The following is a 144,179-nucleotide window of genomic DNA, read 5'->3' on the forward strand; positions in this document are numbered from 1 at the left end:
AATCAATATGATAATGACTGATCATGCAACTTCAGCACCCCATTCCTGCTTCCTCTCCATATCCCTTGATTCCTTTAGCCGTAAGGATCTCATCTAACTCCCTTTTGAATATATCTAATGAACTGGCCTCAACAACTTTCTGTGGTAGAGAATTTCACAGGTTCACAATTCTCTGAGTGAAGAAGTTTTTCCTCATCTCGGTTCTACGTGGATTACCCCTTATCCTTAGACTGTGACCCCTGGTTCTGAAAATCTCCAATATCGGGAACATTCTTCCTGCATCGAACCTGTCCAATCCCATCAGAATTTTATATGTTTCTATGAGATCCCCTCTCATTATTCTAAATTCCAGTGAATATAAGCCTAGTCGATCCAGTCTTTCTTCATATGTCAGTCCTGCAATCCCAGGAATCAGTATGGTGAACCTTCGCTGCACTCCCTCTATAGCAAGAATGTCCTTCCTCAGATTAGGAGACCAAAACTGTACACAATATTCAAGGTATGACCTCACCAAGGCCCTGTTCAACTGCAGTAAGACCTCCTTGCTCCTATACTCAATTTCTCTCGCGATGAAGGCCAACATGCCATTTGCCTTCTTCACCGTCTGCTGTACCTGCATGTCAACTTTCAATGACTGATGTACCATGTCACCCAGGTCTCGTTGCACCTCCCCTTTTCCTAATCTCTCACCATTCATCTAATATTCTGCCCTCTTGTTTTTGCTACCAAAGTGGATCACCTCACATTTATCGACATTATACTGCATCTGCCATGCATTTGCCCAATCACCTAACTTGTCCAAGTCATGCTGTAGCCTCTTAGCTCACAGCTCACACTGCCACCCAGCTTAGTGTCATCTGCAAACTTGGAGATATTATATTCAATTCCTTCGTCTAAATCATTAATGTATATTGTAAATAGCTGGGGTCCCAGCACTGAACCTTGCGGTACCCCACTAGTCACTGCCTGCCATTCTGAAAAGGACTTGTTTATTCCTACACTTTACTTCCTGTCTGCCAACCAGTTCTCTATCCACATCAATACATTACCCCCAATACCATGTGTTTTAATTTGGCACACTAATCTCTTGTGTGCGACCTTGTCAAAAGCCTTTTGAAAGTCCAAATACACCACATCCACTGGTTCTCCCTTGTCCACTCTACTAGTTACATCCTCAAAAAATTCTAGAAGATTTGTCAAGCATGATTTCCCTTTCATAAATCCATGCTGCCTTGGACCAATCCTGTCACTGTTTTCCAAATGCGCTGCTATTACAACTTTAATAATTGATTCCAACATTTTACCCACTACCGATGTCGGGCTAACCAGTCTATAATTCACTGTTTTCTCTCTCCCTCCTTTTTTAAAAAGTGGGGTTACATTAGCTACCCTCCAATCCATAAGAAGTGATTCAGCGTCTATAGAATGTTGGAAAATTACCACCAATGCATCCACTATTTCTAGGGCCACTTCCTTAAGTAGTCTGGGAGGCAGACTATCAGGTCCTGGGGATTTATCGACCTTTAATCCCATCAATTTCCCGAAAACAATTTCCTGATTAATAAGGATTTCCTTCAGTTTCTCCTTCTCGCTAGACCCTCGGTCCCCTAGTATTTCTGGAAAGTTATTTGTGTCTTCCTTAGTGAAGACAGAACCAAAGTATTTGTTCAATTGGTCTGCCATTTCTTTGTTCCCCATTATAATTTCACCTGATTCTGACTGCAAGGGACCTACATTTGTCTTCACTAATCTTTTTCTCTTTACATATCTATAGTAGCTTTTGCAGTCAGTTTTTATGTTCCCTGCAAGCTTACTCTCATACTCTATTTCCCCCCTACTAATTAAACACTTTGTCCTCCTCTGCTGAATTCTAAATTTCTCCCAATCATTGGGTTTGCTGCTTTCTCTGGCCAATTTATATGCCTCTTCCTTGGATTTAACACTATCCCTAATTTCTCTTGTTAGCCACAGTTGAGCCACTTTCCCCGTTTTATTGTTACGCCAGACAGGGATGTACAATTGTTGAAATTCATCCATGTGATCTTTAAATGCCTGCCATTATCTATCCATGGTCAACCCTTTAAGTATCATTAAGTACCAGTCTCTCCTAGCCAATTCACGTCTCATACCATCAAAGTTTCCTTTCTTTAAGTTCAGGACCCTAGTCTCTGACTTAACTGCGTCACTCTCCATCTTAATGAAGAATTCTACCATATTCTGGTCACTCTTCTCCAAGGTGGCTCACACATTAAGATTGTTAATTAATCCTCTCTCATTACACAACACCCAGTCTAGGATGACCAGCTCTCTATTTGGTTCCTCGACATATTGGTCTAGAAAACCATCCCTTAAACACGCCAGGAAATCCTATTCCACCGTATTGCTACCTACCAGTTTCGTTAGCCCAAACTATATGTAGATTAAAGTCACCCATGATAACTGCTGTACCTTTATTGCACGTATCACTAATTTCCTGTTTGATGCCATCCCCAACCTCACTACTACTGTTTCGTGGTCTGTACACTACTCTCACTAGTGTTTTTTGCCCTTTGGTGTTCCGCAGCTCCACCCGTTTAGATTCCACATCATCCAAGCTAATGTTCTTCCTTAGTATTGCGTTAATCTCCTCTTTAACCAGAAACGCTACCCCACCTCCCTTTCCTTTCTGTCTATCCTTCCTGAATATTGAATACCCCTGGATATCGAGTTCCCAGCTTTGGTCACTCTGGAGCCATGTCTCCCTAATCCCAATTACATCATATCCGTTAACTGCTGTCTGCACAGTTAATTCATCTACCTTATTACGAATGCTCCTTGCATTGAGACATAGAGCCTTCAGGCTTGTTTTTTTAACACCCTTTTTCCTTTTAGAATTATGTTGCCATGTGGTCCTTTTTGACTTTTGCCTTTGATTTCTCTGCCCTCCACTTTTACTTATCTCCTTTCTACCTTTTGCTTTTGCCCCCATTTTACTTCCCTCTCTCTCCCTGCATAGATTCACATCCCCCTGCCATATTAGTTTAAACCCTCTCCAACAGCACTAGCAAACACTCCCACTAGGACATTGGTTCCAGTCCTGCCCAGGTGCAGACCGTCGGGTTTGTATTGGTCCCACCTCCCCCAGAACCGGTTCCAATATCCCAGGAATTTGAATCCCTCCCGCTTGCACCATTCCTCAAGCCACATATTCATCTTAACTTTCCTTAAATTTGTACTCTGGCACTGGTAGCAATCCTGAGATTACTACCTTTGAGGTCCTACTTTTTAATTTAACTCCTAGATTCAGCCTGTAGGACCTCATCCCGTTTTTTTACCTATGTCGTTGGTATCTATATGCACCACGACAACTAGCTGTTCACCCTCCTCCTCCAGAATGCCCTGCAGCCGCTCCGAGACATCCTTGACCCTTGCACCAGGGAGGCAACATACCATCCTGGAGCCTCGATTGCGGCCGCAGAAATGCCTATCTATTCCCCTTACAATAAAATCCCCTAAAACTATTGCTCTCCCACTCTTTTACCTGCCCTCCTGTGCAGCAGAGCCACCCATGGTGCCATGAACTTGGCTGCTCCTGCCCTGCCCAGATGAGCCATCTCCCTCATCAGTATCCAAAGCGGTATCCAAATTCATAAGTGCATCACAGACATAACACCTTCTGAGTAACAGACAAAAGCAGGCATTTGCCCACTTTTTGTTAAAAGAGGAATTTCAAGCCCAGAATGCTTAGTCAGTTGGCGATCTGTCAAATCTCTCTTTTTGTAGCACCTTTTTATCTATAACAGAAACCACAGCGTCACAAGAATCCATGTGTATTTTTTAAAGTTGTTTCTCATTTGAGTGATTTTTAAAGATGGGCTAATGTGGGACATCAGCTACATGACATTAGAACATAGAAATTTACAGCGCAGAAGGAGGCCATTTCAGCCCAACATGTCCGCGCTGGCCAACAAAGAGCCACAAGGCCCTCGGTCAGCAGCCCTGAAGGTTACATATAAACCTATGAACAATGAACAATGGCGGAAAGGTAAAGAGCATCCGGCCCAACCAGTCCGCCCCACACAACTGCAACACCCCTTGCACTGCAACACTTCTACACTCCACCCCAATCGGAGCTATGTAATCTCCTGGGAGAGGCAAAGAAACAGATAAAAACCCAGGCCAATTGGGGAAAAAAAATGTGGGAAAATTCCTCTCCGACCTAACCAGATGATTGAAACTAGTCCAGGAGATCACTCTGACCATATTCAATTTCCTGCAGTACTTACCATCGTGTCTGCGCTAGCCAACAAGAGGTTATCCAGTCTAATCCCATTTACCAGCTCTAGCTCCGTAACCCTGTAGGTTGCGACACTTCAAGTGCCCATTCAAGCACCTTTTAAATGTGATGAGGGTTTCTGTATCTACCACCCTTCCAGGCAGAGAGTTCCACATCCCCACAATTCTCTGCATGAAGAAGCTTCCCCTCAAATCCCCTCTAAACCTGCCAACCAACCACCTTAAGACTATGCCCCCTCGTAATTGACCCCTCCACCAAGGGAAATAGGCCCTTGCTATCCATTATATCCAGGCCCCTCAAAATGTTATTTGCAATGAAATCTCTCCGCCTCCTCCGTTCCAAAGAGAACAAACCCAGCCTATCCAATCTGTCCTTATAGCTCAGATTCTCCATTCCAGGCAGCATCCTCATAAATCTCTTCTTCACCCTCTCCAGTGCAATCAAGTCCTTCCTATAATACGCCAACCAGAACTGCATGCAGTGCTCCAGCTGTGGCCTAACCAGAGTATTGTACAAGTTAAGCATAACCTCCCTGCTCTTGTATTCTATGCTTCGGCCAATAAAGGCAAGCATTCCATATGCCTTCTTAACCAACTTATCCACCTAGCCTACTACTTTCAATGATCTGTGGACAAGTACTCCATGGTCCCTTTTTCATCTACACTTTTAAGTAGCCGACCATTTAATGTGTAAACCCTTTCCTTATTAATCCTCCCCAAGTGCATTACCTCACACTTCTCCGAATTAAATTCCATTTGCCACTGTTCTGCCCACCTGACCCGTAGATTGATAGCCTCCTGCAGCCCATGACTTTCCTCTTCATTATCAACCATACAGTCAATTTTAGTGTCATTTGCAAACTTCTTAATCATACTCCCTATATTCAAATCTAGATCATTGATGTATACCACAAAAAGCAAGGGACCAAGTACTGAGCCCTGCGGAACCCCACTGGAAACATCCTTCCAGTCACAAAAACTTCCATCAACTATTACCCTTTGCTTCCTATCTCCAAGCCAATTTTGGATCCAACTTGCCACTTTGCCCGGAATCCCATGGGTTTTTACCTTTGTGACCAGTCTACCATGTGGGACCTTATCAAAAGTTTTGCTAAAGTCCATATACACTACATTGTACACACTACCCTCATCGATCGTCCTGATTACCTCCTTGAAAAATTCAATCAGGTTAATCAAACACGATTTTCCCTTAACAAATCCGTGCTTACTGTCCCTAATTATTCCTTGCCTTTCTAAATGTAGATTTATCCTGTCCTTCAAGATTTTTTCCAATAATTTTCCCACCACTGAGTTTAGGATGACAGACCTGTAATTACTCGGCCTATCTCTTTCTCCCTTCTTAAACAAGGGTACCACATTAGCAGTCCTCCAGTCCTCTGGCACCATGCTTGAATCCAAAGCGGACTGGAAAATGATGGTCAAGGCCTCTGCTATTTCTTCTTTTACTTCGCTCAACAGCCTGGGATGCCTTTCATCCGAGCCTAAGGACTTATTCACTTTCAAAGCTGCTAAACCCCTTAATAGCTCCTCTCTCACTATGTTTATTTCATCCAGAATTTCACACTCCTCCTCAATAGCAGTATCTGTATTGCCCCTTTCCTTTGTGAAAACTGATGCAAAGTTTTCATTAAGAACCATACCAACATCTTCTGCCTCCACAGAGATTATCCTCATGGTATTTAATAGGCCCTACCCTTTCTTTAGTTATCCTCTTGCTCTTAATCTATATATATAGAACATCTTTGGGTTTTCGTTCATTTTACTTGCCAAGAATTTTTCATGCTCTCTCTTAGTATTCCTAATATCCTTTTTCATTTTACCTCTACACTTTCTGTATTCCTCCAGAGATCCTACAGTATTTAGCTGTCGGTATATGACATAACTTCCCTTTTTTTCTTAATCCTCCCTTGCAAGTCCCTCAACATCCAGGGGGCTCGAGAATTGTTATTCCCACCCTTTTTCTTTAAGTGCACATGTTTGGCCTGAGCCCTCCGTATCTCCTCCTTGAATGCCTCCCACTGTTCCGACACTAATGACAGAGTTTACAATCATTTTCTCTAATGTTGTAGTGATAGTTTTACAGTGACATTCTCTGTGGACATCTTGGCAGTTGTAGTTTTGCATCTAATTCATTGCAATCTAAATGAAAGACTAAGTATACATTTGTATTGCTTTGCGATCAGGTTGCTTAGCAAAGCTTGCCAAGTAACCTTGAGAGCATGAATGGCCAATTTCTAGAGCTTTAAAACCCGATTGCTTGTTAGACTAGTATATTGGAATAACTTCAACTAATACCAACCACGATATCTTAAATTTACAGCAGTGACTTACGATATAGTGAACTGGTTTATGCAGCCTCAGTAGTTCAATAGTAAATTCATGGGTTAATGCAGGAAAATTAAGTAAAGTGGCTTTATGTCCGAAGGTCTAAAATAGGCCTTAATTCATTCATGGAATCGTAGGAGCTTATGGCACAGAAGGAGTCCATTCAGCCCATCAGGCTTATGCCGGCTCTTTGAAAGAGCTATCTAATTAGTCCTGTGCCCCAGCTTTTTCCCCATAACCCTGTATATTAGTCCTCTTCAAATACATGTCCAATTGTCTTTGGAAAATTCCTATGGAATGTGCTTCAAATCTTAACAACCAGCTGTGTGAAAACATTTTTCCTCCCCTCTAATTCTTTTGCCAATTTTTTAAAATCTGGGACCTTTGGTTACTGACCCATTTGCCAGAGGGAACAGTTTCTCCCTACTCTCTCCATCAAAACCTCTCATCATCTTGGTCTCCTTCATTGATCTAGAGACTTTCATAATTATGGGGATTATTTCACAAGAGAGTTTGATATTGTATTTACAAATTTGAACATCCCTCATTGAAAATACAATGGTTCAATTGCTCAACTGTTAATATTGAGGATATTTACATCTCATATCAGTTGCAGTAATACATTTCTTTAAGAAGTGATCACTGCCTCCAGCTTCTTTAGTTTCATATGATTAAAGTGTAGGGGGGAGGGCATATATTTCTGATACCGATACCGGCTGAAATAGACAACCTTTCTTTACCATGCTTCATCTCAAGACAAGTTTAGAGATCCTATCCTTTATCCCCAGTGTCACCTGATGTCAGTAACCAGGGGTTTCATAATCTACATCTGGTAGATTGATTTACTTATTTATTGACTATAGACACGGGTCATCTTCTGCTGACCAAGCATCTCTGCTTAACTTGATAAATATGAAGAGCCAGGACTAAAGGATCTCAGTGTTAATGGAAACCCAATCTGTGTCTGTGCCTTTTGTTTCTTTCAATTGCACTTTACTTTGGGAAATAGGAGGTCCTTGCCTCATGGCCACTGAGTCCTGAGGTTGAACCTGTTGTAGCCTCCAACTCTTGTGCTGCTGCACAAGCCATTGATCCTATCTACTTTCAGCCCATTGAAACCCATCCCTCTACTACATCAGCTCTCCTATTATGGCATCTAATTGTAATCTGAATATGCCAAGTGCCTCCGCTACCTTGCTTGGTAGACACTTTCAAAATATCACTCTTCAAATATAAAAAAGCTTTTCCTTATATACTTGATCTAAATGTACTTAACATTCATTTGAATACAGTCCAATTTTCTTGGTGTACTTTAAAAATATCAATCTCTAGTACCATTTAATATTGATATAAATTAAATGTAATTAACTGATCTAATGGGAGCTCTCTGTGCAGAAAGGATGCTGACAGAACCATTCTATAGGCAGAGGGGATTATTGATTACCATTTTAACCTGCTCTCTCCTGATAAGCCAAAAGCAATACTGCAATCTACTTCTTACTGCATCAAGTTAACTAATAATGCTCCAAGTGCACTAAATCTTACGGTCCAGTAATTACGGCACACACTGTTAACAAAGCTTATATATATGTTCACTATGTAGCAACTGGTGGCACAGTGAAGATTATGGGAGTTTATAGAACGAAAGGAGACCATCCAGCCCATCATATCTGTGTTGCCTCTCGGCTCCAAAGGGCAACGTTGTCCAATGGAAATTGCCAACTGACCACGGGCGCTATATAAAGGCAAGTCTTTCTTTAATGTGGCTACGACAATATCGTTTTAGCCACATGCTCTCATTTTAATCCTTCATTTTTGGTGTCAGCTGTGGCTCAGTGGGTAGCCACAGAGTCAGAAGGTTGTGGGTTCACAGTTCAACTCCAGGGCCTTGAGCACAAAAATCTAGGCTGACACTCCAGTGCAGTACTGAGGGAGCACTGCACTGTTGGGCTGCAGTCTTTCGGATGAGACGTTAAACCGAGGTCCCGTCTGCTCCTTCAGGTGGACGTAAATAATCCCATCGCACTATTTCGAAGAAGAGCAGAGGAGTTATTCCTGGTGTCCTGGCCAATATTTATCCCTCAATCAACGTAACAAAACAAATTATCTGGTCATTATCACATTGCTGTTTGTGGGAGCTTGCTGAGCGCAAATTAGCTGCTGCATTTCCCACATTACAACAGTGACTACACTTCAAAAGTACTTCATTGACTGCAAAGCGCTTTGAGACGTCCGATGGTCATGAAAGGCGCTATATAAATGCATGTCTTTCTTTAATAGAACATGCCTTACACACCACACAGGTAAATACACTTCACGGTTATATTTGTTGACAAACATCTACCATCACTCAGTGCAAAACTCACCAAAGTTTGAAATGTTGGTATGAATTTATCAGACATGGCTCATCTTAGTACAGCTTTTTTCCAGCAGCTGTGAGCAGCACTTGGACCTGGTGAGAATGTTGAATCACACAACAAGACGCGCCAGACCCGCCCCTGCTCTCCAGCCACGGATGTTGCTTTGAAGATTGGAGCAAAGGGAAATTGATGCAATTAGATAAAAAGGAGCAAAGAAATAAGTTAGGGAACGACAGGCTGGTCAATCTGACACTCTGTGTAGAGACAGCACTGGAAGGCAGCGTGAGAACTGATTGATGAACCACCAGTAGAAATATAGAGCTGGCCTGGCTGTATAATGAGAGCAATTAAGCCTGATCAATGTTTTAGGGGAGATAATAAACATTGTGAACAGAAACAACTCAGTGCTACTTCTGACTCAGGCCAGAGAGTTCTACCAACTGAGACACGGCTGACAGAAAGGGGAGAGACAGAGACAAACAGCAACATGAATAAGACAGAAATACAAAAGCAAAATACTGCAGATACTGGAAATCTGAAATAAAACAGAACATGCTTAGCAGGTCAGGCAGCATCTGTGGAGAAAGAAACCGAGTTAACGTTTCAGGTCAAAGAGTCATCCACCTGAAACGTTAACTCTGTTTTTCTCACCACAGATGCTGCCTGACCCGCTGAGTGTTTCCAGCATTTTTTGTTTTAATTATGAATAAGACAGAGACAGGAAGAGAGAACTGCATCTTCTAACTTATTATAGAAGTTCGATCGATCGATCTATCTATTTTTTTATTTGTTTATGGGATGTGGGCATTGCTGACAAGGCCGGCATTTATTGCCCATCCCTAACTGCCCTTGAGAAAGTGGTGGTGAGCTGTCTTCTTGAACCGCTGCAGTCCGTGTGGTGAAGGTACTCCCACAATGCAGCTTACTATACTTTTATGTACTCACCCTTTATCATGTACCGCCTTTAGATAGTAATTTGATAACACTGTCAACCCGTGTCAATTTGAATCCTTTAAAGTTGCATTTGCTGTATCATGGTAAATTAGAGTGAAAGGGAGCTGGTGCTCTGCATCCTGTATAAGCTATTTTGTATGCAAGGCAGGATCTAATACATTTATAAAATGCTAACCTCAGGTCGGTTGATAGTGTGATCCTTGAAGGGCAGAGTGTGTCCTGACTACACCGGTGCTTTATGAAATGCAGAGTCGCCAGACTCATGTTACTTCTGTTAACCAATAAAGAGCAGTCCTCCGAAGGAGGTTGTAAAGAGGGAAATAACTTTGATTGTGTTTTTATTTAGCAAGATGTTTATTATCTGGTTTGAACGTTTAAAATTAGGCTAATACAAATTTTCTGCCAGAATTATCCTGTGTGGTAATATTACTATAAATACTACTAATAGTCCAATAGAAGTTATAAAGACACACAATAATTAACTCAGGTCCATGTGTTTCACATTTAAGCTAAATGTAATGAATTAGTGAATGAAGACTAAGTCCATTTTTTGATGTCGACCTGATTAAAAAATCCAAACTAATATTTTCGACAATAAATATCCTCCAAGTGTGCTGTTAGTTACAATGAAATCAGGTTTAACTATTTACATGAACTTCAATCTTATTACACTAACTAAGAAATAAATTCTGAATGGGATATTTGGGTTGGTAGCTGTTGTTTTTCAGCAGGAACAGAATAGAAGAGGATAGAGAAGCTGGAGGACAGAATGTCCCACAGAGAATGTACAGACCCAGAATCTAATACTTGGCCTTGATAGTGTAGCAATGTCTGTTTGATTTCATCTCAGCTGAAATGTTCTCAATGACATTTGTCATGTGTTAAGTACAGTACTGACCTGGATTCACCCTTATTAACAGCAACTACATTGCCTGTGGGCTTGAAGGTCATAATGTTATGAATTGCAATGCTGCAGACGTCTTTCTCACACCAGGGGGTGTCTCGCAGTCCATTGTGTCAAGCTACTTTTGATAGGCTTCCAGGACTGTAGTTTGGAACTCTAATGATTGATTTGTTAAGGGTAGGTCATGTCTGACTAATCCAGTATAATTTTTTGATGAGGTCACTAACAAGGTGGGCAGAGGAGTGTCTATGGATGGACTTCCAGAAGACATTTGATAAGGTTCCGCACAAGAGATTATTGGCAAAACTGAGAGAACTCAGAATTGGAAGTAACCTGTGGACATGGGTAGGAGAATCCCCCAGGGATCGGCACTGGTACCTCAGCATTTCACCATATATCTCAAAGATTTGGATGAAGGAATAGAGAGTTGCATATCCAAGTTTGTCAATGACACTAAAATAAGAGGCGCAAACAATAAGTGAGGTTGATGGGAGCAGGAAGTTACTAAGGACAGATTAAGTGAGTGGGCAAAACTGTAGCAAATGGAGTTCAATGTAGGGAATTGCGAGGTCATCCACTTTAGACCAAAGAAAGACAAATCAGAATATTTTATAAATGGCGAGAGAATAGAAGCTGTGAAGGAGCAAAGTGATCTGGGTGTCCAGGTATACAAATCACTAAATGCTAGATACGAAGAAGCAATCAAAAAGCCCATTGGAATGTTGAGCTTTATCTCAAGAGTTAGAATACAATGAAGTGGAAGTTATGATTCAGTTCTACAGATCCTTGGTCTGACCCAAGTATTGCATTCACATTTGGGCACCACACTCGAGAAAGGATATATTGGCTTTAGAGGGGTTACAGCGCAGATTCACGAGAACTCTACTGGGGCTGAAAGAGTTCAATTATGAGAACAAGCTGCATAAACTTGGCTTGCTTGCCTTGAGTTTAGAAGGTTTGAGGGGTGATCTAATTGCAAACTGATAAAGGGATTCAATTAAGTAGATACAGAAAAGTTATTTGCTCTGTTGGAGAATCCGGCGGTGCAGGCTAGTCTTTTGGTCACCTGCGCTAATTTCTACTTATGTGGCTCAGTGTCAAATTTTAATGTCTATGTTAAAGGCGCTATATAAATACAAGTTGTTGTTGTTACGAGCCTGAAGTGCATCGCCTGCCATATTGATAAAGGCTAAAAAGTCGGCTTCGAGTGCCCACGTCTGAACCAAGCGTTAGACCCTCTGCATCTGCAAATAAGGGGCCTAATGCCTACTTGAGGCCCCCACTGCAAGACCGGTTTACCCTGAGGCAGCGGCACTGGAAGCACTCAGGAAAGCCAGGTCTACATGCGGCCTAACAGGCCACAAGCAACAAGATAAAGTTCTGACCTGAACGTGGAGCCAGGAGGAGCAGGAGAGCTCCTCCGAGCCTCACATTCAAAGTACATGGGCTGCTGTCCCCCACCATGATTGTCATTTCTACCTCCCCCCTCGATTACTGCTGCAACTCCCCCGCTTCCCCCAATCACCACATCTACCTCCAGCCTGGTCACTGTTTCCTTCCTGACCCAATCGACACCTTTCGTAGTCATGCCCATGACCCGATTGTCTCTCCTTCCAAACACTACCCACCCTCCACCCGCACCCCCCCCCCCCACCAAAAACACCCTCCCCGGTCGAACCCCCTTCATCACATAGCCGAGGGCCGCTGCTAGCTTCACAGTGGCCTGATCTTCAATCACATTACTCTGACGATCTGCTTGTTGCTGTCCGCAGATCGCCGGCTCGATGGGAATGCACCTCAGCCTCACCATTCAGCTGCAGGGAACATTTCCCTCTGCTCTACCATCCACCCCGCAAAATATTTGCGCCAGAATTTCGAGGCCTATTTCTTCCATGTGCTATTATCAGAGCATATGTTTTATGCATAACTTTGTATAAACTCTTAGCTATGTTATTTGAATAAAAATCGCTAACCTGTTTAATGTAAGATAGAAGCGAACGGGTGCGCTGAATATAGTGAACAGAGGAAATTAAACCCACTTGTACTTTATTGTTTGATAAATGTGCCACAGAACATGTCGTAGTCGAAGTAGAATTGAATAGATTTCTCTTCAAGGGACTGTTTAGGGTTTGGACATCAAAGTATTGCATTTGCGAAGGTGCAAAATCACTTCAGAAAATGATTGCTTTACTAAAGCTGCTTGTGGGTTTCGTGAATCGCACCAAGGAAATGTTATTTAGCAAAGTGGGATTTGATAAGTTCTGTGGGGACTGCTTCATGTACTTGCTTACCGAAATGCAAGACTAACGGTGTTTTATAACACTTAGAGCAATGAATGACAGACACGTCTATTGATTTTTTAACCACTGTGGATCCATGCTACATAACAGCAAGCAAGATAATAAACTGCTGCTGCTAGCCATAACAAGTCCCTACTTGTGGAAGTTTGTAATTCAATGGGCTGCATGTTTGCTGATACTTTATTTCTTTCCTTCAAAGTCAGTCTCCAAGCAACGGCATCCCACATGATATTTGCAACGTTTGTTTTCTTCAAAGGTTATCGAGTTAAACGTCCGCAACCATACAACTGATTGTCTTCATCCCAATAACTCGGGGCAAGTAATGGGACAATCTCCCTTTTGGATGAAATAGTGAGACTTCAAAGAATTGACCCTGCTCCACCTGTCTAGCTGGACGACCCCATACATTACTCTGATAACTGAGGAAATCAATTATTTACAAGGATGACATTTAGTAAGAAAACGTTGCTCGGGCAAGATAGTTCATACTTAATGTGAAGACAGTCCGATGGTAACTTCATTAAAAGAAAACATTATGGATTCGGAAGTGCTCATTTAGATTAGAATTAATTGGGGTTAAAGTACAGACTGGTTTGAAATAAGTCAGAAGCACATTCAAATGAATAAGAAATGATTACTACATGAAACATTGATGTTTCATTCAACTAACCAAGAACACTGGAGTCAGTACAGGAGTAGGCTATTCAGCCCCTCGCACCGGCTCTTCCAAATATATTTCAAGGAAGCAGATGAATCCATAACCACCTCAACTCTTGGGAAGAAACTGTCTGGGGTTTACCACCCAACTTACACCTGGGGCGAATTATGTCTATATTTGACTCGCCCAAACTGTTTCACATCATCCAGTTTAGATTTAATATTGGTTTACCTTACCAACCCCCAATTAGGAGACCTACCATTTCCTGAATGAATGAATTTTCTTGCGAATTAAATATCATTATGCGCTAACAATTCTTTATTAACTTCAAAATCATGATTAGCAGTACGTATTTAAAGACTGAGTATTCAAATAATTAGTCGATTAGTCGAGTATCCAATTGATTGATACAGATTGAGTATCGAATAATTAGTCGAGTTTGCTAATGACACAAATAACCATGGTTATGGAGGCAGTTCACTGGCGTCACTGTAATGCAGTGTTAATTGGAACACTGATTATCAAATTAAAGTTGAATGTCTGAGATGCATATAAATTGGTGAGATTCATTTGGGACAGAAGCTCTCAATTATCTGACAAGATAACAGCTTTAGATAGCTAGTCTTTTTACAGATCAGAATGAATGGGTTCAATTTTCTTCAATTATCTGCGGCATTTTTTTGGCGTGCACTTTTTTTTTGGAGTACATGCAAATCTCCAAGTTGTCCAACAGCCAACAGTTTGCAGAGCCGAAGGGTCCTCGCTGACCATTCCCCAAAGTTTCTGCACTAGCGCAATTCACTTCGGTAGGATTTTTTAGGCTACAATTTTTTTTACTTCATTGGGGGCGTAACCTGCCACCCGCGCCAATTTTTCTTAGGACGGCCTATGTTACCACTCTGGAAACAAAATCGGCGCAGCTGAGAGAATCAGTGCAGAAGATGCAGTTCCACTGCAGGGACAGCAGCAGCAGAGAGGGAGAGAGAGGGGGAGAGGAGAAAGGGCAGGGGGCGGGGAGGTGTGGAGGAGAGAGGGGGGGAGAGGGGAGAGGAGAGAGGGAGGAGGGCTTTTGGCCAGGGCTAGCAGCAGCGGCCAGGGCTAGCAGCAGCAACCAGCACGGGGAGGACGGAGACCTTTCGGCCAAGGTTAGGAGTGGCACCGGGCATCGGGGGCGGGGTGGAGGGGGGATAGACTTTTGACATAAACACTTTAATGCTGGTAAGCTGCTGCAATGTGCAAGGAGCTTGTGCAGGTTGCTGTGAGCTGGCCAGAATGTGTTGTATGTTTCACTTTCCAGCCTCAGCCCGCAGTGTGTCCCTCGTTACCCTGGCAACCCAATCTGTTTGACGCAGATCTTAGGCTCCACCCCCAAAGCTAAAGGTCAGGCTAGGCAGCACCAAAATGAACAATGCAAAGTGGAAAAGTTGGATGATTTTTCTTTAGTTGGGCCCCCCAAAAAATGGCCGTAACTGAGTTGGGAGGTCGGCGACTGAGTCAGGATGCCGGCGAGCTGGTAGGCCCTGTGAGGTCGGTGAGTCAGTAGGCCCTTTGAGGTCGGTGAGTCGGGAGTTCGGAGGCCTCAGAGGTCGGTGAGGTGAGTTGGTAAGTAGCTCTCTTTTCTCTATTTAAAAAAAAATAGATTTTAAACTAGATAAGGCTAACTAGAGGGATGGCAGTGCAGCTCAGTCCCGTGGAGTGCACATCCTGCAGCATGTGGGAAGTCCTGGACGCTTCACGCAGCCTAGACAGCCATGTGTGCAGGAGGTGTCTCCAGCTTCAACTGCTCGAGCTGCGCGTTTCGGAGCTGGAGCAGTGGGTGGAGTCAATACGGCGCATCCGCGAGGCCGAGAGCTATGTGGATAGCACGTTTCAGGAGGTGGTCACCCCGCAGCTTAAAGGCGTGCAGGTAGAGGGGAAGTGGATGACCACCAGATGTAGTAAGTGTGCTAGCCAGGTGGTGCAGAAGTCCCCCCGTGAGTCCATCTCACTTTCAAACCGATATTCACTTCTGAGTAACGATAAGGATGATGGTGCCTCTGGGGAGTGCAGCCAGCGTCAATTCCAAGGCACTTCGGGTGGCTCAGCTGTACAGCTAGAGGTTGTGGTCCATATAGGTAAAATGAGGGATGAGGTCCTACAAGAAGAATTCAGGGAGCTAGGAAGAAAATTAAAGGTTGGACCTCAAAGGTCCGGATTACTTCCGGTGCCACGTGCTAATGAATATTAGAATAGAAGGATAGAGAGGATGAACACATGGCTGGAAAGTTGGTGTAGGAGGGAGTGCTTTAAATTCTTGAGGCATTGGGCTGGCTTCTCGGGGAGATGGGACCTGTACAAACCGGACGGGTTGTACCTCAACAGCGCCGGGACCAATATCCTCGCTGGGAGTTTTGCTAGTGCTGTTGGGGAGAGTTTAATCTTGGTTGGCAGGGAGATGGGAACCTGTGAACAAGTTCAAAAGGGAAGGAAGTAAAGCAGAAATTGTATAGCAAGAATCTGGAAAGCGAATCTGTAAAAGACAGAGGAAACGGGGTTTAGTATGTAGTAAGCAAGGAGGTCTTCCTGTGCTGATGGTATATACTTTAATGCAAGGAGTATAGCGAATAAGGCGGATGAGCTAAGAGCACAGGTAGACACTTAGGAGTATGATATTATAGCCATTATAGAAACATGGCTGAAAGAGGGCAGGCTTGGCAGATCAATATTCCTGGCTACAGGATTTGCAGACAAGATAGAGAAGGGGGTAAAAAGGCGGGGCGGGGGGGCGGCAGAGGGGTGTGGTGCTGATTCAAGAAACTATTACAGTGGTGAGGAGGGATGCTATGTAAGAGGGATCATTAAATGAGGCCTTATGGGTCGAAATGAAAAATAAAAAAGAGGCGATCATACTGCTGGGCGTGTATTGTAGACCCCAATTGGGAGGGAGATAGAGCACATATGTAGGCAAATTTCTGTGAAGTCCCAAAACTATAGAGTAGTAATAGTAGAGGATTTTAACTATTCAAATTTAGATTGGGACAAATTTAGTGTGAAAGATATAGAGGGTGCAGAATTCTTGAAATGCATTCAAGAGAACTTTTTTAGTCAGTATGTAGCAAGCCCAACACGAGAGGAGACAGTTTTGAATTTGTTTTGGGGAATGAAGCTGGGCAAGTTGAAGGGGTATTAGTGGGAGAGCACTTGGATGCCAGAGACCATAATTCAGTCAGATTCAAGTTGGTTATGGATAAGGACAAGAATGGGCCTGGAATAAAAGTTCCGAATTGGGGAAAAGCTAATTTTGCTAAGTTAAGGAGTGATTTGGCTATAGTGGACTGGAAACAGCTACTTGTGAGTAAATCAATGTTGGAACAGTGGGAGGCATTCAAGGAGGAGATCTGGACGGCTCAGGCCAAACATAATCCCTTAAAGAAAAAGGCTGGGAAAAATAATTTTAGAGTCTCCTGGATGTCTAGGAACTTACAGGGGAGGATTAAGAAAAAAAGGGACACTTATGTCATATACCAACAGCTAAATACTATAGACTCTTTAGAGGAATATAGAAAGTTAAGAGGCAATATTAAAAAGGATATTAGGAATGCTAAGAGAGAGCACGAGAAATTCTTGGCCAGTAAAATTAAGGAAAAATCTAAGATGTTCTATAAATATAATTAAGATTCAGAGGGTAACTAAAGAAAGGGTAGGGCCTACTAAAGACCGTGAGGGTAATCTTTGTGTGGAGGCAGAAAATGTTGGTAGGGTTCTTAATGAAAACATTGCATCTGTTTTCACAAAGGAAAGGGGTAATGCAGATACTGCTATCGAGGAGGGATGTGATATTCTGGATGAAATAAATATAGTGAGAGAGGAAATATTAAGGGATTTAGCAGCTTTGAAAGTAGATAAGTCCCCAGGCTGTTGAGCGAAGTAAAAGAGGAAATAGCAGAGGCCTTGACCATCATTTTCCAGTCCTCTTTGGATCTGGGCATGGTGCCGGAGGATTGGAAGACTGCTAATGTAGTGCTCTTGTTTAACAAGGGAGGAAGGGACAGGCCAAGTAATTACAAGCCTATCAGCCTAACCTCAGTCATCCAGTCTAATCCCAATTACCAGCTCTAGGTCCGTAACCCTGCAAGTTACGGCACTTTAAGTGCCCATCCAACCATCTCTTAAAAGTGGTGAGGGTTTCTGCATCCACCACTCGTCCAGGCAACGAGTTCCAGATCCCCACAACCCTGTGCGTAAAGAAGCCCCCCCATCAAATCTCCTCTCAACCTTCCACCAACCACCTTAAAATTATGCCCCCTCATAATAGATCCCTCCAATGGAAATAGACTCTTACTATCCACTATATCCAGGCCTCTCAATAATTTGTACACCTCAATGAGCTCTCCTCTCAACCTCCTCTGTTTCAATGAGAACAAACCCAGCCTATCCAATCTGTCCTCATAACTAAGATTCTCCATTCCAGGCAGCATCTAGTAAATCTCCTCTGCACCCTCTCTAGTGCAATCACGTCCTTCCTATAGTACGGCGACCAGAACTGCACGCAGTGCTCCAGCTATGGCCCTACCATAGTATTATACAATTTAAGCATAACATCCCTGCTCTTATATTCTATGCCCCGGCCAATAAAGGCAAGTATTCCGTATGCCTTCTTAACCACCTTATCCACCTGGCCTGCTACTTTCAGCGATCTGTGGATCCCTTTGTTCATCTACACGATTAAGTGGCCTACCGTTTAATGTGTATACCCTTTCCTTATTAGCCCTTCCAAAGTGCATCACCTCACACTTCTCTGAATTGAATTCCATTTGCCACTGCTCTGCCCACCTGACCAGTAGATTGATATCCTCCTGCAGTCCATGGCTTTCCTCTTCGTTATCAACCACACACCAAATTTTAGTGTCGTCTGCAAACTTCTGAATCATACTCCCTATATTCAAATCTAGATCATTGATATATACCACAAAAAGCAAGGGACCCAGTATGAGCCCTGCGGAACCCCACTGGAAACATCCTTCCAGTCACAAAAGCATCCATCAATCATTACCCTTTGCTTCCGACCTCCAAGCCAATTTTGGATCCAACTTTCAACTTTGCCCTGTATCCCATTGGCTTTACCCTTCATGACCAGTCTACCATGTGGGACCTTATCAAAATCCTTGCTAAAGTCCATATATATTACATCATACGCACTACCCTCGTCGACCCTCCTGGTTACCTCCTCAAAAAATTCAATCAGGTTAGTCAGACACGATCTTCCCTTAACAAATCCGTGCTGACTGTCCCTAATTAATCCTTGCCTTTCCAAATGAAGATTTATCCTGTCTTTCAGGATTTTTTCCAATAATCTTCCCACAACTGAGGTTAGGCTAACAGGCCTGTAATTACTCGGGCTGTCCCTTTCTCCCTTGTTAAACAAGGGTACTACATTAGCAGTCCTCCAATCCTCCGGCACCATGCCCAGATCCAAAGAGGACTGGAAAATGATGGTCAAGGCCTCTGCTATTTCCTCGTTTGCTTCGCTCAACAGCCTGGGATGCATTTCATCCGGGCTTGGGGACTTATCTACTTTCATAGCTGCTAAACCCCTTAATATTTCCTCTCTCACTGTATTTATTTCATCCAGAATATCACATCCCTCCTTGATAGCAGTGTCTGCAATGCCCCTTTCCTTTGTGAAAACAGATGCAAAGTATTCGTTAAGAACCCTACCAACATCTTCCACCACCACACAAAGATTACCCTCATGGTCTTTAGTAGGCCCTACCCTTTTTTTAATTACCCTCTTACTCTTAATATATTTATAGAACATCTGAGGGGTTTCCTTAATTTTACTGGCCAAGAATTTTTCGTGCTCTCTCTTAGCATTCCTAATATCATTTTTAATTTTGCCTCTTAATTTTCTATATTCCTCTTAAGATTCTATAGTACTTAGCTGTTGGTATATGACATAAGCATCCCTTTTTTTCTTAATCCTTCCCTGTAAGTCCCTAGACATCCAGGGGACTCGAGAATTATTTTTCCCAGCCTTTTTGTTTAAGGGCACATGTTTGACCTGAGCCTTCCAGATCTCCTCCTTGAATGCCTCCCACTGTTCCGACACTGATTTACCTACAAGTGGCTGTTTCCAGTCCACCATATCCAAATCACTCCTTAACTTAGCAAAATTAGCTTTTCCCCAATTCGGAACTTTTATCCCAGGCCCATTCTTGTCCTTATCCACAACCAACTTGAATCTGACTGAATTATGGTCACTGGCACCCAAGTGCTCTCCCACTAATACCCCTTCAACCTGCCCAGCTTCATTCCCCAAAACTAAATCTAAGATCGCCCCCTCTCGTGTTGGGCTTGCTATATAATGACTAAAAAAGTTTTCTTGAATGCATTTCAAGAATTCCGCGCCCTCTATCCCCTTCACACTAAATTTGTCCCAATCAATATTTGGATAGTTAAAATCCTCTACTATTACTACCCTATGGTTTTTGGATTTCACAGCAATTTGCCGACATATTTGCTCCTCTATCTCCCTCCCACTGTTTGGGGGTCTATAATACACGGCCAGCAGTGTGATCGCCCTTTTTTTATTTTTCAATTTGACCCATATGGTCTCATTTAATGATCCCTCTCACATATCATCCCTCCACAGCGCTGTAATAGTTTCTTTAATCAGTACCGCAACCCCCACCTCCACCCTTTTTACCCCCCTCTCTGTTGTCTAAATATCCTGTAGCCAGGAATATTGATCTGCCAAACCTGCCCCTCTTTCAGTCATGTTTTTGTAATGGCATTAATGTCATACTCCTAAGTGTCTACCTGTGCTCTTAGCTCATCTGCCTTATTCTCTATACTCCTTGCCTTAAAGTATATACCATTCAGCACAGGAAGACCTCCTTGCTTTCTATTTACTAAGCCCTGTTTCCTCTGTCTTACAGATTCGCTTTCTAGATTCTTGCTATCCAATTTCTGCTTTACTTCCTTCCCTTTTGAATTTGTTCTCAGGCTCCCATCCCCCTGCCAAGCTAGTTTATTTTTCCCAGCCTTTTTGTTTAAGGGCACATGTTTGACCTGAGCCTTCCAGATCTCCTCCTTGAATGCCTCCCACTGTTCCGACACTGATTTACCTACAAGTGGCTGTTTCCAGTCCACCATATCCAAATCACTCCTTAACTTAGCAAAATTAGCAAAATCCCCAACAGCACTAGCAAAACAATGCGCGAGGATATTGGTCCCGGCGCTGTTGAGGTGCAACCTGTCCAGTTTGTACAGGTCCCATCTCCCCCAGAAGCAGCCCCAATGCCTCAAGAAAATAAAGCCCTCCCTCCTACACCAACTTTCCAGCCATGTGTTCATCCTCTCTATCCTTCTATTCTTATATTCATTAACATGTGGCACCGGTAGTAACCCGGAGATTACTACCTTTGAGGTCCGACCCTTTAATTTTCTTCCGAGCTCCCTGAATTCTTCCTGTAGGACCTCACCCCTCATTTTACCTATGTCATTTGTCCTGATATGGACACAACCTCGAGCTGTTTACCCTCCACCCCCAGGATGCCCTGCATCCGCTCTGTGATATCCTTGACCCTGGCACCAGGGAGACACAAAACCATTCGGGAGTCATGTCTACAGCCACAGAAACGCCTGTCTGTTCCCCTTACTATAGAATCCCCTATCACTAGGGCTCTTTTGTTCTTCGTCCCTCCTCCCTGTGCAGCTGAGCCACCCGTGGTGCCTTGGAATTGACTCTGGCTGCACTCCCCAGAGGCACCATCGTCCTTACCAATACTTAGAAGTGAATATCGGTTTGAAAGCGAGATGGACTCACTGGGGAACTCCTGCGCTACCTGCCTAGCACACTTACTACGTCTGGTGGTCACCCTCTTCCCCTCCACCTGCTTGCCTTTAAGCTGCGGGGTGACCACCTCCTGAACCGTGCTATCCACATAGCTCTCAGCCTCGCGGATGTACCGTATTGACTCCACCCGCTGCTCCAGCTTCAAAATGCGGAGCTCGAGCAGTTGAAGCTGGAGACACCTCCTGCACACATGGCTGTCTAGGCTGCGTAAAGCATCCAGGACTTCCCACATGCCGCAGGACGTGCACTCCACGGGATTGAGCTAAACTGCCCTTCTTCTAGTTAGCTTTATCTAGTTTAAAATCTACTTAAAAACAAATAGGGAAAAGAGAGCTACTTACCAACTCACCTCACCGAACTCAGTGGCCTCCCGAACTCACCGACCTCTGTGGCCTCCCGACCTCTCGGCCCCCGAACTCCCAACTTAAAAGAAATAGAGAAAAGAGAGCTTCTTAACAACTCACCTCACCGACCTCCGAGGCCTCCGAAATCACGGTCTCCGAACTCCCAACTCGCCGCCCTCACAGGGCCTACCTATTCACCGCCCTCACAGGGCCTACCTATTCACCGCCCTCACAGGGCCTACCTATTCACCGCCCTCACAGGGCCTACCTATTCACCGCCCTCACAGGGCCTACCTATTCACCGCCCTCACAGGGCCTACCTATTCACCGCCCTCACAGGGCCTACCTATTCGCCGCCCTCACAGGGCCTACCTATTCGCCGCCCTCACAGGGCCTACCTATTCACCGCCCTCACAGGGCCTACCTATTCACCGCCCTCACAGGGCCTACCTATTCGCCGACCTCCCGACTCACCGACTCGCCGACCTCAGGGCTTTACTGACTCGCTGACCTCGGGGCCTTACCGACTCACCGACCTCCCGACTCACCGACCTCAGAGCCTTACCGACTCACCGATCTCCTGACTCACCGACTCACCAACCTCCCAACTCACCGACCTCAGTGCTTTACTGACTCACCGACCTCCCAACTCACCGACCTCAGTGCTTTACTGACTCACCGACCTCCCAACTCACCGACCTCAGTGCCTTACCGACTCACCGACCTCCCAACTCACCGATCTCAGGGCCTTACCGACTCACTGACCTCCCAACTCGCTGACCTCAGAACCTTACCGACTCACCAACCTCCCAACTCACCGACCTCAGTGCTTTACTGACTCACCGACCTCCCAACTCACCCGACCTCAGTGCCTTACCGACTCACTGACATCCCAACTCACCGACCTCCCAACTCACCGACCTCAGGGCCTTACCGACTCGCCGACCTCAGGGCCATACCGAATCGCCGACATCCCAACTCGCCGACCTCAGGGCCTTACCGACTCGCCGACCTCAGGGCCATACCGAATCGCCGACATCTCAACTCACCGACCTCAGGGCTTTACTGACTCACCGACCTCAGGGCCTTACCGAATCGCCGACCTCGGGGCCTTACCGACTCGCCGACCTCAGGGCCTTACCGACTCGCCGACCTCAGGGCCTTACCGACTCGCCGACCTCAGGGCCTTACCGACTCGCCGACCTCAGGGCTTTACGGACTCGCCGACCTCAGGGCTTTACCGTCTCACCGACCTCAGGGCCTTACCGAATCGCCGACCTCAGGGCCTTACCGACTCACCGACCTCAGGGCTTTACGGACTCGCCGACCTCAGGGCCTTACCGACTCGCCGACCTCAGGGCCTTACCGACTCGCCGACCTCAGGGCCTTACCGACTCGCCGACCTCAGGGCTTTACGGACTCGCCGACCTCAGGGCTTTACCGTCTCACCGACCTCAGGGCCTTACCGAATCGCCGACCTCAGGGCCTTACCGACTCGCCGACCTCAGGGCTTTACGGACTCGCCGACCTCAGGGCCTTACCGACTCACCGACCTCCCGACTCACCGACCTCAGGGCTTTACTGACTCGCCGACCTCAGGGCCTTACCGACTCGCCGACCTCAGGGCTTTACCGACTCACCGACCTCCCGACTCACCGACCTCCCGACTCGCTGACCCCCCAATTCGCCGACCTCAGGGCTTTACCGACTCGCCAACCTCCCGACTCGCCGAACTCTCGACTTGTCAGAATTGAAATCCTCACCGACCTTCGGGCCTCCTACTCCTCAGATCTCCCGACCTATCGACCTCTTGGAACTTTATTTGCTGTAAAGTTATTTTAAAATAGTTGTAGAGGTGTTATCCTTTCTGTCTGGACCCTCTGCCCTTGGTAAATCCATTTTATGCAGTGGTTGTGGTATCTGGAACAGCTTCCCTGATGAAATGTATCCCAGGCTGTTAAGTGAAGCAAAAGAGGAAATAGCAGAGACTTTGACGATGATTTTCCAGTCCTCTCTGGCTTCAGGTGTGATGCCAGAGGACTGGAGGACTGCTAATGTTGTACATTTATTTAACAAAGGATAAAGGGATAGATCGAGTAATTACAGGCCAGTCAGCCTAACCTCAGTGGTGGGAAAATTATTGGGAAAATTCCTGACGATCAGGATAAATCTTTACTTCGAAAGACACGGATTAATCAATGATAGACAGCACGGATTTGTTAAGGGAAGGTTGTGTCTGACTAACCTGATTGAATTTTTGAGGAGGTAATAGGAGGGTCAATGAAGGTAGTGCATTTGATGTAGTGTATATGGATTTTAGCAAGGCTTTTGGTAAGTTCCCACATGGCAGACTGGTCACAGAAGTAAAAGCACATGGGATCCAGGGCAAAGTGGCAAGTTGGATCCAAAATTGGCTCAGAGGCAGGAAGCAAAGGGTAATGGTTGATTGACGTTTTTGCGACTGGAAGGCTGTTTCCAGTGGGGTTCCACAGGGCACAGTACTAGGTCCCTTGCTTTTTGTGATATACATAAATGATCTAGACTTGAATATAGGGAGTATGATTAAGAAGTTTGTAGATAGCCATCCATGGCTAACTAAAGAAATAAAGGACGGTATTCAATTAAAAACAAGGGCAAACAAATTGGCCAAAGCGGCCAAAACTAGTGGGAGGACAGAAGATTGGGAAGCTTTTAAAAGCCAGCAAAGAATGACTAAAAAAATGATTAAGAAAGGGAAGATAGACAATGAAAGTTAACTAGCACAAAATATAAAAACAGATAGCAAGAGTTTCTATAGATATATAAAAAGGAAAAGAGTGACTAAAGTAAATGTTGGTCCGTTGGAGGAATTAGTAATGGGGAACATGGAGATGGCAGAAACTCTGAACAAATATTTTGTATCAGTCTTTATGGTAGAGGACACTAACAATATTCCAACAGTGGATAATCAAGGGGCTATGTGGGGGAAGGAACTTAACACAATCACAATCACTAAGGAGGCGGTGCTCAGTAAGATAATGGGACTAAAGGCAGATAAATCCCCTGGACCTGATCGCTTGCATCCTAGGGTCTTAAGAGAAGTAGCGGCAGGGATTGTGGATGCATTGATTGTAATTTACCATATTCCCTGGATTCTGGGGAGGTCCCAGCAGATTGGAAAACTGCAAATGTAACACCCCTATTTAAAAAAGGAGGCAGACAAAAAGCAGGGAACTATAGACCAGTTAGCCTAATATCTGTGGTTGGGAAAATGTTGGAGTCCATTATTAAAAAAGCAGTAGCAGGACATTTGGAAAACCATAATTTGGTCAGGCAGAGTCAGCATGGGTTTATGAAGGGGAAGTCATGTTTGACAAATTTTCTGGAATTCTTTGAGAATGTAATGAACAGGGTGGATAAAGGGGAACTAGTGGATGTAGTGTATTTGGATTTCCAGAAGGCATTTGACAAGGTGCCACATAAAAGGTTACTGCACAAGATAAAAGTTCACGAGGTTAGGAGAAATATATTAGCATGAATAGAGGATTGGCTAATGAACAGAAAACAGAGAGTCGGGATAAATGGTTCATTCTCGGGTTGGCAATCAGTAACTAATGGGGTGCCTCAGGGATCAGTGCCGGGACCCCAACTATTTACAATCTATATTAATGATTTGGAAGAAGGGACTGAGTGTAATGTAGCCAAGTTTGCTGATGATACAAAGATGGGAGGAAAAGCAATGTGTGAGGAGGACACAAAAATCTGCAAAAGGACATAGACAGGCTAAGTGAGTGGGCAACAATTTGGCAGCTGGAGTATAATGTTGGAAAATGTGAGGGCATGCACTTTGGCAGAAAAATCAAAGAGCAAGTTATTATTTAACTGGAGAAAGATTGCAAAGTGCTGCAGTACAGCGGGACTGGGGGTACTTGTGCATGAAATACAAAAGGATAGTATGCAGGTACAGCAAGGGATCAGGAAGGCCAATAGAATCTTGGCCTTTGTTGCAAAGGGGATGGTGCAAAAAAGCAGGGAAGTCTTGCTTCAGCTACACAGGGTAGTGGTGAGGCCACACCTGGAATACTGCGTCCGGTTTTGGTTTCCATATTTAAGGAAGGATATACTTACTTTCGAGGCAGTTCAGAGAAGGTTCACTAGGTTGATTCTGAGGATGAGGGGGTTGACTTATGGAGAAAAGATTAATAGTTTGGGCCTCTACTCATTGGAATTCAAAAGAATGAGAGGTGATCTTAATGAAACGTATAAGATTATGAGGGGGGCTTGATAAGATGGATGCAGAGATGATGCTTCCACTGATAGGGAAGACTAGAACTAGAGGGCAACATCTTAGAATAAAGGGCTGCCCATTTAAAACTGAGATGAGGAGAAATTTCTTCTCTCAGCGGGTTGTAAATCTGTGGAATTTGCTGCCTCAGAGAGCTGTGGAAGCTGGGACATTGAATAAATTTAAGACCGAAATAGACAGTTTCTTAAACGATAAGGGAATATGGGGTTATGGGAAGCGGGCAGGGAAGTGGAGCTGATTCCGTGATCGGGTCAGCCGTGATCTTATTGAATGGCGGAGCAGGCTCAAGGGGCCGTATGACTTACTCCTGTTCCTATTTCTTATGTTCTTGTGGGCCCAAGTTTCCGCTTCTGGCGAAAACGGCGCACCTCCGATACTTACGTGACCTGCCTGGGCTCGAAGGTGCGCCAGAATCTTCTTCAGCAATTCTCCGATCCTCCTGGAGCGTGGCGTGGCACAGCGTAGTCTCCCTGGGGCGGAGCAAGCCGATCGCAGCCTGCATGGGGGGCGGGGCTAGGCATCAGCCTTCTTGTCAGTGCCGGCAGCGTTGCGCAGGAGCGTTGGAGCGTGGCAGCAGGGATGGAGAGGGGGAGCGTGGCAGCAGGGATGGAGAGGGGGAGCGTGGCAGCAGGGATGGAGAGGGGGAGCGTGGCAGCAGGGATGGAGGGGGAGTGTGGCAACCGGGGTGGGGAGGGGGGAAGCGTGGCAGCAGGGATGGAGGGGGGGAGCGTGGCAGCAGGGATGGAGAGGGGGAGCGTGGCAGCAGGGATGGAGGGGGAGCGTGGCAAGGGATGGAGGAGCATGGGTTGGGGGGCACTCGAAATGATTGAAAGGCCGGAGGAGAGAGCAGGGGTGCCTCCTTCCAGCCTCCCCCCGCCCCCCCCTCCACACACACCCCCCCAAACACACACACCCTCCCACACCCCCACACACACACCCCCTCCAACACCTGCACACACACAGCACCTTCCCCACACACAGCCCCCCCACAAACACACATCACTCCCCACCCCTCACTGTCAGATACAGAGAGAGAGAGAGAGAGAGAGAGAGAGACACGAGAGAGAGAGACACTGACAGAGACACCTTCCCTTCACATAAAGGTAGGACTTCTATTTTTTATTGATTGATTGCTTATTACTTTGGTCTTGGTGCTTTAGGTGCAGGATTCCTTCTATTTTTTATTAATTAATTGCTTATTACTTTTTGTGCTTCGTTTAGTGCTTGGTGCTTTAAATGTACTGCTTTGTTTTGTGCTTACTGCTTTAAATATACTTTGCTTCTTTAATGTTGTTGTAAAGGTGTTTATGGAAAATCCTCTAACTTCCCTTCCCCCCCCCCCCACCCCCCAGCTGTTGTGATGTTGATGTGTCCTTTGTGTTTAATGCTTCCCATCCACCATCTCTGGCTGTGCCTGCACTAAACTTAACTCTAGGTAAGGTTTTTCAGAACTTACAAAAGTGGACACTTACTCCATCCTAGGTTAGTTTGTAGTAAGTTTTCACTGCCAAAACTTGCAAAACAGGCCTGAGTGGCTGGACACACCCCCTTTTGAAAAAAAAGTACCTTACCTTAAAGCCAACCTAAACTAACTCACTAGAACTGGAGCAAACTAATATCCGAGAATTGCAATTTCTAACATACTCCAAACTAAACTAGTTGCTCCAAAAAACTAGGAGTAACTCCATCCGGAACTTGGGCCCTATGTTCTTAAAATCGGCTGTGTGGTTGAAAATGAACAAGAAAGCTGCGGACTGCAGGAAGATCTCATTCAACTGAGGGGGCTCAACAAGGTGGATGCAGAGAGGATATTTCCATTCATGGGGAAACTAAAACTAGGGGACATAGTCTTAGAATAAGGGGCTGCCCATTTAAAACTGAGATGAGGAGAAATTTCTTCTCTGAGGGTTGTAAATCTATGGAATTCTCTGCCCCAGAGAGCTGTGGAGGCTGAGTCATTGAATATATTTAAGGTGGCGATAGACAGATTTTTGAACGATAAGGGAGTAAAGGGAATAGGGGGAGCAGGCGGAGAAATGGAGCTGAGTCCATGATCAGATCAGCCATGATATTGAATGGCAGAGCAGGCTCGAGGGGCCAAATGGCCTACTCCTGCTCCTATTTCTTAAGTTCTTATGTTCTTATGTTCTTTTGTAACTGGTCAGGTAGGCAGATGTATTTAATCCAGAGAAGTGTGAGGTAATGCATTTTGGGAGGGCTAACAAGGAAAGGGAATACTCATTAAATCGTAGGATACTGAGAAGTGTAGAGTAACAAAGGGACCTTGGAGTGCATATCTACCGATCCCTGAAATTAGCAGGCCCGGTAGATAAGGTGGTTAAGAAGGCATATGGAATTCTTGCCTTTATTAGCTAAGGCATAGAATACAAGAACAGGGGATTATGCTTGAACTGTATAAAACACTGGTTAGGCCATAGCAGGAGTACTGCGTGCAGTTCTGGTCACTGCATTACAGGAAGGACGTGATTGCATCAGAGAGGGTATCGAGGAGTTTTATGAGGATGTTGTTGGGAGTGGAGAATCTAAGCTACAAGGAAAGATTGGATAGGCTGAATTTGTTTTCAATGGAACAGAGGACGCTAAGGGAAGACCTGATTGAGGTGTATAAAATTATGTGGGTCCTAGCTATAGTGGATAGAAAGGGACAATTTCACTTAGCAGAGGGGTCAACAACCAGGGAGCATAAATTTAAAGTAATTGGTAGAATGTTTAGAGGGGATTTGAGGAGAAATTTCTTTACGCAGAGGGTTGTGGGGGTTTGGAACTCACTGCCTGAAAGGGCGGTAGAGGCAGAGACCCTCACCACATTTAAAAAGCACTTGGATGTGTACCTGAAGTGCCGTAACTGCAGGGTTACAGACCTAGAGCTGGAAAGTGGGATTAGGCTGGATAGCCTCTTGTTGGCTGGCATGGACATGATGGGCCGAAATAGCCTCCTTCCAATGCTGTAAACTTCTATGATTCTATGATTCTAAGGAATACTTGTACAAAGGCCTACATCTTTCATAGATGTACTTTAAAAGATTTATTTAGAATACTCGTTTACATGCAATTGGTATAGATTACTAAAACGAGGATAATATCAAAGAAGCAAGGAAAAGCCTAAATTAAATTTGAAAGCCAAAATTCAAAAAGGTTGAAACATTAACAGACTAAAATCTTAAGCGTCTCTCATATTCTCTTGATTTTCAAAGAACCCCTACTATTAAATTGACCTATTTGAGTGACACAGGTGTCAGAACAGTTCACCTCTATTGAGGTCAATCATCTCAATCAGCCATCCCGGTAATTCCCGTTGCTGACAACCTCAGGACTTAGACATATTCGATAGTAATTCACCCCCTTAACTTCTCAGTCTCCAAGGAAAGGCATTCAGTTTATTTCCTTCTTAAGCCACCTCTTGCCTGTGGCCTTGATCGCATATGCTTCTCAGCACCCTGTGAAAATGCCTTAATCCCACAGGTACTCACAGCTCTTAGCAGTTTACGATATCCGACAGTTCCATCTGGCTACAGACTCCAATTTGAGGGCACCCTTCAGGCAATTTTCAGAGCATTGTGCCTACATAACTTTGCCTACATAGCAACAGGAATTTGACTTAAAAATCATTCATTGTATGTGAAACACTTTGCGATGCTCTATAAATACAAGCTCGTCTGTCTCTATGATGATAATAAAATAATTTTTTGATGAAAAAAAACAGCTAAGCTGTCTTTTAGAATCTAGGTCATCCTCCTGTTCAACAAGCTTATGCTGGCACTAAATGTACATTGGCCTGCATATTCAGGTTTAGCAAATTCAAGGAATCCTTAATTCTGGCAGTTCCATCAATATTGCACCAACTATGATAGTCTTCAGCTGGCCCTGTCCAAATTAACATAGAAACATAGAAAATATGTGCAGGAGCAGGCCATTCAGCCCTTCGAGCCTGCACCACCATTCAATATGATCATGGCTGATCATGCAACTTCAGTACTCCACTCCTGACTTCTCTCCATACCCCATGATCCCTTTAGCCGTAAGGGCCATATCTAACTCCCTCTTGAATATATCCAATGAACTGGACTCAACAACTTTCTGTGGTAGTGAATTCCATAGGTTCACAACTCTCTGGGTGAAAAAGTTTCTCCTCATCTTGGTCCTAGATGGCTTACCCCTTATCCTTAGACTGTGACCCCTGGTTCTGGACTTCCCCAACATAGGGAACATTCTTCCTCCATCTAACCTGTTTAATCCCGTCAGAATTTTATATGCTTCTATGTGATCCCCTCTCATTCTTCTAAATTCCAGTGAATATAAACCTAGTCAATCCAGTCTTTCTTCATATGTCATTCCTGCCATCCCAGGAATCAGTCTGGTGAACCTTCGCTGCACTCCCTCAATAGAAAGAATGTCCTTCCTCAGATTAAGAGACCAAGGTGTGGTCTCACCAAGGCCCTGTACAACTGCAGCAAGACCTCCCTGCTCCTATACGCAAATCCTCTCGCTATGAAGGACAACATGCCACTTGCTTTCTTTACTGCCTGCTTTACCTGCATGTCTACTTTCAATGACTGATGTACCATGACATCCAGGTCTTGTTGCATCTCCGCTTTTACTAATCTGTCACTATTCAGATAATAATCTGCCTTCCCATTTTTGCCACCAAAATGGATAAGCTCACAATTATCCACATTATACTGCATCTGCCATGCATTTGCCCCTTCACCTAACCTGTCCAACTCATCCTGCAGCCTCATTACATCCTCCTCACAGCTCACACTGCCACCCAACAAACAAGTAATTGGAGCAGGAGAAGGTCATTCAACGTGATCATTACTGATCTTCGACCCTAACTCTACTTTCCCACCCAATCCCCATATCCCTTGATTACCTTAGAATCCAAAAATCTATCTATCTCAGCCTTGAATATGCTCAATGGCTGAGCCTCCACAGCCCTCTGGGGCAGACAATGCCAAAGATTCACAACCCTCTGAGTGAAGAAACTTCTCCTAATCCCAGTCCTAAATAAGTTCACAGGGTCAAGGAAGGAGCCTCCAAGAGTGGGCCTTTGGTGGTGTGTGAGGGAAATGGGACACTCTTCCCCCCAACCCCCGTCCCTCTGCTGAACATGCCAGATACTGCAGGAAAAGCTGGGGGAGCAGTTGAGCGGGCGGGCGATGTCGGCTTCCACCCAGAAAGGTGATGAGACTGGCTCTAATGGTCTCCTGTGTCAGAGGACCACTTTGAAAAGTACGGTCATTCGTTTTTCAAAAATATCCTGCATAAATTGCAAGAGTCTGCTAATTATTTGAATTTCTGGATTATACATACCTCAAGTAAAATAAGGAACAGATATTACGCTGTTGCAAATATTCAGTACAAAATCAATTCTAATTTAATTTTTTTAATTTATTCATTCACGGGATGTGGGTGTCACTGGCATCGCCGGCTTTTATTGCCCATTCCGATTTTCCCCTGGTGGTGGTGAGCCACCTTCTTGAACCGCAGCAGTCCGTGTGGTGAAGGTACTACCACAGTCTGAAAGAAAGGAGAGCTAGCAGGCGCGAACTGTGAGCACCTCTCTTCCCACGGATTGTAAAAGATTGGGGTACAGATTCTGCATTGGGAAAAAGTCTAGCTTCTGCTTGGCACTTCCATGCAGTAGGCTGGTTGTTTGATCTACTGGTGGGGGGGGAGGAGGGGAGGGGGCTTGTAGGGAGTGAAATTTTATCCCTTATTAACCTTGATTTTTTTTCTTTCCTCTCCCAGGAAAAAACATGGCTGTTTAGGAAATAGGAAAGCAGGGAGGATGGGAAGTGCCTAATTTAAAAAAAAAATTGCTCACAGGATGTGAGCAGCGCTGGCAAGACCAGCATTTATTGCCCATCCCAAATTTCCCTTGAAAAGGTGGTAGTGAGCCGTCTTCTTGAACCGCTGCAGTCCGTGTGGTGAAGGTGCTCCCACTTTGACTTTGTTGTAGCGGTTTGATACAAATGAATGGCTTACCATGGCCGTTAAGAGACAACTACATTGCTGTCGGTCTGGAGTCGCATATAGTCCAGGCCGGGGTAAGGGCGGCAGATTTCCTTTCCTAAAGGACATGTGAACCAGTTCTGACAATCCGGTAGTTTCATGGTCAAAATTACTGATACTAGATTTAAAATTCCAGATTTATTTAATTAACTGAATTTAAATTCCTTCAGTTGCTGTGGTGGGATTTGAACTCATATCTCTGAATCATTTGAATCACTTGTATGTAGGGGGTATGATTAAAAAGTTTGCAGGTGATACAAAAAATTGTCTGTGTGGTTCATAATGAAGAAGAAAGCTGTTGACTGCAGGAAGATATCAATGAACTGGTCAGGTGGGCAGAACAGTGGCAAATGGAATTCAATCCGGAGAAGTGTGAAGTAATGCATTTGGGGACGGCTAACAAGGCAAGGGAATAAGCATTAAATGGTAGGACACGGAGAAGTGAAGGGGAACAAAGGGACCTGGGAGAGAATGTCCACAAATCCCTGAAGGTAGCAGGCCAGGTAGATAAGGTGGTTAAGAGGGCTGCAGCATTGAATACAAGAGCAGGGAGGTTATGTTTGAACTACATAAAACACTAGTTAGGCCACAGCTAGAGTACTGCCTGCAGTTCTGGTCACACATTACTTGAAAGATGTGATTGCACTAGAGAGGGTACAGAGGAGATTTACGAGGATGTTGCCTGGACGAGAATTTTAGCAATGAGGAAAGATTGGATAGGCTGGGTTTGTTTTCTTTGGAACAGAGGAGGCTGAGGGGAGATCTTATTGAGGTGTATAAAATTATGAGGGGCCTCGATAGAGTGGATAGGAAGGACCTATTTCCCTTAGCAGAGGAGTTAACAACCAGGGGGCACAGATTTAAAGTAATTGGTAGGAGGTTTAGAGGGGATTTGAGGCGGAATTGTTTCACCCAGAGGGTGGTGGAGGTCTGGGACTCACTGCTTGATAGGGTGGTAGAGGCAGAAAGCCTCACCCTTTAAAAAGTACTTGGATACTTGAAGTGCCATAACCTACAGGGCTACAGACCAAGAGCTAGAAAGTGAGATGAGGCTGGATGGCTCTTTGTTGGCCGGCATAAACACGATTGCCCGAATAGAAAATAGGAGCAGTAGTAGGCCATTCAGCCCTTCGAGTCTGCACCACCATTCAATATGGTCATGGCTGATCCTCTATCTCAACACCATATTCCCGCTTTTTTCCCATACCCCTTGTTGCCTTTTGGTTCTAGAAATCTATCTTTCTCCCTCTTAAATATATTCAGTGACTTGGCCTCCACAGTCTTCTGTGGTAGAGAATTCCACAGGTTCACCACCCTCTGAGTGAAAACATTTCTCCTCATCTCGGTCCTAAATTTTCTACCCCATATCCTGAAACTGTGACCCCTTGTTCTAGATTTAGCAGTCAGGGGAAACATCCTCCCCGCATCCAGTCTATCCAACCCAGTCAGAAATGGCCTCCTTCCATGCTCTAAATTTCTATGATTCTATGATTCTATGATTCATCCAAGCCTCTGGACTATTAGTCCAGTAACAATGGCCCCAAGTTTCCACATGATTTGCTCCTGATTTTTAGGAGCAACTGGTGTAGAACGGAGTATCTTAGAAATCTGAATTCTCGTCATTTAGTTTGCTCCAGTTCTAGTCAGTTAGAACAGTTTCACTTTGGAACAGAATTTTTTTTCAAAAGGGGGCGTGTCCGGCCACTTACGCCTGTTGTCAAAGTTTCGTCAGTGAAAACTTATTCCAAACTAACTTAGAATGGAGTAAGTGAAGATTTTTGTACGCTCGAAAAAACCTTGTCTACACTTTAGAAAATCAGGCGTAGGTTACAAATCAGGCGTAGGGAATGGTGGGGGGGGGTGTTTAAAGGGAAGTTTAAAAACATTAAACACTTCAGTTTTACAAATAAAGAGCCATTATCAATAATAAATGATAAATACATCAATAAATCAACCAATAAATCAATCAAAAAAATTTAATAAGAAATAATTTTTTTTTTAAATCAATAAATAGAACATTTTCTACTTACCAACTGCAGCACCGGGAGCCCTCCAACAGCGTGCTGGGATGCCCCCCTCAGTGTGTCTGTCAGTGTCTCTATCTCTCTGTCTGTCTGGTGTCTCTCATTCTCTGTCTGTCAGTGTCTGTGTTTCTGACAGCGAGGGGAGAGGGAGGAGGCGGGTAGAGGGAGAGAGGAGGGGGAGCAGAGGGAGGGAAGGGGGAGGGATGGGGAAGAAGGGGGATGGGGGAGAAAAGGGGGGAGGGGAGAAGGGGGGAGGGGGGAGAAGGGGATAAAGAGAAGATGGGGGAGAAAGGAGATGGGGGCGAAAGGAGATTGGGGGGAAGGAGATTGGGGGGGGAAGGAGATTGGGGGGTGAAGGAGATTGGGGGGGGGAAGGAGATTGGGGGGGGAAGGAGATTGGGGGGAAGGAGATTGGGGGGGGAAGGAGATTGGGGGGTGAAGGAGATTGGGGGGGGAAGGAGATTGGGGGGGGAAGGAGATTGGGGGGAAGGAGATTGGGGGGGAAGGAGATTGGGGGGAAGGAGATTGGGGGTGGAGTGGGTGAAGGAGATTGGGGGGAAGGAGATTGGGGGGGGAGAGATTGGGGGGATGGGGGGGAAGGAGAAGGGGGAGGGAGGGGGAACGGGCCGGGCCCGAGACTTCGGGCAGAGCCCGTCCCGAGCACCAGATTTACAGGTAGGTGGCGTTGGGTCGGGTCGGTGGGGTGGTGGCAGGGAGGTCGGTTCGGTTCATGTCAGGTGAGGGAGGGAGGGAGAGGGAGGTCAGGTCGGATCCAGTCCGTGGGGGTGAGGGGGAGTGGATGTCGGGTCCGGGGGCGGGGGGGGGGAGCGGGTGTCGGGTCCGGTCTGGGGCGGTGGGGGGGGAGCGGGTGTCGGGTCTGGTCCCGGGGCGGGGGGGGGGTGCGGGGGGGGAGAGCGGGTGTCGGGTCTGGTCCGGGGGCGGGGGGGGAGCGGGAGCGTGTGTCGGGTCCGGTCTGGGGGCGGGGGGGGGGGGGGGGGCGGGTGTGTCGGGTCCGGTCCGGAGGCGGGAAGCAGGAGTTGAGTCGGGTCGGGAGGAAGCAGGAGCTGGCCGTGGGAGGAGCCTTATTCACACAGCCCCAGGGGCTGCGTGCTTCGGGCCCCTCCCACACAGTTTCGGGCACCTGGAGCTACTGCACTTGCATGCCCACTGTAGCACGCATGTGCAGAGGTCCCGGCACTGTTTTCGGCGCAGGGACCTGGCTCCGCCCCCCTACAGCTCCTGCTGCGCTGCGCCGAGGGCCAGAGGACCTGCAGGGAGGTGGAGAATCTGGAGGGTTTTTTTAGGCCCACTTTGTGGCGTGGAAAATGGGCGCCCAGGTCTGGACTGCGCCATTCTAGGCACGGCTCGAAACTTGGGCCCATTACCCCTGTGCTACCGTTCCCTTCCTTGTAATCATGATGCTCAGCAATCTTGAATGTGGGGCAAGCTTGATGGACCAGCTGGTCTTTTCCTGCGTATCATTGCTTGTATTATATCTGCGCCCTGCTGCCTTCTGTCATCCAGCCATTTTACGACGTTATTGTAGCATTCCTGTTATGCTTCCTTTCTTTCGTCTTTGATGTGGAGTATGGCAAAGACACTCAACACAGATCTGTTGTGGAGAAAAGAATTGTTTAATTGCTTGATCAAGGGAGACACGGTCTACACCAGTTCCTTAACTGGATACCTTCCCAACCGTTCACGTCGACCACATTAGCAGCTGTTTCTTTTACACAGAATTCTTTGCAAAGTCATCATTTACATTATCATTGGTCAGTCTTTCTACAGCGTGACAATTTTTTTCGCTTTGTCACAGATTGTTCAATTTTAACTTTGCTAATTGTTTCACATCCTCCTTGGGTATGAACATATGTATCCTGCCTCCTGCCACTAACAGGAATCTATTTCTTAGTTCTGAATAACAACCAGAAGTCACTTCAGAGGCCTATGACATTAGCTCTGAATAACAGGAATTGCACCATTGTCCTATAGTTGCACCTGCCAATTTTGCCACATCAGCAAATTGTGTTTTTGCCTTCCTTATCTAAAACATGTTTAATTCTTTAATTACCACTTCAATCCCCACTTTGGTCACATGGTTATTCTATTAACCCATCGTGACCAATTGTTTTACCTTACTAGACTCGTGTATCTCCCACCCCGATTTCGTTGATCAGGTGATAGGATTGGGACACTCACGACTCATATCAGGTATTCGTGTTGGTTTGGTTTATCTCCCCTGTTACTTACTTTCAGCAAAGGCTCTGTTTCATATTTCTGAGTGGCTTTTACCAGCGCTTTCATCCTTCTCCTACATTTAAAACACCATTCAAACAGTAACATAAGTATAGCCAACATCTGCACTATCACTAATACATGTGACATAATTCTATCCAAGGGTGTACATGAACATTACATCCAAAATCCCATAGTCGTTGATACCAAAGTTGATTGGCCAGCACTTTCTTTGTATCCTTTTGCAGCTCAACAATCTCTTTCATCAGGGTGATGTATGTTTTTCATTGCTCATGGACACTCTTCTCCAATGCTGTCTGTTCCTCACTTAGTTTTGGAGTAGGTTTTCCCTGAGGCTCTTCGAAACCCTCTACCACCATTCCACTGATAGTTTCTTCTTTTAATTATGGGTATATAATATGTCCCTGAATATTAACCTCTTCTCTGGTCGTAAAGCAAAAGTCGGTGGTAGTGATGGGCAGTGCGTTACTCCTCCCACAGTCATGTTAGTAGCTGTGGTGCTGACACGCATTGCACGTTACTTCGTGGTGCTGCTGTTGTCTCGAAACACAGCATCAGTGGGTTTATGCTCAGGATGCATCCTTCTGTACAGCTGTATCCACAGTCATCTTGATCAAATTTGGGTTGTTCTCGGCACAAAACAACCTGGTTATTCTTATAACAATCTTTAATGCACACACCCTTGATATCATCTCCCTCCTTAATAACGTATTTGTGCAGTTTGTGGTATCTGACCCGTGTTTGGTTTCTTATTTCTCCTATATTATCAGTTTTCTACAGGAGGTTTCCCTTGGTCACATCATATTGTGGTATTAACAGTACAAATCCGATTATATTCTGATGACCAGTTACACATTTAGTATTAGGAACCCATGCATGGCTGTTTCGCCTGATTTCACAGACGTCTGTTTGCCTTTTTCTCAAGGTTCATTCCCTGAATACATTATTGGTTATCCAATCTGGGATCTCCCCATTTTGTAGCTGTTCTAAGTTATGTTCTACTGTACTTATCATCCATGCTCTATACCCTGCGCGTACCGCGGCGTTTCATCCGCTTTCGCTATTGTACTTTTGGTTCGCGTTTATTTAATTAATTGCCTTAGCATGATCCCTTAGTGTGTGAGCTACTTGTAACAATTCTCATTCAGCCCTATCTCCCAATTGGGCCTGCATTTTCTCATTATCATTTCCCCTTTCCAGCAACCCTCTTAGGATTTGGTGAGTGTGTCAACCGGCTCTTCTACCATCTGGAGATCTATAGCGTTTACCGTGGCTACGCCCACTGCATATTCCGCGCCTATCGTTTCTAATATCCCCCTTTTTCATCTAACCTTCCTATTTAATGTGATAAACCTCAAGATCTTAGACTCGGGTCCATCTAAGGTCCGCAGTGTCAGATTTAGAAATATCGTGATTATCTTCTGGCATATTCCGAAATGTATTTTTTTCCTTCGTGTATTTCATTACTAACCCCCCTTTGGCCCCCTTTGTTATCTGAGGGCATCTTGGAGGTCTCCTCTTACAAAGGAACATCGTTCCCCCTCCTGTATGATTGTCACAATTGTACTTCCCTCTGGGGTGGGTGATGGGCTATTAGTTTCTTCCTTGCCCTTGTAGACTTGTAAGGGTGGTGGTGATCATGTTTATATGCATTTTGCTGATTAAACACATCTTGGTTTCCAGGCTTTTAGTTATATTCTTACCATTTCTACTTCTACTGGATTGTTTGCACTGTTTCTCCGGGCATGTGACCTTTCCCAGGTCCATTTTATTATGGTACGTACCCCTAGTATGCAAATATTAATCCTAGTCCACTGAAAAGTCCATCTATCATTGCATCCCTCCACTCCTTATTCTTTCAGCTGGGACCAATATTTCCATCGGCCCCCCACTTTTCATATTTACGCATGCACATGTGTCTCCACTAATCAGTACCTCATAGGATCCGCTCTGTCGAGGGGGCGAGTCCAGATTTTTCTGGTAATATCCTAACCATTACCCTTGCCCCCACCTCGGGTACTATCACTGGTGGTTTTGTTCCTTTAGCCTCGTATTCCTCTTCCTGCTTATCTCGCACTTCCTGTCGCATACCTTTCAACTGCCTACTCAGTTCCATCACATACTTCCTAATTCTATCGTGTAAAGGTCCTAACTCTACTCCTCCTGTAACTATTCCCTCAGGGAGTTTCATTACTCGTCCAGTCATTAGTTCGTAAGGGGTGAGTCCTGTTGTGCGGTTCGGTGTAGCACGCAGTCTCATCAATATGGTAGGCAGGAGTATCGGCAATGGCTGTCCGGTTCCCTGGATTGCTTTACTCAGGGAGGTTTTGAGGGTTCTATTCATTCTTTCTATCATTCCCGAACTCTGGGGATGGTAGGGGATGTGGAATTTCTGCTTAATGTTCAGTATTTTACAAGTTTACCATTACCTTTCCTGTGAAATGAGTTCCTTGGTCCGGATCTATCTGAATGGGAAACCCCATCTAGGAATTACCTCTTCCGCTAATATACGGGCAACCTTGGTTGCGGTGCAATTGCGGGTGGCGAATGTGTCCACCCAGCTTGTAAACTGGTCAAAAATCACCAAGCTATACTTCCTTCCCCTGGAGTTTATTAGGGGCCCAGTAAAATCAATTTGTATGTTTTCCCATGGTACCCGTGGGCGGGGTTGGTACGCCATCCTTATTTTTACCGCTTTTCCCAGATTATTTTGGGCACACGTAACACATGCTGACAATGTTTAGCAACGTCGCGCCCAATTCCCGGCCACCACCAATCCTGTGAGATATTGAATATCATGGCGTTACACCCGGCATGATTAATGTCGAGGTGCAACTCCATGATCACTTGTCGAATGCAGGAAGGGGCCAACACCTTTCCGTCCTTTCTCCACACAGAGTCTATACCAGGTGGTCTTCCCCTCCTCTCCCATTCTGCTCTTTCTTCCTGGTTCATATCTGCATGCAGTTTAACTATGTTTCTGTCTTCCTCTGTGGTAATGCTACAGACTGACTCTATCTTTATGTCTGTGGATGTGGCCGCTTCTTGGGTGGCATTGTTCGCAGCCTCATTTCCACGCTGTATTTCGTCCAATATTCATTGATGGGTCTTTACCTTCATCACTGCTGAATTAGCTGGTTTGCTGGCTGCTTCTAATAGTAATTTTATACGTTCATCTTGTTTGATGGCCTCGTCGCCAGAGGTAACAAACCCTCTCCTTCCCCATGCTACCATATAGTCATGTACTGCCTCAAAGGCATACCTGTTATCTGTATATATATATTCACTGTCTTTCCCTCTGCCAGTAATAAGGCTTCCAGCAGTGCAGTTAATTCTGCTACTTGGGCCGAAAGGCCTCCGTCCAGCACTCCCTGCATCACTACCTCAAGATGCTGGTTTAATACCGCCCATCCCGTACGTGGGTGGTCATCGAGATCCGTCCACATACAATGTGAGGTCTGGGTTTTCGAGAGCTACCTCATTTACATTCCCTGGGGAATCTTTCCATTCTAATGCATTACACTCGTGAGGCTCCTCCCTCGTGGGGATTCCTTCTGCCGGGTTTTCCCCGGTGTCTTTGACTATCTTTACTGATTCATCGTGGGGCAGTAAAACAGCTTCCCACTTCGCTCGGCGGATATTGGAGATGGCCCGGAGCTTTCCACTTTTCAACATTTCTACCAGTGTGTGTTTAGTGTGGAGGGCAATTTCGCCTGTCATCACGACAGGTTCGCTGACCTTGACTGACCATGTGGCGCAGTCTAGTGCAGCCACGCATCTGGACAAGCCCACGGCTACTGATGAATAGTAAGCTATGGGTCTCATTCTGTCCCTGTGCATTTCTGTCTCTCATCAGAGAAAATGGCATTTTTAGAATGTTTCCAAACTTTCAGTACCTTTTTTTAAAACTGTTTAGTATTATTTCTCTTACAAAGGTTTCCAAACCCAAGATTTTCCAATACAACCAAAATATTTATCAAGAAGAATATCTCAAAATCCCAATTCAAATACTGTACTGTAAATCGCTTTATTTAAATCTCTTTTACTGAACTAGAAGCTTTCGTGTCATTTAAATAAGATTCTACACAAAGGAAACGAGGCAAGAATCCCATGCAGGCTTTTTTAAAAAAGACATTACACTCTCTCTTCTCCTTTCTTTATCTCACTCATAGACTAAATTTATTATCTTTCAACCCAATGTAATCAATGATTACGTGTTTTTTTTACACATGTAATTGGGCATCTCGGCCTCCAATAACCAAATTGAAAAGACAACACTTTGTTTACGATTCTAATTGATTTTAAATGAGCCACACATTTTTAATTGAAATTATATCTTTTGTTAAACAAACCCATCCTTTGTGCATTTCCTTGCTCCGTAACATCATCAAAATAAATCCATTTCTGTGTTTCTAACTTAAAGTGTCATTCAATTCTAGATACACAATTCCACTACTTCCCATTTTTTTAAACTTCCCACATCTAGGACAACACTGCAAAAGGTTAAAAACTTTCAGCTCTCTGCCCAAAAAAGGTGGGTGGAGCTAAAACGAACATACAGATACACCATTTCTCTTTTAAAAGATCTTTTAAAAGACAAATGAAAAATTCATTAACTCCCATCTCAAATATTCTACAGTCAAGAAGACTTCCACGCAACCACTTTCATTCAACAAAGCTTATCTTTCTCTTCCTCGGTACAAAAGCTGAAGCTTCTGTGTTGGTGTTATATTTTTCTTAGATCTACCCACTCAATCTCCTACTCTTAATTTGCGCAATTCCTCTATTTGAGACCTGGACATGGCCTTATATTGCAAACATTGACTGACCATCATCAAACCTGTTTTGGCTGTCTGTGTATTTGCCTTTCTCCCACCATAATTTTTGTTTTGCGGGGTCTTCTTTGGGATCCCATCCATCACTTAACATAATAACTATCAATTTTCTATGGTTGTCAGCAAAATAACTATTCAGCCCCTAATCTAGCATATCTTTGCACGCCATCTATTTTTGGTACGTCTACCCCTCTATCGGTTCGTTGTTTACTTTAACCTGGTTTCCTCGAACCTAGGGTCTGCAATTACAAACCTACGAAGCTGACCCTACTTTGATAATTACTATTGTGATCTCTTAACTACCCTCAAGTCTTTTAAACCATTACAGACCTTTCTCACAAGTTCGGACACCCCAGACGACAGACACGTTTCGTGGTAGATTATATCGGATTTATAAGTGGCATTTAAAATATATACTCACTCGTGATGGTCTGCAAATGTCTGTCTATCTTTTGCCCGGATGTGTGCTGCCAGACAATGCCATTTGATGTGGAGTATGACAAAGACACTCAACACAGGCCTGTTGTGGAGAAAAGAATTGTTTAATTGCTTGATCAAGGGAGACACGGTCTACACCAGTTCCTTAGCTGGATACTTTCCCAACCGTTCTCATCTAATACTTCAGGAGCTGCTTCTTTTATACAGAATTCTTTGCAAAGTCATCATTTACATTATCATTGGTCAGTCTTTCTACAGCGTGACAATTTTTTCGCTTTGTTACAGATTGTTCAATTTTAACTTTGCTAATTGTTTCACATCCTCCTTGGGTATGAACAAATGTATCCTGTATCCTGTCTCCTGCCACTAACAGGAATCTATTTCTTAGTTCTGAATAACAACAGGAATCTATTTATTAGTTCTGAATAACAACAGGAAGCCACTTCGTATGCCTACGACATCAGCTTTGAATAACAGGAATTGCACCATTGTCCTTCAGTTGCACCTGCCAATTTTGCCACATCAGCAAATTATGTTTTTGCCTTCCTAATCTAAAACATGGTTAACTCTTTAATTTCCGCTTCAGTCTTATCTGGGCAGAATTTTTCCTTCTGGTTCAAAGACAATTAATTATACTTTTTACTTCAATGTAGAACGCGACTGAAATCCTCAAAAGATGAAACCGTAGACCTGCTACTATTAGTTTAACTCAGCCTACATTCTTATTGTGCCAGTCCTTGAACTGTGCAATTTGTCCAATTCTACTCGATAATGGTCCGGTGGAAGTGTGACCAAACATTCTACTTATTCAGTGGTATTTTATGCTGAGATGCATTGGGATAATGTCGTAGGATTAATTTCTACCCCCGGAATTTATCAAATAAAAAAGTCACAGAAATAACCAACGCCTCTCACTCACTTCATGTTAATTTAATTTTTATTAGTCACTGCAAGCAAAATCTAATTAAATTAGGTAAGCACCACAGTCACGCCTGAAATCAAAATTCGGAAAGTACAAGAGAGGTGTAAACCATTTGTCGGGATGGTTCTCTAATAATTGCATTCATCCCAATGCACATAGATGCACTGCCAATTTTCCTGCTTGTTCAGCTGAAGGGAATTAGATATTACAATACGTTCAACAAGCTAAAGAACAATTTAATTCGTAAATTGAATTTTAAAAATTCCGTCAATTAGAATCACAATCGGATTGCGCCTCTGTGAAGCAATCCATGTAACGTTTTTTTATTGACCAGGTTTGAGATGTGCTGTTGATGAAGGTAATTGGTGCAGGGAACAGTTCGTGACAAAAATGGCTCTGGTTAAATTGTCTGTAACATTGCAAGTTGTTGCTGTAATGCTGGCACTTACTGATTTGAAACAAATGGCTTCCTGTTGATGTTATGATTGGAAAATCTAAGCCTTTAGATGGCAGCACTATTTTAGATCAGGTAGACAGGAAAGGCAGCCTGAGCACCAATTTTTAATGTCTTTAAGCTTGTAATGTTGTAGCTCCACACTGTGGATATGGATGTATTGTGTTACTGCAACTAAAGGTGAATAAATGAGTCAGCTGACCAAAAGCTTCCAGAACTTCTGAGAGGCGTCTGCCATTGTAAAAAGCTGTGTGTGCTGTGCTCTGTGAACATATCACACAATTGAAGACTTTTCGGTCCAAAATTTTCCCTCAGCCAAAACAGGTCACCTGATTGATTGTTTCATTGCTGATTGTAGTGTCTTACTGTCTGCAAAATAGCTGCTGCATCTGCCAAAATAACAACAATTCACTGTGTATTATGAGACAAAACATTTGACACCAAGTAAAAATTAGCACAGGTGACCAAAAGCTTGGTCAAAGAGGTATGGTTTAAGGAGTGCCTTGAAGGAGGAAAGTGAGGTAGAAAGGTGGAGAGAATTAAGCAGGGAGTTCCAGAGCTTGGAGCCAAGGAAAAGAAGGCACAGCCACCAATGATTGAACGATTACAATCAGGGATGCTCAAGAGGGCAGAATTAGAGGAGTGCAGACATCTCGGGGGTTTGTGGGGCTGGAGGAGATTACAGAGATAGGGAGGGATGAGACCATGGAGGGAACTGAAAATAAGAATGAGAATTTTGAAATCGAGGCATTACTTAACCGGAAGCCAATGTAGGTCAGCAAGTACAGGGGTGATGGGTGAGCGGGACTTGGTGCAAGTTAGGACACGGGCAGCTGAGTTTTGGATCTCTTCTAGTTTACGAAGGGTAGAATGTGTGAGTCCAGCCAGGAGTATATTGGATTAGTTAAGTCTAGAGGTAACATTTGCTAATGTAACGCCTCTGTTTAAAAAAGGGGGCAGAGCTAATGTAACGCCTCTGTTTAAAAAAGGGGGCAGACAAAAGGCAGATAACTATAGGCCGGTTAGTTTAACATCTGTAGTGGGGAAAATGCTTGAAACTATCATTAAGGAAGAAATAGCGGGACATCTAGATAGGAATAGTGCAATCAAGCAGACGCAGCATGGATTCATGAAGGGGAAATCATGTTTAACTAATTTACTGGAATTCTTTGAGGATATAACGAGCATGGTGGATAGAGGTGTACCAATGGATGTGGTGTATTTAGATTTCCAAAAGGCATTCGATAAGGTGCCACACAAAAGGTTACTGCAGAAGATAGAGGTACGCGGAGTCAAAGGAAATGTATTAGCATGGATAGAGAATTGGCTGGCGAACACAAAGCAGAGAGTCGGGATAAATGGGTCCTTTTCGGGTTGGAAATCGGTGGTTAATGGTGTGCCACAGGGATCGGTGCTGGGACCACAACTGCTTACAATATACATAGATGACCTGGAAGAGGGGACAGAGTGTAGTGTAACAAAATTTGCAGCTGACACTAAGATTAGTGGGAGAGCGGGTTGTGTAGAGGACACAGAGAGGCTGCAAAGATATTTGGATAGGTTAAGCGAATGGGCGAAGGTTTGGCAGATGGAATACAATGTCAGAAAGTGTGAGGTCATCCACCTTGGGAAAAAAAACAGTAAAAGAGAATATTATTTGAATGGGGAGAAATTACAACATGCTGAGATGCAGAGGGACCTGGGGTTCCTTGTGCATGAATCCTAAAAAGCTAGTTTGCAGGTGCAGCAGGTAATCAGGAAGGCAAATGGAATGTTGGCCTTCATTGCGAGAGGTATGGAGTACAAAAGCAGGGAGGTCCTGCTGCAACTGTATAGGGTATTGGTAAGGCCGCACCTGGAGTACTGCGTGCAGTTTTGGTCACCTTAGTTAAGGAAGGATATACTGGCTTTGGAGGGGGTACAGAGACGATTTACTAGGCTGATTCCGGAGATGAGGGGGTTACCTTATGATGATAGATTGAGTAGACTGGGTCTTTACTCATTGGAGTTCAGAAGGATGAGGGGTGATCTTATCGAAACATTTAAAATCATGAAAGGGATAGACAAGATAGAGGCAGAGAGGTTGTTTCCACTGGTCGGGGAGACTAGAACTAGGGGACACAGCCTCAAAATACGGGGGAGCCAATTTAAAACCGAGTTGAGAAGGAATTTCTTCTCTCAGAGGGTTGTGAATCTGTGGCATTCTCTGCCCAAGGAAGCAGTTGAGGCTAGCTCATTGAATGTATTCAAGTCACAGATAGATAGATTTTTAACCAATAAGGGAATTAAGGATTACGGGGAGAGGGCGGGTAAGTGGAGCTGAGTCCACGGCCAGATCAGCCATGATCTTATTGAATGGCGGAGTAGGTGCGAGGGGCTAGATGGCCTACTCCTGTTCCTAATTCTTATGTTCTTATGTTCTTATGTTCTTATGTTCAAAGGCATGGATGAGGGCTTCAGCGGCAGATGAGCTGAGGCAAGGGTGGAGACGGGTGATGTTACAGAGGTGGAAATAGGCCGACTTAGTTATGTTGCGGATATGTGGCCGGAAGCTCATTCAGGGTCAAATATAACATCAAGGTTGCGAACAGTCTGGTTCAGCCTCAGACAGAATTTGGGGAGAGGGATGAAGCCAATGGTGAGGGAACGGAGTTTGTGGTGGGGATCGAAAACAATGGCTTTGATCTTCTCAATATTCAATTGGAGAAAATTTCTGCTCATCCAGAATTCGATGTCGGACAAGTATTCTGACAATTTAGAGACCGTGGAGGGGTCGAGCGAAGTGGTAGTGAGGTAGAGCCAAGACCACATGTTGTACGTTTTTCCCGCAATTTGAAATAATTTGCATATCATCTGCCAAAAAGACAATTTAACTTAAAGTGTAATTATGTTACACCCCTCTTCAAAAAAGGGGAGATGGATAAACACGGCAACTATAGGCGAATCAGCCTAACGTCGATGATGGGGAAACATTTAGAGACATTAAGCTGGGAGAAAATTAATTGCCACTTGGAAAAATATGGGTTAATAAGTGAAAGATAACACAAATTTGTTAAAGGCAAATTGTGTTTGACTAACTTGATTGAGTTCTGTGATGAAGTAACTGAAAGGGTTGATGACTGTTGTGTGGTTGATATTGTGTATGTGGACTTTCAAAAGATGCTTGATAATGTACCACATGACAGGCTTGGTAGCAAAATTGACGCACATGGGATTAAAGGAACAGTGGTTGCGTGGATACAAAATTGGCCAACGGACCGAAAGCAGCGAGTAGTTTTAAGACTGGAGGGAAGTATATAGTCATATTCCCCAGGCATTGGAGCTGGGACCATTGCTCCTTTTGAGATACATTAATGATCTGGCTGCTTTGTCCTGGATGGCATGAGCTTCTTGAGTGTTATTGGAGCTGCACTCATCCAGACAAGTGAGAGTATTCCATCACACTCCTGACTTGTACCTTGTAGATGGTGGAAAGGCTTTGGGGTGTCAGGAGGTGAGACACTCGTTGCAGAATACCCACTGATAACCTCTGACCTGCTCCTGTAGTGCTGTATGACTCAGCGACATGAACCATGTACAGCAGACACCTCAAGTCGCTGGAGAGGTACCACCAACGATGTGTCCGCAAGGTCCTACAAATTCCCTGGGAGGACAGACGTACCAACATCAGCGTCCTCGGCCAGGCCAACATCCCCAGCATTGAAGCACTGACCACACTTGATCAGCTCCGCTGGGCAGGCCACATTGTTCGCCTGACACAAGACTCCCAAAGTAAGCGCTCTATTCGGAACTCCTTCACAGGTGGACAGAGGAAAAGTTTCAAGGACACCCTCAAAGCCTCCCTGATAAATTGCAACATCCCCACTGACACCTGGGAGTCCCTGGCCAGAGACCGCCCTAAGTGGAGGAAGTGCATCCGAGAGGGCGCAGAGCACCTCGAGTCTCATCGCCGAGAGCATGCAGAAAACAAGCACAGGCAGTGGAAAGAGCATGCGGCAAACCAGTCCCAGCCACCCTTCCCTCAATGACTATCTGCCCCACCTGTGACAGAGTTTGTGGTTCTCATATTGGACTGTTCAGCCACCTAAGAACTCATGTTAAGAGTGGAAGCAAGTCCTCCTCGATTTCGAGGGACTGCCTATGATGTTGATATATGTGTCTGGTCTAGTTAAGTTTCTGGTCAATGGTAGCTCCAGGATGTTGATGGTGGGGGATTTGGCAATGGTAATCCCATTGAATGTCAAGGGGAGGTGTTTCTAGTGGCAGAAGTGTCAGAAAACAGAAGACACAGATTTAAGGTAATTGGCAAGAGAATTAGAGGCGGCATGAGGAAAAACTTTTACGTAGCGAGTTGTTACAATCTGGAATGCACTGTCTTAAAGGGCGGTGGAGCAGATTCAATAATAATTTTCAAAAGGGAATTGGATAAATACTTGGTTGAAAAATTTACCAGGTTATGGGGAAAGAGCAGGGGAGTGGGACTAATTGGATAGCCGTTTCACAGAGCCGGCATAGCCACCATGGGCCTAATGGCCTCCTTCTGTGCAGGATCGTGTGTAACTTTGAGGAGAACTTGCAGGTGATGGTGTTACCATGCACCTGCTGCCTTTGTCCTTCTAGGTGGTAAAGGTTACATGTTCGGGAGGTGCTGTCAAACAAGTCTTTTCGAGTTGCTGCAGTGCATATTGTATGATTCTATGATTATCCATCAGTCGGTTTATCTGAAAAGTGAATAGGTAAGTGTATGGAAGTAAATCTGTTGTGCTTTTGTCAAACAGGTATTTTTCCAGAGCTATTTCACAGGTTTGGCGAGTCTAATGAGCGTAAATGTAGCTTCAGTGGCATGAATGGGTTTAATGAGCTGCGAGCATTGATGGAGCTGAGCAGATGTTGCTCACTCAGCCACACAAATCAAGCAGTAATAGTTGATTCTGACTTAAAAACCTGTAGATGGTTTAATATGTCTTTGAGGGGTGCGGGGTGGAGGTAATACCATTTTGATGAATTATTGCTTAGTATCTGGCAGAAATATAGAACCATGAAGAAGGTACAGCTTTGTTCTATACATTTTTCTTATTTTTTGTTCTGGGATGGGGGCATTGATGGCAAGGACAGCATTTATTGGCCACCCTTAATTGCCCTTGAGCAGGTAGTTGTGAGCCACGTTCTTGAATTGTGAAGGTACTCCCATGGTGCTGTTCGGGAGGGAGTTCCAGGATTGTGACCCAGCGACGATGATGGAACAGGAACGGCGATATATTTCCAAGTCAGAATGGTGTGTGACTTGGAGGAGAGCTTGCAGGTGATGGTGTTACCATGTGCCTGCTGCCTTTGTTCTTCTCGGTGGTAGAGATCACTGATTTGGGAGGTGCTGCCGAAGAAACCTTTGCGAGTTGCTGCAGTGCATTTTGTAGATGGTATACACTGCATCCACGGTGTGCCGGTGGTGGAGGCAGTGAATGTTTAAGGTGGTTGATGGGGTGCCAATCAAGCGGGCCGCTTTGTCCTGGATGGTGTTGAGCTTCTTGAGTGTTGTTGGAGCTGCACTGATCCAGGCAAGTGGAGATTATTCCATTACACTCCTGACTTGTGCCTTTGTAGATGTTGGAAAGGCTTTGTGGAATCAGGAGGTGGGATACTTGCTGCAGAATACCCAGCCTCTGACCTGCTCTTGTTGCCACAGTATTTATGTGGCTGGTCCAGTTAAGTTTCTGGTCAATAATGACCCCCAGGATGTTGATGGTGGGAGATTTGGTGATGGTAATGCCGTTGAATGTCAAGGGGCGGTGGTTAGACTCTCACTTGTTGGAGATAAGCGATATTTCGAAACCCACCTGAAAGCAACATGAAATATGGAATTAATTTGCTTCATTCTGCTACTTTCCTCGCTGAATTTTTTTAAGCTGATATCCAATTTTGAAATGAGGGATGTGATTGCGACTTTCCCTTAATTTTTTTTGTTATCTTTTTAACAAGTCACATTTTTTGTGGTAGTGAAGGACATAAATGCTGTGAAATAGAAAGGTTTTCCATCTTTCACCCCCATTATCAGTATTAAGCAATCTCAAATCAGGATGCAAGTTTTTTCATCCACATTAGTGACTGCCATGTATGTAACCTCTATGTAACACCACTACAATACTGTATATACTTAAGCAATGCACACCTTGACCACAGGGGGTGAACTTGTGGGAGACACTCCTTACCTGGTCATCCAGGTATATAAAGGGAGGTCCCACGCAGGGTCATCACTTCTTGGTCCTGTGAATAAAGGTTCAAGTCATAGAGTGACCTTGTCCATAGAATGTGCCTCATGTAGGTTTTGTGCCATTGAGTAAGGACATTACAGTGACCATTTAACAAGGAGAAATATTTCACAAGATTAACCCTGGTTAATGCTGTAGTACTTAAAAAAAAGAAATACTTGAATTTATATAGTGTCTTTCATGATCACCAGACATCCCAAAGTGGGTTACAGCCAAGCAAAGTACTTTTGAAGTGTATTTAATGTTGTAATGCAGGAAACACAGCAGCCAATTTGTGCACAGCAAGCTCCCACAAACAGCAATGTGATAATGGCCGGATAAACTGGATTAGATGCTAGGACACCGGGGATAATTCCCCTGCTCTTCTTCAAAATAGCAGCATAAGATCTTTTATGTTCACATGAGGGAGCAGACGGTGCTTCGGTTTAATATCTCATTTAAAAAACAGCACCTCCAACAGTGCAATATTCCCCTAGTGCTGCACTGGAATATCAGCCTAGATTTTGTGCTCAAGTCTCTGGAGTGGGACTTGAACCCACAACCTTCTTCTTGGTTGGTTGTTAAAAGTCTTTCCTTTTCCCTTTGCCTAATTAGTTCTTTAACAATCGTGGCTTATTGAACACATGGTTAACTTTCTCTGAAACTCTATGGGCTAGAACCTCCACTTTTGAGCTTATCGCCGGCATCTCACCCATTCTCAAAACACCTAGTTTATATTTTTGATAATGGGCATTATCGTGAGCGATATCAAATGGGCAGTAGCATTAAATTTTTTTGACCTTCTGCCGTCAAGTGTGGCCGTCCTTAGTAATGGCATGGCATTGCTCAATTCCCACGATTCAGGAGGTCAAGGGTCATCATGACATGCACAGAAGAGGAGACGGAGAGGGAGTTCAGAGGTACTGAAAGCGTGTGTAGCTGTGGTGTGTGCTTGTCTGGCTGTTGTGGGAGGCACGACGGATATTCACCAGTAGCAAAAAGCCTACTAAGCACCAAGAACATAGTTGACACCAAGTTTTTGTCCAACAAATAATATATAACATGGAAGGGATGGAGGAAGCGCTGGAGCTGGTAACCAGGAACAGTGGTTGCAGAGGGCTTCCAGTGGTCCCCAAGCACGGCACTCCATCCCTAGGTTCTGCACCACCACTGCGAATGACAGATGAGAGCAAGGACCAAGATCCTGCTTCTGCATCAGAAAATGTTGCCCCCTCGGCACCCCCCACTCCCGTACCCGTACAACCACCGCATCTACCTTCATCCCCCCCAATGAGGCACCGCCTGAGGAGCTCCTGGGCCAGGCGCCGTGGAGCGAGGAGGGGAAGGGATAGAGGCGGGGAGAAGAAAGTGAGGTGCATGTGCGCAGATGATGGCTATGTTATATTTCCATCTGGGTGTATGCAATTTGTTGCAATGCATGGGGGCTGGGGACCATGCTCCTGCTTTGCCTTTGAATTCTGTGTTGCTGGACATGTTGACCATGTGATTTATGTCAATGGTGGAAAAAATGGGATGTGGGCGGGGGTTTGGTGTTATTGGCTGTGATACTTATGATTCCAGACCAATGTTGGTATTAAACATTTGTTATTGAACATAACCTTGTTGCACATTGTCTCAAATAGCTGGACTGTTGCATACTGGTGATTCCTTACCATGAAAGGGTTAAATACAACTTAACATCAATCAACGTAAACTTTAACTGGCACTATGATGATGGGCACCATTGATATCTGAGCTGGACACTCACAGCAGTGTGTCAGCGTTGTCACTCACATCAGCGCTCTTTCAGGCAAATCTTTCCGATATCAGCTCCTCACGTAAGAGTGGGATTTAACAAATGCCAGCCACACCGCTGGCGTCCGTCCTGGTTCGTTCCACTGTTTGTGGGTGTTTTTTTTAGCGGGCGATATTCTGGGCGATATGTGAAATTGACAGTGGCCGATCTCCATGGCCGCTAGTTTGGGTAGATATGCTCTTTACGACAAAAAACAGTCGCCGGGCGTTATTATTGAATCCGGTGTTAAGCCTGTGAGGAAAGTAATGCTGGGCGATAATATGGGCGATGAAATCGCCATTCTGCTGATTCCGCCATAAAAAAGTGGGCGGGAATATTTTTTCTCGGCGTTAAGCACATGGGGAAAATAATGCTCAGCAATAAGTCACCTGAAAAAGCCCGTCAGTTTCCATTTTCTGCCAGAATGGGCGATATCTGGGCATTCTACGTCATTTCAGCGGTTAACTGGGCGTTAAGTGGGTGTTAAGCAGACAAAAAAAGTGGAGGTTCTAGTCCCATGTACAAGATACAATGTCAGATGACGAGAGATAAGAATTCTACAATGTCAAGTAGCAGCATTATTGAGATTATTATTATGTAATAACTTTTATTTATATAGCATCTCTAATGTAGTAAAACGTCCCAAGGCGCTTCACAGCAGTGTTACAGACAAACAGATAAATTTGACACCGAGCCACAGAAGAAATTAAGGCAGATGATCAAAAGCTTGTTTAAAGAGGTAGGTTTTAATGAGCGTGTTAAAGGAGGAAAGAGAGGTAGAGAGGAATAGAGGTTTAGGGAGGGAGTTCCAGAGTTTAGGGCCCAGGCAGTTAAAGGCATGGCCACCGATGGTTGAGCAATTAGAATGAGGGATGTTCAAGAGGCCAGAATTTGAGGAGCGCAGACACCTTGTGAGGCTGAAAAATATCACAGAAATAGGGAGGGGTAAGGCCATGGAGTGATTTATAAACAAGGATGAGAATTTTGAAATCGAGGCGTTGTTTAACTGGGAGCCAATGTCGGTCAGAAAGCACAGGGGTGATGGGTGATCTTGAGTTGGTACGGGTTAGTACCCGGACTGCTGAGTTTTGGATGACTTCAAATTTACGTAGTGTGGAATGTGGGAAGCCAGCCAGGAGTGAGTTGGAGTAGTCAAGTTTAGAGGTAACAAAGGTATGAATGAGGGTTTCAGCAGCTGAAGAGCTGAGGCAGGGGTGGAGGTGGGCAATGTTACGGAGGTGGAAAAAGGCGGTTTTTGTTATGCCGCGGATATGTGGCTGGAAAGTAATTTCAGGGTCAAATATGACACCTAAATTGCGATGTAGGGTGTAGTGCAGCAGTTTGTATTTCTTTCATTTGTTCCAAAGTGTAAGAGCCACACATGCTCTGACAGACACCTGCTCTAACTACCAGGTATCAAAAGAATCAGTCCATATCTGGACCAGGAATGGCAGCACAATAAGTGAACTGCATTAGTCTAAGGCAAGCAATTGGACTTTGTAATGAAAGGAATAATGGCTAGAATGGGGCTGATGATGTTACATTTAACCATAACCATAGTAACTATCATCATCATATGCAGTCCCTCAGGACCGAGGAAGACTTGCTTCCACTCTTAGACTGAGTCCTTAGGTGACTGAACAGTCCAGTACGAGAGCCACAGTCCCTGCCACAGGTGGGACAGTCGTTGAGGGTAAGGGAGGGTGGGACAGGTTTGCTGACTTTCTTTCCGCTGCCTGCGCTTGTTTTCTGCATGGACTCTGCTAGGTCGAGAATAAAGAATCTGACCAGATACTGTAAGCTTAGAGTAAAGTGTGACCGTAGTCCTTTATTATAGATCTCAGAGTGCCTCTCCAGCCTGTGAGGCCTCCTTACGTACAGGTGCTCCCAAGGGATTGTGGGATCCTTTGGGACTCCAGAGGATGAGCCCTCTTGTGGTAAAACATGGTATTTACAGGTTTATATATATAACAACACTCCCCCCCCCCCCCCCCCCGCCCCCACCAAAGTCAATAGTGTAACTATTTACAATGTGAGTCGATCTGGGACCTTCCTTTCCCTGGTTGATAGTCTCGGTGCAAATGCTGGTTTTGGTGAGTCGTTTGTTGGGCCCTCGCTGGGCTGCTGCGCAGCTGACCTTGCTGGGCTGCTGGGCATGGTAAGTCCTGCTGGGCTGCTGCGGGTGATGGGTTCTGCTTTGTGGTCAACCGCTGGGTCGGTTGCCACTTGTGTATATGTGGGAGGGTCGAAAAAGGTAGAGTCTATTGTGGGTTGTTCTGGATAGTCCATGAATCTGAGCTTGGTTTGGTCCAAGTGTTCCCTGCAGGTGAGTCCATTTAAAAGTTTGACCTGAAACACCCTACTCCCCTCTTTGGCCACGACAGTGCCGGGAAGCCACTAAGGACCTTGTCCATAGTTTAACACAAATACAGAATCATTAATCTCGATTTTGCGTGACACATTTGTGCGATCATGATATATATTCTGTTGAAGCCGCCTGCTCTCTACCTTTTCGTCAGATCAGGGTGGACTAACGAGAGCCTTGTCTTAAGTGCCCTTTTCATGAGCAGTGCAGCGGGTGGAACCCTAGTGAGCGAGTGGGGTCTTGTGTGGTAACTAAGCAGGACTCGGGATAGGCGAGTCTGCACTGAGCCTTCAGTTACCCTCTTCAAGCTCTGTGTGATTGTTTGCACTGCTCACTCTGCCTGACCATTGGACGCTGATCTAAACAGGGTAGAAGTGACTTGTTTGATCCCATTGCGGGTCATGAACTCTTTGAACTCAGCACTGGTGATGCACAGCCCATTATCACTCACAAGGACGTCAGGCAGGCCGTGCGTGACAAACATGGCCTGCAGGCTTTCACTTGTGGCAGCGGACGTGCTTGCCGACATTATCTCACATTCAATCCATTTGGAGTAAGCCCACAAGGAACATTTTTCCCAAGAATAGGTTTGCATAGTTTACATGGGCCCTGGACAATGGTTTGGAGAGCCAGGACCATAAACTTAGTGGCGCCTCCTGGGCGCATTGCTTAATTGTGAACATGTGTTACATTTATGCACGCAGGACTCTAAGTCTGCATCGATACCGGACCACCACACGTGGGATCTGGCTATCGCTTTCATCATTACAATGCCTGGGTGGGTACTGTGGAGGTCACTAATGAAAGTGTCCCTGCCCTTTTTTGTACCACTATCCGATTAGCCCATAGGAGACAGTCTGCCTGTATGGACATTTCATCTCTGCGCCCCTGGTACGGCTTTATTTCTTCCTGCATTTCTAACGGGACACTAGACCAACTCCCGTGGAGCACACAGTTTTTTACTAAGGACAGTAAGGGGTCCTGGCTCGTCCAGGTTCTAATCTGTTGAGTGGTAACGAGTGATTGCTCACTCTCGAATGCTTCCATTACCATAACTAAATCTGCGGGCTGTGCCATCTCCACCCCTGTGGTGGGCAATGGCAGCCTACTGAGAGCATCGGCATAGTTTTCTGTACCTGGCCTGTGGCAGATGGCTTACTTGTATGCGGACAACGTGAGCACCCATCTCTGCATGTGGGCCGATGCATTCGTATTTATCCCCTTACTTTCAGAAAAGAGGGATATAAGTGGCTTATGGTTGGTTTCCAATTCAAATTTGAGCCCAAACAGATATTGATGCATTTTTTTTACCCATAAACACACGCTAATGCTTCTTTTTTGATCATGCTGTAGGCCCTCTCAGCCTTAGACAGACTTCTGGATGCATAAGCAACCGGTTGCAATTTCCCAGATTCATTAGCTTGCTGCAATACACATCTGACACCGTATGACGACGCACCACATGCTAGTTCCAAACGCATACATGGATCATACAACACATGCAATTTGTTTGAGCATAACACTTTCCTAGCTTTCTCAAAGCCATTTTCTTGGCTTTTACCCCATACCCATTCATCTCCTTTATGCAGTAAAGAGTGCAGTGGTTCTAACAGTGTGCTAAGATCCGGTAAGAAGTTACCAAAGTAGTTCAGGAGTCCTAGAAACGACCGCAGCTCCGTCATGTTCTGTGGTCTCGGTGCATTCTGGATTGCCTCCGTCTTCAAATCGGTGGGCCTGATGCCATCCGCCGCGATTCTTCTCCCCAGGAAATCCACTTCAGGCGCCAGCAAAAAACACGACGAGCATTTTAACCTGAGCCCCACACAATTAAGCTGACTAAGAACCTCCTCCAGGTTCTGCAGGTGCTCGATAGAGTCCCGACCTGTAACCAAGATGTCGTCCTGGAAGACCACTGTACGCGGGACCGACTTCAGCAAGCTTTCCATGTTCCTGTGGAATTTCGCCCCAGCTGATAGAATCCCAAACGGGCATCTGTTGCAAATTAAGAGACTTGGTTCGTGTTGATGCAGGTGAGGCCCTTCGATGATTCCTCCAGCTCCTGCGTCATGTAGGCTGAGGTCAAGTCCAGCTTTGTGAACATTTTTCCTCCCACCAGCGTCACAAATAAGTCGTCTGCCTTTGGTAGCGGGTATTGATCCTGCAGTTGAAACGATTGATAGTTACTTTGTAGTCACCACAGATTCTGACAGTGCCATCTTCTTTGAGGACTGGAACAATTGGACTGGCCAACTCATTAAATTCCATTGGCGAAATGATGCCCTCTCATTGCAGCCGGTCCAGTTCAATCTTCACCCTCTCTCTCATCATGTACGGTACCGTTCTCACCTTGTGATGGATGGGTCGCGCCCCCGGAACCAGGTGGATCTGCACTTTTGCTCTTTGGAACTTCCCGATGCCCGGTTCCAACTGTGAGGGGAACTTGTTTAGGACCTGAGCACATGAAGTGTCGTCGACGGACGAGAGCGCTCGGACGTCGTCCTAGTTCCAACTTTCCCAGCCAAGTCCTGCCAACAGCGTGGGGCAATTGCCCGGTACCACCCAGAGTGGTAAATTGTGCACTGCTCCATCGTAGGAAACCTTCACAGTAGCACTGCCAATTACAGGAATCAGTTCCTTTGTGTATGTTCTCAGTTTAGTACGAATGGGAGTCAGGACAGGCCTTGGGGCCTTGCTGCACCACAATTTATCGAAAGTCTTTTTACTCATTATGGACTGGCTCACGCCCTTGTCCAGCTCCATTGACACCGGGAGTCCATTTAATTCAACCTTCAGCATTATTGGGGGACACTTTGTGGTAAATTTGTGCACCCCATATACCTGTGCCTCCTCAGTCTGAGGCTCTGGTTCATTGTGATCCACCGTGGATTTGTCCTCTTCTGCAACATGGTGGTTTGCAGGATTAGCAGGATTTGCAGCTCGACTGCACATATGTTGGAAGTGTCCCATTGTTCCACAGCCCTTGCAAACGTATCTTTTGAAGCGGCATGAATGGAACCGATGATCACCTCCGCAGCACCAACTAGGTGTTAATGGCCTTGCATTCACCACCCTTGATTGTGGACTCTGAGACATCTGCGGACGTGCAGCTGCAGGCATGTGAGTCCTGCCCTGTACGTTACAATTGGAAAACAACATTACTTTGTTCACAGCACTTGCAGCAGAACTCGTGTGCTGAAAGATTTGTTTGGTATTGTCACTGGTGGCGATGAACGCCTGGGCTATCGTTACGGCTTTACTCAAGATTGGGCTCTCTACAGTCCAAAGTTTGTGAAGTATTACTTCATGGTCAATGCCAAGTACAAAGAAGTCCCTGAGCATTTGCTCCAAGTATCCCTCAAATTTGCAATGTCCTGCAAGGCGCCTTAGCTCAGCGACATAGCTCACCACTTCCTGACCTTCAGATCTCTTGTATGTGTAGAACCGGTACCTCACCATCAGAACACTTTCCTTCGGGTTTAGGTGCTCCCGGACCAGTGTTCACAAATCATCATACAACTTCTCTGTGGGTTTCGCTGGAGCGAGCAGATTTTTCATGAGACCATGAGTTGGTGCCCCGCAAACAGTGAGAAGGATTGCCCTTTGTTTGGCAGCGGTTGCTTCTCCTTCCAGCTCGTTGGCCACGAAGTATTGGTCGAGTTGCTCCACAAATGTTTCCCCATCATCTCCCTCCAAAAATTTCTCCAGAATGCCCACGGTTCTCTGCATTGCTGTGGTGGGGTTCGTCATCTGTATCTCGTCGCCAGTTGTTATGTCTAGAATAAAGAATCTGACCAGATACTGTAAGCTTAAAGTAATGTGTGACCGTAGTCCTTTATTACAGGTCTCCAGAGTGCCTCTCCAGCCTGTGAGGCCTCCTTATGTACAGGTGCTCCCAAGGGATAGTGGGATCCCTTGGGACTCCAGGGGGTGAGCCCTCTGGTGGTTAAACATGGTATTTACAGGTTTACATATGTAACACACTCAGCGATGAGACAAGAGGTGCTCAACGCCCTCCTGGATGCATTTCCTCCACTTAGGGCGGTCTTTGGCCAGGGACTCGCAGGTGTCGGTGGAGATGTTGTATTTTATCAGGGAGACTTTGAGGGTGTCCTTGTAACGTTTCCTCTATCCACCTTTGGCTCGTTTGCTATGAAGGAATTCCGAGTAGAGTGCTTGCTTTGGGAGTTTTGTGTCTGGCATGCGGAGCTGATCAAGTGTGATCAGTGCTTCAATGCTGAGGGTGTTGGCCTGGATGAGGACCCTATCATTGGTGCATCTGTCCTCCCAGGGGATTTGTAGGATCTTGCGGAAGCATCGTTGGTGGTATTTCTCCAGCGACTTGAGGTGTCTGCTGTACCTGGTCCATGTCTCTGAGCCATACAGGAGGGCGGGTAGTACTACAGACATGTAGACCATGAGATTGACCATAATAACTATAACCATGAGGTAAATGTCTGGGTTAGGTTTTGATAATCTGTTGAGTGCAGTCCACTTAACTGGGACAACAGCAGTCACAAGAAAGTTGAAATCGATTGACAATGGAAAAGTTAGTCCTTCTCGTAGCTTTGAAACTTGAAGCTTCAATGTCATCTGGGACATCAGTTGTAGTATATGGAAGCACTCTAATGATGACTCCATGTGGTAAGGGTATTTTACTTGAACTTTAGTGACCTTAGTCCGTTTATTGCAGCTGCTTGAGTGAGGACCCAATGAGTTGAGCTCCCTTTTATACTTGGTTACCTGCATTGTGCAGGTGACCCTTAGGTCTCCACCAGTAGCACCCTCTAGTGGTACAGGTATGGTGTATACAGTGTGAAGGTACATTCAGTGGTCTAGTGTTACAGTGCATATATTAACATACATAACAACACTCCCCCCTAAGTGTTGTGCCACACGCTTTTGCACTGTGTTCTCTGGCCCTCGAATTGAGTGCCCAAAGTCCTTGCATTTTGTCTTTGCTTGGGAATGGCTCTCTCCGTGTGGACCCCCTTATTGCCATGACATTAGGAAGCGGTAGGCAGCAGACAGTTGGAGGTTGTAGTGAGGGTTGTGTGGGTTCTGGATGTGATCCATGTGTTCCTGGCTACATATATCCATTCCCACCCGCCCGACGGCCCCCCCCCCCTTCCCCCACCACCAAACGTAGACCATGTGTGTGGCTCAACACCTGCATTGGCATACATGTAGAGTGAGTAAGGGATCAGGTTGGTTATGTCACTGTTTTTGCATTCAGCTATGATGGAGCAAGTACATGTTATAGATAAGGTACATACATTATATTGTTTGAGTGGGTGAGGACATTTAGTGGTGGGCCTCCCTATCCTCCATTGAGGACTGCAGAGTCACCCTGCTGCCCTTCATTGGTGGTGTAAGTCTGGTCATCCCAGGTCCCACCAGGAAAGCTGGAGGGTACTGGCTTCTTGCTCCCGGTGCTGGCCCTGGTGGCCCAGGGGGTAGGGTCGATCTGGGGCAGGGTGCCAGTGGTGGTGGCTGTGCCATCCATTGATCGCTGGCCCTGCAGTGGGTATGCTTCATAGAAACATAGAAAATAGGTGCAGGAGTAGGCCATTCGGCCCTTCGAGCCTGCACCGCCATTCAATGAGTTAATGGCTGAACATGCAACTTCAGTACCCCATTCCTGATTTCTCGCCATACCCCTTGATCCCCCTAGTTGTAAGGACTACTTCTAACTCCTTTTTGAATATATTTAGTGAATTGGCCTCAACAACTTTCTGTGTAGAGAATTCCACAGGTTCAGCACTCTCTGGGTGAAGAAGTTTCTCCTCATCTCGATCGTAAATGGCTTACCCCTTATCCTTAGACTGTGACCCCTGGTTCTGGACTTCCCCAACAGTGGGAACATTCTTCCTGCATCTAACCTGTCTAAACCCATCAGAATTTTAAACGTTTCTATGAGATCCCCTCTCATTCTTCTGAACGCCAGTGAATACAAGCCCAGTTGATCCATTCTCTCTTGATATGTCAGTCCCGCCATCCCTGGAATCAGTCTGGTGAACCTTCGCTGCACTCCCTCAATAGCAAAAATGTCCTTCCTCAAGTTAGGAGACCAAAACTGTACACAATACTCCAGGTGTGGCCTCACCAAGGCCCTGTACAACTGTAGTAACACCTCCCTGCCCCTGTACTCAAATCCCCTCGCTATGAAGGCCAACATGCCATTTGCTTTCTTAACCGCCTGCTGTACCTGCATGCCAACCTTCAATGACTGATGTACCATGACACCCAGATCTCGTTGCATCTCCCCTTTTCCTAATCTGTCACTATTCAGATAACAGATTAGGAAAAGGGGAGGTGCAACGAGACCTGGGTGTGTGTGTGCACCCTCCCTGGCGCATCACATTGGTCCCGGAGGCGCAGGCTACATGATCGGGTAGCCCGTTGGATCTGGGTGTTTTCTCGGAAGGTTGCCTTTGGCATTGTCGGCACACATATAGAACCATTTCTCATTTTATCATTCGCATTCATGATACATTGGCTCTGACCGCAACCAGCCAACTCGACATTGTTATTTGTCTTTACACTTTCCTGTGTACTATCAGTATTTCTGTGCAAGGTTACATTTGGATACCTGCCTTTGTTAGTTACATTTTTCTCATTAGCATTACCGGCATCACTGTTCAACAATACATTTATATACTTGCATTCGTTAATTACATCTTTATCACTTGTGTCACCGGCATCACTTTACCAAGAGTGGAACTGTCCCTTTAATTGTTTTGGGTTGCCGGTCTCCTTGAAGAGGGCCTTGCAATCTTTACCCCAATCTGGTTCGCTGCTCGGCATCACGTGTTGCTCCCTCAACGCTGCCCCTTGTGGTCTGGTCATGGCCATCTTGATTTCAGGGGCTTCACCTAGTGGTGCGGGCGCCACCTTCTTTCTCTCCACGAGGTATGCTGCGGTGATCCTTTTCTTCCCAGGTTCTGCCACGGAAGCCAAGAATTTACCTTCTGCGCTGATCTTCTTCCCTTGGAGTCCTGCCACTGGAGCCCGGAAGGTGAGGTTGGATCATCTCGCCATTGAGGTGTGCAGTCTGCGTCGTCGCCACGCAGTTGAGCTGGATGGTACGATTTCCAGGTGCTGCGATGGATCTAAGTTTGGGGCTGCATAGGACGTCGATCGCTAGGGCCTGGAGGCTTTCCCCGCTCCAACAGAATTGGATTTCCTTCATCCATCTTCTTCCCAGCAGTGTTGGATCATCACCGGCAACGATCCACAAAGGAAGCTTATGCATCGCGCCGCCAAGGGACACCTGGACATCCACGCTGCCCATGACTGGGATGTTGTTTTTTGTGTAAGTGAGCAGCTTCACCTAGATTGAGAACATTTTGGGTCATTTGGCGGGATTTTCCCAGAGTTTCTCAAAGGCCGTCTGATTCATCAGCGATTGGCTCGCCCCTGTGTCGATCTCCATCGAGACTGGAACACTGTTGATTTCTGCTTCCATTTTCCACGGGGAACTCTTGGTGGAGCAGGTATACCCTCCGTACACCTCTTCCAGGGGCTGAGCCACTTCGTCTTCATCAGCGCTGGAGCCCGGTGATCGGCCAACTCATCAGCGACTCGGTGAGTGAAACTTCTTCAACACATTCACTGGAGATGACCTTTAGTGTTACAACCTTTGCAAGTATTGTCTTTGTATCGGCACTGGTGGGACCTATGGTTTCCTCCATAGCGCCAGCATGGGGCTAGCCGGTTGGTCCCATGTGGCGAACTCAGGGTTGCGGGACTCAGGGCAGCAGCCTTCCCTCTGAAAGGTACCATTCGGTTCACTGTACTCGTCGAGTTAGAGTCCTGGGTGTGAGTTATCATCCTCTTTGAGTCTCAGACCAAAATCATGAACGCCTGACTCACTTTGATTGCCTTCTGCAGGGTGACCGTAGTGTCCGCAGAGAGCAGCTTATGGAGGAGGCCCTCATGGCCGATTCCAATAACGAAGATGTCTCTTAGTGCGTCGGTGAGGGGGGTCGCCAAAATCACACGGTGCAGCCAATCTTCTCAGGTCTGCAGCATATTTAGCAATTTCTTGGCCTTCGGGCCGCTGGTGGGTGTAGCACCGATGTCTGGCTGTGAGGATGCTCTCTTTAGGTTATAGTTACGAGCTCCGCATAAGTCTTGGTTGTCGTCTTCGCTGGGGTTAGAAGGTCCCTGACGAGGCCGTGGACATTGGGCCCACAACTGCTGAGCAGGATGGCTCTGCGCTTGTCCTCTAGCGAGGTCGGTGAGTCCCCAGCCAGGTCATTCGCGATGAAAAAGTGTTCGAGCCATTCCACAAAGGCATCACAATCTTCCCCATCAGCGACTTGTTGGAAGTTACTTCGTTAGACATGTTGTGTGTGGAAATTCGTAACCTCGTCGCCAGTTGTAGTATATGCAAGCACTCTAATAACCACTCCATGAGGTAAGGGTATTGTACTTGAACTGTAGTGACCTTAGTCTGTTTATTGCAGCTCCTTGAGTGAGGACACAATGAGGTGAGCTCCCTTTTATACTTGGTTACCTGCAGTGTGCAGGAGACCTTTAGGTGAAGGTACATTCAGTGGTCTAGTGTTACAGTATATATATTATACATACAGAACATCAGTTATTTCTGAGATCAAGATTTCCAAGCTTTTTGAAAGGACCAAACTTCTTGTTGCAGAATGTAATTTAACCAATGGGGCGTCTACAGATAAAACCTTTGGTATTGTGCATGGATTCACTCTGGAGCATCCGCGATGCTGAGGATGTCGTGAGTTGGTCACAGCGCAGGTAAAGGTTACTCAGGCAGATAGGGAATGGGTGACCATCAGTGGGAGCAGTGCAAGGAATGTAGTGCAGGGGTTCCCCTCCAAAACAGATACACTGCCTTGGGTGCTGTTGGCGGGGATGACTCATCAGGAGAAGGCAGCAGCAGCCAAGTCCATGGCACCGTGGGTGGCTCAGCTGCACAGGAGGGCAGGAAAAAGAGTGGGAGAGTTATAATGATAGGGGAATAGATAGACATTTCTGCGGTCGTAATCGAGACTCCAGTCTGGCATGTTGCCTCCCTGGTGCAAGGGTCAAGGATGTCTCGGAGTGGCTGCAGGACATTTTGGAGGGGGAGGGTGAACAGCCAGTTGTTGTGGTGCAGATAGGTACCAATGATATAGATAAAAAACGGGATGGGGTCCGACAAGCTGAATTTAGGGAGCTAGGAGTTAAATTAAAAAGCAGGACCTCAAAGGTAGTAATCTCAGTATTGTTACCAGTGCCACGTGCTAGTCAGAGTAGGAATTGCAGGGTAGCTCAGAAGAATATGTTGCTTGAAAAGTGGTGCAGGAGGGAGGAATTCAAATTCCTGGTTCATTGGAACCGGTTCTGGGGGAGGTGGGACCAGTACAAACTGAACGATCTGCACCTGGGCAGGACTGGAACCAATGTCCAAGGCGGAGTGTTTGCTAGTGCTGTTGGGAAGGGGTTAAACTAATATGGCAGGGAAATGGGGACGTATGCAGGGAGAGAGGGAAGTAGAAAGGGGGCAGAAGCAAAAGATAGAAAGAAGAAAAGTAAAAGTGGAGGGCAGAGAAACCCAAGGCAAAAATCAAAAAGGGCCACATTACAGCAAAATTCTAAAGGGGCAAAGTGTGTTAAAAAGACAAGCCTGAAGGCTCTGTGCCTCAATGCGAGGAATATTCGTAATAAGGTGGACGAATTAACTGCACAGGCAGCTAGTAACGAATATGATACAATTGGGATTACGGAGACATGGCTCCAGGGTGACCAAGGCTGGGAACTCAACATCCAGGGGTATTCAACATTCAGGAAGGACAGACAGAAAGAAAAAGGAGGTGGGGTAGCGTTGCTGGTTAAAGGGGAAATTAATGCAATAGTAAGGAAGGACATTAGCTTGGATGATATGGAATCTGTATGGGTAGAGCTGCGGAATACCAAAGGGCAGAAAACGCTCGTGGGAGTTGTGTACAGACCACCAAACAGTAGTAGTGAGGTTGGGGACAGCATCAAACAAGAAATTAGGAATGCGTGCAATAAAGGTACAGCAGTTACCATGGGCGACTTTAATCTACATATAGATTGGACTAACCAAACTGATAGCAATACGGTGGAGGAGGATTTCCGAGAGTGTATTAGGGATGGTTTTCTGGACCAATATGTCGAGGAACCAATGAGAGGGCTGGCCATCCTAGACTGGGTGATGTGTAATGAGAAAGGACTAATTAACAATCTTGTTGTGTGAGGCCCCTTGGGGAAAAGTGACCATAATATGGTAGAATTCTTTATTAAGATGGAGAGTGACACAATTAAGTCAGGGACTAGGGTCCTGAGCTTCAGGAAAGATAAGTTCGATGGTATGAGACGTGAATTGGCTAGAATAGACTGGCGAATGATACTTAAAGTGTTGATGGTGGATAGGCAATGGCAAACATTTAAAGATCACATTGATGAACTTCAACAATTGTACATGTCTATCTCGAGTAAAAATAAAACAGGGAAGGTGGCTCAGTCGTGGCAAACAAGGGAAATTAAGGATAGTGTTAAATCCAAGGAAGAGGCATATAAACTGGCCAGAGAAGCAGCAAACCTGAAGACCAGGAGAAATTTAGAATTCAGCAGAAGACAAATGGTTTAATTAGAAGGGGGAACATAGAGTATGAGAAGAAGCTTGCTGGGAACATAAAAACTGACTGCAAAAGCTTCTATAGATATGTGAAGAGAAAAAGATTAGTGAAGACAAAGGTAGGTCCCTTGCAGTCAGAATCAGGTGAATTTATAATGGGGAACAAAGAAATGGCAGACCAATTGAACAAATACTTTGCTTCTGTCTTCACTAAGGAAGACACCAATAACCTTGCGGAAATACTACGGGACCGAGGGTCTAGTGAGAAGGAGGAACTGAAGGAAATCCTTATTAGACAGGAAATTGTGTTAGGGAAATTGATGGAATTGAAGGTTGATAAATCCCCAAGGCCTGCTAGTCTAGACCGGTTAGCCTGACAGCTCTAGTGGAGAAAATGTTGGAATCAATTATTAAAGATGAAATAGCAGCGCATTTGTAAATCGGACAGGATCGGTCCAAGTCAACATGGATTTATGAAAGGGAAATCATGCTTGACAAATCTTCTAGAATTTTTTGAGGATGTAACTAGTAGAGTGGACAAGGGAGAACCAGCAGATGTGGTGTATTTAGACTTTCAAAAGGCTTTTGACAAGGTCCCACACAAGAGATTAGTGTGCAAAATTAAAGCAATGGTACTGGGAGTAATGTATTGACGTGGAACGAGAACTGGTTGCCAGACAGGGAGCAGAGAGTCGGGATAAATGGGTCCTTTTCAGAATGGCAGGCAGTGACTAGTGGTATGCCACAGGGCTCAGTGCTGTGACCCCAGCTATTTAGAATATACATCAATGATTTAGATGAAGAATTGAGTGTAATATCTCCAAGTTTACAGATGACACTTGTATTGTCCTTACACACTACTGTAAATTCACACGAGGCACTATCTGCAAACAAGGTCACTCTGTGACCTGAACCTTTATTCACAGGACCAAGAAGTGATGACCCTGCGTGGGACCTCTCTTTATATACCTGGATGACCAGGTGAGGAGTGTCTCCCACAGTTCACCCCTGTGGTCAAGGTATGCATTTCTTAGATGTATACAGTATGCAGTGTTGTTATGAAGGTTACAGTTACATGAAGGTTACATACATGACATCACCTCCCCCCCCCAATATCTTATGGGGCCAAAGATGAAGTCTTTCAGGCGGTCGACGCTCTCTCGTGGAGCGCCGCAGTTGGAGCTCTGGTTGTTGAGCCTTGGCATGCGTCTCTGTCACCTGTGGTGATTCCGGCATGTCTGGGCTGGCTGCAGGGACTGTGCATGCTACTGAATGTTGTTGTTGCTCGTTCACTGGCGGTGGTGTGGGCAACATCTCATGATCTTCCTCAGGTTCCTCAGTGTCCATGCTGAACCTTTTTTTTACTTGGTCCAGAAGCTTGCGGCATATGTGTCCATTGTTAAATCTGAGCACTATGACCCTATTCCCCTCTTTGCCAATTACAGTACCCTCAAGCCACTTGGGCCCCAAAGCGTGATTAAGAACAAATACAGGGTCATCGATTTCTATACATCTCCACTTTGAGTTACGGTCATGGCACTCATTTTGGGACTGGCGCTTACCCTCAACAATGTCTGACAGGACAGGATGAATGAGGGACGGCCGAGTTTTACGTGTACGTTTCATGAGTAGTTCCGCTGGCGGGACTCCCGTGAGCGAATGCAGTCGGGACCTATAGGCCAGCAGGAGACGTGATAGGCGGCATTGAAGGGAGGGTCCTTGAATCCGGAGCATGCCCTGTTTTATGATTTGGACCGCACGTTCCGCCTGGCCATTGGAAGCTGTCCTGACATGTTTGATGCCATTACCCGACATGAACTCCCGGAATTCATAGCTAGTGAAACACGGGCCGTTGTCGCCAACCAGGATGTCCGGCAAGCCGTGGGTCGCAAAGACCGCATGCAGACTCTCCACAGTGGTGGATGTCATGCATGAATTCAAAATGATACACTCGATTCATTTCGAGTACGCATCAACAACAATGAGGAACATTATTCCCATGAACGGACCCGCGTAGACTACGTGAATACGTGACCATGTCCTGGTGGGCCAGTGCCACGGGCTGAGCGGGGCCTCCCTGTGGGCACTGCCCAGCTGGACACACGTCGTGCACCTGTGAACACAGTGTTCCAGGTCTGAGTCAATTCCCGGCCACCATACATGTGACCGGGCAATGGCCTTCATCAGCACGATGCCTGTGTGCTCGCTGTGGAGTTCCCTGATGAATGCTTCCCTTCCCTTTTGGGGCATGACTACCCAGCAGCCCCATAGAAGGCAGTCGACTTGGATGGAGAGCTCATCCATCCGTCTGAGAAACGGTCTGACCTCTTCGGGGCATGCTCCGTGTGCGGGCACCCAATCCCCAGTCAGGACACATTTCTTAATCAGAGATAGAAGGGGATCTCTGTTGGTCCAGATTTTGATCTGGTGGGCTGTGATGGGGGAGCCTGCACTGTCAAAGGCTTCAATGGCCATGACCATCTCAGCGCTTTGCTGCGCTGCCCCCTCAGTGGTGGCCAGTGGAAGCCTGCTGAGCGCATTAGCGCAATTTTTGGTGCCTGGCCGGTGCCGTATGGTGTAGTCATACGTAGCCAGCATGAGAGCCCATCGCTGTATGCGAGCTGATGCATTGGCATTGACAGCTTTGCTGTCTGACAACAGGGATGTTAACGGCTTGTGGTCTGTTTCTAACTCGAACCTTCTGCCAAAAAGGTACTGGTGCATCTTTTTCACCCCGTAGACACAAGCGGGTGCTTCCTTTTCAACCATCCCATATCCCCGTTCTGCTTGGGAGAGCGACCTGGAGGCATAAGCCACTGGTTGGAGTTGGCCCTCATCATTACTCTGCTGCAACACGCACCCAACCCCATAGGATGATGCATCACATGTCAAAACTAATTTCTTGCAGGGGTTGTACAGAGTCAACAGCTTATTAGAACAAAGCAGGTTCCGCGCACGATTAAAAGCCCGTTCTTGACAGTCCCCCCAAAACCAATCGCAACCATTATGCACGAGCACGTGTAGTGGCACCAACAATGTGCTTAAGTTTGGCAGAAAGTTCCCGAAATAGTTCAAGAGTCCCAGAAATGAACGCAACTCCAATGTGTTGCTGGGCCTGGGCACATGACAAATCGCCTCCGTTTTGGATTCGGTAGGCCAGATCCCATCTGCGGCAACTCTCCTGCCCAAAAACTCGACCTCTGGGGCCAAAAACACACACTTGGACTTCTTTAGTTGCAGGCCTACCCGGTCCAGTCGGCGTAGCACCTTCTCCAGGTTGTGGAGGTGTTCCTCAATGTCTCGACCCGTGATAAGGATGTCGTCCTGAAATACGATTGTTCCCGAGATGGATTTGAGCAGGCTTTCCATGTTCCTTTGAAAGATACCGGCCGCTGATCGAATGCCAAACGGACACCTGTTGTAGACAAACAGACCCTTGTGCGTGGTAATGGTGGTCACTAGCTTGTATTCTATGGCCAGTTCCTGGGTCATGTAGGCTGAAGTGAGGTCCAACTTGGTGAACAGCTTGCAGCCTGCCAGCGTGGCAAAGAGACACTCCGCTCTCGGAAGCGGGTATTGGTCTTGTAGTGACACTCGGTTGATAGTGGCATTGTAGTCACCACAGATCCTGACCGAGCCATCCGTTTTTAGGACAGGGACAATGGGGCTTTCCCAGTCGCTGAATTCAATGGGCGAAATTATGCCCTCTCTTAGCAACCTGTCCAACTCACTCTCAATTTTCTCCCGCATCACATATGGCACAGCTCTGGCTTTGTGGCGCACTGGTCTGGCGTCCAGGGTGATGCGTATCACGACTTTGGTACCTTTGAAAGTCCCGACATGAGGTTGAAATAGTGACTCAAATTTCTGTAGGACCTGTGAGCATGAACTTCGATCCACAGATGAAATGGCGTGCACATCCCCCCATTTCCAATTCATCTCGGCTAGCCAGCTCCTCCCCAAAAGCATGGGACCATTTCCTGGGACAATCCAGAGTGGCAGCTGGTTCTCTGATCCATTATGTGTGACCACCATAATTGCATTGCCTAGCACTGGGATGATCTCTGGTGTACGTCCGTAGTTGCGTGTCAATGCGTTCTAGTTTGGGTCTGCTAGCTCTGAGTGACCATAGTTTCTCGAATTGTTGAACACTCATAAGTGACTGGCTGGCCCCTGTGTCCAGCTGGATGCCGTTTAATAGGACTTTCATCATCATAGGTGGCATTTTGGTATATGAGCTGCGGATGTTTGCCACATGAACCCGCTGAACTTCAGCGTCCATTGCTTTGTCCCAAGCATCAACCTGCCTTGCAGACCCCTCTTCTGCCTCATAAATTAGCCTCGCTGTGGGTTTCTTGCACATTCTGGCTGAATGTCCCCTGAAGTTACAATTTCTACAGATAAATTGTTGAAACCTACAGGTTTTTGCAGCATGTCTGCCCCCGCATCTCCAGCATGAGCTGAGATCATTGTGAACAAAAGGGCTGTTACCAGGCATTCCTCTCTGACTGTCTCTTTGATTACTCTTGAGCATTCTGTTAATGGGTGTCAATGGCCCCATCCCGGGACGCATTGTCCACCATGATGGCGTAAATGACCGTTCAATCTGTCATTGTCTCTGTTGAGGACCCACTCTAGAGTCTGTTACTGCCTGGGTGGTGTCGAGTTGCCCTTGCCTGCCTGCAGGGTTCTGAGTCGCGTTTACAATGCTAACTTCCTGATCCATCGCCACTTTGGAAGCAGAGTTGCGTGCAAATATTATCTTGGTTTCCTCCTCCCCTGCCATGAAGGTCTGAGCCATCAATGTCGTCGCTTCCAAGGTCAAGTCCTTGGTCTCAATTAGTCGATCCCTTTCTCCCTTCCCTAAACTGTGGACTGTACCTCTGGTAAGATAATGACAGTATTGCATTTGCATTTGGAACTTAAACAGAGAGTGAGTTATCCTTATCTTTCCTGGCACCTGAAACATTCATATATTTTGATGGCTGCTTTAGTGCAGTTTTCAATAAATAAAATTGTTTCGCCACAAACCAGTGTAGAGATCCTTATGTGCAGCATTTATCAGCTCTAGATATAGGAGTAGAAATTGGACATTGTGGTGCCCGGCAACATCCTGCTCCCCAACGGTTCCTGAAAGATATTCGACCTACTATTGGGTTGGACCATTTTTCAGGCATCCCTGGCTCGAAAACAGGCCATAATCAATTTTTCCCCTAATCATAGATGCTTTGACAGACAGACAAGTGCCAGAAGCAGAAAATCATACTTTTGTACTTCAAGTACCTTGGGACTTATATTCTTTACAAGAGATTAATGTGGACACAGACCAAAGCATGCTTTGTCAAACACTTTCAAGTGACCAATGTGAGGCCTGTTTCAGTACTACAGATGAATAATGAACCAGATGGTTGATACCTTTAACAACAGAGGCAGTGCAAAACTCTGTCTAGGCTCCATTCACCTGTCAATGTGCCTTGAAACCTTACTTCAAAAGAAAGCACTTCCTTTCTTCCTGCCTTTCCCCGTGGCCCCTGAGCAATGCTTCCATTTAATGTTGAATTATGGTCAGTATTATGTTGCAGAGTGAGTACGTCTATGAACAGTGTTGAATCAATCTGACATCGGCCAGCGCCACCCTTGATGCTCGCGGGGCAATTCTGCGCGCCGGGCACAAAATGGTCGGCGCGCACAGCGATGATGTCGTCGCCATGCGTGCGCCAGCACAGGGCATAAATTGTGGGTTGCTGCGCTAAGAGCACGACGCCCCTCAAACCTCTGGGGCAATTGACCCTTTCCCCCGGACGTTAACCTTGTTGCATCCCATTAGTGCCCCCTGGAGGTGCTAATGGAGCTATAAAAAAGGGCAATTTTGCTCCCGAGGATTTTATCCAGTCAGTTTAGGCTGAATTCAAACTCAAGTTGAAAAGACTGTAGTCGACTCCAGAAATCTCTGTACTTTTAAACAGCAACTGGGTGAAACTTTTGATGGACCACTCTTGCTGATATCCAGCTCCACCCATTTCTCCTCAATGGCAGTCACTAGTTTCTCCACTTCCTCATGGAGGAAATTCTTTGTTCGTTTTGCACGCTCTTGCGCCATTCGTGTATTGGACTTACACTCAGGTAATGTTCAAAAATCACACTTCTCACCTTTCTTCCACCTATCAAGCACTCCTTTTCAGTCCCTCAGCCACACAAAAATCAATATTTAAACCTTACCTTTATATATTCTCCATTACCAATGATACTGAGGACGCTCTTCCTTTAATTGGCCGATTGCCAAGCTTCCTGTTGCATTTGCACATGCGTGCACGCTGAAATGGCCATTGCGCATGCGTGCACGCTCAAACAGACATGCGTCCCCCTGCTGGCATTCCACAAGATGCTGGGCCTAAGCCCCGACGCCCCCCAACCCCCGGTAGGCTCTGCAACGCCACGCCAATGGATCTGGATGACAAGGGAGCGGCCAAAGTGGAAGGTAAGTTTTTGGCACTTTTCTTTGCTTGGAAAGTCGGTGTGCCACCCCTAACTGCATCGCTCTAGGTGGCTGTGGAAATTTGGGCCCAAAGAGTGTAGTCCATAGTTCACATCGTGATTTGCTGAAATTGCTGCCAATCTTGGCATGCAGAGCCTTTTCTTTCACTATTTAGAAACATAGAAACATAGAAAATAGGTGCAGGAGTAGGCCATTCAGCCCTTCTAGCCTGCACCGCCATTCAATGAGTTCATGGCTGAACATGCAACTTCAGTACCCCATTCCTGCTTTCTCGCCATACCCCTTGATCCCCCTAGTAGTAAGGACTTCATCTAACTCCCTCTGACTTGTCTGACTACCCTCGTTCTCTCACACAATGCTCCTCACCACTACCACTGGGAGTTCCTCATTACATGTTGGCTTCCATTGATTTGTCCACGGTGGACTTCAATCACGCCTATGCATGTGCTCGGCAGATCTAAACTGGCAAACATTTGAATCGATTTCTCCATAATGCAAAGAAGCACCTTTTCCACTATCATTGTGGGATTGATAGGCTTCCATTACTGGGGGTCATGGAATTTATAATCTTATTACTTCCTGGTTCCCACTACTTTAGCCTGGGACAAATCCTCCTAAATCCAGCCCTAGTTTTCCCAAGTGTAATCTTCTAGTTAAAACAGTTTATATAAAGTATTGTCAATGTTAAAACATCAAAGTAAAGCAATAAAACTGAAACTACCTCATCAGCAACAGTACTCAGCAATGAAATCTAATTAACACACCAGTAAAAATCAGATAAAATCCTAATTCAATCAAGTCCCACTGCAGAACAACAGTCTCTATCCAACACAACCAGTACTATTCCAACATGGGACATAACCAGTCCTGGTCCAACATAGGACGTAACCAGTTCTGTTCCAACATAGGACGTAACCAGTCCTGGTCCAACACAGGGCGTAACCAGTTCTGTTCCAACAGAGGACGTAACCAGTTCTGTTCCAACATAGGACGTAACCAGTCCTGGTCCAACACAGGGCGTAACCAGTTCTGTTCCAACAGAGGACGTAACCAGTTCTGTTCCAACATGGGACATAACCAGCCCTGGTCCAACATAGGATGTAACCAGTTCTGTTCCAACATAGGACGTAACCCTTGCCAACATTAAAAGAAGTGCTTCTTCCAATTATATAGATCTTTTTATTCTGGGGAGAAGATTTGGGGATCATTTCCCCTCTTTACAATGGGGTAAACTTTACGAATGAAGATTGTTACAGATCATCATACGGTATGAGTGTATATTTGTGTTTGGAGATCAGTATGGTTTTCTATCCATTAATCTAGATGGATGTATAAATCATCCTGACCTCTGTGCCTGCTTTTGAACTGTGCTCGCCTGTCTCACAAAGTTCTGCACTTGGAATGCAAATTCCTAAAGCATATCCTCGCTTGACATTAAGAAATTGCTAAGTGCACTGAACACAGTGAAAGCTATGGGCCTGACAACATCCCAGCTGTAGTGCTGAAGACCTGTGCACCATGGCATCTGCTCCCCCAGCCAAGCTGTTCCCGTACAGCTATGCCGCTGGCACCTATCCAACAATGTGGAAAATTGGCGAGTGATATGCTTTGCACAGAAAACAAGAGAAACTATTTCCTCTGGCAGGAGGGTTGGTAACCAAATGACACAAATTTAAGATAATTGACAAAAAAAGCCAGATGGGAGAAGAGGATAAATGATTTTACTCAACAATTTTTTGTGATCTTGCATGCACTGCCTGAAAGGGTGGTGGAAGCAGATTCAATAGTAACCATCAAAAGGGAATTGAATATATAGGTCAAAATTTAAAAAAATATTGCAAAGCTATGGGGAAAGAGCTGGGGAACAGGACTAATTGGATAGCTCTTTCAGAGAGCTGACTCACACATGATGGAACAAATACCCTCCTTCAATGCTGTATGAAGGGATAGTTTCATATGATTCTATGAAAACTATCCCAGTCAATGATTTCTCTACAAGGCCTGCAACCAATCGTCAATAAAGGGACAAAAGGAGTTATCAATAGTGCTATTGAGTGACACCTTTTCACCAATAATCTGCTCAGTCTAGATTCTGCCAGACCTACTCAGCTCAAGGCTGGATCCAGAAATGGATGCTAGAGCTGAATGCCAGAGGAAAGGCGTGAGCTGCCCTCAACATCAGGGCAACCTTCGACCAAGGAGGGCCAGCAAAATTGAAATCAATCAGGGTCAAAGGGAGTGCTGGAGTGGTAACTGACCGGAAGGAAGGTGGATGTGGTTGTTGGAGGCCAGTCATCACAGCATCAGGACATCACCACAGGGAGCATCCTTGGCTCAACCATCTTCTGCTACTTCATCAATGACTTTCCCTCTGTCATAAGGTCAGGAGTGGGCTGTTCACTGATAGTCACCATTGAACAGAAGCTGAACTGGACCAGTCATATCCACACCTTGACTACAACTGCAGAGAAGAGGCTGAGTATTTGGGGATGAGTGGCTCATCTCCTGACCTTTCAAAACTGCTTCACCACCTACAAGGCATATGGTGTAATATTCACCACTCACGTGGTTGAATGCAGCTGCAACGACACTCAGAAGCTTCATACCATCCAGGACAAATCAAGTTTATTGATTGGTGACCCTGTCACCAGATGCCATAAACAGAACAATATGTATGTTATTGCATATATACAGCAACTCACCAAAGTTACTTCAATGGCCTTCCTCTCCTACGACCCATACCATCAAGAACAACAAGAGCGGCAATATTGTGGGAATTCCAACACTTTCAATTTCCCTCCAAATCACAGCTTGGACATAAAGCACCATTCCTTCATTGTTGCTGGGTCAATATTCTGGAAATCCCAGCCTAACTGCATTGTGGAAATGCCATCAGCACAATGGGTGGTTAGGAGATGAGACGTTCATCTCCAAATACCCAGCACCTTCTATAAGAGTAAGGAAGTCTTGCTACAATTGTACAGTGCCTTGGTGAGACCACACCTGAAGTACTGTGCACAGTTTTGGTCTCCTTATCTAAGGAAGGATATACTTGCCTTAAAGGCGGTACAATGAAGATTCACTAGATTGATTCCTGGGATGAGAGGGCTGTCTTATGATGAGGGATTGTGTAGAATGTGCCTATACTCTCTGGAGTTTAGAAGAATGAGAGGTGATCTCTGAAACACAAGATTCTGAAGGGGATTGACAGGGTAGATGCTGAGAGATTGCTTCCCCTGGCTGGAGTGTCTAGGGGGCACAGTCTCAGGATAAGGGGTATACCACTTAAGACAGAGATGAGGAAGAATTTCTTCACTCAGAGGGTTGTGAATCTTTGGAATTATCTGCCCCAAAGGGCTGTGGATGCTGAGTCTCTGAATATGTTAAGTAGTTATGGAAAATGACAAGGATAGACCAGGAATAAAAGTTCTAAATTGGGGAAAAGCCAACTTTGCTAAGCTGGGAGGTGATTTAGCAGTAGTGGACTGGAAACAGCTACTTGAAGGTAAATCAGTGTCAGAGCAGTGGGAGGCATTCAAGGAGGAGATCCGTAGGGTTCAGACCAAATATGTGCCCTTAAAGAAAAAGGGTGGTACTAACAAGTCTAGAGCCCCCTGGATGTCTAGAGGAGAATAGAAAGTGCAGGGATGAAATTAAAAAGGATATTAGGAAAGCAAAGAGAGAGCATGACAAATTATTGGCAATTAAAATTAAGGAAAACGCAAACATGTTTTATAAATATATTAAGAGCAAGAGGATAACTATAGAAAGGGTAGGGCCTATTAGAGACCATGAGGGTAATCTGTATGTGGAGGCGGGAGATGTGGATATGGTTCTTAATGAATACTTTGCGTCTGTTTTCACAAAAGAGAGGGGCTATGCAGACACTGCTATCAAGGGGGAGGAGTATGAAATATTAGATGAATTAAACATAGTGAGAGAGGAGGTACTAAGAGGTTTCGAAGCTTTGAAAGTGGATAAGTCCCCAGGCTCAGATGAAATGAATCCCAGGTTTTTAAACGAAGCAAAAGAGGCCATCATTTTCCTCTCTGGCTTCAGGTATGGTGCCACAGGATTGGAAGACTGCTAATGTGGTACCTCTGTTTAAAAAGGGAGAAAGGGATAGACTGAGCAATTACAGGCCAGTCAGCCTAACCTCGGTGGTGGGAAAATTATTGGAAAAATTTCTGAAGGACAGGATAAATCTTCATTTAGAAAGAAACGGATTCATCAAGGACAGTCAGCATGGATTTGTTAAGGGAACTCTGACTAACTTGATTGAATTTTTGAGGAGGTAACAAGCAGGGGTCGATGAGGGTAGTGCATTTGATGTAGTGTATATGGATTTTAGCAAGGCTTTAGATAAGGTCCCACATGGCAGACTGAAAGTAAAAGCCCATAGGATCTGGGGCAAAGTGGCAAGTTGGATCCAAAATTGGTTTAAAGGCAGGAAGCAGAGGATATTGGTTCATGGGTGTTTTTGTGACTGGAAGGCTGTTTGCAGTGGGGTTCTGCAGGGCTCAGTACTAGGTCCCTTGCTTTTTTTACATTAATAATCTAGACTTGAATATAGGGGGTATAAGTAAGAAGTTTGCAGATGATACTAAAATCGGCAGCCTGCAGGAAGATATCAATCAACTGGTCAGGGAGGCAGAACAGTGGCAAATGGAATTCAATCCAGAGAAGTGTGAGGTAGTGCATTTGGGGAGAGCTATCAAGGAAAGGGAATACACAATCAATGATAGGACACTGAGAAGTGTCGAGGAACAAAGGGACCTTGGAGTGCATGTCCACAGATCCCTGAAGGTAGCAGGCCAGGTAGATAAGGTGGTTAAGAAGGCATACGGAATACTTGCCTTTATTAGCCAAGGCATAGAATACAAGAGCAGAAGGGTTATGCTTGGACTGTATTAAACACTGGTTACGCCACATCTGGAGTACTGCGTGCAGTTTTGGTCACTGCATTACAAGAAGGATGTGATTGCACTGGAGAGGGTACGGAGGAGATTTACGAGGATGTTGCCAGGAGTGGAAAATCTTAGCTATGAGGACAGATTGGATAGGCTGGGTCGATTTTCCTTGGAACAGATGAGGCTGAGGGAGACCTCATTGAGGTTTATAATATTATGATGGGCTGAGATATAGTGGATAGAAAGGGCCTATTTCCCTTAGCAGAGGGATCAACAGACAGAAGGCATTGATTTAAAGTAATTGGTAGAAGGGTTAGAGGTGATTTGAGTGGAAAAGTCTTCACCCAGAGGGTTGTGGGGGTCTGGAATTCACTGCCTGAAAGGGTGGTAGAGGCGGAAACCCTCACCACATTTAAAAAGTACTTGGATATGCACTTGAAGTGCTGTAACCTACACTGCTATTGACCTAGAGCTGGAAAGTGGGATTAGACTGGATAGCCTCTTGTGCCAAAATGGCCTCCTTCCGTGCTGTAAATTTCTATGATTCTATGATTCTATGATATTCAAGGCTGAGATAGTTAGATTTTTGGAGTCGAGGGGAATCAAGTGATATGGCGATCGGGCAGGAAAGTGGAATTGAGCTCGATGGTCAACCATGATCTTATTGAATGGCGGAACAGGCTCGAAGGTTCACAGGGTCTACTCCTGCTCCTATTTCTTACGTTCTATGTTATTGTTGTCAAGGTCCAGTTCAGGTTCTGATCAATGCTGACTATCACCACCACCTCCTCAGGGCAACTAAGGTTGGGCAATAAATGTGGCCTTGCCAGCATCACCCACATTCCAAGAACAAATTAAAAAAATCTTGTGTGTCAGTGATTAAGAGAACATTAAATCATAAACCCCATTCTTTTGGAACCCTTTTAAGAACTTGCTAGAACCAATAAACATAGGACATCCTCCCACTGTGTTGATGATGTTGCTAATACATAGGGTTACAAATTCCTCTCGGGCGATGCCGCAAAACGTACGGTATCGGATCGGCTACCCATTAAACGCAGCATCTGATATTCAGTCCCATTGCAGTCAATCCGATACCATCCATTTTACACCACCGTCCCAGACGAATTTCTACTCCTTAACATCGTACAAAGAATACAATGCCCATGTTGATTATAGAATCCAAAATTAGGAAAAATGTACTAATAAAGTATAAGAAGAAAATCAATTTTCTGGGGGCATGTCCTGTACCCCAGGAAAATATGTCTTAGGTCTTCAACTTTTATATCCCTCTACATGTACTTCTGTTCTTTGCTCTTTAATACAAGTGAAGGAATGTTGGATGTACCTACAACTTAAGTTACAAACCCATTTCCTACCGCACTTTGTGTAATTACTTCATTTCACACGTCATAGGTTTCTACTCATGGTTATCTTGAGGTTGCCAACTTTTTGGGGGCTGTGCCAGCATTTATTAAGCCATTGGTCAGCTTTTTCTAGGTTTCTAAATTGACACGTATGCTGCATTATTATTCATGCTTACTTCTTTTTAATTTCCGTTTAAATTGAGGGATTGCGAGGGGGAGCTGTGTGGAATAGTTTGAGTTGTACCAGAAACGTAGGGGGGTGATTTTGAGTACAGTCGGACCTCTGGTCTGACAGTGGGAAAAGGTGATGGCGTTGCTTGCTTGAAGTCCTTGGCGAGAGGCCCAAGCCTATTTGAGAGCCCACCTATTTGAGCGCCGGTCCTCATTATACTGGTGCGTTGAGAGCTTTGACTCAGAGCTCGTTGGTTGGGGGTGGAGGATCTCTGGCACCTCCCCTGCGGAAATGTGCCGCATGTTCGACATTAAAGAGAGGCAATTGGGGGGAGCTGGGCATGGATGGGATTGAGTACATACATCTTCCACCTGAATGCAGAAAAATCTTTCAAACACCTTTAGTTACCTGTTTTCTAAGCAGCCAACAGTGGTCCGTTTAAGGATCACTGATTAGGCCACTCATTTCCTGGTACCAATGAGCTGACTGAGTACAGTACATGCTTTTAGAATTTCCCCTACAACCACGATTTGCATAATATAAATAGGCTGAAACAGTCAAATTTGGCTTGGGCTGCTCCAGTGAAGGCCCTCAGGAAAATGATGGTATACCAGTGAACAGGATCGGGAGTGGGATGGTACATTCTGCATCGTGATGTTCGAGGGACTACCAACCCATTCTTGCCAGGCAGAGGCCCTATTTCCAGGCGGCCAACACAGACATTGAGCTAGATTTTCTGAACAAACTGTTTTATGCTTAGCCCATGCAAGAACCTAGGCTGGCTGTGAACTCCTCAGCATGGCAACAGTCACGCTTCAAAGGGCTGCAATTAGCAAACTTTCACACATTCTGTTTCATAGCACATCACACAAACCACTTTCGCAAGCTGTGCAAAACACTTCTACATTTAAAATTCAGTATCTCACTCTGCCTATAACGCTCACTTCTGGATCCTTCAATATTGTGTTAGAATCATTTTACAGGACAGAAGGGGGCCATTTGGCTCATCGTGTCTGTGGGCAGCTCTTTAAAAGAGCAATTAGTCCCACTGTCCTGATTGAGGAATGAAGTGATTCCTTCGGTTATTGGATTGTGCTATCTGGGAAAGACAGCTCACTGTGTGTCAGCAAATGCTTCTGCAAATAATACCTAACTGAATATCTATAAATGCCACTATTAACGATTTAATTACAATAGAATAAAAAGACTAGAAATGCATGGCTGGCTAATCAGCATCTGAAAGGCAAGAATAGATTATTGGTTCAGCTACGTTCCTTCACCAGGGTTATTATTGGAATGGATTCCTACATTACAACAGTGATTACACTTCAAAAGAGTACTTCATTGGCTGTAAAGCACTTTGGGATGTCTGGTGAAAGGCGCTATATGAATGCAAGTCTTTCTTTCTTTCTTTTTTCTTATACCTGGAACTTGGACCTATGTTTTCTTCTTTCAGAGGGTGTTGTGGATTTGCAGCATCTTCTGTTTTCATGTTCGATTTGCAATGCTTGCAGTTACTTTTATAGCTTTTAATATTAACTATTGTTGGTCAGCAAAAGGAGGGTGAAGGATGACGTCTGTTTTCTCTTTTCAAAAAATGTTCGGTTTAATTTGTTAACATTGCATCTTGAAAACATCAGTAAAGTTCACAGATCTCACGTTATAAATTGCAGATGTGGTTATTGGTAGAAAAAAACTATATATGCTCAATCCCTTTCTCCATGTTTCACATTCTTAATGATAACCATTAAAGATTTTTCAGTATTCGGCTGTTATGTATTGGCTATTACTGGACAAAAATGGCAATAAATGAAAATTAAGTTAGTCTGGGAAGGTCTTTGCTTTAGATGCCCTGAATCTGTACCTGATAACATTGTTCAGAATGTTGTAACTCTGTCTTGGTCTGCATCTAATATAAAAAAACCCCACAGAATAGCAAATGCATCTTTGTCACACCTTGAACAATCTGCGGCCAGTTTGATAAGGAATACCAAGATGTCTTACTGCAATTATATAGGGCCCTGGTGAGACCAAACCTGGAGTACAGTTTTGGTCTCCTTACCTAAGGAAGGATATACTTGCCATTGAGGGAGTGCAAAGAAGGTTCACCAGACTGATTCCTGATATGGGGGGATTGTCCTATGAGAAGAGATTGAGTAGACTAGGCCTATATTTTCGAGAGTTTAGAAGAATGCGAGGTGATTGTTGAGTCCTTAACTCTTAAACATAATCACACGAGGCACGTACTGCAGACACAGTCACTCTGTGACCTTCACCTTTATTACCTGGCCCAAGGAGTCTGGCCCTGCGAGGGACCTCCCCTTATATACCTGAATCTCCGGGTAAGGAGTGTCCCCCACAAGTACACCCCCTGTGGTCAAGGTGTGCATTTCTAGTAAGTATGTACAGTATGTAGTGGTTACATGAGGGTTACAATTGTATAAGGGTTACAGTAGTATGCTGGTTACATACATGAAATCACCTCCCCCCTCACGTCTTTTTGACTAAAAGATTAAGTATATCAGGTGGTCGACGCTCTCTCGTGGAGTGCCGCAGTTGAGGCTCTGGTGGCTGAGCCTTGGCATACATTTCTGTCACCTGAGGTGATTCCGGCCTATCCGGGCTGGCCGCGGGGACTGTGCATGCAGGTGATTGTCCTTGTTGCTCGTCCACTGGCAGTGGTGTGGTTGACATCTCATGCTCTTCTTAATGTTCATCGGTGTCTATGCTGAACCTTTTCTTTGCTTGGTCCAAGTGTTTGCGGCATATCTGCCCATTATTGAGTCTGACCACGATGACCCTGGTTCCCTCTTTACCAATTACGGTGCCCTCCAACCACTTGGGTCCCAATGCATGGTTAAGTACAAACACCGGATCATCCATTTCTATACACCCTTGAGTTACAATCGTGGCACTCGGTTTAGGACTGGCGCTTGCCCTCAACAATGTCTGCCAGGGTTGGGTGGATGAGGGACAGCCTCGTTTTGAGCGTACGTTTCATGAGGAGTGGCAGAACTCCTGTGAGCGAGTGCGGCCGGGACCTATAGGCCAGCAGGAGGCGCGATAGGTGGTACTGCAGAGAGAGTCCTTGGATGCGGAACATGCCTTGCTTTATGACTTGGACCGCACGTTCCGCCTGGCCATTGGAAGCCGGCTTGAACGGCGCCGTCCGGACATGTTTGGTATCATTACCCGACATAAACTCCTGGAATTCATGGCTGGTGAAACACGGGCCATTGTCGCTGACCAGAATGTCCGGTAAGCCGTGGGTCGCGAAAACCGTGCGCAGGCTGTCCACGGTGATGAATGTCGTGCACGAGTTTAATACGATGCACTCGATCCATTTCGAGTATGCATCGACAATTATCAAGAACATTTTTCCCATGAATGGGCCCGCATAGTCCACGTGAATGCGTGACCAAGGCTTGGAGGGCCTGGGCCACGGGCTGAGCGGGGCCTCCCTGGTGGCATTGCCCAGCTGGGCACATGTCGTGCACCTGCGAACCCAGTGTTCCAGGTCTGAGTCAATCCCCGGCCACCATACATGTGACCGGGCAATGGCCTTCATTAACACGATACCAGGGTGCTCGCTGTGAAGTTCCCTGATGAATGCTTCCCTCCCCTTCTGGGGCATGACCACTCGGCTGCCCCATAGCAGGCAGTCGGCTTGGATGGAGAGCTCATCCATCCGTCTCTGAAACGGTCTGACCTCCTTGGGGCACGCCCCGTGCGTGGGCGCCCAATCCCCCGTCAGGACACATTTCTTTATCATGGATAGGAGGGGGTCCCTGATGGTCCAGAGTTTGATCTGGTGGGCTGTGAGGTGGAAGCCTGCGGTGTCAAAAGCCTGAATGGCCATGACCATCTCAGCGCTTTGCTCCGCCATCCCCTCGGTGGTGGCAAGGGGAAGCCTGCTGAGCGTGTCAGCGCAGTTTTCGGTGCCTGGCTGGTGCCGTATCGTGTAGTGATACACGGCCAGCGTGAGAGCCCATCGCTGTATGCGATCTGACGCATTTGCATTGACCGCCTTGCTGTCAGACAACAGAGAAGTTAACGGCTTGTGATCCATTTCTAACTCGAACGGTGTGCCAAAAAGGTATTGGTGCGTTTTTTTCACACCATAAACGCAAGCGAGTGCTTCCTTTTCGACCATGCCGTATCCACGCTCTGCCTGGTAGAGCGACCTGGAGGTATCAGCCACCGGTTGGAGTTGTCCGTCTCCATTACCCTGCTGCGACACACACCAAACCCCGTATGATGATGCATCGCATGTTAAAACTAGTTTTTTACAGGGGTCATACAACGTTAACAGTTTGTTAGAACAAAGCAGGTTCCGCGCCCTGTTGAAAGCCCGTTCTTGACACTCCACCCAACACTATTCGCAACCCTTATGCAGGAGCACATGTAACGGCTCCAACAATGTGCTTAAGTTCGGCAGGAAGTTCCCGAAATAGTTCAAAAGTCCCAGGAACGATCGCAACTCCGATGTGTTGGCGGGCCGGGGCGCACGGTGGATCGCCTCCGTTTTGGATTTGGTAGGCCGGATCCCAAGTGCGGCAACCCTCCTGCCCAAAAACTTGACCTCTGGGGCCAAAAACACACACTTGGCCTTCTTCAGCCGCAGGACTACCCGGTCCAGTCAGCGTAGCACCTCCTCCAGGTTGTGGAGGTGTTCCTCGGTGTCTCGACCCGTTATTACGATGTCGTCCTGGAATACGATTGTGACGGGAATGGATTTCAGCAAGCTTTCCATGTTTCTCTGAAAGATGGCGGCCGCCGAACGGATGGCAAAAGGACACCTGTCGTAGATAAATAAACCCTTGTGCGTCATGATGGTGGTCAGAAACTTGGATTCTTCAGCCAGTTCCTGAGTCATGTAGGCTGAAGTGAGGTCCAATTTAGTGAACAGCTTGCCACCTGCCAACGTGGCAAAAAGGTCCTCCGTCCTCGGGTATTGGTCCTGCAGGGACACCCGGTTGATGGTGGCTTTGTAGTCACCACAGATACTAACCGAGCCATCCGCTTTAAGGACAGGAACAATGGGACTTGCTCAGTCACTGAATTCAACGGGCGAAATTATGCCCTCTATGAGCAGCCTGTCCAGTTCACTTTCAATTTTCTCACGCATCACGTACGGCACCGCTCTGGCTTTGTGGTGCACTGATCTGGCGTCCGGGGTAATGTGTATAACTAATTTTGTGCCCTTGAACGTTCCGACACCGGGTTGAAACAGTGACCTGAATTTTTGTAGTACCTGTGAGCATGAGCTTCGCTCCACAGATGAAATGGTGTGCACATCCCCCCATTTCCAGTTCATCTCAGATAGCCAGCTCCTTCCCAAAAGTGCGGGGCCATTTGCAAGAACAATCCAGAGTGGCAGCCGGTTCTGTGACCCATTGTGTGTTACCACCATGTTTGCACTGCCTAGCACTGGAATAATCTTGAGTGTAGATCCATAGCTGCGTATTAATTTGTTCCAGTTTCGGCCTGCCAGCTCTGTGTGGCCATAGTTTCTCAAATTGTTGTGCACTCATGAGGGACTGGCTAGCTCCCGTGTCCAGCTCCATGCACACTGGGATGCCATTCAATAAAATGTTCATCATCATGGGTGGCGTTTTGGTGTATGAGCTGTGGACGTCAGCCACATGAACCCACTGAACTGCAGCATCCATGGCTTTATCCCAGGCATTGTCCTGCACTGCAAGCCCCTCGCCTGATTCCTCTGTTTCATAGATTAGCCTCGCTACCAGCTGTTTGCAAACCCTAGCCAATGTCCTCTGGCATTACAATTCCTACAGACGAACTGCTGAAATTTGCAGCTTTTCGCATAATATCTGCCCCCGCATCTCCAGCATTGGCTGAGATCGTTGTTCACAAAAGTACTGTTAGCAGGCATTCCTCTCTGATTGTTCCCTTGGTTGTTTCTAAACACACTGATGGTGGGTGTTAATGGTCCCCTTGATGGTGTGAATTGCCGCTTCCCTCTCCATTGTCCCTGTCGGGGGCCCACCTTAGAGTCGGTTTCAGCTTGGGCAGTTTCAAAATGCCTTTGTCTGACTGCTGCAGTTCCAAAATGGCTTTGCCTGACTGCGAGATTTTGAGCCGCGTTTATCACGTTAATTCCTTGGTCCGTCGCCACGTTGGACCCAGGACTACTCACGTAAATTAGCTTGGTCTCTTCTTACATAAGAACATAAGAACATAAGAATTAGGAACAGGAGTAGGCCATCTAGCCCCTCGAGCCTGCTCCAATAAGATCATGGCTGATCTGGCCGTAGACTCAGCTCCACTTGCCCACCCGCTCCCCGTAACCCTTAATTCCCTTATTGGTTAAAAATCTATCTGTGACTTGAATACATTCAATGAGCTAGCCTCAACTGCTTCCTTGGGCAGAGAATTCCACAGATTCACAACACTCTGGGAGAAGAAATTCCTTCTCAACTCGTTTTAAATTGGCTCCCCCATATTTTGAGGCTGTGCCCCCTAGTTCTAGTCTCCCCGACCATTGGAAACAACCTCTCTGCCTCTATCTTGTCTATCCCTTTCATTATTTTAAATGTTTCTACAAGATCACCCCTCATCCTTCTGAACTCCAACGAATAAAGACCCAGTCTACTCAATCTATCATCATAAGGTAACCCCCTCATCTCCGGAATCAGCCTAGTGTACCCCTGCCAAAGCTAGTATATCCTTTCTAAAGTAAGGTGACCAAAACTGCATGCAGTACTCCAGGTGTGGCCTCATAGTTGCAGAAGGACCTCCCTGCTTTTGTACTCCATCCCTCTCACAATGAAGGCCAACATTCCATTCGCCTTCCTGATTACCTGCTGCACCTGCAAACTAACTTTTTGGGATTCATGCACAAGGACCCCCAGGTCCCTCTGCACCGCAGCATGTTGTAATTTCTCCCCATTCAAATAATATTCCCTTTTACTGTTTTTTTTCCCAAGGTGGATGACCTCACACTTTCCGACATTGTATTCCATCTGCCAAACCTTAGCCCATTCGCTTAACCTATCTAATTCTCTTTGCAGCCTCTCTGTGTCCTCTACACAACCCGCTTTCCCACTAATCTTTGTGTCATCTGCAAATTTTGTTACACTACACTCTGTCCCCTCTTCCAGGTCATCTATGTATATTCTAAACAGTTGTGGTCCCAGCACCGATCCCTGTGGCACACCACTAACCACCAATTTCCAACCCGAAAAGGACCCATTTATCCTGACTCTCTGCTTTCTGTTAGTCAGCCAATTCTCTATCCATGCCAATATATTTCCTCTGACTCCGTGTACCTTTATCTTCTGCAGTAACCTTTTGTGTGGCACCTTATCGAATGCCTTTTGAAAATGTAAATACACCACATCCATCAGTACACCTCTATCCACCATGCTTGTTATATCCTCAAACAATTCCAGTAAATTAGTTAAACATGATTTCCCCTTCATGAATCCATGCTGCGTCTGCTTGATTGCACTATTCCTATCTAGATGTCCCGCTATTTCTTCCTTAATGATAGTTTCAAGCATTTTCCCCACTACAGATGTTAAACTAACCGGCCTATAGTTACCTGCCTTTTGTCTGCCCCCTTTTTTAAACAGAGGCGTTACATTAGCTGCTTTCCAATCCACTGGTACCTCCCCAGAGTCCAGAGAATTTTGGTAGATTATAACGAATGCATCTGCTATAACTTCCGCCATCTCTTTTAATACCCTGGGATGCATTTCATCAGGACCAGAGGACTTGTCTACCTTGAGTCCCATTAGCCTGTTCAGCACTACCCCCCTAGTGATAGTGATTGTCTCAAGGTCCTCCCTTCCCACATTCCTGTGACCAGCAATTTTTGGCATGGTTTTTGAGTCTTCCACTGTGAAGACCGAAGCAAAATAATTGTTTAAGGTCTCAGCCATTTCCACATTTCCCATTATTAAATCCCCCTTCTCATCTTCTAAGGGACCAACATTTACTTTAGTCACTCTTTTCCGTTTTATATATCTGTAAAAGCTTTTACTATCCGTTTTTATGTTTTGCGCAAGTTTACTTTCGTAATCTATCTTTCCTTTCTTTATTGCTTTCTTAGTCATTCTTTGCTCTCGTTTAAAATTTTCCCAATCTTCTAGTTTCCCACTAACCTTGGCCACCTTATACGCATTGGTTTTTAATTTGATACTCTCCTTTATTTCCTTGATTATCCACAGCTGGTTATCCCTTCTCTTACCGCCTTCTTTTTCACTGGAATATATTTTTGTTGAGCACTATGAAAGAGCTCCTTAATTGTCCTCCACTGTTCCTCAATTGTGCCACCATTTAGTCTGTTTTTCCAGTCTACTTTAGCCAACTCTGCCCTCATCCCACTGTAGTCCCCTTTGAATAAGCATAGTACGCTCGTTTGAGACACTACTTCCTCACCCTCAATCTGTATTACAAATTCAATCATACTGTGATCACTCATTCTGAGAGGATCTTTTACTTGGAGATTGTTTATTATTCCTGTCTCATTACACAGGACCAGATCTAAGATAGCTTGCTCCCTTGTAGGTTCTGTAACATACTGTTCTAAGAAACAATCCCGTATGCATTCTATGAATTCCTCCTCAAGGCTACCCCGTGCGATTTGATTTGACCAATCGATATGTATGTTAAAATCCCCCATGATTACTGCCGTTACTTTTTCACATGCCTCCATTATTCCCTTGATTATTGCCCGCCCCACCGTGAAGTTATTATTTGGGGGCCTATAAACTATGCCCACCAGTGACTTTTTCCCCTTACTATCTCTAATCTCCACCCACAATGATTCAACATTTTGTTCATTAGAGCCAATATCGTCTCTCACAACTGCCCTGATATCATCTTTTATTAATAGAGCTACCCCATCTCCTTTCCCTTCTTGTCTATCTTTCCGAATCGTCAGATACCCCTGTATGTTTAATTCCCAGTCTTGGCCACCCTGCAACCACGTTTCTGTAATGGCCACCAAATCATACCCATTTATAATGAGTTGTGCCGTCAACTCATTTACTTTATTTCGAATGCTGCGTGCGTTTAGGTAGAGTATTTTAATACTAGTTTTTAAACCATGATTTTTAGTTTTGACCCCTCCTGCAACCCCTTTATATTTAGTGGCCCTTTTTGTTTTTTGCCTTGGGTTTCTCTGCCCACCACTTTTACTCATCTCCTTTCTGTCTTTTGCTTTTGTCTCCTTTTTGTTTCCCTCTGTCTCCCTGCATTGGTTCCCATCCCCCTGCCATATTCGTTTAACTCCACCCCAACTGCACTAGCAAACACTCCCCCTTGGACGGTCCTGCCTAGGTGCAGACCGTCCGGTTTGTACTGGTCCCACCTCCCCCAGAACCGGTTCCAATGCCCCAGGAATTTGAATCCCTCCCTGCTGCACCACTGCTCAAGCCACATATTCATCTGAGCTATCCTGCGATTCCTACTCTGACTAGCACTGGTAGCAATCCTGAGATTACTACTTTTGAGGTCCTACATTTTAATTTAACTCCTAGCTCCTTAAATTTGTCTCGGAGGACCTCATCCCTTTTTTTACCTATATCGTTGGTACCAATGTGCACCACGACAACTGGCTGTTCACCCTCCCTTTTCAGAATGTCCCCGGCTATGAAAGTTTGAGCTATCAATGCTGTCCCTTCTAGTGTTAAGTCCTTGGTCTCTATGAGCTTCCTGAAGATCCTGGCATGGCTAATACCCTCAATGAAAAAAATCCCTTAACATCTCCCCCCTGCAGGCGTCTGAGAACTTACAGAGACTGGCCAAGCGCCGCAAGTCTGCCACGAAGTCCGAGATGTTTTGCCCTTCCCGACGTCGGTCTGTGTCGAACCATTGCCGGGCCATGTATATTCTGCTTGCCGGTTTTAAGTGTTCGCTAATCAGCTGGCTGAGCTCTTCAAAAGACTTGTCGGCCGGTTTATGGGGTGCGAGCAGGTCCTTCATTAGCGTGTACGTTTTTGTCCTGCAGCTTGTTAGTAGATGTGTCCTCCGCTTGTCAGCCGCATCCTCTCCCAGCCAGTCCTTCGTGACAAAGGTCTGCTGGAGTCTCTCCACAAAATCGTCCCAGTCTTCACCCACACAGTAACGTTCCTCTGAGCTACCGGTGGCCACCCTCTGTGTTCAGTGATTCCTGTTTCCCGTCACCAGGTGTTGAGTCCTTAACTCTTAAACATAATCACACGAGGCTCATACTGCAGACACAGTCACTCTGTGACCTTCACCTTTATTACTTGGCCCAAGGAGTCTGGCCCTGCGAGGGACCACCCCTTATATACCTGAATCTCCAGGTAAGGAGTGTCTCCCACAAGTACACCCCCTGTGGTCAAGGTGTGTATTTCTCGTAAGTATGTACAGTATGTAGTGGTTACATGAGGGTTACAATTGTATAAGGGTTACAGTAGTATGCTGGTTACATACATGACAGTGATCTCATGAAACATACAAAATTCTGACAGGGTAGGTGCTGGGAGGATGTTTCCCCTGGCTAGTGAGTCTAGAACCAGGGGTCACAGTCTCAGAATAAGGGGTTGGCCATTTAGGACTGAGATGAGCAGAAATTTCTTCACTCAGAGGGATGTGAATCTTTGGAATTCTCTACCCCAGAGGGCTGTGGAAGCTCAGTCATTGAGTTTAGATTTTTGGATATTAAGGGAATTAAGGGATTTTGAGGGAGTGCAGGAAAGTAGAGTTGAGGTAGAAGGTCAGCCATGATCTCATTGCGGAGCAGGCTCGAGGGGCCAAATGGCCTACTCCTGCTCCTATTTCTTATGATCTTATGATAATCAAGGGAAGAGAAGACAATGCCTTAAAAATATATATTTTCTTTATGTCCTTAAAATTCTCATCCTTGAGTTCAAATCCCTGCATGGTCTAGCCCCCTCCCTCCTGTGTAACTTCCTCCAGCCCGACAACCTTCCAAGAAATCTACTTTCGTCCAATTCTGGCATCTTGTGCTTTCCCAACTTCCTTTGCTAGGCCATAAACTCTGGAATTCAGTCCGAAGCCACTCCACTCTCTCTTCTCCTATAAAACATTGCTTAACATTTAGCTCTTTGACCAAGGTTTTGGTCGCCTCTCCTAATGTAGTCTTCATTGGCTTGATGTCACTTTACGCTGTTTATGCTCTTGGAATGTTTTACTACAATAAAGGTGCTGTATAAATGCAAGTTGTCGTAGTTGGGATTTTTTATTGATAAATGTTTTGACTCTTGTAAGCTTACCCAAGAGATTGCTACTCTACCATTGTCTAATTGGTACGGGCATTTCTTTTGCCACAAAATTAAGCATTTTGGTCTCTATCTAGATGAGGCAATAAAACCACCATGTTTTAGGATCACAACAAAAACACAACAAAATTCCTTGATCAGTGCAGTAAATGACATATTGACCACAGGCAGCTGGAGCAAAGGTTTTTCCGCTCTAGCACTTTCACATTTACAGCACCTTGTGGACTCTCAAATTCTGTGTACTTAAAATTGTCTAGGCCAGCAAATTTGGAAGCACTGAAGCCTCCTTGAAAAAGTGCAACATTCCCACTGACACCTGGGAATTCCTGGCCCAAGACCGCTCAAAGTGGAGAAGAAGCATCCGGGAAGGCGCCGACCACCTCGAGTCTCTTTGCCGGGAGTACGCGGAAGCCAAGCGCAAACAGCGGAAGGAGCACATGACAACCCATGCACCCCACCCACCCGTCCCTTCAACTACCGTCTGCCTTACCTGAGACAGAGTCTGTGGGTCCCGCAATGGACTCATCAGTTACCTGAGAACTCACCTGATGACTGCAAGTCATCCTCAACTCCAAGGGACTGCCTAAGAGAAAAGGTGAGGAGTAATAGATTTTTCCATTATACCAGCAAAATGTATGTCAAAACATATTGGGGTAGATTTCAATTTTGTGCGATCGGATAAAATGGGGGTGATAGTTAACGGTAATAAACATGGGAAGGGATGTAAAACGGGCTGCTGGCTCGCTATCACAATCGGACAAAATCAAAATCAACTCCTTTGCAATTGTAAAATGGTAGAGAAAAACCTGTGCTGCTGTAACAAAGTTTTGATAATTTACTTCTAATCTCCCAAAGCATTGCACATGGAGAGTCAAGACCAAGCTAAGTATAGTCTTCAGGTGAATTGGGGGTAGAGGGCAGGAATAATAGCACAAGGTCATTTCAGTGTAATTCAGTCTCTATTTTAAAGTCATGCATTTTGTCTTTATTTTTTAAAATATATTCTCATTATATATTCCTTCGTTCACATTTATAATGGAATCTAACTATGGGTTAAATTGTTTTTGATGTTTCTCTATTTCTCTTGTCCTTCTCTCTGTCCATTCAACCATCTATTTCTCTATCCTATATTAAAAACAGAATGAGGAATTTTCAAGCCTCTTGCCCAGCAGAATTGGGGCAGTAGTGCCCCGCAAATGGTGGACAATCACCTACCACCTCATTGCCACTAACTCTGTGGCTATCTGGGTGGAGTAGTCCCAAGTGTCAGCTGTGGGTCAGCGGATAGCACTCTCGCTTCTAGGTCAGAAGTTGCTGTGGTTCAAATCCCACTCAAGGGAGTTGAGCGCAAAAATCTAGGCTGACACTCCAGTGCAGTGCTGAGAGAGTGCTGCTGTGTCAGAGGTGCCGTCTTTCAGATGTGACGTTAAACCGAGGCCCCATCTGCTCACTCAGGGGGACGTAAAATATCCCATGGCATTATTTCGAAGAAGAGCAGGGGAATTATCCTGAATGTTCTGGCCAATATTTATCCCTCAATCAACATAACAAAAAAAAGCAGAATATCTGATAATTATCACATTGCTGTTGTGGGAGCTTGCTGTGCAGAAATTGTTTGCTGCATTTCCTGCATTACAAAACTGCAAAGTGCTTCATTGGCTGTAAAGCACTTTGAGGCGCTGTATAAATGCGTCTTTCTTTCATAGAATCATACAGCGCAAAAGGAAGCCATTTGACCCATCGTGCCTATGTTCTCTTTGAAAGAACTATTAGTCCCACCCCCTACTCTTACCCCACAGCCCCCAAATCTTTTCCCTTTTCAGGTAAATTTCCAATTCCCTTTTGAAAATTATTATTGAATGTGCTTCCACCATCCTTCCAGGTTGTCCATTCAAGATCATAACTTACTGCACAAATAAAATTATCCTCATCTCGGCTCTGGTTCATTTACCAATTATCTTAAGTCTGTGTCCTCTGGTTACTGGTTAGTGGAAACAGTTTCTTCTTATTTATAATTTTGAACACTTCTATTAAATCTCCCCTTAAACTTCTTTGCTCTGGAGAGAATGACCCCAGCCTTCTTTTATTCATTCACGGGACGTGGGCGTTGCTGGCAAGGACGGCATTTATTGCACATCCCTGATTGCCCTTGAGAAACTGGTGGTGAGCTTCCTTCTTAAACCATTGCAGTCCATGTGGTAAAGGTACTTCCACAGTGCTGTTAGGTAGGGAGTTCCAGGATGTTGTTGGAGCTGCATGTGGTATATTCTCTACGAGATCACAAACACACACTTCCAAGTTGGCTTCAACTCAGGAACTTGTCAGGTGACCTGACCTTTTTATTATATACAGCATTAGTTGCATTATCACAGTTGTCCACTAGGTGGAGCAGCAGTCCACTAGATGGAGCTCTATATTACATTTCTCTCTCCTTAAGGAAGAAGTAATTATAACAAATAATCATCATACATAAGTTGCATGGTTATACATAACAAAAGATATGAACTTATTTTACCATATTTACAAATCAAACTTAACCGCTTGTTTTCTGTTTCGAACAGGATACTATCACTCTCGAACAGAACTTCCCAAATATGCTGTCCAACTTAGACTTATTCTAGGCTGAGCCTGAGGAGTGTTTTACTCCAAGGGATGCCCTTGATCTACATTTGAACTCTCTACAACTTCAAACTGCCTGACTCGGACTAAGACTAAATTCTGACTTTCTCTTGGGCTTGTTTCTAGTACAGCTGATGTAGGATTTACTACTGGTACTCTACTTGTGACAAAACTATCTGATGACTCAGAAATAATCAAATTATTGCAACTTCCAACTCCTTCCACATCTGTAGGTAAAATATGATCAACGTGAACAACCCTGACCTTTCCATGATCAAATATCTTGATCAAATATGTTTGAGGACCACACATCTTCCCTATTCTTCCTGGTAACCACATTAACTATTTATGGTGTTGGTTCTTCACTCTAACCTTTTGAGTTAATTTCACACTTCTCTCTCTTACTCTACTTCTATCATGATTCTCCTTCTGTCTTAATTGTTTCTCTTCTAGGACTGTGCCAAGTTTGGCTTTAAGAACGAGAACCTGGTTCATGGCTGTGGTTTGAGAAACAGCTCTGCTGGTGTTCTACCAGTAGTTGTATGAGGAATATTACAATAAATAATCAGAAGATTAGCAAATTTTTGGTCCAGCGACAACTGTCGTTTTTTTGGATTTGGATCCAACATTTGTTTGATGAGTGCATGTTTTACAATGTGTACTGTGCGCTCTGCTGCACCATTTGAAGCAGGGAGGTGTGGTGGAACCTTGGTATGTTTCACACCAGTTTTGCTTGTGAGCTGCGCAAATTCTTCTGAACAAAATTGTGGCCCATTATCAGAAACAAACTCTTCTGGGAGACCATATGAAGAAAATAATCTTTGCAAATTGTCTAATGTTTTAATTGTTATTTTCTTCATCGGAAATACCTCTCCCCCCTTCGAATTGCTATCAAATACAATTAACAATTTCTGTCCTTCTAGCTCAGCAAAATCTATATGTAACCTTTGAACACCCTGGGAGGCTGTTTCCATGGATGTAATGCTACTGATGGTGGTTTGTTGCTTACCGATTAACATGTTGTACACTGACTAATAATGTACTCTATGGGGCCGAACTTGGTGAAGGCCAAGTCCTGCCCAAGTGCCACCCAAAAGGCTGCCAATGGCCGCTGAGAGAGCGGGTAGTACTTTGGGTGGGAAATTGCTGAAAAATAATTTAAAATTTGGGCTGGCAGCAAATGAGTGACGTACGCTGTCAAACTGGGCGAAAACGGGCAGGGGCTCCCAATCTCGACGGCAAAGGCTCTTACCACCGAAGTGCCGCTGAGGATGGAGTCAGGCCCATGGAGGGTCGAAGATGTTCAAATTAAAAAGATTGGAAAAAAAAATACCCAGGAGACCTTCAGGGGAACACGCTGTGTAAGTCACTGTGAAAAAAATGCATTAAAAAGTTCACAAACTTTTTTTTTCAGTTTTTTAAACTTACCTTGGGGGTTAGGCCAGCCTCCTCACAGCGGTCCTTCCCCCTGCTGGCACCAACTCCCTCCCACACCAATTTTGCATCTCGGTGGGCGGGAGGTCACTTGCGCTACTTGGCCCCTCCCCTCCCGCCCGCTCCAGCCCAAGTGCAAACTGGCACTGGGCGCAACCCAGAAAGGAATGTTGGTGGATCTCGGCGGCAGTTGGTGGCAGTCAGCGGTAAAGCCATTAATTTCAACGCCTATATCTTTATCTAGATCTGATCACCATAATAAACTGCATGCAAAACTCTTGGTCAAGCACATTCCCAGGTGCTGGTCATGAAGGTCTAACAATTTGGATCGGAATTTATTGAGGCTAACCGCTCTTGCAACCCACATAATACAATCTTTATCCACTGATAATTCATTCCTACCGACAAATTTATTGATGAATATGTTTTTCTGATATCTGATGATATGTCCTTACTATCTAGTATAAAAGCACACGAGGCCCATACTTGAGAGAAGGTCACTCTGTGACCAGTTACCTTTATTACCAAGACCTCAAGTGATGAAGGTGGGTGGAGCTTCCCCTCTTATACCGGAAAGTCCAGGTTAGGAGTGTCTCCCACAAGTTCACCCCCTTGTGGTCAATGTTTTCAAGGTATACAACTTAGGTCAGCTTACACATGGGTTACAATGATAGTTGAATACATGACATCACCTCCCCCCCAAAGTCTTATTGGGATCACAGGTTAAGTCTCTCTGGTGGTTTATGATCACTTGCAGAGCACCTGAGTTGGGACTCCAGTTTTTGAGTGCTGGCCTGAGTGTCTGCTGTTTGTGGTGCCTCAGGCCTGTCCGGACTGCCCACAGTGAGTGGGCTCTCCTCCACTTGGTTCCGGTGTTCGGTCACCTGTGATGGAGTAACCTTTACATCATGTTCTTCCTCTGCTTCTTCTATGGGGTTGCTGAACCTCCTTTTAGTTTGATCCACGTGTTTGCGGCAAATTTGTCCATTGGTACGTTTAATTACCAAAACCCTATTCCCCTCTTTGGCAATCACAGTGCCTGCAAGCCATTTGGACCCTGCAGCGTAATTAAGGACAAAAACAGGGTCATTGACATCAATACATCGCGCCCACGCATTCTTGTCATGGTAGTCACATTGTGACTGATGCCTGCTCTCAACAATTTCTTTCATAGTAGGGTGTATAAGGGATAACCTGGTTTTGAGCGTCCTTTTCATTAGCAGATCTGCGGGTGGAACCCCTGTGAGCGAGTGTGGTCAGGATCTATTGGCCAAAAGGAGGCATGATAAGCGGCTTTGTAGGAAGCCCCCTTGGATTCTGAGCATCCCCTGTTTGATTATCTGCACTGCTCATTCCACCTGGCTGTTTGAGGCCGGCTTGAACGGTGCCGTTCTGACATGGTTGATTCCATCACCTGCCATGAAGTCCTGGAATTCAGTGCTTGTGAAGCCCGGCCATTGTCGCTGACCAAGACGTCCGGTAGACGAACATTGCCCGTAGACTTTCTACCGTGGCAGAGGATGTGCTTGAATTTAAAATGGCACACTCAATCCATTAGGAGTAGGCGTCTACTACAACCAAAAACATTTTTACCTTGGACGGACCTGCGTAGTCCACATGGATGCGTCACCATGGCTTGGCGGGCCAGGACCAGGAGCTAAGGGGGGGCTTCCCTGGGTGCGTTGCCCAGCTGAGCACACGTGTTGCATCTGCGAACACAAAGTTCCAGGTCTGTATCTATCCCTGGCCACCAAATGTGTGACCTGGCATTTGCCTTCATCATGACAATGCCCGGGTGCTCATTGCGAAGTTCTCTGATAAACACCTCTCTGCCCATCTGGGGCATGATGACTCGGCTTCCCCACAGTAGGCAATCGGCCTGAATCAAGAATTCATCCTTACGCCTATGAAATGGTTTAAATTCCTCAGTGCATGCCCCATACGTGGCTGCCCAGTCCCCATTCAGGACACATTTCTTAACTAAAGACAGTAGCAGGTTTTTATTTGTCCAGACTTTAATCTGACGGGCAGTCAGAGGTGAGTCTTCGCTTTCGAAAGCTTCAACAGCCATGACCATCTCAGCATCATGCTCAGTTGCCCCCTCAGTGGTGGCTAGCAGGAGCCTGCTGAGTACATCGGTGCAGTTTTCAGTGCCCGGTCTGTGCCGAATTGTGTAGTCATAAGCGGCTAACGTGACTGCCCACCTCTGTATGCGGGCCGATGCATTTGCATTTATGCCTTGTTGTTGGCCAAAAGGGACATTAGGGGTTTGTGATCTGTCTCCAGCTCAAATTTCCTGCCAAACAGGTACTGGTGCATTTTTCTTACTGCATATACTCATGCTAGCACTTCCTTTTCTACCATTCTGTAGCCCTTTTCTGCCTGGGACAGACTTCTGGAGGTATAAGCTACCAGCTGTAACTGACCATTGGCATTGACATGCTGCAACACACACCCGACCCCATCGGACGACGCATCGCACATTAAAACAAGTTTCTTACACGGGTCATATAACGTTAACCGTTTGTTGGAGCATAACAAATTGCGTGCTCTATCAAAATCCCTTTCCTGGCTGTCCCTAGACCCAATTGCGACCTTTGCGTAGGAGCATGTGTAGCGGCTCTAACAGCGTGCTCAATTTGGGAAGAATGTTAGCAAAATAGTTCAGGAGCCTCAGGAACGAAGGCAGCTCCGTCGTGTTACGGGGTCTGGGTGCTCTCTGGATCACCTCCGTTTTGGACGCAGTAGGTCTGATCCCGTCTGCTGTTACCCTCCTCCCCATGAATTCTACCTCTGGAGCTAAGAAGATGCAATTCGCCTTTTTCAGTCGCAGCCCTAACCGGTCCAGTCTGCGTAGCACCTCCTCCAGGTTGTGGAGTTGTTCTTCAGTATCATGACCCGTGATGAGGATGTCGTCTTGAAAAACCAGCGTCCTTGGAATCGACTTGAGGAGGCTTTCCATATTTCGCTGAAAGATCGCGACAGGCGAACGAATCCCGAACGGACATCTGTTATACTCAAACAACCCCTTGTGTGTCGTGATGGTGGTCAGCTTCTTCGACTCACTCACCAGCTCCTGGGTCATGTAAGCTGAGATCAGGTCCAATTTTGAAAAAGGTTTGCCACCGGATAGCGTCGCAAAGAGGTCCACCGCTCTCGGTAGCGGGTACTGGTCTTGGAGTGACACCCGATTGATGGTGGCATTGTAATCGCTGCAGATCCTGACCGATCCATCCGCCTTGAGCACCGGCACAATTGGGCTCGCCCAGTCACTGAATTCGACTGGCGAGATGATGCCTTCCCTCAGCAGGCGGTCCAATTCGCATTCTATCTTTTCCCGCATCACGTACGGCACCGCTCTGGCCTTGTGGTGTACTGGTCTGGTGTCTGGGTTTATGTGAATCACTACCTTGGCCCACATGAAAGTGCCGATGCCAGGTTGAAATAATGAGTCAAATTTGTCCAGGACCTGTGAGCATGATGCTCGCTCCACAGAAGAAATTGCATTGACATCGCCCCATTTCCAGTTCATGACAGCAAGCCAACTCCTCCCCAGTAGTGCGGGACCATCCCCCAGGACAATCCAGAGTGGCAACCTGTTCTCCGAATCTTTGTGGGTCACGACTACCGTGGCGCTGCCTAGCACCAGAATGATCTCCTTTGTATATGTCCGTAGCTGTGCATCAATCGTCAATAATTTTGGCCTCCTGGCCTTGGACACCCACAACCTTTCGAACTGTTTGATACTCATCAGGGACTGGCTGGCCCCCGTGTTTAGCTCCATTAATACTGGGATGCCATTGAGGAGCACTTTCATCATTATCGGTGGCGTCCTGGTATATGAACTGTATTTGTGCTCCATATGAACTCGCTGAACTTCAGCTTCCAGCGATTTCCCCCTGTATTCATTTGGCCTCGTAGGGCTTACATCGGGCCCGTCCTCCTCGTACATCAACCTGACTGCAGGCTTCCTGCACATACGCGCCAAGTGACCGCTGACGTTGCAGTTTCTGCAGGTATATTGCTGATACCTGCAAGCTCTGGCTGGGTGTCTGCTTCCACACCTCCAACATGAGCTGGAGTCCCCGTTGTTGGAAACAAAATGTCCATTACCAGTCGATCGTCTCTGACTGTCTCTGTAACTGTCCTTAAATGCACCATTAACAGGTGTTGATGGCCCCATTACTGGCCGCATTGTCCATTGCGATGGCATGAATCGCCGTTCAGCTAGCCATTTTCTCTGTTGAATTCCCCCTTTGGGTTTGACTACATGCTGGAGTTCAGAAGAATGAGAGGGGACCTCATAGAAACATTTAAAATTCTGATGGGGTTAGACAGGTTAGATGCAGGAAGAATGTTCCCAATGTTGGGGAAGTCCAGAACCAGAGGTCACAGTCTAAGGATAAGGGGTAAGCCATTTAGGACCGAGATGCGGAGGAACTTCTTCACCCAGAGAGTGGTGAACCTGTGGAATTCTCTACCACAGAAAGTTGTTGAGGCCAATTCACTAAATATATTCAAAAAGGAGTTAGATGAGGTCCTTACTACTAGGGGGATCAAGGGGTATGGCGAGAAAGCAGGAATGGGGTACTGAAGTTGAATGTTCAGCCATGAACTCATTGAATGGCGGTGCAGGCTAGAAGGGCCGAATGGCCTACTCCTGCACCTATTTTCTATGTTTCTATGTTTCTATGTCCGATTGCCCTTGTCTGCCTCGAGAATTGTGGGCCGCGTTAACAATGTTGACTCCCTGGTCGTCTGCTGCATTTGAGCCAAGATTTTTGTCATAAATCATTCTGGTCTCTTCCTCCCCTGAGATAAATGTCTGGGCTATCAGAGCTGCCGCTTCCAAGGTCAAGTCTTTGGTCTCAATCAGTTTCCTGAAAACCCCAGCATGCCCGATGCCCTCAAGACCAAGCTAAGTATAGTCTTCAGGTGAATTGGGGGTAGAGGGCAGGAATAATAGCACAAGGTCATTTCAGTGTAATTCAGTCTCTATTTTAAAGTCATCTGGGAACTTACATAGGTTCGCCAGTCGCCAGAGATCTGCCATGAAGTCTGGAATGCTTTGCCCTTCTCGCCGCCGGTGCGTGTAAAACCAATGTCTCGCCTTGTGCATGCTGCTCGCCGGTTTAAGGTGTTTCCCGATCAACTTACTGAGCTCTTCGAACGTCTTGTCCACCGGCTTCTCTGGCGCTAGAAGGTCCTTCATCAGGGAGTACGTTCTGGATCCACAAACGGTAAGGAGATGAGCCCTGCGTTTGTCGGCCGAATCCTGTCCCAACCATTACTTAGTGACAAAACTTTGCTGTAGTCTCTCAATAAAGTCGTCCCAACTTCACCAACACAGTACCTCTCTTCTGTGCTGCTAGTGGCCATGTTCGCGTGGTTTAGATCCCAGTTTCTCGTCGCCAATGCTAAGTCCTTACTATACAGAATAAATGCACACGAGGCCCATACTTGAGAGAAGGTCACTCTGTGACCAGTTACCTTTATTACCAAGACCTCAAGTGATGAAGATAGGTGAAGATCACCCTTTTATACCTGATAGTCCAGGTTAGGAGTGTCTCCCACAAGTTCACCCCCTTGTGGTCAATGTTCTCAAGGTGTACAACTTAGGTCAGCTTATACATGGGTTACAATGATAGTTGAATACATGACACCTGGTTTGGCTGTAACTTATGATGGGGACTGCAAACTTGACATAGCATCAGCAATACTGTGATCAGCTGATCGTCTGCACTCAATGTCATACATATATGCTGAAAAAATCAATGCCCATCTCAGCACTGATCCCTACGGCCCCCACTCGGACCTCAAACCTGACACCAAGCTTATGGTCTATAAAGCAGTTGTGATACCCACCCTCCTATATGCTTCAGAGACCTGGACTATGTATATCATTATCATCATCATAAGCAGTTCTTCGGAATCGAGGAAGACTTGCTTCCACTCTTAACATGAGTTCTTAGGTGGCTATACAGTCCAATATGAGAACCACAGTCTCTGTCACAGGTGGGACAAACAGTCGTCGTGGGTGGGACTGGTTTACCGCACGCTCTTTCTGCTGCCTGCGTTTGATTTCTGTATGCTCTCGACGACGAGACACGAGATGCTCAGCGCCCTCCTGGATGCACTTCCTCCACTTCGGGTTGTCTTTGGCCAGGGACTCCCAAGTGTCAGTGGGGATGTTGCACTTTATCAGGGAGGCCTTGTAATGTGTCCTCTGCCCATCTTTGGCTCATTTTCCGTGAAGGAGTTCCAAATAGAGCGCTTGCTTTGGGAGCTCCGTGTCTGGCATGCGAACAATGTGGCCTGCTGTCGAAATCTCGACCTCCGAAAAGAATGACTCCGACACTTACAGCTCCGGTAGAAGTTTCTTTAATTTACTTGCTCGTAAGGGGTAGGTTACACTCAGTCAAGGGCTAAGTGAACACCTCCGAAATGGTTCAGTTTAACAAGATATTTATACAGTAAAACCAAAGTTATGGGCTCTCCCTGTGTATTGCTCTGTCTCACAGTCAGTGAATACAGATAAAGAGTTAATTACTATATCCTGGTCCTGACATGGTATCCAGATATTTCCTTTTGTCAGGGTTATCAGTTGGCCAGCCGGCCATTACTCCATGAGTCATAGGTAATGGGCTATCACCTGTCTTGTATTGTGTCAGGATTGTTCCAATTTCCTGTTCAGTTTATCTGTTTGCATCAAATGGATGAGGTCTCGGAAAGAAGATAATGGTTAGAAGATAAGGGTGGGGTGACATGGAACTCCTTTAGTGTAGACAATAGGAGAGCACCATGGGGGGGGGTTACTTGTCTCAGCATGACTTGTCTCCTAGCTGTCTGATGGCCATCAGCCATCTCAAACCAGGTTTAGCTGTTTATGCAAGCTGACTGCTAAAATGCAGAAAGTTCTGGAAGAGCCAGGACTCCATTTTGATCAAAAGGCACACAAATACCGTATGGTATCAGCTTAGATAAAAATACATTTCCACACTGCCCAGCGGAGCTGATCAAGTGTGGTCAGTGCTTCAATGCTGGGGATGTTGGCCTGGCAGAGGACGCTAAGGTTGTTTAGTCTAACCTCCCAGGGGATTTATAGGATCTTGTGGAGACATCGCTGGTGGTATTTCTCCTGCCATTACTAAGATAGGCAAGCTCTGAAATTGATCCTTGTATTTCACAGGGATTTGCTCTCCTGAGAAGCCACGCAGCTCTACCTTCTACTTCTCCAGTGGAAAATAACTCAACTTGTCGAGATATAGCGATTCCGGTACTACGCTCATGGATGCACCAGTGTCGATTTCCAGGGTATCTTGGTTCCTGCAACGTCTACTTGGATGACGATACTTCGCGAATCGCTGTTAGATACCCTCGTGCTCCTGATGACGTGTATGTCTTTGTCCTGTTGCTTTTCTTCTATGCTATGTAGTCTCTGGGGATTTCTATTTAAAAGTTGGTTTGAAAGTTGGTTTACTCTTCAGTTGGCATGCCTTTGTAAGATGCCCAGTTTTCCTGCAGAAGAATCACTCTGCCTTCACATACAAACAGCTTTGAGAAATGTGTTGGCCCAGACACTGACAGCATGACTTCAATGCACTGCTACCTTGACCAGTTGTTGAGGCCTTGGAGTCCAACTGCCTTTTACTTTTAACCTGCAGGCGATTCACCTCGATTGTCTGATGACTGGAAATGGTACGAAATTCTCGGGAATATTGGTCGGCCATATCCATTGACATAGCTGTCTGACAAGCTAAATCAAAAGTCAAGCTAGGAGTTGTCAACAACTTTCTTCTGATCGCTTCATTTTTCTTCCCACAAACAAAGCGGTCATGCAATGTTCGGTCTTGAAAGTTTCCGAAGTGACAGTGAATAGATAGCTCCATTAATGCTTCAATGTACTCACTGATACTTCCGTCAATGAATTGATCTCGTATTCCAAAATGATAGCTTTCAGCAATTTCCAGGGGCTCAGGATTGTAGTGCTGTTCTAAATTAGTTAAAATCTCCATAAGTGATGTGTCCTTTGGCTTGTGGCAACTTAACTTTTTCAAGGTTTCATACAGCTCGGGGCCTGCTTCTGTCAGAAAAATAGCCCATTTTCTTTCCACCACCATCTGGTTGTGGTTTTCACTATTGGGGACTTCGATGACACTATTTGCGGTGAAAAACATTTCTAGCCGCTTCACATATGCTTCGAAAGTCTTTTGGTCACTTTGAAACTTGCCCAAGCACTCTATTATTCCCATAGGCACGGCCATCTGGGCTCTTCAGTTCAGCCAAGTGTGCTTGAAATATTCCTTGGATTTTTAGCTATTATTCAAAACAAAGATCCACTCAAAATATCTCTGTCAATTGGCTGAATCATCCACCAACAAAAATTCAGCTGGGGAATCCAATTATCCCATCCGATGTCCCCAATGTGGTATATTCTCTATGACATCAAAAATACATACTTACAAGATAGCTTTAACTCAGGAACTTGTCAGGTGACCTGACCTTTTTAATATAGACAGCATTAGTTGCATTACCACAGTAGTTCACTAGGTGGAGCAGTACTCCAACAGGTGGAGCTATATATTACACTGCATTCATCCAGGCAAGTGAAGAGTATTCCATCACACTCCTGACTTATGCCTTGTAGATGTTTGAAAGGGTTTGGGGTGTCAGCAGGTGAGTCACTTGCCACAGAATACACAGCATCTGACCTGCTCTTGTAGCTGCAATATTTATATGGCTGGTCCAGTTACGTTTCTGGTCAATGGTGCCACCCATGATATTGATGATGGGTGATGGTAATGTCATTGAATGACAAGTGGAGGTGGTTAGACTCTCTCTTGTTGGAGATGGTCATTGCCTGGCACTTGTCTGGCACACATGTCACTTGCAGCATGTGGGCACGGACTGCTTCAGTATCTGAGGAGTTACGAATGGAGATGAACACTGGGCAATCATCAGTGAACATCCCCACTTCTGACCTTATGATGGAGAGAAGATCATTGATGAAGCAGCTGAAGATGGTTTGGCCTAGGATACTGCCCTGATGAACTCCTGCAGTGATGCCCTGAGGCTGAGATGATAGACCTCCAACTACATCAATCATCTTCCTTTATGTTAGGTGTTTTCCAGCTAGTGGAGAGTTTTACCCCTGATTTCCATTGACTTCAGTTTTACTAGGGCTCCTTGATGTCACACTCTGTCAAATGCTGCCTTGATGTCAAGGGCAGTCACTCTCACCTCACCTCTGGAATTCAGCTGTTTTGTCCATGTTTGGAGCAAGGCTGTAATGAGGTCTGGAGCCGAATGGTCCTGACGGAACCCAAACTGAGCATCGGTGAGCAGGTTATTGGTGAGTAAGTGCTGCTTGATAGCACTGTCGACGACCCTTCCATCACTTTGGTGATGATTGAGTGTAGGCTCATGGGACGATAATTTGCCGGATTGGATTCATCCTGCTTTTTGTGGACAGGATATACCTAGGCAATTTTCCACTTTGTCAGGTAGATACTAGTAATGTGGCTGTACTGGAACACCTTGGCTTTTGGCACGGCTAGATCTGGAGCACAAGTCTTCAGCACGACAGCCGGGGTTTTGTTGGAACCATACCCTTTGTTGTATCCAGTGCATTCAGTTGTTTCTTAATATCACTTGGAATGAATCGAATTGTCGAAAGACTGGCTTCTGTGATGGTGGGGACCTCAGGAGGAGGCCGATCTGGATCTTACTTGCTCCTTATCAGCCCAATCTATGTTCTCTCCACATAACTAAAATCCCTCAACCCTGGTATCATTCTCATAAATCTTTGCTGCACTCTCTCCAAAGCTTTGACATTCTTCCTAAAGTGCGGTGCCCAACCAGCAATGTATAAATGTCAGGTGATGGAAACATAGAAACATAGAAAGTAGGTGCAGGATTGGACCATTCGGCCCTTTGAGCCTGCACCACCATTCAATATGATCATGGCTGATCATGCAACTTCAGTACCCCATTCCTGCTTTCTCTCCATACCCCTTGATCCCTTTCACCATGGGGGCCACATCTAACTTTCTTTTGAAGATATCTAACGAACTGGCCTCAACAACTATTGGCCCATTTAAAATACATATCAGGATCCTATGATGTGCAAAGGACCCTGAATGTCATTTTTGGACTGAACTAGATGGAGCTTGTGCAGCGCGCACTTCAATTAGTATCAGCTGGCTGTCAGGCCGAACAGGATCCCAGAGGAAAGTTCCACTTTACTTTTGTGGGGTTGGGAGTGGCAAAAGTTAATATCTACAGTCGTATATTTAAAGGTTCGTTCCCATTATGGTGCTGGATAAAAGCTTTATTTTAAGCACAGTAAGCACCAACGGTTCTCATGTAAAAACGTTAAACAAGCACAATCCAGACACTGACTTCCTCCAAATTACAGGTGTTGCTATGGGAATCTGCATGGGTCCTAGCTATGACTACCTTTTCATGAGATATGTAGAACATTCTTTGTTCCAATCCTACTCGGGTCCCCTCCCTCACCTCTTTTTCCGGTTCATTGATGACTGTATCTGTGCCGTTTCCAGCTCTCGCCCTGAACTAGATAATTTTATTCACTTTGCATTGAATTTCCACCCTTCCCTCACCTTCAAATGATCCATCTCCGAATCTTCCCTTCTCTTCCTCGACTTCTTCTCTGTCTCCATTTCTGGGGATAGATTATTGACAAACATTCATTATAAGCCCACTGACTCCCACAGCAACCTGGATTAGACTTCCTCCCACCCCACATCCTGTAAGGATTCCAATCAATTCTCCCAGTTTCTCCGTCTCCATCGTATATGCTCTGATGTCGCCACCTTCCATACTGGTGTCTCTGACATGTCTTCCTTCTTCATCCGCTTTGGTTAACATGGCCCTCGACCGTGTCCATTCTATTTCCTGCACCTCTGCTCTCACCCCTTCCACTTCCTCTCAGAACCATGACAGGGTTCCCCTTGTCCTCACCTTTCACCCTACCAGCCTCCACATTCAACGGATCATCCTCCGCCATTTCCGCTACCTCCAGCGTGATTTCACCACCATTTATATCTTCCCATCCCATCCCCTCTCAGCTTTCCGAAGGGACTGCTCCCTCCACGACACCCTGGTCCATTCCGCAGTCACCCCCTGCACCCCCTCCCTTTCCCACGGCATCTTCCCGTGCAAACGCAGGAGATGTAACACCTGCCCTTTTACCTCCTCCCTTCCCACTGTCCAGGGCCTCAAATACTCCTTCCAGGTGAAACAGCGATTTACTTCTACTTCTTTCAATTTAGTATACTGTATTCGCTGCTCATGATGTGGTCCCCTCTACACTGGGGACACCAAATGCATATTGGGTGACCACTTTGCGGAACAGCTCCATTCAGTCCGTAAGTGTGACCCTGAGCTTCTGGTCACCTGTCACTTTAATTCCCCGCTCCACTCCCACGCCGACATCTCTGTCCTCGGCCTCCTACACTGTTCCAATGACGCTCAACGCAAGCTCAAGGAACAACACCTCATCTGTTGTTTAGGCACTTTACAACCTTCTGGACTCAGCATTGAGGTCATGTAAGATTTCTAAATCTCTGGCATTAAATTGACAGTAAGACTGATTCTTTTAAAACAATTTGGAATAGTTTATTAAACACACACACATGCACATCTATCAGCGGTAGTCAGCTATCCTAAGGATCGACTTAGTTACAACAGATCCAATGAGGTTACAATAAAAACGGTATACTTTACTTCCCTCTGGCAAAGCACACGGCCTGCTTCTTTGTCTGTAGAGGAAGGTCCTGATTTTGCCATGTGTTTAAGAAAAGAGAGAGAGCAATCTTTGGCTTGAGTTTTCATACCTCTTACGGCCTTGTTTCTCGGGAAGCCTCAGGATTGGATCTTGGTTCCAGGGCAGTTACTTATTGGCTCTCCTCACACATGTCTGTCTGGAGGACCCAGTGCCATCTCTTGATTAGGTTAATGGCTTTCCAATTAAGACAATATACAAACAACATGCTTGAAGTCTGTGAGCTTCCATTTTGTCTCTTTCAAAAATGTATTTTCGTACAATCTCATTTTTTTACATTTATACATACACAGAATCAATTTTATCATCAATAAACACTTTTATTCTTACAGTCAACAATTTGAGACCATAACCTCTGCCCGTATTTGGCTCCCCTTCCTTCTTTTTATTAACACCTCTTGCCCCACCTCCCCCCACCCCCCACTCCCCGATCTTATGTAATTTTTTTTCTCTCTGTCTCCCACGGCAGCTGGTCATTATTCCGTCATTCACACCCTATCTTGACCAACCTTTTTGTAACTTCTACCAATACTATCTCAAGTCGGCCCATCACCCCTTTTATATCTCTAATCTCTCCTGTCCTCCACTCTATCACAGACCTTCTCTTTTGTTCTTTCCTCCCCTCCCCCTTTCAATGCTCCTTAAGAATCTGTTCATTTCGAACATTTGGCAATTCTGACGAAGGGCCATTGACCTAAAGCGTTAACTCTGCTTCCTCTCCACAGATGCTGCCTGACCCGCTGAGATTTTCAGCATTTTCTGTTTTTATTTCACAATCTTTACTAAGCTTGTTTTTACTCTACCTTTGTTACTTATGAACAGAAAATCAATTTTAAGCAAAAGTTTCAAAGTTTGATGTGAATCTAAAAAGCAATCAAATTTCCTAATCTTGATTTTTTTTTGTCATGATCATCTACTCACTGAGGATAATAAGTTAGGAATGGAAGCTCATGGACTTTCACTGAGAAAAAATTGAAGTCATCATCATAGCCAGTCCCTCGAAATCGAGGAAGACTTGCTTCCACTCTAAAAGTAGTTCTCAGGTGACTGTACAGTCCAAAGCGGGAATTACAGTCTCTGTCACAGGTGGGACAGACAGTGGTTGAAGGAAAGGGTGGGTGGGACTGGTTTGCAGCACACTCCTTCCGCTGCCTGCGCATGTTTTCTGCATGCTCTTGGCGACGAGACTCGAGGTGCTCAGCGCCCTCTCAGATGTTCTTCCTCCACTTAGGGCAATCTTTGGCCCGGGATTCCCAGGTGTCGGTGGGGATGTTGCACTTTATCAAGAAGGCTTTGAGGGTGTCCTTGAAACGTTTCCTCTGCCCACCTGGGGCTCGTTTGCCGTGTAGGAGTTCAGAGAAGAGCGTTTGCTTTGGAAGTCTTGTGTCGGGCATGCAGACAACGTGGCCTTCCCTAACGGAGCTGGTCAAGTGTGGTCAGTGCTTTAATGCTGGGGATGTTGGCCGGATTGAGAACACTGACGTTGGTGTGTCTATCCTCCCAGGGGATTTGAAGGTTCTTGTGGAGACATCTTTGGTGCTATTTCTCCAGCAATTTGAGGTGTCTGCTGTATACGGTCCACGTCTCTGAGCCATACAGGAGGGCAGGTATCACTACAGCCCTGTATACAATAAGCTTGGTGCCAGATTTGAGGGCCTGATCCTCGAACACTCTCTTCCTCAGGCAACTGAAGGCTGCACTAGTGCACTGGAGGTGGTGTTGGACGTCGATGTCTGCCCTTAATGATAGTATGCTCCCAAGGTATGGAAAGTGGTCGACATTGTCCGAGGCCGCGCCGTGGATTTTGATGACCGGGGGTAATGATGTGTGGCGGGGTCAGGTTGGTGGAGGACCTTTATCTTACAGATGTTTAGTGTAAGTCCCATGCTTTTGAACGCCTCAGTGAAGATGTTGACAATGGCTTGGTGTTCGGCCTCTGAATGTGCGCAAACGCAAGCATCATCCGTATACTGTAGCTCGATGACAGAGGATGGGATGGTCTTGGATCTAGCCTGGAAACAACGAAGGTTGAACAGGTTCTCACTGGTTCTATAGTTCAGTTCCACTCCAGCTGGGAGCTTGTTGAGCGTGCGATGGAGCATTGCAGCGAGAAAGATCGAGAAGAGGGTTGGCGCGATGACGCAGCCTTGCTTGACCCCGGTCCGGACGTGGATTGGGTCTGTGGTGGATCTGTTGATCAGGATCACGGCTTGCATGTCATCATGGAGCAGGCAAAGGATGGTGACAAATGTTTGGGGCCAGCCAAAACAGAGGAGGTGACATGATGTGAGGTTGTAAAGTGTTAAAACGAATGAATAACAAAGATATTATGGATATAATCAGATTTTTTAATTTTAAGTCTGAGACCATCCTCAGAGGACTTGAGTACAAATGAATAAAGGCTAAGAAAAAAATTGAGGTTAGTTTTTCTACCTCATAGAATGGTGGATATGTGGAATTGACTCCAATTCAAAGTTCCTTTTGTTATTTCCTTCAATGACTGTCTGTCCCACCTGTGACAGAGACTGTAATTCCCATATTGACACTGTACAGTCCTCTGAGAACTCACTTTTTGAGTGGAAGCAAGTCTTCCTTGATTTCAAGGGACTACTTATGATGATGTTATGCCAATTAATACCATTCGAAAATAAAAATGAATAAAAATCTCATTGCAATTGTGACTGAGACTTAAAGTAATGAATACAGATAGAACTATTCAGAACACTACTTGTAACATTGTGATCCCTGCTCTTCAGGTACCAAGGTAGCTGTTCCATAATGAACAGTGTGGAATGTATGATTGGACATTCTGGCATATTATTTGTTAATAAACTTGAGTGAGGGGAGGGAGATAGGAACTTTGCACAACTTTTTCTCAGGAGATTGAATGAAATGAGTCGAGTTCACAATTAATCTTGTATATGGCTTCAGAAAGAATGGGCTTGATTGTTCTACTGACCTTATCTCAGTCCATGCATTATTATTTTCTCACTGCTCAGACTTATGGATTGACGTCTTTATCTGCTGGCGATGAAGGTTCTATGTGAAGTGCATCAGGTCAACTCAACCCTTGGACTCTTCCTCTCTTTGGTCCATATAATATAATCATTTTCTTAGAAATTTTTAAGGGATCATAAATCTTTTGCAACAATGCCCTCTTCCCTCCCTATCACTGTAATCTCCTCCAGCCCCACAACCCTCCAAGATATCTACGCTCCTCTAATTCTGGCCTCATGAGCATCTCTGATTTTAATCGCTTAACCATTGCTGGCCATGCCTTCAGCTGCCACAGCCTCCCTGATCCTCTCCGCAGCTCTACCTCTCTTTCCACCTTGAAGGCACTCCTTAAAACCTACCTCTTTGCCAAGCTTTTGGTTATGTGTCCTAATTTCTCCTTATGTGGTTCGCTGTCAAATTTTGTTTTATAACTCTCCTGTGAAATGCCTTCGGATGTTTTACTATGTTAAAGGTGCTATATAAATACAAGTTGTTGTTGTTGTTGTTTGCTACGCCATATAAGGGATGATCCTAAACTCCCAACTGGTAAATGGTTGGAAGCGTGGGATTGCAAAATTACCCATATTCTATCAGGATAATTTTCCATGGCTGTCTTTCCAGCTAGATGTGAACATGAGCCACAGATTCAGCTCTATAGTGTTACATAATGCTATCTCTGACCCAGTCAATCAAAATGACTCCTGTATATGTTTAACTCTGTCAATCATTCTAAAATTCTTATTCTGCATTGAAAATATGATTAGAACTCTGGACATGTACTTCGTATTTTGATTGAACATTGATGAATATAAAAGTACATTCTAAAAGCCATGGGCTAGGGTTCCTAAAAGATTAATTAGTTGATATGCTAGTTTATCCCATAAAAATTGCCAAGTTGGTCCATATAAGACATTTACAAAAGGTGTATCCTTTCAAAATCTCTATATCGATCAAGAGAGGAAAATTCCAAGGATTCAATTTGCCTGACTCATTTCACATAGGATCTTCAGCGATGACTATCAATATGTCTGAATTGAACTCAAGTGTCCATTACTATGGAAAAGACCAATGTGTTAACATTTCACATTCAGATGCGTATATATATATACATATAGGCTGAGAAATTCCTTGGAGCTGCTCCGACTTGTATTGTAAAATAATGTTACACTTCAAAAGCATTTAATTTGCTGTCAAGTGCTTTGGGTTCTCCTCCTCCTCCTCCTCTTCTTCCTCTTCCTTCTCCTCTTCCTCTTCCTTCTCCTCCTCCTCTTCCTCCTCCTCCTCCAAGTTGCAGCAGGGAGGTCTGTATAGGGTATTGGTAAGGCTGCACCTGGAGTACTGCGTGCAGTTTTGGTCAACTTACTTAAGGAAGGATATACTGGCTTTGGAGGGGGTACAGAGATGATTCACTAGGCTGATTCCGGAGATGAGGGGGTTACCTTATGATGATAGATTGAGTAGACTGGGTCTTTACTCGTTGAAGTTCAGAAGGATGAGGGGTGATCTTATAGAAACATTTAAAATAATGAAAGGGATAGACAAGATAGAGACGGAGAGGTTGTTTCCACTGGTCGGGGAGACTAGAACTAGGGGGCACAGCTTCAAAATACGGGGGAGCCAATTTAAAACTGAGTTGAGAAGGAATTTCTTCTCCCAGAGGGTTGTGAATCTGTGGAATTCTCTGCCCAAGAAAGCAGTTGAGGCTAGCTCATTGAATGTATTCAAGTCACAGATAGATAGATTTTTAACCAATAAGGGAATTAAGGGTTACGGGGAGCGGGCGGGTAAGTGGAGCTGAGTCCACAGCCAGATCAGTCATGATCTTATGGAATGGCGGAGCAGGCTCGAGGGGCTAGATAGCCTACTCCTGTTCCTAATTCTTATGTTCTTATGTTCCTAGTCTTCATCCTCTTTCTCCTCATCCTCTTCCTCCTCTTCCTCTTCCTCCTCCTCTTCCTCTTCCTCCTTCTTTTTCTTTTCTTTCTCTGGCGTTACTTCGCCAGAGTGCAACAGAAACTCCAAGGTATTTCTCGGCCCTAGCTTCTGGTCACAGGAAGGTGCTTGGCAAAGTAGTAAAGATTTCTCCAAATCTTGAAAGGTAACATCTTTTATTTGATTTTTTTTTGCAAAATCATTCATTTCGAACATGACTGTGAATAACATATTAGGATTTTCCCACTTTAGACCTCAGTGAAGCACCTTGGGAGGTTCTTCTACATTAAAGGCACCATGTAAATCCAATAATTTCTTGCCAATGGTGATAATGTTAGACTGAAAATTAATAACTGCTGATTCCTGGCAAATAACTGAAATCCCTGCACAGAAGGAAATATATTATTGGAGAAACTACAAGGAGAGAAATTTTAATTTTAATTCTTAACATGCTCCTATCAATGTCCTCTTCCTGCTATTTTACCTGAGGCATTAAACCTTTGAATTTGAAAGTGTTCAGTATTTGTACAATAACATCACTGACAGTCATTTCTACCCTAAGAAATCTGGTCCCTCTTCTGATTGATTCAGTTCATTTTTCAGAGTGTGCACCACATGAGATATTAATCATTGGTCTAGAAGTTCAAATCAATAAATATTTCTGCAATATTAATGTAGGCTCATAAGTTAAGTCTTCCCGTTAGTGTAGCTGACCTTGCAAATCACGTAATGCCTTCTTTATATGTTCCAAATTATGTCTCAGAGATCCAGTGCGCCCGAGTGATAGAAGTTGTAGAAATGTTATTGAATATGTTTAAAGCCCTTGTCGACAGCCATTGGAGTGACTGGTATTATTGATGCTCAATTGCTTTATACGGCAGTAATTTATAATAACGATTTTAAATGAATAATACACGTGCGAATGTACAGAAATGTCAAACCAGTAGTTGATAGTGTACCTTTGCAATGTAAATGTAAAACAGCTACATGCACTGCTACTCTTCTGGGTGCCTTTTTGTTCATACCGAACATCTGTGCATTAACTTCTGACAGTCCAGGAAATTCCTGCGAAAATGCAAGGCAAATGACTGGGAGGTCATCATAGGCAGTCCCTCGGAATCGAGGAAAACTTGTTTCCACTCTTAGCATGAGTTCTTAGGTGGTTGTACAGTCCAATACGAGAACCACAGTCTCTGTCACAGGTCGGACAGATAGTCGTTGAGGGAAAGGATGGGCAGGGAGCCTGGTTTACCGCACGCTCCTTCCGCTGCCTGCACTTGATTTCTGCATGCTCTCGGCGACGATACTCGAGGAGTTCAGCGCCCTCTCGAATGCACTTCCTCCACTTAGGGCAGTCTATGGCCAAGGACTCCCAGGTGTCAGTGGGGATGTCGCACTTTATCAGGGAGGCTTTGAGGGTGTCCTTGTAACGTTTCCTCTGCCTGTCTTTGGCTTGTTTGCCGTGGGCGAGTTCCGAGTAGAGCGCTTGCTTTGGGAATCTCGTGTCTGGCATGCGGACTATGTGGCCTACCCAGCGGAGCTGATCAAGTGTGGTCAGTGCTTCAATGCTGGGAATGTTGGCCTGGACGAGGACGCTAACGTTTGTCCGTCTGTCCTCCCAAGGGATTTGCAGGATCTTGCGGTGACATCGCTGGTGGTATTTCTTTATACGGCAGTAATTTATATATAGCGATTTTAAATGAATAAGAAACGTACGAATGTACAGAAATGTCAAACCAGTCGTTGATAGATAGTGTACCTTTGCAATGTAAATGTAAAGCAGCTACATGCACTGCTACTCTTCTGGGTGCCTTTTTTTCATACCGAGCATCTGTGCAATAACTTCTGACAGTCCAGGGAATTCCTGCTAAAACGCAAGGCAAATGACTGGGAGGTAAGAGTGCAATGATTACCGTTTCTTTTTAATAGCTTCATCACAAGCAGTGTTCAAAAAAAACACAGGCCAATTAATCTGAAACTAATTATCGTGTTCTGTTACCTTCCCCCTCTCCCTTCGCTGTTTCTCATTATACCTCTCCGATATCTCGGCTGTTTGTCATGCGGTAAGCCCGATTATGTTGTAACACAATGTCATGGAATCCCGCCCCCCTGGTCACATTCGTGATGAGTTTTGCTTTCTCCGTGTAAGCGCCATTAGATAAAACATCCCAGGAGAGTGGAGAATTTCACCTCGAGTTGCCACTGTGAAAGAGAAAGAGAAAAACCCAACAGAAGCTCCCTTATTCTACAACAATCAGGTCAGACATTGGCCAGTCACTAGCATTCATCGCTGTTTAACACTCTGACCAGTCTGCACTGGAATTCCCTCCGAAACCTCTCCACCTCTTTAACACTCACCCGCTTTTAAGATGCTCCTTAAAACCGATCTCTTTGACCAAGCTTTTAGTCATCTTTCCTAATATCTCCTTACGTGACTCGGTATGAAATTTTATTTGATAACACTTCTGTGAGGACTGAACAGAGGAGAAATTTCTTCTCCCAGAGGGTTGGAAATCTAAGGAATTCTCTGCCCCAGAGAGCTGTGGAGGCTGGGTCAGTGAATATATTTAAGGCGGAGATAGACAGATTTTTGAGCGATAAGGGAGTAAAGGGCTATGGGGAGCGGGCAGGAAAGTGGAGCTGAGTCCAGGATCAGATCAGCCATGATCTTATTGAATGGCAGAACAGGCTCGAGGGGCCAAATTTCTTATGTTCTTATGTGAAGCACCTTGGGATGTTTTGCTACGTTAAAGGCGCTATATAAATGAAAGTTGTTATCGTTGTTGTTGCATGTACTTTGTCGGCCTGGCACTTAGTTGCCCCAATTCCAATTTAGAAATAGACAGCTGAATGGGAATAAACAATTCAAAGTAAATGCATAGATTACCTGATTAACTTATCCCAGTCTTTAGCTTAATGGAAAGTATGGAAATACTCAGAGAGTTAGAAAAGAGGGATATAGTTAGAAATCAGAAACACTGTGGAGCTATGCCCAGTTTTCTCCTTGTCTCCCTTACTGTCCTGAAGGAGCGACTCGTGCTGGAGTCCATTTCTACAGGGGGCAGTGGCCCTCCACTAACTTGTTGAAGTAAATCATTCGCCATGCTTCATCTTTTCACAATGAGTGGCAACAGACTCTTCCACCGTGGCTAGCTATGATGCCCCCACAAACAACGCGGGAGCAGGAGGAGCGACAACCCTACAAAGGGCGCGAGAGAGCTGAGCAGCTGGATTAGCCAGCACAGCACCAACGGACCTGGGAGGGTAAGAACTAAAAATAAATCAGGGTGTAACATCACAGGAAATCACGGAAGTGATTGATTGGTCAGTATTTCTCTCTTTTTCTTGGGCAATGTTTTGAATCAAGAGCCGGGATTAAAAATGAAACAGTCAAAACTTCAAAACTTAATTACATGAAATACATTAGAGATGGTAGGGGAGGCGATGTGTTACTGCTGCAACATGTGGGAGCTGGTGGACACCATTGAGGTCCCCGGCGACCTCATCTGCAGTAAATGTTGGCTGCTCAAGGAACTTCGGCACCGTGTTGATGAGCTGGAGTCTGAGCTTCAAACACTGCAACACATCAAGGAGAGGGAGAGTTACCTCGATGCTCTGTTGCAGGAGGCAGTCACACTCCTCAGGTGAATAACTCAAATTTGGTCTGTGGTCAGGGACAGGTGGGTGTGACGACGAGAGAGCTAGGTATGGGGGCCCAGAAGGTAGTGATGAGGGAGCCTCAGCCCTTGCTCTTGTCCAACAGGTAAGAGGCTCTTACTTCCTGTGTGGACGGGAACAGTGACTGCAGGGGGGATGAGCAAACTGACCACAGCACTGTAATACAGGGGGCCATTCAAGTGGGGGGAGTAAAAAGAAATGTTGTCATGGTAGGGAACAGTACAGTTAAGGGGATAGACACTGTTGTCTGCAGACGAGAGCATGAGTCCTGAAGTCTGTGTTGCCAGGGTTAAGGACATCTCCTCTCGGCTGGAGAGGAACTTGGGATGGGAGGGGGAAGAGCCCTTTGTCATAGTCCACGTAGGTACCAATGACATAGGTAGAACGAAGAAAGAGTTTCTGCTGAGGGAGTTTGAGCAGCTAGGGGCCAAATTAAAAAGCAGAACCACAAAGATAATAATCTCTGGATTACGACCTGAGCCACAGGAAAATTGGCATAGTGTACATAAGATCAGAGATATGAACGCGTGGCTCGAAGACTGGTGTGGGAGAAATGGGTTTTGATTCCTGGTGTACTGGAGTAAGAGGGAGCTGTTCCGTTGCGACGGGCTTCACTTGAACCATGCTGGAACTAGTGTCCTGGCGAATTGAATAACATGGGCTCTAGAGCGGGCTTGAAACTAAATAGTGTGAGGGCGGGTTCAGGTGAGTGGAAATTTAAAAAGTCAAAGAGAAAGGAGAAGGCAATAGAGCAGGGTAGCGATGAGGGAAATCATATCCAGAGTGTGACAGGAAGGGACAGAAGGTATAAAAAAATGAGTGTATCAGAAAGTGGGGTCAAAGCAGGGAAAAATGGTAGCAAGACAAAATTAAAAGCTCTTTATCCGAATGTATGACAGATAGGAAAAGGAGGGGGTAGCTCTATTAATAAAGGATGAGATCAGTGCAGTAGTGAGAAATGATATTGGCTCAGAAGATCAAGATGTAGAATTAGTTTGGGAGGAGATAAGAAATAATAAGAGGAAGAAGTCACTGGTGGGTGTAGTCTATAGGCCCCTTAACAGTAGTCACACTTTTGGACAAAGTATAAATCAAGAAATAATGGAGGCTTGTAAGAAAGGTACGGCAATAATCATGCGCGATTTTAATCTTCATATTGATTGGACAAATCAAATTGGCAGATTGGAGGAGGCCAGCATCGCGAGAGCGGGCAGCGCAGGACTACAAAGAGCAGTGGCAGCGAGTGGGAGAGGCGGCAGTTTGGAGGAGGCCAGCATCGCGAGAGCGGGAGGCACGGGACTACAAAGGGTGGTGGCAGTGAGTGGGAGTGGTGGCAGATCGGAGGAGGCCAGCTGGTGCAGGGGCAGAAGGTAAACAAAGAAGTAAAAAGAACTCAAAGTGTGACATCATAGCCAAGCGGGCAAGTGATTGGCTGGTGGATTGGTGAGCATTTAATCTTTTTCTTTTCTTTTTATTTCCTTAGCAATAAGAAACCATGTCATTTTTGCCAAATTAAGTTAATTTAAGGGTTAAGTCATGGCAGGAGAGCCCAGAACCATGCCATGCTCCTCCTGTGCTACATGGGAAATCAGGGCGCTTCCAGTGTCCCTGACTAATATGTGTACAGGAAGTGTGCCCAGCTGCAGCTCCTGACAGACCACATTGCGACACTGGAGTTGCGCATGGACCCACTCTGGAGCATACGCGATGCGGAGGATGTTATGAATAGCACGTTTAGTGAGTTGGTCACACCGCAGGTAAAGGTTACTCAGGCAGATAGGGAATGGGTAATCATCAGGCAGAGCAGTGGAAGGAAGGTAGTACAGGGGTCCCCTGCAGTCATCTCCCCCGAAAACAGATACACTGTTTTGGGTACTGTTGGGGGAGATGACTCATCAGGGGAAGACAGCAGCAGCCAAGTTCATGGCACCATGGGTGGCTCTGCTGCAGAGGAGGGCAGGAAAAAGAGTGGGAGAGCTATCGTGGTAGGGGATTCTATTACAGGGGAATAGATAGGAGCGTCTGCGGCTGCAATCGAGACTCCAGGATGGTATGTTGCCTCTCTGGTGCAAGGGTCAAGGATATCTCGGATCGGGTGTAGGGCATTTTGGAGGGGGAGGGTGAACAGCCAGTTGTCGTGTTGCATATAGGTACTAATGATACAGGTTAAAAAAACAGGATGAGGTCCGACAAGCTAAATTTAGGGAGATAGGAGTTAATTAAAAAATAGGACCTCAAAGATAGTAATCTCAGGATTGCTACCAGTGCCACGTGCTAGTCAGAGTAGAAATAGCAGGATAGTAAAGATGAAAATGTGGCTTGAGGAATGGTGCAAGAGGGAAGGATTCAAATTCCTGGGACATTGGAACCAGTTGTGGGGGAGGTGGGACCAGTACAAACCTGATGGTCTGCACCTGGGCAGGACCGAAACCAATGTGCTAGTGCTGTTGGAGAGGGGTTACACTAATAGGCAGGGGGATGGGAATCTATGCAGGGAGACAGATGGAACTAAAATGGGGACAGAAGCAAAAGGTAGAAAGGAGATAAGGAAAAGCGGAGGACAGAGAAATCAAAGGCAAAAATCAAAAAGGGCCACATTACAACATAATCCTAAAAGAAAAAAGAGTGTTAAAAAAACAAGCCTGAAGGCTCTTTGCCTCAATGCGAGGAACATTTGGAATAAGGTGGATGAATTAAATGCGCAGATAGCTGTTAACGGATATGATATAATTGGCATCACGGAGACATGGCTCCAGGGTGACCAAGGCTGGGAATTCAACATCCAGGGGTATTCAATATTGAGGAAGGATAGTCAGAAAGGAAAAGGAGGTGAGGTAGCGTTGCTGGTTAAAGAGGAGATTAGAGTAACAGTAAGGAGGGACATTAGCTTGGATGATGTGGAATCTGTATGTGTGGAGTTGCGGGATACCAAAGGGCAGAAAACATCAGTGGGATTTGTGTATAGACCACAAAACAGCAGTAGTGAGGTTTGGGATGCGTGCAATAAAGTTATCATGGGTGACTTTAATCGACATATAGATTGGGCTAACCAAACTGGTAGCAACATGGTGGAGGAGGATTTCCTCAAGTGTATAAGAGGATGGTTTTCTAGACCAATATGTCAAGCGACCAACTAGAGAGCAGGCCATCCTAGACTGGGTGTTGTGTAATGAGAGAGGATTAATTAGCAATCTTGTTGTGCGAGGCCCCTTGGGGAAGAGTGATCACAATATGGTAGAATTCTTCAGTAAGTTGGAGAGTGACATAGTTAATTCAGAGACTAGGGTCCTGAAATTAAAGAAAAGTAACTTTGATGGTATGAGGCGTGAATTGGCTAGGATAGACTGGCGAATGATACTTAAAGGGTTGACGGAGGATAGGCAATGACAGACATTTAAAGATCACATGTATTGTGTTCCTAACACAGATGAGGCTGCACACAGGGAGGTTAAAGTAACAGCGACCTCAGTCTTTAATAAGACACTCCAGAGTGAGGAACAGGCCATAGGGGCTGGCTTATGTACAGTGCTCCCAAGGGATGCTGGAATCCCTTGGGGCTTCAGGGGATGCGCTCCCTGGTGGCGGAACATGGAAGTGCATGCTTTACAGATACACATCACTCCCCCGCAAAGTCAAAGTGAAAACTATTTACAAGGTGAGACGGTCGGGAGCCTTTCTTTCCCTGGTGGACTGCCTCAGTACAAATGTCTGTTCTGGTGTGTTGGCTGTGCCCTCGCTGGGCTGGCGTGTTGTTGGCCCTACAGGGCTGCTAGGTGAGCTTGGCCTTGCTGGGCTGTTGGGCGTGATGGGTTTGATTTCCTGGTCCGGCGTGGTGTCGTTGATCCTTCGGGTGTGTGTTGTGGGCTCGAAAAAGGTGGTGTCTGCTGTGGGATGTTCAGGGCAGTCTGTGAACCGCAGCCTCATTTGGTCCAGGTGCTTTCTGCAAATTTGTCCATTGTCTAGTTTGACTACAAACACCCTATTCCCTTTTTTAGCTATCACCGTGCCCGCGATCCACTTGCGACCATGTCCATAGTTTTGCACATACACAGGGTCATTCAGATCAATATCCCGTGACACAGTGGCGCGACCATCGTTTACATTTTGTTGCTGCCGCCTGCTCTCTACCTGATCATGCAGGTTGGGGTGAACCAGCGAGAGTCTGGTTTTAAGTGTCCTTTTCATGAGTAGCTCAACCAGGGGCACCCCTGTGAGTAGTGGGGTCTCCTGCGGTAGCTGAGCAGTACTTGGTACAGGCGGGTTTGGAGTGAACCTTCTGTGACTCGTTTAAGGCTCTGTTTGATTGTTTGTACTGCCCGCTCTGCTTGCCCATTGGAGGCTGGTTTAAACGGGGCCAAGGTGTCATGTTTGATCACATTGCTGTTCATGAATTCTTTAAAATTCGGCACTGGTGAAACATGGCCCGTTGTCACTGACCAGTATGTCAGGCAGGCCATGGATGGCAAACATGGCCCTCAGGCTTTCAATGGTGGCGGTGGCAGTGCTTCCCAAGATTATTTCACATTCAATCCATTTTGAAAAAGCATCCACCACCACAAGGAACATTTTACTGAGAAACGGGCCCGCATAGTCGACATGAATCCTCGACCATGGTCTGGAGGGCCAGGACCACAAACTTAGTGGTGCCTCTGTGGGCTCGTTGCTCAACTGAGCACATATGCTGCATTGCCGTACACAGGACTCGAAGTCAGAGTCGATACCGGGCCACCACACGTGGGATCTGGCTACCGCTTTCATCATTACTATACTTGGGTGTGTGCTGTGGCATCTGAGATGAACGTCTCCCTGCCCTTTTTTGGTAGCACTACGCGGTTACCCCACTACAGGCAGTCTGCCTGAATGGACAGCTCGTCCTTTCGCCACTGGAACAGCTTGATTGGCTCTTGCATTTCAACGGGGATGCTGGCCCAGCTCCCATGCAGTACACACTTTTTTACTAGGGACACAGAGGATCTTGGCTGGTCCAAGTCCTAATCTGGCGGGCCGTGACAGCTGTTTTATCATTTTCAAACGCCTCCATGACCATCAACAAGTCTGCGGGCTGCGCCACCATCAACAAGTTTGCAGGCTGCGCCATTTCCACCCCCGTGGTGGGCAATGGTAGCCAACTGAGAGCATCTGCACAGTTCTCGGTGCCTGGCCTGTGGTGGATGGTATAGTTATACGCTGATAGCGCGAGTGCCCACCTTTGTATGCGGGCTGAGGCATTAGTATTTACCCCTTGTTTTCAGCGAACAGGAACGTGAGGGGCTTGCGATCGGTTTGCAGCTCAAATTTGAAGCCAAACAGGTACGGATGCATTTTCTTTACCCCGAACACACACGCTAATGTCTCTTTCTCAATCATGCTGTAGGCCCTCTCAGCTTTAGACAAGCTCCTGGAAGCATAGGCGACAGGATGCAACTTCCCCGCAACGTTAGCTTGTTATAACACACACCCGACTCTGTATGACGATGCATGACATGCTAACACAATTCTTTTCCACGGTTTATACAATACAAGCAGTTTGTTGGAGAATAAAATGTTTCTGGCTTTCTCAAAAGCAATTACTTGGTTTTTTTCCCCATACCCAGTTCTCACCTTTTCGCAATAACACATGTAGGGGCTCTAAAAGGGTGCTTAACTCCGGTAGGAAGTTACCAAAATAGTTGAGGAGTCCCAGGAACGACCGCAGCTCCATGTCATTCTGTGGCCTGGGCGCATTCCTGATAGCCTCTGTCTTGGCATCTGTGGGTCGAATGCCATCTGCCGCGATCTTTCTCGCCAAAAACTCCACTTCTGTTGCCATGAAGACGCACTTCGACCTCTTCAGCCGCAGCCCTACGCGATCCAGTCGCTGGAAGACCTCCTCCAGGTTTTGTAGGTGCTCGACGGTGTCCCGACCTGTGACCAATGTGTCGTCCTGAAAGACCATCATGTGTGGTACTGACTTGAGGATGCTCTCCATGTTTCTCTGGAAGATCGCTGTAGCCGACCGAATTCCAAATGGGCATCTGTTGTAGATGAACAGTCCCTTGTGCGTGTTGATGCAGGTGAGGCCCTTCGAACACTCCTCCAGCTCCTGCATCATGTAGGCCGACGTCAGGTCGAGCTTGGTGAACATGTTGCCTCCTGCCAGCGTCGCAAATAGGTCGTCTGCCTTTGGTAGCGAGTATTGGTCCTGTAGCGAGTAACGGTTAATAGCTACTTTACAATCGCTGCAAATCCTGACCGTGCCATCACTTTTGAGTACTGGAACAATCGGGCTGGGGAGATGATGCCCTCGCATTGCAGCCTGTCCAGCTCGATTTCCACCCTCTCCCTCATCATGTGAGGTACTGCTCGCGCCTTGTGGTGAATGGGACGTGACTCTGGGACCAAGTGGATCTGCACCTTCGCCCCAGAAAAGTTTCCAATGCCTGGCTCAAAAAGGGAAGGAAATTTGTTGAGAACCTGGGTAAATGAGGCTTCATCGACATGTGATAACGTTCGGATGTCATCCCAGTTCCAGCGGATTTTGCCCAGCCAGCTCCTTCCAAGCAGCGTGGGGCCATCGCCCGGGACAATCCAGAGTGGCAGTTCATGCTCCGTGTCCTCGTAGGTGACCTTGACCATGGCACTGCCCAGGACAGTGATAAGCTCTTTCATGTACGTTCTCAGTTTTGTGTGGATATGGCTCAGGGCTGGTCTGAATGCCTTGTTGCACCACAGTCTCTCAAACATCTTTTTTCTCATGATGGATTGGCTGGCGCCAGTGTCCAGTTCCATGGCTACAGGTAAGCCAATCAATTTTACGCTTAGGTGGACATTTCGTCGAAAATGTGTGCACCCCGTGTACTTCAGCATCTGCCTCCTCTCTCTGAGGCTCAAAATTGCCTTGATCCACCATGGACCGAACTTTCTCTGCCACGTGGTGGCTAGCAGGTTTTGCAGAGCTTGCAGCTTGTTTGCAAGCTCGTTGGAAGTGCCCCATTGGTCCACAGCTCTTGCAAACATACCCTTTGAAGTGGCATGAATAGGCTGAATGGAAGCCTCCACAACGCCAACAAAGTGTGAATTGCCTTGCATTCATCCTTTGTTGGGGACTCTGAGTCAGCTGGGTCACCTGAGGCCTGCTGGCAGTTGCAGGCTCGTGGGTTCTGCCCTGCACATTTCTGCTCGCAAACACAGTTCCAGTTAATTTATGAACATTGTGTGTGCTGAGAGATTTGTTTGGTGTAATCACTGGTAGACATAAACGCCTGTGCTATCGCAATGGCCTTACTGAGGGTCGGTGTCTCTACAGTCAAAAGTTTTCGTTGGATCGTCTCGTGGCCAATGCCCAGTAAAAAAAGTCTCTGAGCATTTGCTCCAGGTAGCCATCAAACTCACATTGTCCTGCAAGTCGCCTTAGCTCGGCGACATAGCTCGCCACTTCCTGACCTTCAGATCGCTGGCACATGTTGAACCGATACCTCGCCATCAGCATGCTCTCCCTCTGGTTAAGATGCTCCCGAACCAGTGTACACAGCTCCTCATGTGACTTATCTGTGGGATTCACCGGAGCCAGAAGATTCTTCATGAGGCTGTAGGTCGGTGCCCCGCAGACTGTGAGGAGGACCGCTCTCCTTTTTGCAGCGCTTCCTTCTCCGTCCAGCTCGTTGGCTACAAAGTACTGGTCTAGCTGTTCGACATAGGCTTCCCAGTCCTCACCCTCCGAGAACTTCTCCAGAATGCCCACAGTTTGCTGCATCTTTGTATTGGATTCGTATTCTCATCGCCAGTTATTGTGTTCCTAACACAGATGAGGCTGCACACAGGGAGGTTAAAGTAACAGTGACCTCAGTCTTTAACAAGACACTCCAGAGTGAGGAACAGGCCTTATATACAGTGCTCCCAAGAGATGCTGGGATCCCTTGGGACTTCAGGGAATGAGCTCCCTGGTGGCGGAACATGGGAGTGCATGCTTTACAGATACACAACAACATGGATGAACTTCAACGGTTGTACATCCCTGTCTGGCATAAAAATAAAATGGGGAAGGTGGCTCAACCATGGCTAACAAGGGAAATTAGAGATAGTGTTAAATCCAAGGAGGAGGCATATAAATTGGCCCGAAAACGCAGCAAACCTGAGGACTGGGAGAAATTTAGAATTCAGCAGAAGAGGACAAAGGGTTTAATTAGGAGGGGGAAAATAGAGTATGGGAGTAAGCTTGCAGGGAATGTAAAAACTGACACCAAAAGTTTCTATAGATATGTGAAGAGAAAATGATTGGTGAAGACAAAAGTAGGTCCCTTGCAGTCAGAATTAGGTGAATTTATAATGGGGAACAAAGAAATGGCACACCAATTGAACACATAATTTTGTTTTGCCTTCACTAAGGAAGACACAAATAACCTTCCGGAAATGCTAGGGCACCAAGGGTCTAGCGAGAAGGAGGAACTGAAGGACATCCTTATTAGTCAGGAAATTGTGTTAGGGAAATTGACGGGATTGAAGACCGATAAATCCCCAGGGCCTGATAGTCTACATCCCAGAGTACTTAAGGAAGTGGCCCTAGAAATAGTGGATGCATTGGTGGTCATTTTCCAACATTCTATAGATTCTGGATCAGTTCCTATGGATTGGCGTGTAGCTAATGTAATCTCACTATTCAAAAAAAGAGGGAGAGAGAAAACAGGGAATTATAAACCGGTTAGCCTGACATCCCTAGTGGAGAAAATGTTGGAATCAATTATTAAAGAAATAATAGCAGTGCATTTGGAAAACAGTGACAGAATCGGTCTAAGTCAGCATGGATTTATGAAAGGGAAATCATGCTTGACAAATCTTCTAGAATTTTTTGAGGATGTAACTAATAGAGTGGACAAAGGAAAACCAGTAGATATGGTGCATTTGGACTTTGAAAAGGCTTTTGACAAGGTCCCACACAAGAGTTAATGTGCAAAATTAAAGCACATGGTATTGGGGATAATGTACTGACATGGATAGAAAACTAGTTGGCAGACAGGAAGCAAAGTGTAGGAATAAACGGGTCCTTTTTAGAATGGCAGGCAGTGACTAGTGGGGTACCACAAAGTTCAGTGCTGGGACCCCAGCTATTTACAATATACATCAATGATTTGGACAAAGGAATTGAGTGTAATATCTCCAAGTTTGCGGATGACACTAAACTGGGTGGCAGTGTGAGCTGTGAGGAGGATGCTAAAAGGCTGCAGGTTGACTTGGACAGGTTAGGTGACTGGGCAAATACATGGCAAATGCGGTATAATATGGATAAGTGTGAGGTTATCCACTTTGGTGGCAAAAACAGGGAGGAAGAATATTATCTGAATGGTGACAGATTAGGAAAAGGGGAGGTGCAATGAGACCTGGGTGTCATGGTACATCAGTCATTGAAAGTTGGCATGCAGATGCAGCAGGCGGTCTTACTGCAGTTGTACAGGGCCTTGGTGAGGCCACACCTTGAATATTGTGTACAGTTTTGGTCTCCTAATCTGAGAAAGAACATTCTTGCTATTGAGGGAGTGCAGCGAAGGTTCACCAGACTGATTTCTGGGATGGCAGAATTGACATTTGAAGAAAGACTGGATCGACTAGGCTTATATTCACTGGAATTTAGAAGAATGAGAGGGTATCTCATAGAAACATATAACATTCCGGGATTGGACAGGTTTGATGCAGGAAGAATGTTCCCGGTGGTGGGGAAGTCTCACTCTAAGGGTAAGGGGTAAGCCATTTAGGACCGAGATGAGAAGAAACTACTTCACTCAGAGATTTGTGAACCTGTGGAATTCTCTAACACAGAAAGTTGTTGAGGCCAGTTCATTAGATATATTCAAAAGGGAGTTAGATGTGGCCCTTACGGCTAAAGGAATCAAGGTGTATGGAGAGAAAGCAGGAATGGAGTACTGAAGTTGCATGATCAGCCATGATCATATTGAATGGTGGTGCAAGCTCGAAAGGCCGAATGGCCTACTCCTGCACCTATTTTTTATGTTTCTATGTTTCTATGGCCAGGATAGCCTTGAGGAAGAATTCACAGAATGTATCTGGAATGGTTTCTTTGAACAGTTCATTGTGGAACCAACCAGCAAGCAGGCTATCTTAAATCTGGTACTGTGTAATGAGACAGGATTAAAAATTATCTCATAGTAAAGGATCCTCTAGGAAAGAGTAATCATAGCATGGTAGAATTTCAAATTCAGTTGGAGTATGAGAAAGTTGGATCTCAAACCAGTGTCCTGATCTTAATTAAAGGTGATTACAAAGGTATGAAGGCAGAGTTGGCTAAAGTGGATGGGAAAATAAATGAAAGTGTAAGACGGCTGATAAGCAGCAGTAGACATTTAAGAAGATACTTTATAACTTGCAACAAAAATATATTCCAGTGAGAAGGAATGGCTTTAAGAGAAGGGAGAACCATCATGCTTAACTAAGAAAGTAAAAGATTGTATCAAATTGAAAACAATGGCATACAATGTTCGCAAGTTTAGTGGGAGGCCAGAGGATTGGGAAATTTTTAAAAACCAGCAAAGGAAGACTACAATATTAATAAAGGGAGAGAAGATGGATTATGAGAGTAAACTTGCAAGAAATATAAAAACAGTCAGTGAGAGCTTCGACAGATATATAAAAAGGAAGAGGTTAGCAAAATTAAATGCTGGTCCCTTAGAGGATGAGGCTGGGGAATTAATAATGAGGAACCGGGAAATGCAGGGACTTTGAACAAATATTTTGTATTGGTCTTCACAGTAGAAGACACTAAAAACATCCCAGTAATAGATAATCAAGGGGCTATAGGGAGGGGGATCTTAAAACAATCACTATCACTAAAGAAAAAGTAATTGGTAAAATAATGGGACTAAAGGTGGACAAGTACCATGGACCTGATGGCCTGCATCCTAGGGTCTTAAAAGAAGTGCCTGCAGAGATAGTGGATGCATTGGTTGCAATCTACCAAAATTCCCAAGAGTCTGGAGAGGTCCCAGCTGATTGGAAAACTGCAAATGCAACACCCCTATTTAAAAAACGAAGGACACTTTGGGAAAATGCTGGAATCGATTATTAAGGAAATAGTAGCAGGACATTTGGAAAATCATAATGCAGTCAAGCAGAGTCAGCATGGTTTTATGAAAGGGAAATCATGTTTGACAAATTTGCTGGAGTTCTTTGAGGATGTAATGAACAGGGTGGATAAAGGGGAACCAGTGGATGTGGTGTATTTGGATTTTCAGAAGGCATTCGATAAGATGCCACATAAAAGGTTACTGCACAAGATAAGAACTCACGGGGTTGGGGGTAATATATTAGCATGGATAGAGGATTGGCTAGCTAACAGAAACCAGCGAGTCGGGATAAATGGGTCATTGGAAAATGGTAACTGTTGGGGTGCCACCGGGATCGGTGCTGGGGCCTCAACTATTTACAATCTATATTAATGACTTCGATGAAGGGACCGAGTGTAATGTTACGACGTTTGCTGATGATACAAAGATGGGTGGGAAAACAAGTTGTGAGGACATAAAGAATATGCAAAGGGATATAAATAGGCTAAGTGTTGGGCAAATATTTGCCAGATGGAGTATCATGTGGGAAAGTGTAAGGTAAAAAAAAAAAATTATTATTTAAATGCAGAGAGATAACAAAATGCCGCAGTACAGAGAGAGCTGGGGATCCTTGTGCTTGAAACACAAAAAGTTAGTATGCAGGTACAGCAAGTAATCAGGAAGGCACATGGAATGTTGACTTTTATTGCAAGGGATGATAGAGTATAAAAGCAGAGAAGTCCTGCTACATCTGTACAGGGTATTGGTGAGACCGCACCTACATTACTGTTACAGTTTTGGTCTCCTTATTTAAGGAGGGATACACTTGCATTGGAGGCAGTTCAGAGAAGGTTCACGAGGTTGATTCCTGCGATGAAGCGGTTGACTTTTGAAGATAGGTCGAGCAGGATGGGCCTATACTCATTGGAGTTTAGAAGAATGAGAGGTGATATTATTGAAACATATAAGATACTGAGGGGGCTCGACAAGATAGATGCCAAGAGGATGTTTGCACTCGTGGGGGATTCTGAAACGAGGGGGCATAGTTTCAGAATAAGGGATTGCCCATTTAGAACTGAGATAAGGAGGAACTTCTTCTCTCAGAGGGTTGTAAATCTGTGGAATTCTATGCCTCTGGGAGGCTGGGTCATTGAATATATTTAAGGTGGAGATAGGCATATTTTTGAATGATAAGGGGATGAAGGGTTATGGGGAGCGGGCAGGGAAGTGGAGCTGAGACGAAGATCAGATTGCCATGAATTTATTAAATGGCAGAGCAGGCTCGAGGGGCCAAATGCTGTACTCCTGCTCCTATTTCTTAAGTTCTTATGTTCTTTGATCCTCATTGCATTCCAACATCTACAAATGTGCAGGGATACTACGGCTAACTCTAAAACACAATTCTTTTTTAGAAAAAAGCAAATAACTGGATAGATATCATCTAGAGAGTAAATTAGCAAGAGACATAAAAAGAGATTGTAAACATGTCCATAGATATGTAAATAGGAAGAGATTAGTTAAAATAAATGCCTGCCCATTAGAGGCAGAGCCAGGAAAAATTATGTTGGGCAATAAGGAAATGGCAGAGCCATTAAACAAATACTTTGTATCTGTCTTCACAATAGAAGGCACAAAAAAACATTCTGAAAATAATGGTTAACCAAGGGACTAGAGAGAATGGGGAACTTAAAGATATCAGTATAAGTAAAGAATAAAAACAGAAAATGTTGGCAATCTCAGCAGCTCAGGCAGCATCTGTGGAGAGCGAAGCAGAGTTAATGTTTCGGGTCGATCACCCTTCGTCAGAACTGGAGAGTGTTCGGAAAGAACAGGTTCTTAACAAGCACTGAAAGGGGGAGGGGAAGAAAGAACAAAAGGGAACCTCTGCGATAGATTGGAAGACAGGCGAGATTAGAGGGACAAAAGAAATGATGGCCCAAATTCAAATGGTAAAGGAGGAAGAGAAAAAATGGGCAACTATAGGCCAGTTAGCCTAACATCAGTAGTAGGCAAAACATTACAATTTATTATTATGGACGTGGTAACAGGGCAGTTAGAAATAACATGATTAGGCAGAGTCAACATGATTTTATGAAAGGGAAATCGTGTTTGAAAAATCTGGTAGTTTTTTGAAGATGTATTGAGTAGGATGGATAAGGGGGTACCAGTGGATGTAGTGTATTTGGATTTTCAAAAAGCATTTAAAAATGTGCCACACAAGAGGTTATTGCACAAATGTAGGACTCAAGGGGTTGGGGGTAATATATTTTAATAGATTGAGGATTGGTTAATGGACAGAAAACAGAGGGTAGGACTTTTTCGGGTTGGTAGGCTATATCTAGCAGGGTACCACAAGGATCAGTGCTTAGGCCTCAGCTATTTACAATCTATTATCAATGACTTAGATGAAGGGTCTGAGTGTAATGTATCAAAGTTTGCTGATGATACAAAGTTAGATGGGAAAGTAAGCTGTGAAGATGATGTAAAGAGGCCACAGAGAGATATAGACAGATTGACTGAGTGGGCAAGAACATGGCAAATGAAATCCAATGTGGGGAAGTGTGAAGTTATCCACTTTGGTAGAAAAAACAAAAAAGCAGAATATTTTTTGACTGGCAAGAGACTAGGAGATGTTTGCATTCAGAGGGACATGGGTGTTCTTGTATATAAATCACAGAAACTTAACACGCAGGTACAGCAAGCAATTAGGAAAGCAAATTTTATGTTAGCTTTTGTTACAAAGGGATTAGAGTATAAGAGTAAAGATGTCTTACTGCAATTATACAGGGCATTGGTGAGGTCACACCGGGAGTATTGTGTACAGTTCTGGTCTCCTTACCTAAGGAAATACCTACTTGCCTTAGAGGGAGTGCAACAAAGGTTCACTAGGGATGAGGGGATTGCCCTATAAGAAGAGATTTAGTAGACTAGGCCTACATTCCATCGAGTTTAGAAGAATGAGAGGTGATCTAATTGAAACATATTGGGCCAAAAATTGCAGCTTCACTGGGTGCATACGAAGCGCGAACCCGGCGAGTCCTCGTAAATGGTGCTTCTTGTTGAGCAGTGCGCATACGCTGAGAACCGGCTTTTCCTACGCATCTACGCATCTCCGCAGGAAGGGCATTCGCGGGGCAGAGATTGGGCTTTTTGCCCAACTCTTGCCCAGTAAATGTCCTTCAAACGCCTGGTAAAAGCAGGCATATAGCTTACTTTTACCAGTGTAAGACTTAAATCTAATTACTTATTTTTATATTAAAAACCCTGTCCATTAAGGTAAGTTTATTTTTAACCCAATTAAATCACATAAAAAAAATTCAAAAAAATGTTTATTTTCTAAAACAGTCAATTTCAATTAATTTTAAGTAGGTGAGATTTTTTTTCTTAATTTTTGTTCTATATTTCTTCTTTTAGGGGGGTATTCTTATTGATAATACTGGGAGCCCGTACAAACAGCTTCCATTATTATCAATGAGAATACTACATAGTGATTGGTGGTCCAGACCAACGTGATTTCAGTATATGCATACGTACCTGGAAGACATTTTCCCATAAGCTGCACAGCAAATGAAGGCCTCCGACAGGAATCTTACGTTCTTCTGGGACCAACAGGTACTTTCATAGATTTTTTTCGGATCGGAGACGTTCTTCTGAAGGAAGCTTCCAACTGCAATTTTCGGCCCATAAAACTCTTAAGGGGCTTGACAGGGTTAATTCTGAGAAAATGTTTATCCGGGCTGGGGAATTTAGAACTATGGATCACAGTCTCAGAATAAGGGGTTGGCCATTTAAGATTGAGAAGAACAGAAATTTCTTCACTCAGAGGGTGGTGAATCTTTGGAATTCTCTACCCCAGAGGGCTGTGGAGGCTCAGTCGTTGAGTATATTCAAGACAGAGATTGATAGCTTTTTGAATATTAAGGGAATCAAGGGATTATAGTGATAGTGTGGGAAGGTAGAGTTGAGGTAGTTCAGTCATGATCTTATTGAATGATGGAGCAGGCTCTACTGGTAGAATAGCCTACTCCTCCTATTTCTTATGTTTTTATGCTACTACTAATATATATTAATTGGATTCTAACTGCAGCATTCAAGTGGGTCAGGATACCTTGTTCACAGGTCAGAGTGAAGCCCTTCAAGTTAAAGGCCAACGCTGTGTGATAGGTTTGACTGACAGTCATATCTGAGGTGAAAAAGTATGTCAGAGGGGATAGGGCCAAGATTCATTATATATCATAAAAATGTAAACCAAGCACCAGGGTTTATTTCTCGAGGGATAGAATTGAAAAGTAGAGGAGATATGCTAAACTTGTATTGAACCTTGGTTAGACCGCACTTAGAGTACTGCGTACAGTTCTGGTCGCTCTATTATAAAAAGAATATAGAGGCACTGGAGTGGGTGCAAAGAAGATTTACAAGGATGATACCAGAAATGTAAGGTTACACCTAACAGGAAAGGATGAACAGGCCGGGTCTCCTTTCTCTTGAAAACAGAAGGCTGAGGGGGGACCTAATAGAGGTCTTTAAAATTATGAAAGGTTTTGATAAGAGTGGATACAGAGAGAGTGTTTACACTTGTGGGAAAGAGCAAGACTAGAGGCCATCAATATAAATTGGTCACCAAGAAATCAAATAGGGAATTCTGAAGAAACTTCTTTACCCAGAGAGTGATGAGAATGTGGAACTCGCTACCATAGGGAATGGTTCTTGTGAATAGTATAGATGCATTTAAGGGAAGGCTAGATAAGCATATGAGGGAGAATGGGATGGATTTAGATGAGGAAAGGCAGGAGGAGGCTCAAGTGGAGCATAAACGCCGGCATGGACGGTTGGGCAGACTGGCCTGTTCCTGTGCTGTATAACCTATGTTATCCTCTGTAAGCCGCATTGACGGGACTATCCTGCAAACAGAATCTTCCATTGTGGACTTGTATTGGTCGGCTGTGCTCAACTCACCACCCAGTCGAGGGTATGAGCCTAGTCAGAGGATACTGTGGTTATGAGTGACTCCGTTTCTATTGAAGGTTGGTATAGGAAATGTATCTTTTCAATTTATTCATTCATGGGAAGTGTGTGACACCAACAAGGCAGCATTTACTGCCTGTCTCTGGTTGCCCTGAGGACGTTGAGAGCCAACCACATAGTGTGGGACGGGAGTTACATGTAGCACAGACCAGGTAGGTGTGGCACGTCCCCTTCCCTGAAGGACAGTAATTAACCAATTGGGTTTTAATAACAAGCCGGCAGATTTCATGTGTTTTTTTCTGCTGCCAGCCAACAAATTGCCTGATTTATTAAATTCAGTTTCATAATTTAGCTTGGTGAGGTTTATAAGAACATAAGAATTAAGATCAAGAGTAGACCATTTTTCCCCTTGAGCCTGCTCCACCATTCAATAAGACCATGGCTGATCTGATCCTGGCCTCAACTCCACTTTCCCGCCTGCTCCCCATAACTCTCGGCTCCCTTATCATTCAAAAATCTGTCTATCTTCAGCTTAAATATATTCAATGACCCAGCCTCCACAGCTCTCTGGGGTAGAGAATTCCAAAGATTAACAACCCTCTGAGAGAAGAATTTCCTCCTCATTTCCGTTTTAAATGGGCGACCCCTTATTCTGAAACTATGCCCCCTAGTTCTAGACTCCCCCATGAGGGGAAACATTCTCTCTACATCTACCCTGTCAAGCCCTCTCAGAATCTTATACGTTTCAATAAGATGACCTCTCAGTCCCCTAAACTACAATGAGTATAGGCCCAACCTGCTCACCCTTTCTTCATATGACAACCCCTTCATCTCAGGAATCAACCTCGTGAACCTTCTCTGAACTGTCTCCAATGCAAGTATATTCCTCCTTAAATACGGAGACCAAAACTGTCGCAGTACTCCAGGTGTGGTCTTACCAATGCCCTGTACAATTGTAGCAGGACTTTTATAATCTATCCCCCTTACAATAAAGGCCAACATTCCATTTATCTTCTTAATTACTTTTGTGTTTCATGTACAAGGACCCCCAGATCCCTCTGTACTGCAGCATATTGTAATCTCACCCCATTTAAATAATAATTTGCTTTTTTATTTTTCTTACCAAAGTGATCACTGCGTGCTAGTACAGTACCACAGCTATCCAAAGTCCCCCTCGTCTCTCTCTCTCTGAAACCTCCTGCAGCCCTGCAATCTTTCCCCTGAGCTCTCCCTTCCCCTGACCTCTGTGTCTTGTGCATCTTCCTTCCTTTCACCACACCACTGGAGGATAGAACTTCAGCCATCCGCATCAGAGTAAACATCGACGCCGACTTCATAATTTTGGACTTTAAGATTTGAACATTGCTTTTTCATATTTCAGAAGAGCTGACAACATGACTGGGACAGGCCCAGGAATGTTCCACAGGAATACACATCAGATGGGCGGGGATAGTCTGGGATGGCTGAAAGCAGATGGAGGACTCTTTTGTCATGTAATGGTAACCCATCAGTGAGAGATCTGGTAAACTGGTCAGTGCTCAAGCCATCGGAATGACTGAGAGCCACGGAGCGCGGGAACCTCAGGATAAAGGAAGCTATTTGGCCACCCAGACTCATTGGAGCCTTTATCCCCAGGAAGAGCCCGGTAACAAAGGCACAGGCTGAAGGTGTGATTCATTGCTCTTTAGTTGGACTGCCTCAGTCAAAGTACTGTTTTTTGGCACAAGGATTCAGCAAGCATTTTTTCAGGAATAAAAGTAGGCAATTTGCTGTCATATCTCTCTCTCTCTCCACTTCTACACTTGCTTGCTATGCATTCAAGGACTGAGCACTCCATCTAGGATGGTGAGAAGAAACCATCATCTATGAGCATAGAGAGCCTCACTTTTTCGACTGGAAAGTTGACCTTGAGACTGGGACTTGGAAACCACAGATTGGTACAGATCCAGAAGATACGCCTCATTGGGAGAAGCAGGGAGTAAGCCAGAGGGGTAACTGGTGAGCATTATCCCAGCCCACACATCCTTTAAACCACCGCATAGTGTGAAGGGGTGTCATGTGTCCCAACCAAGCCTTAGGGGTTTAGTGGGGAGGTTCTGCGCGGATCATAGGCGTGCACACAGTATGTTGGACAGATTCGGTGGTGCACTATTGAGCCAAGCAGGGTATTTTAGTTGTGGGTACTTTGCGATAGGGGCCTGTTCAGACAGGCCAGTGTTGTGTGTTGTACTGTGTTTTTTTTACACCACCAGGGTGTGTTTGACTGGAAGCAGATGTGTGCTTTAACTTGAATAAAAGCATTGTGACGGTTGAGACCGAAAGATCTGTCTATAACTGAGTATTCTGTTCACTACTATAATTCCGGGAGTCTAGAAGTGTTGTAAGGGGGGTGATTCGAAAACACCAAGGGCAAAACCACTTTACATAAGCCCCATGCTCTGGCATCACCTTGCGCAAACCATATGCTTCCCGAGGCTACAGAACTCCTAGCTTAATTTAGCTTCTCCACATCCCTCTCCTCATACTTTCTTAAAAACTACCTTTTTGATTACGTTTTGGTCACCTCCCCTTCTTTGTCTTGGTGTCCACTTTTCCCTGCATCTCTCTAAGTGATCTGGAATATTTATCTACAATAAAGGCACTGTATGAAAGCAAGTTTCTGTTTGTTGTTTTTGATATCACGAGGCGAATAATATAAGCTGTAATTACCAGCTTCACCTGGTGAGATGGAAGCCTGTGCAGTCTGCCTCAGCTGAATAGCATCTTATGTCGCAGTTGCTCAAAACTGCCACGGCGTTCCCGAAAGCTGTAGCATCTGGAGTGTCGAGATGCGTCTGAATGGAATTATCCTGTAACTGTGGAGGAAGCGAGGCTATGAGGAGATGATAAAGATTCAGAACATAGCCCGAGCTTGATCAATTATCCGCAGCTGGCTTAGCATGTGGCGTAGAACCGTTGACTCCTGTCTGCAAAGTGAGACATATTTTTCCTCGAGCTGAATTAAGCTAGGAGTTCTGTAGCCTCGGGAAGTCAGATAATAATTTACTGCATACCCACTGGTCACAGTGTCTGTCTCACTTTACACTGTAGAACATCGCATATATTTTTGAGTTTTTCTTCAGTGTAGAGTCCTGATTCCTAGTTCTTATAATGATACAATCATACAGCATAGAAGGAGGCCATTTGGCCCTTGGTGCTTGTGCCGGTTCATTGAACGCGCTATCCAATTAGTGCCAGTCACTTGCTCCTTCCCCGTAGCTCTGCATTTGTTTCCCCTCTGTCATGTATGCACCTGTGCGTATGCTCACAGGTTGGTAGAGCTGTTGAGTTGTGAGTGGCTTAGCCAGTCACATGATGTTCACCAAGCTCAATCCAGGGCTTCGGGGAATCCATGATGGGGCAGGTGGTTGTGAGCCTGGAGGGTGAACTAGTAATGTGTAGTGTGATTGTTAAACCTTTGCAAATAAACCAACTAGTTCTTAATAGCAATGTGTTGCTATAAATTCTTAAGCAAAGAACACATGAAGCAAATACATTACATACTCCAAGTAGTTATCTAATTCTCTTTTCAAAGTTACTATTGAATCTGCTTCCATCAACCTTTCATAAGAACATAAGAACATAAGAAATTGGGGCAGGAGTAGGCCATACGGCCCCTTGAGTCTGCTCCACCATTCAATACGACCATGGACTCAGCTCCACTTCCCTGCCCGCTCCCCATAACACCTTATTCCCTTATTGTTTAACAAACTGTCTATTTCTGTCGTAAATTTATTTCATGTCCCAGCTTCCACAGCTCCCTGAGGCAGCGAATTCCACAGATTCACAACCCTTTGAGAGAAGAAATTTCTCCTCATTTCAGTTTTAAATGGGCAGCCCCTTATTCTAAGATCATGCCCTCTAGTTCTAGTCTCCTCCACCAGTGGAAACATCCTCTCTGCATCCACCTTGTCAAGCCCTCTCATAATCGTATACATTTCTATAAGATCACCTCTCATTCTTCTGAATTCCAATGAGTAGAGGTCCAACCTACTCAACCTTTCCTCATAACTCAACCTCCTCATCCCTGGGATCAACCTAGTGAACCTTCTCTGAACTGCCTCCACAGCAAGTATATCCTTTTGTAAATATGGAAACCAAAACTGCATGCAGTATTCTAGGTGTGACCTCAGCAATACTTTGTACAGTTGTAACAAGACTTCCCTGCTTTTATATTCCACCCCCTTTGCAATAAGGGCCAAGATTCCATTGGCCTTCCTGATCACTTGTTGTACCTGCATACTATTCTTTTGTGTTTCATGCACAAGAACCCCAGGTCCTGCTGTACTGCAGCACTTTGCAATCGTTCTCCATTTAAATAATAACTTGCTCTTTGATTTTTTTTCTGCCAAAGTGCATGACCTCACACTTCCCAACATTCCATCTGACAAATTCTTGCTCACTCACTTAGCCTGTCTATGTCCTCCTGCAGCCTCTTGATGTCCTCCTCACATATTGCCCTTCCTCCCATCTTTGTATTGTCAGCAAACTTGGCTATGTCACACTCAATCCCCTCTTCCAAGCCGTTAATATAGATTGTAAATAATTTGGGTCCCAGCACTGATTCCTGTGGCACCCCACTCGTTACTGATTGCCAACCAGAGAATGGACCATTTATCCCGACTCTCTGTTTTCTTTTTGTCAGCCAATCTTCTATCCATGCTAATATATTACCCCCAACCCCATGAACATTTATCTTGTGCAGTAACCTTGTCAAATAATGCCTTCTGGAAGTCCAAATACACTACATGCATTGGTTCCCCTTTATCCACCCTGTTCGTTACATCCTCAAAGAATTTCAGCAAATTTGTCAAACATGACTTCTCCTTCATAAATCCTTGTTGACTTTGCCTGACCAAATTTTGCTTTTCCATATGTCCTGTTACTGTTTCTTTAATAATGGACTCCAACATTTTCCCAAGCACAGATGTTAGGCTAACTGGTCTATAATTTCCTGCTTTTTGTTTGCCTCCTTTTTTGAATAGGGGTGTTACTTTTGCAGTTTTCCAATCTGCTGGAAACTCCCTAGAATCCAGGGAATTTTGGTAAATTACAACCAATGCATCCACAATCCCTGCCGTTACTTCTCTTAAGACCCTAGGATGCAAACCATCAGGTTCAGGGGATTTATCTGCCTTTAGTCCCATTATCTTACTGAGCACAGCCTCCTTAGTGATTGCGATTATGTTAAGCTCCTCCCCCCTATAGCCCCTTGACTATCCACTGTTGGAATATTATTAGTGTTCTCTACCCATAAAAACTGATACAAAATACTTATTTTAGAGTTTCTGCCATCTCCATGTTCCCCATTACTAATTCCCCGGTCTCGTCCTCTATGGGACCAACATTTATTTTAGCCACTCTTTTTCTTTTTATATACCTATAGAAACTCTTGCTATCTGTTTTTATATTTTGTGCTAGTTTACTTTCATAGCCTATCTTCCCTTTCTTAATCATTTTTTTAAGTCATTCTTTGCTGGCTTTTAAAAGCTTCCCAGTCTTCTGTCCTCCCACTAGTTTTGGCCACTTTGTATGCCCTTGTTTTTAATCGGATACCGTCTTTTATTTCTTTCGTTAGCCACGGATGGCTTTCTTTTCTCTTGCACCCTTTCTTCCTTACTGGAATATATTTTTCTTGAGAGTTGTGAAATATCTCTTTAAATGTACACCGTCCCACACTTTAATCTGTTTTCCCAGTCCACTTTAGCCAACTCTGCCCTCATACCTTCATAGTCTTCTTTATTTAAGCTTAGTAAGCTCAGGCAATGCATTCCATTAAAAGCACTATGTAAATTCTTGTTATTGATGATGATATTGAAGTTGTCAGCTTCCTCCTGCTTCTCCACTATCATCCCAAGATGTAAAGTTTAATAATCAATTTTCAATCTAAAGTACAAGTACTCTTCCAAATTTACCATCACTGCATACAGAAATTAACAATAAATCGACACTTTATTTGTAAGTTGACAAATGTATTTCTGAATAACCTTTCACACCGAGCACACGGATATCTGGACAATGTCATGACTAACATACACCAATAACTCAAAAGCAAAACATTGCGGATGCTGGAAATCGGAAATAAAAACAGCAAGTGCTGGAAATACTCAACACGTCAGACAGCATCTGTGGAGAGAGAATTACAGTTAATGTTTCAGGTCGATGCCCTTTCATCAGAACTGGAAAAGGTTAGAGATGTAACAGGTTTTAAGCAGGTAGAGAGGTGAAGGCGGGTTGGGGGGGGCGGGGGGGGGATGGACAAAAGGGAAGGTCTGTGATGGGGTGGAAGGCAGGAGAGATTAAAAGACAAAAGGTAAAAAAGGGTGGTAATGAGACAAGTAAAGAAACAAAAATGACTGAACAACTAGAAATTTTTCAGTTGATCAGAGAGAGCCAACATGGATTTGTAAAAGGGAGGTCATGACTTACAAACATGATTGTATTTTGAGGAGGTGGCTAAAGTTATGGACAGGGGCATGTCTATGGATGTTATTTATATGGACTTTCAGAAGGCATTTGATAAAGCCCCTCATAAAAGACTGTTAACTAAGGTTGAATTGAAGGCAAATTATTGACATGCTTAGGAAATTGGCTGAGCAGCAGAAGACAGAGAGTAGGAATAATGGCTCAATTTTGGCCAGGAGTAGCTCCGTTTTTTTGAGAGTAACTTGGTTTTTCTGGCGTAACTTAAAAATCCCCATTTTCCCCAATCAATTTGCACCAGTGTAACTGAGTTAATTACGATTTTTTTAGTTTCATTTTTTTTTCTCAAAAGGGGGCGTTATCAGCCACCTACACCAGTTCTGCCCATTTAGGCAACTTTGGCCAGCTAATAGTTACTCCAAATCAACTCAGGTCAGCGTATGTGGCCACTTGAGAAAATCCTTGCGGAGAGTTAAAGAAATCGGCGCAGGAAGGTCTGGGAAAGGGGCGGGAAGCGGCGAGGACCTGCCTGCACCTAAACCACCAAGCCGTACAAACCACCAAACCTTGCAAACAAAAAGTAATAAGAATTCAATAAAAATAAAAAATTGAAGTAAGTCCGACCTTCATCTTCAAACTCGGCCCAGGAAGGCAGCGGGCCAGCTGGTGCTGGGGGCCACTTGGCCAGGGCTAGGGGCGGGTGGGCAGGAGAACTAATAGAAATCATCGGCAGACAGGAGCACTATCAGTTCTCCTGCCCGCACCTAGCCCTGGCAGTGGCAACCCGGTGCAATCAATCTCTTAGAAATCGCACCGGGAGGCCACTTAACCAGAGCTAGGGGCGGGAGCAATTCAACTGGCCGGAATCGGGGCCCACAGAACAGTTGCAGCAAGCAAATCACCGGAGAGGCTGCAGCAAGCAAACGGAGAGGCTGGAGGTGAGGAGAGATTCAACTGGCCAGCATCAGGGCCCACAGAACGGCTGTAGCAAGCAAATCACCGGAGAGGCTGCAGCAAGCAAATGGAGAGGCTGGGGGCGAGGAGCTACTGCGCATGCGCGGACATCACCAGCGGACTGCACTGCGCATGTGCAGACGTCCCGGCACAGTTTTTGGCACAGAACACTGGCTCCACTCCCGACTCGACTGGCCACGCTGCGCGACTACAGGGAAGAGGCTGGACAGCGGCCAAAGTGGTAAGCACGTTTTTCGCCGCACTTCAGAATGGAGAAAAGCGGCGAAACTCCGGTAAGTGCACCAAAAAACGGGTTGGGCCAATATTGAGGCCAATGGGTGGTACTCAAATTGGCTGGATGTGATTAGTGGTGCTCCGCAGGGATCTGTGTTAGGGCCTCAACTATTCACAATATTTATTAACGGCTTCGATGACAGCATAGAAAGATATATATCCAAATTTGCCGATGACATAAAGTTAGGCGGCATTATAGGCAGTATAGATGAAAGCATAAAATTACAAAGAGATATTAATAGATTAAGTGAATGGGCAAAACTATGGTAAATGGATTTCAATGCAGGCAAATGTGAGGTCTTCCACTTTGGACCTAAAAAGGATAGAATAGGGTACAAGTTGGACTTCGCTGGTCTGGGATTTTCTGGTCCGGGAACATCCGTGGTTTGGCATTAGTCCCGGTTTCCTGCACTTCCTGGCTTTCAATGTTCAGTGAAGTAACCGGACCAGGCAAGGAAAGGGAAGGACAAGTGGCTGACTGAGGTGCAGAAGCTGGGCCAAAGGGAGAGGAGGGCTTTTAAAAATAAAAGCACCAAACCAACGTGGGAAGGGAGGACCTTGAGATAATCACTGTCACTAGGGGGGTAGTGCTGGACAGGCTAATGGGACTCAAGGTAGACAAGTCCCCTGGTCCTGTAGAAATGCATCCCAGGGTATTAAAAGAGATGGCGGAAGTTATAGCAGATGCATTTGTTATAATCTACCAAAATTCTCTGGACTCTGGGGAGGTGCCAGCGGATTGGAAAGCAGCTAATGTAACGCCTCTGTTTAAAAAAGGGGGCAGACAAAAGGCAGGTAACTATAGGCCAGTTAGTTTAAAATCTGTAGTGGGGAAAATGCTTGAAACTATCATTAAGGAAGAAATAGCGGGACATCTAGATAGGAATAGTGCAATCAAGCAGACGCAGCATGGATTCATGAAGGGGAAATCATATTTAACTAATTTACTGGAATTCTTTAAGTATATAACGAGCATGGTGGATGGAGGTGTACCGATGGATGTGGTTTATTTAGATTTCCAAAAGGCATTCGATAAGGTGCCACACAAAAGGTTACTGCAGAAGATAAAGGCATGCGGAGTCAGAGGAAATGTATTAGCATGGATAGAGAATTGGCTGGCTAACAGAAAGCAGAGAGTCGGGATAAATGGGTCCTTTTCGGGTTGGAAATCGGTGGTTAGTGGTATGCCACAGGGATCGGTGCTGGGACCATAACTGTTTACAATATACATAGATGACCTGGAAGAGAGGACAGAGTGTAGTGTAACAAAATTTGCAGATGACACAAAGATTAGTGGGAAAGCGGGTTGTGTAGAGGACACAGAGAGGCTGCAAAGAGATTTAGATAGGTTAAGCGAATGGGCTAAGGTTTGGCAGATGGAATACAATGTCGGAAAGTGTGAGGTCATCCACCTTGGGGGGAAAAAAAACAGTAAAAGGGAATATTATTTGAATGGGGAGAAATTACAACATGCTGAGGTGCAGAGGGACCTGGGGTCCTTGTGCATGAATCCCAAAAAGTTAGTTTGCAGGTGCAGCAGGTAATCAGGAAGGCGAATGGAATGTTGGCCTTCATTGCGAGAGGTATGGAGTACAAAAGCAGGGAGGTCCTGCTGCAATTGTATAGGGTATTGGTGAGACCGCACCTGGAGTACTGCGTGCAGTTTTGGTCACCTTACTTAAGGAAGGATATACTAGCTTTGGAGGGGGTACAGAAACGATTTACTAGGCTGATTCCGGAGATGAGGGGGTTACCTAATGATGATAGATTGTGTAGACTGGGTCTTTACTCATTGGAGTTCAGAAGGATGAGGGGTGATCTTATAGAAACATTTAAAATAACGAAAGGGATAGACAAGATAGAGGCAGAGAGGTTGTTTCCACTGGTCGGGGAGACTAGAACTAGAGAGCACAGCCTCAAAATACGGGGGAGCCAATTTAAAATCGAGTTGAGAAGGAATTTCTTCTCCCAGAGGGTTGTGAATCTGTGGAATTATCTGCCCAAGGAAGCAGTTGAGGCTAGCTCATTGAATTCAAGTCACAGATAGATAGATTTTTAACCAATAAGGGAATTAAGGATTACGGGGAGTGGGCGGGTAAGTGGAGCTGAGTCCACGGCCAGATCAGCCATGATCTTGTTAAATGGCGGAGCAGGCTTGAGGGGCTAGATGTCCTACTCCTGTTCCTAATTCTTATGTTCTTATGTTCTTATGTTCTTATGTAAATGTGAATTTCTACATGAAGAGAGAGAGCAAGGTCCAAGTTTCGCAGGCTGAGCTGGGGCATGGCAGAGGTGTTCAGGAGCCCAGGCGCTGTCGACAGGTATGGTAAGCCTAGGCTTGGCGTGACTTCCCGTGGTTTGGAAAATTCTATGTTTTGGCACTGCTCAGGTCCTGAGATGCCGGACCACAGAGGTCCAAGCTGTACTTTCGAAATGTTGGAAAGCTAACAGTAGTGGAGGTCCAAAGAGACTTGAAGGTCCAGGTAAATCGATCATTAAAATGTCATGAACAGATAGAGAAAATAATCAAAAACACTAATGGAATGCTGCCCTTAATATCGAGAGGGCAAAAATACAAGGGGGTAGAAGTTAGCTGCAGCTATACAAAACTCGAGTTAGACCACACCTGGAGTACTGTAAGCACTACACCTTAGGAAGTATATCTTGGCCTGAGAGAGAGTACAGTGCAGATTTATCAGAATGATACCCGAACTTCAAGGTTTAGCTTCAGTGGAGAGATTACACAAATAAGGCTAGTATTCCCGAGACTTTAGAGGATTAAGGGATGATCTGATCGAAGTTTTCAAGATATTAAGGGGAACAGATAGGATAGATAGAGAGAAACTATTTCTGCTGGTTGGGATTCTAGGACTAGGGGACCTGGGGCTAGAACCTCCGCGTTTGTGCTTATCGCCCAAAAATGGGCGTTATTTCCGGCGTGGGCATTAAAAAAGGGTTTTCAGATCGCCGGCTTCTCGCCCATTCTCAAAACACCTAGTTTACATTTCTGAAAATGGGCGTTACCGCAAGCGATATCAAATAGGAGGTAGCGTTACATTTTTTTTGACCTTCTGCCACAAAGTGTGGCTGTCCTTAGCAACGGCATGGCAACGCTCGATTCCCGCGATTTTGGAGGTCAAGGGTCACCATGACATGCACAGAAAGGAGACAGAGAGAGAGGGAGCTCAGAGGGACTGAAGGCGTGTCTGGGTGTGCTTTGGCTGCTTTGGGAGGAATGAGGGAGACTTTAGAGCTTCACAGCAAGTAGGCAAACAAAAATTAGCTGTTACCAGCCACATATTTAACCAAATTTGGTCTATAATGGAGGGAGAGGAGGAGGCATCACAGCACGCTGTGGAGACTGATGCTGGAGAGAGCAGTGAGGTGGGAGAGGACCACATTGGAGGCCGCAAAAGACAAGGCAAATGCATCCCTCCTGCAGGCGGTCGAGTTACGCTGGGGTGATTTGACACAGGGAGGGCGTGGGAAACTCACCCCAAAGGCCTACCAGAGGATATGGACCGAGATAGCAGAGGTGGTCTTGTCGGCGACCAATGAGGTGTGTGAGGGCAACCAATGCCGCAAACGATGGAACGACCTTATGAGATACGCAAGAGTAAGTATTACATTGATTTACATGTACTTATGTATTTATATAATTTGATTTGTAACAGTCATAAGTGACTATCAGCAGATGTGAAATCTAGCACTTTTACCGGGAATGTTTTACTCAAAGCCTGCGGTACGTCTTTCGGTAAAGAATGATAATAATTATAATAATCTGATTACATCTGTCCATTATGTGTTGTATCAGTCTCTGTGACAGTACCTAGCAATGATATCACGCAATGATCTCATGCCATGTCGTCCTGTCACCTTTTTACAGAAGATGCTATCGACGATGAGGTCCGTGCAGAGGCGAATGGGTGGGGGGCCACCAGTCCCCAGTGACATCACAGAGATGGTGGAGCGAGTGCTCGCACTCATGGGGAAGCACCCCCGGATAGCCACGGACACATCTGCAGACCCTGAAGTGATGCTACGTGAGTAAAGCTTACACCATTGTGTGATGTTGTAAAGTCAATAGATGCCACACCCACTCATGTCCAAACAATCATATATGATAGATGATTTCTCAAAGTGTCATAGAAATAATGCTGACCGAATGAAAATCATCGCAATGCACAATGTGTTGATGGTCATGAAATGTGATGTCTGCGATGATTTTGAGAGCGGTGGTGCTTTTGCCGTGCATATGCTGTGTGTAGCGCTGGACTCACCTTGTCACCCTAGCACCCGCTTCTCCTCTAATAATCTTATTTGTGTCTTGCAGCTCAGCCAGCAGCACGGCCCCAGGCAAAGCCACAGAGGCCAGAAGGTGGGGGGGGGGTGGAGCAAGAGTTGGCAGACGATCCCACTACATCTGGTGCTGAGGAGCTCCGATTGTCGCCCATCAATCCGCTGGGTCTGCTCTCGACGGATGAGAGCGCGGACTTCGAAGAACCTGCATCACCACGCTCCAGAAGCCATTCCACCCCAAGGCCATCTAGTGGTCCTCCGTTCATTCCCGCCTCCACTTTGGAGGTGCCGGCCCCAAGCACCTCTCTACAGGGCACCCCATTTGTCCCCAGGATGGTGCGACCTCGCAGAGGCCTCGTGGACGCGGCAGGTCTGTTCCACGAGCGCAACATTACAGCGGAGAGATGTTACAGTTGTCCAGGAGGATTGTAGACATTGGTGACCAGCTCATCGAAGCATTGGGGGGCATATCCCGACACCTGGCCACCATGACCCAGTACATTAAGCGCATGGCAGAGCTCCTGGATGTGATAGCCAAGAACAGTGCTGCCAAAGGCCTCCCAGTGGTCCCCGAGCGCGGCACTCCACCTCTAGGTTCCGCACGAGCACTGCGAGTTGATATGTCCTTACTATACAGTATAAATGCACACGAGGCCCATACTTGAGAGAAGGTCACTCTGTGACTAGTTACCTTTATTACCAAGACCTCAAGTGATGAAGGTGGATGGAGCTTCCCCTTTTATACCTGAACGTCCAGGATAGGAGTGTCTCCCACAAGTTCACCCCCTTGTGGTTAATGTTCTCAAGGTGTACAACTTAGGTCAGCTTACACATGGGTTACAATGATAGTTGAATACATGACATCACCTTCCCCCGCAAAGTCTTATTGAGATCACAGGTTAAGTCTCTCTGGTGTTTTACGCTCCCTTGTAGAGCGCCTGAGTTGGGGCTCCGGTTGTTGGGCGCTATCCTGAGTGTCTGCTGTTTGCAGTGCCTCAGGCCTGTCTGGACTGCCCACAGTGATTGGGCTCTCCTCCACTTGGTTCTGGTGTTCGGTCACCTGTAGTGGAGTAAACTCTACGTCGTGTTCTTCCTCTGCTTCTTCTATGGGGTTGCTGAACCTCCTTTTAGTTTGATCCACGTGTTTGCGGCATATTTGTCCATTGGTAGGTTTAACTACCAAAACCCTACTCCCCTCTTTGGCAATCACAGTGCCTGCAAACCATTTGGGCCCTGCAGCCTAATTAAGGACAAAAACAGAGTCATTGACATCAATACATCGCACCCTCGCATTCCTGTCATGGTAGTTACATTGTGACTGACGCCTGCTCTCAACAATTTCTTTCATAGTAGGGTGTATAAGGGATAATCGGGTTTTGAGCGTCCTTTTCATTAGCAGCTCTGCAGGTGGAACCGCTGTGAGCGAGTGTGGTCGGGATCTATTGGCCAACAGGAGGCATGATAAGTGGCTTTGTAGGGAACCCCCTTGGATTCTGAGCATCCCCTGTTTGATTATCTGCACTGCTCGTTCAGCCTGGCCGTTTGAGGCTGGCTTGAACAGTGCCGTTCTGACATGGTTGATTTCATTGCCTGCCATGAAGTCCTGGAATTCAGTGCTTGTGAAGCACGGGCCATTGTTGCTTACCAAGACATCCGGTAGACCATGGGCGGCGAACATTGCTCGAAGACTTTCTACTGTGGCAGAGGATGTGCTTGAATTTAAAATGGCACACTCAATCAATTAGGAATAGGCGTCTGCTACAACCAAATACACTTTTCCCATGAAAGGACCTGCGTAGTCCACATGGATGCGTGACCATTGCTTGGCGGGCCAGGACCAGGGGCCAAGGGGGACTTCCCTGGGTGCGTTGCCAGATGAGCACACGTGTTGCACCTGCGAACACAAAATTCCAGGTCTGCATCTATCCCTGGCCACCAAACGTGTGACCTGGCAATTGCCTTCATCATGACAATGCCCGGGTGCTCATTGTGAAGTTGTCTGATAAACACCTCTCTGCCCCTCTGGGGCATGACTACGTGCTTTCCCCACAGTAGGCAATCGGCCTGAATCGAGAGTTCATCTTTGCGCCTATGAAACGGTTTAAATTCCTCAGGGCATGCCCCGTACATGGCTGCCCAGTCCCCATTCAGGACACATTTCTTAACTAAAGACAGTAGCGGGTCTTTATTTGTCCAGACTTTAATCTGACGGGCTGTTACAGGTGAGCCTTCGCTTTTGAAAGCTTCAACAACCACGACCATCTCAGCATTATGCTCAGTTGCCCCCTCAATTGTGGCTAGCAGGAGCCTGCTGAGTGCATTGGCACAGTTTTCAGTGCCCAGTCTATGCCGAATTGTGTAGTCATAGGCGGCTAATGTGAGTGCCCACCTCTGTAGGTTGGCCGATGCGTTCGCATTTATGGCCTTGTTGTTGGCCAAAAGGGACTTTAGGTGTTTGTGATCTGTCTCCAGCTCAAATTTCCTGCCAAACAGGTACTGGTGCATTTTTTTTACTGCATATACTTTTTCTACCATCCCGTAGCCCCTTTCTGCCCGGGAAAGACTTCTGGAGGCATAATCTACAGGCTGTAACTGACCATTGACATTCACATTTTGCAGCACACACCCGACCTCATAGGACGACGCATCGCATATTAAAACAAGTTTCTTACACGGGTCATATAACGTTAACCGTTTGTTGGAGCATAACAAATTGCGTGCTCTATCAAAGGCCCTTTCCTGGCTGTCCCCCCAGACCCAATCGCGACCTTTGTGTAGGAGCACATGTAGCGGCTCTAACAGCATGCTCAATTTGGGAAGAAAGTTACCAAAATAGTTCAGGAGCCCCAGGAACGAACGCAGCTCTGCCGTGTTACGGGGTCTGGGGGCTCTCTGGATCGCTTCCGTCTTGGACACAATAGGTCTGATCCCGTCTGCTGCTACCCTCCTCCCGAGGAATTCTACCTCTGGAGCTAAGAAGACGCACTTCGCCTTTTTCAGTCGCAGCCCTACCCGGTCCAGTCTGCTTAGCACCTCCTCCAGGTTGTGGAGGTGTTCTTTAGTATCGCGATCCGCGATGAGGATGTCGTCTTGAAAAGCATCGTCCTTGGGATCGATTTGAGGAGGCTTTCCATATTTCGCTGAAAGATAGCAGCGGCCGAACGAATCCTGAAGGACATCTGTTATACTCAAACAACCCCTTGTGTGTCGTGATGGTGGTCAGCTTCTTCGACTCACTCGCCAGCTCCTGGGTCATGTAAGCTGAGGTCAGGTCCAATT

Source organism: Pristiophorus japonicus, chromosome 1 (genome assembly GCF_044704955.1).
Source record: "Pristiophorus japonicus isolate sPriJap1 chromosome 1, sPriJap1.hap1, whole genome shotgun sequence".
NCBI lineage: Eukaryota > Metazoa > Chordata > Chondrichthyes > Pristiophoridae > Pristiophorus > Pristiophorus japonicus.